This window comes from Ranitomeya variabilis, chromosome 5 (assembly GCF_051348905.1).
Source record: "Ranitomeya variabilis isolate aRanVar5 chromosome 5, aRanVar5.hap1, whole genome shotgun sequence".
In the NCBI taxonomy this organism is placed as follows: Eukaryota; Metazoa; Chordata; class Amphibia; order Anura; family Dendrobatidae; genus Ranitomeya; species Ranitomeya variabilis.
Window position 1 is genome coordinate 605,059,686 of NC_135236.1, and position 144,179 is coordinate 605,203,864.

Below are 144,179 nucleotides of genomic sequence, written 5' to 3' on the forward strand. Positions count from 1 at the left end.
GATTCCCTTGATAGAACTTGCTGAGCTGATTTTTACTGTAGTAGTGCATTATTGTAAGGGTTTCTCTCCTGTTGCTTCTGGTAGAAATTATATACCTGTTTCTTTTTTAGGTACTGGCCAGTACTTGTTCAACTTATACTGATTATTGTTATTTGTGGAGCTATATTTATGGCATTCGGAGTTTCCATGAGTCATAAACAATTTAGATCTGGGGCACTCTTGCCTGATGTACTGTAAAGGGGTTTGTTATTTGTAATCCTTTTTGGATCTCTCTTCTCCCTGCTCGGGTTAAATTTCGGGGTCCTACCCCCACAGTATTTTATATTGGGGTTATATTATTTATATCAAATTCCTGATGGGCTCATTCTGTTTCACAGGAGTAACCCCTTTCCAGGATTTTTTCCTGAGAAATATATCATATTTTTCAGATTATAAGACGCACTTTTTTTCAAATTTGGGGGGAAAATGGGGGTGCGGCTTATAATGCGGATATACCTTACTCGTACCGTTGCTGCAGGCCGCAGGCTGGGATGAGGGGATGCCCGGCGGTGCTGCTGTGGTGTCCGGCAGTGCTGCGGGGGTGTCCGATACTGCTGCAGGTGTCTCCGATGCTGCCGGGGCTCTGCCGACATTTTGTGAAAGGCCAGAGCCCTCGCAGTTCTATGGTTTCCTGTGTGACGGACTCCGGGAACATGGCCAGCGGAGCATGCACAGATGGAGATCTCGGCACCAAGATCTCAGGAGATGAGATCTCAGAACCGAGACACCCCCGCCTCGCCAGACACCCGCAGCAGCACCGGACACCCACACCAGCACCGGACACCCGCACCAGCACCGGACACCTGCAGCAGTGCGTCACATATCGGAACACCCCCTCATCCCAGCCTGCGGCCTGCAGCATCACCTCACTTCTGCCTCCTCCAGCAGCGACCCTGGGACCCCGCTTCACTGCATCCACTGCCCCCGGTAAGCAATAAGACATATGGATTATAAAAAGCACCACCATTTTATTAAAAAAAAACATTTTTTCCTATTTTTTCTCCTCAAAATTTGGGGTGCGTCTTATAATCCAAAAAATACTGTAGTTTTGTTTACTGCAATTTGTACTTTTGTTTAAAAATTGTTTGTGTCTTTGTGTATTCCCTAACCTCGTGTGCTTACCATCCCCTTTCGTTATAGTTCAAATTTTTTCAGATGGAGCGGAAGAAGTCCTGTGAAATTATGGTAATCTGATATATATTAGGAGGTCCTGGAGGGAAGATAGATCCGTGGTCTTCCACATATGTGAGTAGTGCGCTCGACACTTGCAGAAACTGGTCCTTATGCTTACACTATGACTTGTATAATTTCACTTAATGTAAGGGGTCTTAATTCCCATAGGAAGAGAAGACTTGCCTTACAGGAGATCAAGTCTTAGAAAGCGGAGATAGTGTTTCTACAGGAGATGCATTATGATGACCATACAGGCTGTCACAATATTGTATGAAATGTAATATGATTTTGTAGCTTTGCCTGTCAGACCCATGCTGCGGGCTAAAAACCCCACTTCTCTCTGTGCTTGTGTTTGCTGAGATGTGGGTGTGTAGAGAGGTTTTATTGCTTCTAGTTCTGGGAGCAAAGGAATTTTTACGACCGGTATAGCTGCATAGACAATGGTACCAGCTGAAACTGGTCTGATCTCTCTTTTAAAACATGAGGTTCTTTGTTCCAATATTGTAAGATATTAGGCCAACGATTTTGACTAGGAAAATAATAAATACATATTGCTAATCTCCATTGGTGGATTTATCAGCCACTGTAAGCATGAGCCTCTATTTCAAACAGGGACAGAGTACAGATTTCTCCAGAACCGGGCGTCACAACGAGCCTGAATTTAGTATCAATAGAAAGCCAATTGTAAAATAAGAAGAATGCTGGGTGTGTTATGATTCTGACATGTTTGGGAACAAAAATACGAGACTTATAAGAATTAGAGTTAAATTTGGTAAGTTTGAAGAGAGAGGATGGACTGGAAAAGCCAGCCCTTTTAGTGATGTCATCAGGCTGAGCTATAAGTCTCTGCCAGGCCCCCAGCAGTTAGTCTTACCAGAGGAGTCTTACCTGAAGAGCCCTGACTGCTAGCCCTGATGAACTGGGACATATGGGAACTCCGTCCACTGGCCTGGTTGCCTGCAATGTCCTGAACACATGTAAGTGTTAATTTCTCATTTGACCCCTGTTATTTTTATAATTACCTTGTACATATTTTCAATTGTCTCATTGTAACATCTTTATATGCCTTTTTGTAAACACTGCCTTAATCTTTTACGGAGTAAAATATCTAAATACTAGTTTCGTTCTCCTGCTCTAAAACGTTCCCTAATTCTTCTGAAGGGAATTACGCTACTGTTTTGGGTTAGCTTTGGACCCATTTAATCGAAGCTGGTGGCAGCATACCTTTGTTCTGTGCCTTTGGGAGTCATTGTAGCGACGGCGGCGTTGATAATTATTGTTCCTGCCTGAGTGGGAGTAGTATATCGCCTCACTGCGGCGTGCTCAATAGCCAGTGCAAAGCAGGCAGCCTTTCTGGAGACTAATTACCCTAGGTGCAGTACCTAACCTGACCTGAGGGTAAGGGGGGCGCCAGAGAGCTGCAAGTTCAAGCGGAACTGTAAAGCGGGATATACATAAATCCCTGCAGTTCGTGGTATATTGAAGAGCAGTGGGATAACTAAAATAAGCCCCTGCTGTAAACTAAGAGGTCAATAGCCTTGTGTGTGTTTTTTCATCACATGGTAGCAGTGGAGGGATAACTAAGATAAGCCCCCCTGCACATGTGATAGCCGTCTGTTGGCCTAAAGTCACCCCGATCCGTGACGTAGGGGTGACGGTCACGGTGTGAATCGTGACAAATTGGTGGCAGCGGTGTGGATTCATGACTCAGGCACATATAAGTTGGCACTAAATCCTTTTCCCGGGCCTACTCAGCTTACAATGACAGTAAGAAGGGTGGAGTAGCGATTTTGTTGTCTTCTAATTGTCCACTACAGGTGACTAAAGCTCATAGCAACCTGGGGGCAGATTTGTTGTCTTGGAAGCACTTCTGAAGGGTAAGTCAACCATTTAATGTAATATCTATGCACCAAACACGGGTCAGATCCCTTTTCAACAAAAGGTTTTCTCCTTAGTTCAGAAATTGCCTCTGTCAGCCCTAATAGTGGGTGGAGACTTTAACGTCCCTTTTTCAGAGTTTTTTAATAGACACTCATTGGGGGAAGTTTGCCTCCACAAAACCTAGTAAGGTTAGAGTTGGAATTTAGGAAACTTAATATTTGATTTATGGATAATAGATCATCCTAAGCAGAGGACCTACGCTTTTTTATGCCCGCCTCACAGTACACATACAAGAATAGATGTTTTTATTTTTAAATATTTTAACTCTAAGAGTATGTTCCCTGTTATGGACCTGGTGGTTAGGAGCACCCGAAATGACCTGATGGTTAAAATGGAAAACCTGGGACAAGCTCTGAGGAAGTGGTAACTCTACTGACCGCAATCCCTAATCCTATCACACACACTAGAAATAGCCGTGGAGCGTACCTAACTCTCCCTAGACGCCACTTCACAGCCTAAGAGCTAACTACCCCTAAAGATAGAAATAGTAGCCTACCTTGCCTCAGAGAAATTCCCCAAAGTAAAGGTAGCCCCCCACAAATATTGACTGTGAGTTAAGAGGGAAATAACAAACACAGGAATGAAACAGATTTTAGCAAAGGAGGCCGAATCTTCTCTAGAAACACAGAGGATAGGAAAGGGAACTATGCGGTCAGTATTAAAAACTACAAAAACCACGCAGAGTGTGCAAAAAGACCTCCACACCGACTCACGGTGTGGAGGTGCAGCTCTGCACCCCCAGAGCTTCCAGCTAGCAAGGAAATATCATAATAGCAAGCTGGACAAAAACATAGCATGTACTGAGAAATATATTCAAAAACCAATGAACAGCAAATGGACTAGCAAGGACTTAGCTTCTGCTGGAGTAGACAGGTCATCAGAGAAATCCAAGAGAGATCTGAACCAGTACTGAGACATTGACAGCTGGCATGGACTAACGACCTGGGCAGAGTTAAATAGGGAAGCCAGCAGCAGCAATAAACGAGGGCAGCTGAGAAAGCCAACCTCAAAGATCAGCAGTTCCACTCAAAGCCACCAGAGGGTGTCCAAGGACAGAACTCACCAAAGTACCATTCACGACCACAGGAGGGAGCCCGAGAACGGAATTCACAACAGTTCCCACAGTCAGGAACCGGCAGCACTTTGGATGCAGCACATGTCTGCTCTATCCAAAGCGCTGCCGGCTTTTGAACGCAGGTGATTCTGCATGTGTTCATTGAACTGTGGAGAATCACCGTGCCCAATACATTGGACGGGAAATTAATTTGACTGAGCATCTCTGCAAGATAAATTGACATGCTGCAGTCTCGAAAGACACGCCGCATGTCCATCTCCGCAGGGAAGCCGCAGGCATCCCTGCACGCATAGTGGAGATGGGATTTCTTCAAATCCCATCCACTATGCTGTAACATCTGGCTGTGTTTATTGACGTGGGAACATACCCTTAGAATGTTGAAAAGGGTGGATATGGGACAAATCACATGGTCTGATCATGCCCCAATCATGCCCCAATTCTGTTGGACCTGAAGTCTTCTCAGCCGATAATTTGGGTCTGCCACTGGCACCTGAATGAGTTTCTTGTCAAGGACGTCAACAATAAAAAAACTGTACTTGAGCAAGTCTCTGACATTTTCCACCTAAATGAGGGCTCGGTTTCTTCTCTTTCAATGTTGTGGGAGGCTCATAAAGCATTTATGAAGGGTCATTGTATTAAAGAGGGTTTAAAATTAAAAAAAAATGCCAAACTTGAATATAATAATCTTTCTTTGAAACTCAAAAGAGAAGAACATCAAATAACTGCATCTCCTTCTCTGCAAGTTTTGAGGTGGGTGATAGAGATTAGAAATAAGTTGAAATACCTATCAATGTGAAAGGTAGAGAAACTACTTTTATACACAAAGTAAAAATATTATGAAAAGAGCAGTAAAGCACATACACTATTGGCAAGGCAATTCAAGGAGAGGGCTTTGTCCTCGAATCTCCAAGCATTAAGAAGTGAAGATAGCACTATACACTACAATCCATCTGAGATTTCTAATTTATTTAATAATTTCTATAGTAAATTATATAATCTCCAGGATGAAACTAAAAGAGGCTCCCTATTGAAAAATTATTTATCCAATCTAAATTTACCAGTCGTGGCCCCTAAAGCGATAAGCTCTCTTTATATTCGGTTACACAAGAGGAAATCGCTGAAATCTTGAAAGACTTGCCTTTGGGAAAGTCTCCTGGTCCAGACGGGTGGAGCGGACATATCTTTAATGTTTAACTCATTCATGGAGGGCTCACCCATACCAGATACCTTGTTGCATTCATACTTGATACTTATTCTTAAGGCGGGAAAAGACCCTCTGGATTGCCCTATTTATCGTCCGATAGCCCTATTAAACTCGGACTTGAAAATATTTACCCGTATGCTGGCTAACAGACTCAATCAGTGGCTACCCCAGCTTATTAGTAAGGCTTTTTCCTTTTTCGTCAGGGAAGGGACAACACCAGAAGGGCAATAGATTTAATTGATGTGTTCAACAAAAATAAAACACAATCTCTTATTTTAAGTTTAGACACTGGAAAGGCATTTGACCGAATTAACTGGTCTTTCTTGTTTGAAACAGTGAAAACATTTGGTGTCTTGGGAGCTTTTTTCACAGCATTGTATAGATCCCAATCAGCCTCGATTAAATTGCACTTTTGTATCCCCCCTCTTTTCTCATCTCGAATGGCACAAGGCAGGGATGCCCTCTTTCCCCCCTGTTATATGCAATGTGTAGTGTCGGACTGGGGAGCTAAGGGCCCACCAGTAACATTGACTTTGGGGGCCCACATTTCACCTGCATACAAATATTACATGACCCTGGTTCACAAATCTACCTATATCGCTATATAATAATAAACTGGGTAGTTTAGTTAATGAATGATGAGATGCTTCTTTATCTGTACAAAGTGAATTAAGTGAACTATGACAAGTACTGCCCATACAGTAAGGTTGGGGGTCCAGATTTGCACAGGGGCCCACTGGGGGATACCCCTATTCCCCTATGGGCCAGTTTCAGCCTGGCAATGTGTATAGAGCTTCTAGCGGCAATGATACATCAAAATCATAATATCTCAGTGATGGAAGTCAAGAATAACTTATTTAAGCTTTCATTATTTGATGATGATGTTTTACTTACCCTCACTATACTTCATATAACACTCCCCAACCTTATAGTCACTTTGAAGGAGTATGCACAGCTGTTGGGATATAAATTAAATACCTCTAAAAGAGAAGCCTAACCCTTGAACATTCCCCCTAGTATCCTTGACTATTTAAAGACGAACTTTAAATTTAGATGGAAAACCGAGTCTATTACATACTTGGGGGTAGGGTTGAGCGAAACGGATCGTTCATTTTCATAAGTCGCCGACTTTTGGCAAAGTCGGCGTCTCATGAAACCGAGCCGATCCCTGTGTGGGGTCTGCCATGCGGTACGCGACTTTCGTGCCAAAGTCGCGTTTCAATGACGCTAAAAGCGCCATTTCTCAGCCAATGAAGGTGGACGCAGAGTGTGGGCAGCGTGATGACATAGATCTCAGTCCCCACCATCTTAGAGAAGGGCATTGCAGTGATTGGCTTGCTTTCTGCGGCGTCACAGGGGCTATAAAGGGGCGTTCCCGCCGACCGCCATCTTACTGCTGCTGATCTGAGCGTAGGGAGAGGTTGCTGCAGCTTCTTCGGAAGCAGGGATAGTGATAGGCAGGGTACATAAAGCCACAAACCGCTTGTGCTGTAGCGATTTCCACTGTCCAATACCACCTTTTGTTTGCAGGACAGTGGAAGCTACATTTTTTTTTCCTCAGCGCTGTAGCTCATTGGGCTGCCCTAGAAGGCTCCCTGATAGCTGCGTTGCTTTGTGTGTACGCCGCTGTGTAAACCAACTGCTTTTTTCAAAGCACAAATCCTGTTTTTCCTTCCTTTCTGCACAGCTATCTTCTGTGTTTGTCCACACTTTTGTGTGCATCAGTCCTTTTTATAGCTGCCTGCCATACTTTTCTGAGATAACTGCAGGGAGATAAATATTGGCAAGTCTGCCTCCGTGCCATTGATGTGTGTGGCATCTCTCTCTCATTGTGTGGCACCGAAAACACTGTGTAATACTTGGCCTTTTTTTTTTTTTCTAAATTCTCCCTTTTCCAAAAAAAAAATTAGTGGGAGATAAATATTGTCAAGTCTGCCTCCGTGCCATTGCTGTGTGTGGCATCTCTCTCTCATTGTGTGGCACTGAAAACACTGTGTAATACTTGTCCTTTTTTTTTTTTTTTCTAAATTCTCCCTTTTCCAAAAAAAAAATTAGTGGGAGATAAATATTGTCAAGTCTGCCTCCGTGCCATTGCTGTGTTTGGCATCTCTCTCTCATTGTGTGGCACTGAAAACACTGTGTAATACTTGTCCTTTTTTTTTTTTTTCCTAAATTCTCCCTTTTCCAAAAAAAAAATTAGTGGGAGATAAATATTGTCAAGTCTGACTCCGTGCCATTGCTGTGTGTGGCATCTCTCTCTCATTGTGTGGCACCGAAAACACTGTGTAATACTTGGCCTTTTTTTTTTTTTTTCTAAATTCTCCCTTTTCCAAAAAAAAAATTAGTGGGAGATAAATATTGTCAAGTCTGCCTCCGTGCCATTGCTGTGTGTGGCATCTCTCTCTCATTGTGTGGCACCGAAAACACTGTGTAATACTTGGCTTTTTTTTTTTCTAAATTCTCCATTTTCCAAAAAAAAAATTAGTGGGAGATAAATATTGTCAAGTCTGCCTCCGTGTCATTGCTGTGTGTGGCATCTCTCTCTCATTGTGTGGCACTGAAAACACTGTGTAATACTTGTCCTTTTTTTTTTTTTTTCTAAATTCTCCCTTTTCCCCAAAAAAAATTAGTGGGAGATAAATATTGTCAAGTCTGCCTCCGTGCCATTGCTGTGTGTGGCATCTCTCTCTCATTGTGTGCCACTGAAAACACTGTGTAATACTGGGCCTTTTTTTTTGGGGGGGGGGGTAAATTCTCCCAGAAAAAAAAAAAATAGTGCGAGATTAAGATTGGCATTTCTGCTTTAGTGCTGGGCCTGTGTGTGCCATCTGTCTCAAATTTATTGGGCCACAGAAAACCTAGTGTGTAACATTGGGCCTGATTTTCCTTTCAGTGTCAGGCACCTATAAAGGTATATATAAATCCTACAGAAGTTTGAGTTCACCTTATAAGTTGTTTTACAGTAACAAATAGTGTTACTTTGGTTATGTTTTGCAAGCAATGAGGAAGTCTAGTGGAAGAGGTCGTGGCCGTGGGCGGTCATTGTCAGCTGGTAATGATGGTAGTGGTGGTGGAGCATCAGGTGGTCGTGGTAAAAGCAGTACAGCACCTAAGTCTCGAGTTGTTGAGCCAGGTTCCTTGTCTGGCTACACAAGGCCTCGAACGCTCTCTTTTCTGGGAGTAGGAAAACCACTTTTGAAGCCGGAGCAGCAGGAACAAGTATTGGCTTTCATTGCTGACTCTGCCTCTAGCTCTTTCGCCTCCTCCTCGGAAAGTGCCAAATGTCAGAGCAGTGCATCGTCAGTGGATGCTCCCGGTCAGGGACAAGTCCCTTCCTTGTCTTCTTCACTCAGAACAAGAGAGAAGGATGCGTCAGGAGACACAACGGGTTACTCCATGGAGCTCTTTACACATACCGTTCCTGGGTTAGACAGTGAAACAGTTAACAGGCCATGTCCATTAGAAGTTGAATCGGACATGGAGTGCACAGATGCACAGCCACAGCCAGATTACTATGCTGTTCCTTTGACTCAGACCAGAACATTGCCCTCGCAGTGTACTGAGGCAGAATCAAACCCAGCGGAGACTATGGTGCCCCGTCACGAACGCTATACCACCGGCTTACACGGTGACACAGACAAAATCGCACATGACATAGAAGAGGAGGTCATAGATGACCCAGTTGTGGACCCCGATTGGCAGCCATTGGGGGAACAGGGTGCAGGCGGCAGTAGTTCTGAAGCGGAGGAGGAGGAGCCGCAGCAGGCATCAACATCACAACAGGTTCCATCTACCGGGCCCGTATCTGGCCAAAAACGCGTGGCAAAACCAAAACCAGTTGGAGGACAGCATGGCCATCCGGTTAAAGACGCTCAGTCTGCAATGCCTGAAAAGGTATCCGATAGTAGAAAGAGTGCAGTCTGGCATTTTTTTAAACAACATCCAAATGATCAGCGCAAAGTCATCTGTCAAAAATGTTCAACAACCTTAAGCAGAGGTCAGAATCTTAAAAGTCTAAATACAAGTTGCATGCATAGACATTTATCCACCATGCATTTGCAAGCCTGGACTAACTACCAAATGTCCCTAAAGGTAGCAGCACCCTCGGCCAATGAAGCTAGTCAGCAACGCTACATCCCTTCCCTCCCTGTAAGCCGACCATTTCCCACACCACCTGCAGTATCTGTGCAGCTTTCGTCGCCAGGCCAAAGCAGTCAGGGAATCACCAGGTTAGTAGTAGGAAACACTGCATGTAGGGCACCGGCAAGAATACCATCTCCAACCCTCTCTCAGTCACCCATGTCCACCGGCACCACCGCTAGTTCCACGATCTCCAGCTCTCCAGTCCAGCTCACCCTACATGAGACTCTTGTTAGGAAAAGGAAGTACTCATCCTCGCATCCGCGTACACAGGGTTTGAACGCCCACATTGCTAGACTAATCTCATTAGAGATGATGCCCTACCGGTTAGTTGAAAGCGAAGCTTTCAAAGCGCTGATGGACTACGCTGTACCACGCTACGAGCTACCCAGTCGACACTTCTTTTCTAGAAAAGCCATCCCAGCCCTCCAACAGCATGTTAAAGACCGCATCGTCCATGCACTCAGGCAGTCTGTGACTACAAAGGTGCACCTGACAACAGATGCATGGACCAGTAGGCATGGCCAGGGACGTTATGTGTCCATCACGGCACACTGGGTGAATGTGGTGGATGCAGGGTCCACAGGGGACAGCAATATTGGGACAGTTTTGCCTAGTCCACGGTCAAGGAAAGAGTTGGCTGTAGGCGTTCGCCCCCCCTCCTCCTCTTCCTCCTCCTCATGCAGAAGCGAGAGCTCGTCCACACACCCCAGTCGCACATCCACTCCATCCGCAGCTGCCACTGTTGCACACCAGGTGTGCCATTATGGGACAGCTAGTGGCAAGCGTCAGCAGGCTGTATTGGCAATGAAGTGTTTGGGCGACAACAGACACACCGCGGAAGTTCTGTCCGAGTTCTTGCAGAATGAAACTCAGTCATGGCTGGGCACTGTACATCTTGAGGCAGGCAAGGTTGTGAGTGATAACGGAAGGAATTTCATGGCTGCCATAGCCCTTTCCCAACTGAAACACATTCCTTGCCTGGCTCACACCTTAAACCTGGTGGTGCAGTGCTTCCTGAAAAGTTATCCGGGGTTACCCGACCTGCTCCTCAAAGTGCGCAGACTTTGCTCGCATATCCGCCGTTCGCCCGTACACTCCAGCCGTATGCAGAACTATCAGCAGTCTTTGAACCTTCCCCAGCATCGCCTAATCATCGACATTTCAACAAGGTGGAACTCCACACTGCACATGCTTCAGAGACTGTGCGAACAGAGGCGTGCTGTTATGTTTTTGTGGGAGGATACATGGGCAGGCAGTTGGATGGCAGACATGGAGTTGTCAGGTGTGCAATGGTCGAAGCTACAAGACCTGTGTCAAGTCCTTCAGTGTTTTGAGGAATGCACACGGCTGGTTAGTGCAGACAACGCCATAATAAGCATGAGCATCCCCCTAATGCGTCTGCTGATGCAAAGTTTGACGCACATAAAGGAGCAGGCGTCTGCAGCCGAGGAAGAGGAAAGCCTTGATGACAGTCAGCCATTGTCTGGTCAGGGCCGTGTAGAGGACGCGGTAGCGGGCGAAGAGGAGGAGGAGGACGAGGAGGATGATGGGGATAAGTACTTTTTTAATGAGGAAGCTTCTCCTGGGCCAACAGAAATTAGTGGCGTTGCAAGGCCGGGTTCTGTTTTTTTAAGGGAGACAAGTGACGTAGATTTGCCTGTAACTGCCCCTCAAACCAGCACAACCGCAGATTTGCCAACAGGAACTTTGGCCCACATGGCGGATTATGCCTTACGTATCCTCAAAAAGGACCCACGCATTACTAAAATGATGAGCGATGACGATTACTGGTTGGCCTGCATCCTTGACCCTCGCTATAAAGGCAAATTGCAAAATATTATGCCACATGAGAACCTCGAACAAATCTTAGCAACCAAACAAGCTACTTTGTAGACCGTTTGATTCAGGCATTCCCAGCACACAGCGCCGGTGATGGTTCTCACACAAGCTGCAGGGGGCTACAGGGCAGAGGTGTTAGGGGTGCACAGATCAGAAGTGGCGTTGGACAGAGGGGTTTTCTGACCAGGTTGTGGAGTGATTTCGCAATGACCGCAGACAGGACAGGTACTGCAGCATCTATTCAAAGTGACAGGAGACAACATTTGTCCAGTATGGTTACTAACTATTTTTCTTCCCTTATCGATGTTCTCCCTCAACCGTCATTCCCATTTGATTACTGGGCATCAAAATTAGACACCTCGCCTGAATTGGCAGAATATGCGTTGCAGGAGCTTGCTTGCCCAGCAGCTAGTGTGCTATCAGAAAGAGTATTCAGTGCTGCTGGTTCAATATTAACCGAAAAAAGGACTCGTCTGGCTACCCAAAATGTGGATGATCTCACCTTCATTAAAATGAACCACTCCTGGATTTCAAATTATTTTGCCCCACCTTTCCCGGCTGACACCTAGCTTTCCTATAAAAAGGTCTTGCTTGTGGACTGGTCTTACTGAGTGTTCCAATCTGTTAATTTGCAGCAGCTGTTTGTCCAGCATACGACATGTTTACACCTCCCCCAATGGGAAAAATCCCCCCACGGGGCCGTTGTCTCACCACTTGGGCAAGCACCCGTTACTGTGCTGATTGTCTGAAGAGGCGGGTGTGCCCGCTTTTGGTCAACGGCATTGCCACTGGGTCCCTCATAGTACAATGTAGTGTCTCCGGTGGTGGTGGTGCGCACCCAACGTCAGACACGCCGTTGTAACATGAGGGGTCCTGGGGCGGTACCGCCGGCCACAAGAGAGTTCCCTCCCCCCCCAGCTCAAACTGTGCTGTAACACGTGCAAAATTATCTCACACAGCTCCACCAATGTGTAGTCTATGCACTGACATCATTCAATGCCTGGCACTGACAAACAATACCAATTTGTTTGCATCTATGATGCTAGTTAAAGTAGTCTGGGTCAGTGTCCTATATTGACACCAGTAAATACTAATTTACTGCCAAATTACTTTGTCATAAACTCTGCAGATGAGCCCACCCCTGTACCTAAGCATGCCACCCTTTTTTTACTTATAGTTGTTTTGCGAGACATTAACATCTATTTGTTTTTTTGGAGTACTAACTGTGTCAGACACTCCTTGCAATACTCCTCCACTGACCACAATGCTGCCTGCCCGTGTATCCATGTAACCGATATAAAACTGCCATGACTGCCTACTGTTTGTTATTTTAGGCCTTTGTGAGCCTGTCTGCGGCCCCTACTTGCAATACTCCTCCACTGACCACACCAATGCTGCCCGTGTACCCCTGGAACCTATTTAAAAGTTCATAGAGCCTAGTTATATATTTTATTTACTATTAATAAGGCCATGATGGACTACGCTGTACCATGCTACAAGCTAACCAGTCGACACTTCTTTTGCGAGAAAAGCCATCCCAACCCTCCACCAGCATGTAAAAGACCGCATTGTCCATGCACTCTGGCAATCTGTGAGTACAAAGGTGCACCTGACAACAGACGCATGGACCTGTAGGCATGGCCACGGAAGATTACGTGTCCATTACGGCGCAATGGGTTAATGTGTTGGATGCATGGTCCACAGGGGACAGCCTACTAAGTCTGTCTGCAGTCCCTAATTCAAATTGTCCTCCACTGTCTAAATCGGAGCTTCCACCTTCTGGCTTTCGGCCTATAGTATCAGATATTAAACTGCATTTGGCCTTCAACTTTGGTTACGGCCTACTAACGGTGTCTGCCCCTGCCTGGTGTTTTTCCTCAACTGAATAAAGCTGAGCTTCAACCTTCTGGCTCTCATTAAGTGCTGTTATTTTAAAAATTGGTGGTTAGGGCCTACTAACGGTGTCTGCCCCTCCCTGGTGTTTGCCCTCAACTGAATAAAGCTGAGCTTCAACCTTCTGGCTCTCATTAAGTGCTGTTATTTTAAAAATTGGTGGTTAGGGCCTACTAACGGTGTCTGCCCCTCCCTGGTGTTTGCCCTCAACTGAATAAAGCTGAGCTTCAACCTTCTGGCTCTTATTAAGTGCTGTTATTTTAAAAATGGGTGGTTAGGGCCTACTAACGGTGTCTGCCCCTCCCTGGTGTTTTTCCTCAACTGAATAAAGCTGAGCTTCAACCTTCTGGCTTTCGACCTATAGTATCAGATATTAAACTGCATTTGGCCTTCAACTTTGGTTACGGCCTACTAACGGTGTCTGCCCCTGCCTGGTGTTTTTCCTCAACTGAATAAAGCTGAGCTTCAACCTTCTGGCTCTCATTAAGTGCTGTTATTTTAAAAATTGGTGGTTAGGGCCTACTAACGGTGTCTGCCCCTCCCTGGTGTTTGCCCTCAACTGAATAAAGCTGAGCTTCAACCTTCTGGCTCTCATTAAGTGCTGTGTTTTTAAAAATTGGTGGTTAGGGCCTACTAACGGTGTCTGCCCCTCCCTGGTGTTTGCCCTCAACTGAATAAAGCTGAGCTTCAACCTTCTGGCTCTCATTAAGTGCTGTGTTTTTAAAAATTGGTGGTTAGGGCCTACTAACGGTGTCTTCCCCTCCCTGGTGTTTGCCCTCAACTGAATAAAGCTGAGCTTCAACCTTCTGGCTTTCGGCCTATAGTATCAGATATTAAACTGCATTTGGCCTACTACTGTGGTTGGGCCCTTAAAACAGTGTCTGCTGCTCGTGGGTTTGCTACTCCACTGAACAAAGCAATGCCGCCTGTTTAGTCCTGTCCTGTTACCAATTTTGAACTGCATTTAGCCTACTTTATTCTTTGGCCCTATATCTGTTTCCTCCTCATCCTGCCCATTGCCCAGCCACTGCTAGATGAGTCTGCTGGTACATTGACCTAGACCACTACATTCCCCTTGCACTCTACACAGCCAGAATCTGACCCTGCTGAAAGTAAGGTTCCCCTTCCCGCATGTTATACCACCTTACACAGGGACAAAGAGGAAGGTGCAGATGAAAGTGCAGGTTCCTTCATCAGGTGGGGGGGGCATACTCGTTGGCGACGTCACTGGCACAGGGCCCCTCAGAGTACGCAAAAGTGTCGCTGCTGGTGGGAGGTGCCCCCGCCGTGCAAACACACCGCTGTACTTTGAGGGGCCCTGTGCCAGTGCCAATGCGAACAAGTGTGCCCCCCTGCTTGCTCAGGATCACAGCACTTGCAACGTTGAAATACTTTCCTCTCCCTGCTCCACTGCCGTGACGTAGTCCACGATTCCTGGGCCCACTAAAACCTTGAACCAGCCCTACCCCCCACAAATTTGCCAAATGACCCCCAAGTTCCATTGAACAACTATTATTATAAAGTTAATTAAGATTGACAAGCTTCAGAAACAAGAATGGATGTTTTTGGCATTAAAATGGGCACTGTATGTGTTTTCCTGGCCTCCACTCACTGCCGACTATGCTTCCCCATTGACTTGCATTGGGTTTCGTGTTTCGGTCGATCCCCGATTTTTAGCGACTTTTAATCGGCCGACTGCACTCGACTCGACTCTGGACAAAGTCGGGTTTCACAAAACCCGACTCGATCTTAAAAAAATGAAAGTCGCTCAACCCTACTTGGGGGTTAATCTGTCTTCTTCCTATAACAATTTATATAATTGTAACTGTCTGTTTTTGGAGAGTTGAGGAGGCTATTGACTAAGTGGATGTCACTTTCTCTCTCACTGATGGGCTGGATAGCTTCAGTTAAGATGACTCTCCTGCCTAAGCTACTTTATTATTTTGAGACTCTCCCCATTAACCCCTTTCTGACATCGGGCGTAATAGTACGCCAATGTCAGATTCGCTCCCTTTGATGTGGGCTCCGGTGCTGAGCCCACATCTTTCCGGGGACATGTCAGCTGTTTTGAACAGCTGACATGTGCCTGCAACAGCTGCGGGTGGATTTTAACCTGTTAAATGCCGCTGTCAAACAGCAGCATTTAAATCGCGCTTCTGGAAATACGCACACCGGTGACCCCTGTCACGTGATCGCAGGTCACCAGTATGTCGGCATGACAACCTGAGGTCTCCTGGATCAAGTGAGTAAATCTTCTATATAAAGGCGATCTGAACATTGCCTCTATGTAGCAGAGCCGATCGGGTTGTGGCAGCTTCTAGTCTCCCATGGAGGCTATTGAAGCATGCCAAAAGTAAAAAAAAAATGTTTTTAAAAATATAAAAAAAAATAAAAAAAATACAAAAGTTCAAATCACCCCCCTTTCTCCACATTCAAACTAAAACAATAAAAATAAATTCAAACATAGACATATTTGGTATCGCCACGTTCAAAATCGCCCGATCTATCAATAAAAAAAAGCATTAACCTGATTGCTAAAATGGCATAGCGAGAAAAAAGTCAAAACGCCAGAATTCCGTTCTTTTGGTCGCCACGACATTGCATTAAAATGCAATAAAAGGCGATCAAAAGAACGTATCCAAAATGGTTTCATTAAAAACATCAGCGCAGCGTGCAGAAAATAAGCCCTCACCCAACCCGAGATCCCGAAACATGGGTATCAGAAAATGGCACCTTTTTTTTAACAAAGTTTGGAATTTTTTTTCACCACTTAGATAAAAAAGAACCTATACTTGTTTGGCGTCTATGAACTCATAATGACCTGGAGAATCACAATGGCAGGTCAGTTCTAGCATTTAGTGAACCTAGTAAAAAACCAAACAAAAAATAAGTGTGGGATTGCACTTTTTTTGCAATTTCACCGCACTTGGAATTTTTTTCCAGTTTTCTAGTAAACGACATGGTAAAACCAATGATGCCATTCAAAAGTACAACTCATCCCGCAAAAAACAAGTCTTCACATGACTGTATTGACGGAAAAATAAAAAGGTATGGCTCTGGGAAGGAGGGGAGCAAAAAATGAAAACGCGAAACCGAAAAAAGCTCCAGGGGATTAAGGGGTTAAGGTTCCCCTTGGGGAACTTAGGTCTCTTCAAGCTACTATAATGAAGTTCATATGGAACAAAACTTGCCACAGAATATCCAAAAGTGTTCTCACATCTCATAGATCACAAGGGGGCTTGTCTGTTCCAGATATCGTTAAATACTATTGGGTAGCACACCTGAGGAGCATTGTCGGATTCATTATGTGCTTACAATATTTGGACTGAAATAAAAAAGATATGGTTGGCTCCGATCCACCCAAACTTCCTTTTATGGTCGACTAAACTGATTAAGATACCATTTAGTTTGTTGGGCCCTATGCAGTTTACGAGGGATCTCTGGCTCTTATGTGCAAGGCATTTTGGTTTGGTCTCCCCAATTTCCCCAATGATATCTTTTATATACCAGCCTCTGATACCAAGCAGTTTAGAACCGACAATGGCTCACCTATGGATTTTGGCAGGATTATTTAGATTTGCAGATTTGGTGGATGGAAAGACATTGGAAGATCTCTTGTTTGATGCTATGAAATCTAAATTTGCTATAACTAATAGAGAGTTCTTCAAGTTCATGTAGATTAAGCACCTGGTGTCTTCACTATATAGCTCATTGTGGGTTTCTCAACCAACGGAAATTGAGAGGCTTTGTAAGAAAGGCACGTCAACTAAAGGGTTAATATCAGATATCTACAGAATCTTGGGTACTCTTCCCTCTTAAAACATCCGTATATAATTAGATGGGAGTCTCTCCTGGAAAGGATGCTGTCTCCCCAATGCTGGCAGAACATATTGGAAAAGGCGGCCAAATCCTCTATCTGTACCCTTTATAAGGAAAACCAATATCAAATTTTGGTGTTTTGGTATCACACTCCAGAGCTCCTTCTCTGACTGAACCACCAGATCCCAAATATTTGTTGGCGTTGTTGCTCAGAATCGGATTCTCAGTTCCACATTTCCCTGCTTCAGCCACTAGTTCTAAGGACACCAGGACATTTAAAAGACACGAAAGATGTTTTGGACATTTTGACACACAAAAAGTGGCAGTCAGATTACACGTGGCTGAGCTGTGATATAGTGTCTCTATACACCTGTATTCCACATGATGTTGCGTTGTCAGCATTGCAATTTCATTTGGACAGGTATAGTTCATACTCTAATGATCTCATTGGGTTCATTTCACAGGTCACTTTTTTCTTATTAACTCACAATTTTTTTTCTTTTGACTCTGAATATTATTTACAGTGCACGGGTGTGGCAATGGGGGCCAAGTTTTCACCATCATTGGCAAATTTGGTTATGTCTTATTGGGAGTATCAGTTTCTTTTTTCAACATCTAATTAACTGGCATCCCTGATCAATTAATTTCTACACAGACATATGTAAAACCAACAGCGGGGAATACCATTCTCCATGCCAACAGTAGTCACCCAAAGCACACTATTAAATCAATTCCTGTAGGTGAGTTTACCAGGTTAAAGCGTAATTGCAATAATAATAGTGCCCTCAGAGATGATTTAATGAAATCATGTAGAAAATTCCATAAACGTGGCTATCCCAACTGGACACTCAATAGAGCATTGAATATAATAGAAAACAAGGATCAAGTTGGCCCTATCTGTCCACAAGCTTGCAACAGCAGGGAGCGCAAAAGACATTATGTGAAGCAAGGCAATAAAAAGAATATTGAGGACAGACCTTATGTATGTTTACAATTTAGTCCACAGTTCAACATGATTAAAACTATTATTAATAAGGCAATTCCAGTTTTGTATGAAGATTCTACCCTTGCGAAAATTTTACATGATGGTTGCAATATTGTGGCTAGAAGAGCGCCCACGCTAGGTAATATATTGTCTCCTAATACTTTTTCTTCCCATCATTGTAGGGATACCTGGCTAAAATGCACCAATTGTACCCCATGCAGGCATTTAATTGTTACAAGGTCTTTTGGTGATGGTTTTAATAATAATTTATACAAGATACAAGACTTTATTAATTGTAACACTCGGTATGTGGTATATAAAATGGGCTGTATTCTATGTAAAAAAACATATGTTGGATGCACCATAAGAAAACTGAAAAACCGTATATCGGAACATTTGTATGATATTTCTTATACTACTAATAGCAGCCGCAACAGCCAAACATTTTATTGAATATCACTCACGAAACATAGATTCTTTAAGGGTTACTGGCATTGAAAAGATAAAAAAAACCCTTACGTGGAGGTGATATGCATAAAGTCTTGCTCACACGGGAGGCCTTTTGGATATTCAATCTCGGCACCAGGTTTCCGGATGGCCTGAATAAAAGGAACGAGCTTATGTTTCATTATTAATTTATCTTGATGCAGTTTTATTTTTATTTTTCATTTTTTGTATAATTTCATGTGTTATTATGTTATTATTAATTTGTGTTATGTTTGCATTGGTTTTGTTATATGTACCAGTTACCTTTTTTTTTATTGTCTAGGACCTTCTGGTCATGTGACATTTTCTCACTATTCCATTGGTATTTGATTCCTTTTATACTGGGCATGTAACTAAGTAGATCAGCTGTGATAAAGACTTCGGTCGAAACGCGTAGCCTGCCTCCACGGTGTTATGGTGCTGTTCCGGGAGTTTTCCATTTTAATGTATTGGATTAAAGTTTATTTTTTATTGGAAGCTAGAACATCTCCTTTTTTTTTTTTTTTCTTTGGAATAAAAATGAAACTTTCAGCGGGTTCCACTTTCAAAGTTGGTGATAAAGTTCATTTATCGTCGAAGAATATTAGGTTAAAAGTACCTTCTGCAAAGTTGGGTTCTAAGTTTATTGGCCCGTATGAGATTCTGGAGGTAGTGAATCTAGTTGCCTTTAGATTAAAGCTTCTGCAGTCCCTTTGTGCACCCAATGTTTTCACATATCACTGTTAAAGAAGTTTGTCCCTTTGGTGTTGTCTGTCTCATCCCCTCCTCCTCCAGTCTCTGCTGATGGAGGTTTAGAGTACTAGGGGCAAAGGATTGTGGATTCTAGGAGGGTCAAAAATTCCCCCCAATATCTTGTTCATTGGAGGGGATACAGATGCGAGGAGAGATCCTGGGTTCCGGATCATTCGGTGAAGGCTGATCGTTTGGTTGGAGCTTTTCATCGTAAGCTTCCTGGGAAATCTGGGGAGCCACCTAGAAGAGGGGGTACAGTCACAATTTCTCCGCACAGAGTGTCTGGGACTCAGTGATGGACAGATCTGTCATCATATCCTGCGCTGGAGTGTGCTGAGCTGTCAGTGCTTTGATTGATAGCTCAGCTGACCTATCTGAGACTGGAAGGTGCAGAGATTTCACAAGTGTTCCCTGTTCTTAGTAATTGACCTGCTATTTAGGTGAGCTGACTGGCCCAGATCACTGCCAGTCAAAAGCTTATGCTCCCTGGTGTGTGTTTGCCTGATCCCTGGGCTGTGAGTTCTGAGCTTCTGCTGCTGACCTTTGGACCATGTTCTGACTACCCATTTGTTATTGCCCCTTTGCTTCTGATCTACTGCTGCTGACCTTAGGACTTTGTTCTGACTACCTGTTTGTTATTGCCCTTTTGTTTATCCACTATTTCTCTGGTATTCTGACCCTGGAATGTGACATGACTTATGCGTTCGTCTTTTCACTTAGTTTACTAAGTGCTCTTTTGGTCCTGACCACGGCCTGTCCGTGGACTGTGACTAGCGTCTCACAAATTATGCATTTTCACAAGGATAATAGGAAAAAATGTGAAATACAATTTGTTGTGCAATTTCTCCTGAGTACGCCGATACCCCATATGTGTTGAAAAACTACTGTTTGGTTGCATGGCAGGGCTTAGAAGGGAAGAGGCGCAATTGAATTTTGGAGACAAAAATTGTCTGGAATAGATAGCATTTGCCATTTTGTGTTTGCAGAGCCTCTGATGTGCCTAAACAGTGGAAATCACTCACATGTGACCCCGTTTTGGAAATTAGGCCCCCTGAAGAAATTTATCCAGCTATGCAGTGAGCACCTTGATCCTCCAGGTGCTTCACATAATTTTATCATAGAATCCTAGAATGGTAGATTTGGAAGGAACCTCCTGGGTCATCTGGTCCAACCCCTTGCTCAAAGCAGGATTCACTAAATCATCCCAGACAGATGTCTGTCCAGCCTCTGTTTGAAGATTTCCAGGGAAGAACTCTTGTGGCACCCTATTCCACTCATTGGTTACCCTGTCAAATTTTTTTTTCTAATATCTAATCTGTGTCTCCTCCCATTCAGTTTCATCCCATTGCTTCTAGTCTTTCCTTGTGCAAATGAGAATAAAGATGATCCTTCTACAATGTGACAGCCTTTGCGATATTTGTAGACAGCTATTAAGTCTCCTCTCAGTCTTCTTTTATGCAAGCTAAACATTACCATATCCTGTAACTGTTACTCATAGTACATGGTTTGCAGACCGGTCACCATTCTGGTCGCTCTTCTCTGAACTTGCTCCAGTTTGTTGATTACTTTTTTAAAATGTGTTTCCCAAAACTGGACACAGTATTCCAGATGAGGTCTGACCAAAGAGGAGTAGAGGGCAAGAATGATTTTGTGTGATCTAGATTGTATGCTTCTGTTAACCCCTTAACCCCCAAGGGTGGTTTGCATGTTAATGACCGGGCCAATTTTTACAATTCTGACCCTGTCCCTTTATGAGGTCATAACTCTGGAACGCTTCAACGGATCCTGATGATTCTGACTTTTTTCTCGTAACATATTTTACTTCATGATAGTGGTAAAATTTCTTTGATATTACCTTCGTTTATTTGTGAAAAAAATGGAAATTTGGCGAAAAGTTTGCAATTTTCCAAATTTTAATTTGTATGCCCTTAAATCACAGAGATATGTGTTAGGTGTTGAGTTCCCGCCTCTGCACAGGGGGAATCTCAAACCATCTCTGCTGCGGTCTCCCATTCTTCTCCAGCCACATAATGGAGTCTGCTCAGCAGAGACATCAGTCCCAGCGTCAAGCTCAGGCTGATACTGGACAACTGCTTCCTACTTCTCTTCCAGGCTCTGTCCTTGTAGCCAGCAATGTTCAGCAGTGAGCAGGACTTTCTGGGACTAAGTCCTGCTTTTCCCATACTGAGCATGCCCATGGTACGACCTCCCATTGGAGGTCGGGGGTCACATGCTCAGGTCCTGTTGCGATTCCTATTGGTCCATCTGGAAGGTCTTGTACCACGTCCGCTATAAAAAGTTTGCATGGCCACTCGGCCATGCGCTAGTGTACATTTGAAAACGTGTGTGTTGATGAGTGCAAGTTGTTCTTTAAACATCCCCTCCCTTGTGTATGACTGCTCGCGTAAGGTGGATGTCTGCTATCTAGCGCCCGGCTGAGCTATCAGCATTAAACACACGCAACAGCGTCTAATTGCTGTGACCGCCAGTGTGGCGCCGTGTGCTATTAGAGCGCTTTTCTATCCCAAGTATGGGTGGATAGTGGCGACCGCCAGAGCTGCACAGCACGCACTTTTGTGCATTTACGTTATATTTTCAATTACTCTGACACCCCAGTTGCGGTATCGACTGCAAGTGGTCTGAACGTACTCTAATCCTGTGTCTTGGGATAGTGTCCTGAGACTCATTGCTTGCGCTCTTGGTGCAGTACCGTGACCCTATGACTCAACAGGGTTTGCTTTCTTCACACTGGGTGAAGTTAACCCGTGTGGGTATCCCCATTGTACCGCTATATAGTCCGTCATTACTCAGCAGCAGGTTCCATCTCTGCACAGTGGACCCCGGGCTGAGAACGCACCTATACCATTTCTCTTATAATTTGGTGCGCTTCGCCAGCCCTAACATTACACTAGCACCAGGGTCTGGCTAGTAACGACGGACAAACAACAATCCTTGCGGTACATGCAGCAGCTGGAGGGTAGGTGTCACGGGGAGACTAGGTAAGCTATGGCTGGTTACCCGGGCCCCTGCGATATCCCTCAGACTAGGGAAAACCCTGTCTGTCCCTCTCCCAGAATTTACACTAATGGTGTGCTTGTCTGGGCCACCAGACCTGGCCCTGACTCCTGTTTCAGCCCTATGCTGAAACCACCACCCGCCACCCAGTGAATAGACCACACACCAACCCCCACAGAAAGCACAGACAGGGAAAACTAAAAAACGCACCACGCCGCAGACACACAGGAAAACACAATAATGTGCCCAGGGCAAAACAAATACAAATATAGGAAGGAGAAATATAACAAAGGATAATACACCACCAGATACGATATTTCTACTCCAAGACCACCACTCCAGACCGGAATTACTAGGCATGAGGCGCAAGCTATAATCGGCGACGCCCAAAGTCCAGCAATACTATTTAAAGGCTGTGGGCGTGACCCAGCCTCCAACCCGAGTACCAGCTAGATTAACCCTGGGCAACCTGGATAAAAATCTAACCGGCGCCACTGAGCGTATAGTGGACGAATGTGGAATTACCGCTGTCTGTCGGACGCCCTAGTGTGAATAGCGTCCAACATGACAGTACCTCGTCTTCTACGAGGGACCCCAGGGCCCTCACGACTTATAGGACCCGGCTTGTCTGGATGGCGGCGGTGAAACATACTGACCAGCCGGTCCGCATGTATGTCCGAGGCTGGTACCCAAGACCTCTCCTCCGGCCCATAACCCTGCCAGTGTACCAGGTACTGTAAACTGCGGCACACTACTCGAGAGTCAACCACCTTGGAGACTTCAAATTCCAAATTGCCATCCACCAAGACCGGAGGTGGCATCGGCGTCGTGTCCACGGAACCCACCACTGTTATGATCTGGTGACCTTGGAGCCGCATTAAACTTTCTCTGGAGTCGGTGGAACCTGTACTGACCGCAAATCCTGAACTAACACCGCAACTAGAAGTAGCCGTGGGGTGTGCCTAACATACCCTAGACACCTCGACACAGCCGGAGGAATAAATACCCCTATAGATGGAAATAGGAATGCTACCTTGCCTCAGAGCAGACCCCCAAAGGATAGGCAGCCCCCCACGAATAATGACTGTGAGTAGGAGAAGAATAGACACACGCAGGTAGAAAACAGGATTTAGCAAAAGAGGCCACTCTAGCTAAATAGGAAAGGATAGGACAGATTACTAGGCGGTCAGTATTAAAACCCTTCCAAAAATATCCACAGCAGATAATCCAAAAAGTTCCACAATCTAACTAAAGACATGGAATGTATATCTGCCACTCCAGAGAATCCAACAAGACTGAGAAAATACTGACACAATCTAAGCTGGACAAGAAAACACAAAGAATAGCACTGAATTGTGAAGCACACAACATGTGTGCCACAGGAAAAAAAAAACAGACACTTATCTTTGCTGATTTGGCAGAAAGGCAGGAGGAACCAGGCAGAGGTCCTACACCTCCCAACAACAATTGACAACTGGCAAGGACTAATGAATCCTGCATGTCTAAATACCCCAGTCAGAACTGCAATCAGCAGATACACCTGACCAGGACTGCAACTCAGGGGCAACTGCATTACCACCTACAACCACCGGAGGGAGCCCAAAAGCAGAATTCACATCACACCACCTTTTTTAATAAAGATATGTGGAACACGTTGTGTATCTTATATACCGTAGGAAGCTCCAATCGGTAGGCTACCGGGTTAATGATGGCAGCAACCCTAAATGGACCAATAAACCTTGGACCTAATTTCAGGGATGGCATTTTGAGTCTTATGTTTTTTGTGGACAACCACACCCAGTCACCCACACTCAGTTCCGGACCTGGTACATGTCTACTGTCAGCCACACGTTTGTACCTAGCACCCACGCTCAGCAAGTGCTGTTTCACTCTCCTCCAGACAGATGACAGTTGTGCTCCTAGCTGGTCCTCCTCCGGGACGCCAGCAGAGCCCACCTGACGCAGAGTACAAAATTGAGGATGGTGCCCGTAAACACAAAAGAACGGGGACTCCCCAGATGATTCCTGACTGTGATTATTTAAGGCAAACTCCGCCAAAGGAAGGAATGTCGACCACTCCTCCTGATTGTCAGAAACAAAGCAGCGTAAATACTGCTCCAAATTCTGGTTCATACGCTCGGTCTGACCATTTGACTGAGGGTGAAACGCTGAAGAATGCGACAACTTGATCCCCAGCTGTGAGCAAAATGCTTTCCAAAATTTTGCCACAAACTGAGTACCCCTATCAGACACGATGTCAGACGGGACCCCGTGAAGTCTGACCACCTCCTGAACAAATAACTGAGCCAGAGTCTTCGAGTTAGGCAACGAAGGCAAGGACATAAAGTGCGACATCTTTGAGAACCGATCAACAACCACCAGGATGACCATGTTCCCAGCTGATGAGGGCAAGTCTGTAATAAAATCTTTGGAGATGTCCGTCTATGGCCTACTGGGTACCCCTAGAGGATGTAGTGTGCCAGTAGGACGGGAGTGGGGCGTCTTAGCCCTAGCGCATGTGGTGCATGCTGACACGTACGAGACCACGTCCTGTCAGATTTTGGGCCACCAAAATCGACGTGACACCAACTCCAAGGTACCCCTAACCCCTGGTTGGCCAGCCAGGACAGCATCATGATGCTCACCCAACGCCTTTAGGCAAAGATGGAGCGGTACAAACGATTTGTTAATGGGAAGCTCTGGTGGTACCTCCTCCTGAGCCTCGGCAATCTCAGCCTCAACCTCAATCGTGAGAGCCGAGACCACTACACCCTTTTGGAGGATGGGTACCGCATCTTCCCGAGGTTCTCCCCCAGGAAAACACCTGGACAAAGCATCCGCCTTAGTGTTCTTAGACCCCGGTCGGTAAGTAACAAAAAAGTTGAATCGCGTGAAAAACAATGCCCAGCGAGCCTGCCTGGGGGACAGACGCTTGGCTGACTCTAAATAAAGCAGATTTTTATGATCGGTGATAACTGTAACCTGGTGGACCGAGCCCTCCAAGAAGTGTCGCTATTCCTCAAAAGCCAACTTGATAGCCAACAACTCCCTGTTGCCGATATCGTAGTTACATTCGGCGGGCGACAGCTTCTTGGAAAAGTAGGCGCATGGACGAAACTCGCCCAAGGATGAGCCTTGTGACAGCACCGCCCCCACTCCAACCACAGACGCATCGACTTCCACGGTAAATGGTTTTGATACGTCCGGTTGCACCAGAATGGGGGCCGAAGCCAAACTGTTCTTCAGGAATTCGAATGCGTGCACAGCAGCCTCAGACCAGGCGGAGAAATTGGTACCATTTTTCGTCATGTCAGTGAGCGGTTTAGCAATGATAGAAAAATTTTTGATAAACTTTCTATAATAGTTAGAAAACCCAAGGAACCGCTGGAGCGCTTTTAGGTTATCAGGCCGTTCCCAATGCAGCACCGCTTGCACCTTAGCGGCGTCCATTTTAAACCCTGAAGCAGACACAATATAATCCAAGAAAGGCAACTCCTGAACCGAAAATACACATTTCTCAGGTTTTGCATAGTGCTTATTCTCTCTGAGTAGCTGTAACACCTGCCTAACATGCTCTAAATGAGTATCACGATCGCATGAATAAATGAGAATGTCATCTAGGTACACAATAACGAATTTCCCCAGGACATGCAAGAACACATCATTTATGAAATGTTGAAATAGAGCAGGCACGTTTGTCAACCCAAATGGCATCACCAAATTTTCAAAATGACCCTCAGGAGTATTCGATGTGAATACTTTTCTGCCCAATGATAACAGAAGTATTCTAGGAGTGATACCTTTATTGGCTAACCAAAAAATGGTTTAATACTCCTCAGGAGTATTAAAAGCCGTCTTCCACTCATCCCCTTGATGGACTCTTATGAGGTTGTACGCCCGCCTGAGGTCAAGCTTGGAGAACCACTTAGCACCAGCCACCTGGTTGAACAAATCAGGTATCAGCGGCATAGGGTTTGGATCACGAACCGTAATCTGGTTTAACTCCCTGAAATCCAGACACGGGCGTAACCCGCCATCTTTCTTCTTAATGAAGAAGAACCCCACTGCCACAGGCGAGGACGAAGGCCTGATGTGCCCTTTGCTCAGACTCTCAGCAATGTAGTCTTTTAAAGCTTGCCTCTCAGGACCAGAAATGTTAAACATCCTTGCTTTTGGCAATTTGGCCCCTGGTTTTAACCTAATAGTACAGTCATAGGGTCGATGTGGTGGCAATTCTGAGCAACCCTTCTCAGAGAACACATCCGCGAAATCCAGCAGTGACTCAGGAATGCTAGGAGTCACAGCGGACACACATGTGGCCAGGCAATTCTCCTGGCAGAATCCGCTCCACTGGATTATGGCCTGGGTTTTCCAGTCAATCACCGGATGGTGCATAGATAACCATGGAAAACCCAGAACCATTTGTGCAGGAAGATTACTGAGCACCCTACATGTAACCTGCTCAAAATGTAGGACACCAATGTGGAGTTTCACCTCAGCCACAAACTCAGTAATCTCCCCCCTGTGGGAGAGGGGCAGCATTGATGGTGACCACCCGGATAGGATGAGGCAGTTTTTCGATCCTGAACCCGGCTGTGCGCGCAAACTCCTCATCAATGAGATTAGTGGCAGAACCACTATCCACAAAAACAGTGATTGGCAGCTCTCTGCCAGTGACCATAACTCTGGCAGTGAGCATACATTGAGAGACCACCATGGAAGATATGCATAAGCTCAGATTGGCCTCTTCCACACCCTCTGAGCTTAGTAGTTTTCCGCCGTTGCACTTTTCTTAGATAACAGCCGACAAGCATTTACATAATGCCCATTTTTACCACAGCAAAAACAGACTCCCTGCTTCCTGAGCGAGGGGGCTCGATGATGTGACATCCCTGCGATTTGCATAGGCTCCGTGGGCTCACCTGCAGCAACCTCACGTGCACCTACGCCCTCCCCCATAGGCGGCATCTCTTGCGCCCCCTGACGCAAACGGCGATCAATGCGGATAACAAGACTCATAGCAGACTCTAGAGAAGCAGGAGTCTCATACATCAGGAGGGCTTGCTTAACCCTTCTCGAAACCCCATGAACAAACTGACTCCGCAGCGCGGGGTCATTCCATTGTGTGTCCACCGCCCAGTGGCGAAATTCAGAACAGTAATCCTCCGCCATTCGCTCTCCCTGGCGGAGAGCGCGTATTTTAGATTCTGCTAGAGCCATTCTGTCAGGATCATCATAAATGAGCCCAAGAGCAGAAAAAAAACTCTCCACTGAGTTAAATGCAGCTGAATCAGATGGTAAAGAAAATGCCCATGCTTGGGGGTCCCCGTTCAGTAATGACAACACCAGGCCCACATGCTGAGCCTCATTACCTGAGGAGATCGGACGCATACGAAAATATAATTTGCAAGCTTCACGAAAATTAACGAAGTTACCAATTTCCCCAGCAAACCTCTCAGGTAAAGGGATCTTTGGCTCTGCAACTCTACCTGCAGTTTCAGCTTGCACATTAGATACTACTAGACCCTGTTGCTGAACCTGGTGGGTTATGGAAGTCATGGGATCCATGGAATACAAAATTTTGGGGCCGATTATAATGTCACGGGGAGACTAGGTAAGCTAAGGCTGGTTACCCGGGCCCCTGCGATATCCCTCAGACTAGGGAAAACCCTGTCTGTCCCTCTCCCAGAATTTACACTAATGGTGTGCTTGTCTGGGCCACCAGGCCTGGCCCTGACTCCTGTTTCAGCCCTATGCTGAAACCACCACCTGCCACCCAGTGAAGAGACCACACACCAACCCCCACAGAAAGCACAGACAGGGAAAACTAAAAAAACGCACCACGCCGCAGACACACAGGAAAACACAATAATGTGCCCAGGGCAAAACAAATACAAATATAGGAAGGAGAAATATAACAAAGGATAATACACCACCAGATACGATATTTCTATTCCAAGACCACCACTCCAGACCGGAATCACTAGGCAAGAGGCACAAGCTATAATCGGCGATGCCCAAAGTCCAGCAACACTATTTAAAGGCCGTGGGCGTGACCCAGCCTCCAACCCGAGTACCAGCTAGATTAACCCTGGGCAACCTGGATAAAAATCTAACCGGCGCCACTGAGCGTATAGTGGACGAATGTGGAATTACCGCTGTCTGTCGGACGCCCTAGTGTGAATAGCGTCCGACATGACAGTAGGTTGGCGGCTCTCGAGCGCACAACCTCAGCTGTGGATGTAAGCACAGTTGTTGTTCAGGCTGCTATCGTGGCTGCAGCAACCTTGTCCACTACCACCCCTGTTCCGACTCTATCTCGCCTCCCGCTGCCAGAAAAATTTTCTGGTGATAGTAATTTTTGTAGGGGTTTTGGGAATTAGTGCTCTATACATCTCAAGCTTCTGGCCTCTCATTTCCCCACAAAGCGGGCTAAGGTGGGGTTTATTGTGTCTCTCCTGTCGGACAGGGCATTGGAGTGGGCTATGCTGTGGGAGCGTGGCGATCAGGTGGTGCAGAGTGCTTCGTTGTTCCTGAGCACTCTGAAACAGGTCTTTTTAGGACCTCGTGTCACCCATGATACGGCGCTCCAACTGTTGGCATTGACTCAGGGCTCGTCCTTGGTCAGCCATTTTGCCATCCACTTTCACACCCTAGCATCTGAGCTGGAGAGGTCAGATAAAGCCCTTATTCCGATATTTTGGAGGGGGCTGGCTGACCACGTGAAGGACGCCTTGGTCACTAGGGAGATTCCTGCCACACTGGAGGAGTTAATAGCAGTGTCCACTCGTATTGACCCTTGTTTTCACGAGCGGAGGTTAGAGCGAGCCCAGTGTAGGCAGAGGTTTCGGCTAGCTCCCACCATCGCCAAACCTTTGGAATCTCCAGTCCAGGCCCCTGAGTCACATGAGGCCATGGAAGTGTCACGGGTGGGATCTAAGTCCCGGACCGCTCGTGCACTCCAGATTTGTCATGTTTACCAGCAGTCAGGACATCTTGCCACCAGATGTTCCCAGCGGGCGAGGAAACGTCAGCGTCTAGTGGTAGTAGGTGGAGGTACACTAGACACGGCGACGTTTGCCTCCAAATTGTCCTTTAAGGGGACAATTACAATAGGCTCATTCACTCACTCGGTAGAGCTCTGTGTGGATTCTGGGGCGGAGGGCAATTTTATGTCTTCTGCCTTCGCCCAACATCACGCAATACCCCTGGTAATGGTAGCTCAACCAGTAACTGTAAGAGTGGTGAATGGGTCGACACTGCCCTCACAGATAACACACCAGACCATCCCTTTCACTCTGTCCTTGTCGCCATCTCATCAGAAGATCATATCTCTGCTCGTCATTCCTGAGGGAATTGATGAGATCCTGTTAGGGAAGCCTTGGCTACGGTATCACTCTCCTCATATTGAGTGGTCCACAGGCAGAATTTTAGGATGGGGTGAATATTGTGGGGGTAGATGTCAGAGGGAAAGCGTTCAGGTTGCTACTACTGAGGTACCCGCAGATCTATCCTCTCTCCCCAAGCAATACTGGTCTTATGTGGACGTGTTCTCCAAAAAGGCGGCGGAGACCCTTCCGCCTCACCGCCCCTATGACTGTCCTATTGACCTCTTGCCTGGTGCTGAGCCTCCCCGGCGTCGAGTCTATCCATTGTCTCTCCCGGAGACGGAGGCAATGTCACAGTATATCCAAGAGAATCTGGCAAGAGGATTCATTAGGAAGTCAGTGTCACCTGCAGCGGCTGGCTTCTTCTTCGTACAGAAGAAGAGTGGAGAACTGCGTCCAGGCATAGACTACAGGGGTCATAATGCCATCACCGTTACGAATAAGTACCCACTACCCCTGATATCTGAGCTTTTTGATAGGCTACAGGGAGCAAGGGTATTTACTAAATTAGATCTGCGGGATGCTTACAACCTGATTTGCATCCGTGAGGAGGACGAATGGAAGACGGCTTTTAACACCAGGGATGGGCACTATGAATATCTGGTGATGGAAAAGCTCACAGACACAAAAAGAGGACTTAAAAATCCTCCAGAAAATTGAAAAAAAATCACAGAGAAAAAAAATCACAGAGAAAAAAACAAAACAAAACAAGATGGCTCTGTAAACTGTAGGCCTCTATTCACACAGCATGCATTTTGTAGCACTGGGCGGCCCGCCTGTATGTGCGTTAGTAATAGGCTGTAAACCAGATGCTCTGCATTGCCTGTGTGAACAATGCCACATACAGACTATTATCTCTTATCTTTTTGTGCACTAATGCCAAACAGCCAATACTGGATTGAAAGTGGTTGTTTCATCGGTATTTTTTGCACCTGTGTTTTTGCCATCATTAATCGGGTCCGATGCGCCCTGCTAGTGCATTTGTTTGGAGGCTTCAGCAGGTAATCATCTCTGCTTTTTTCTCTGTGATTTTTTTTAAATTTTCTGGAGGATTTTTTTTTTTTTTTTTAATTCTTTATTTAAGTTTTCAAATGTCAAAACAGAAACAAACATAGAAGCTCACATAACAAGTCTCAGAAATGTGCTGGTACAGTAAAGACTTAGATGCATTAAATAGATGTACAATAACAGACTGGGCATATCAGTATGAAAAACAAGTGAGCTTAAAAAACAATAACATAAACATGATCAGGCCTAGAAAGATTTAGCCTAAAAAATGAGAGTAAAACAATAATAGTAAATGAAGGCTATAGGACCATAAGATGTGACGGTAGGAATCTAAAAAAGCCATTTATTTGCTTCTGAGAGTGAGGAAGGACATGAGGCTTATAGAAAAGACGAGTCAGGCTTAATGACTGAGCAGCCCGGGTGGTGGGCCTGACTCGGCACGGCGTCAGGAGATCCAGGGAGAGGATAGGGAATTATTAGAGATGTGAGAGTCGGAGCTTGTCGTTGTCAGGGAAGAGAGGGGGGGGAGACAGACAAGTCTGATAGATTAGGATGAGAATTTAATCCAAGGAAGCCAAGAGTTTTGAAATTTTTCATGGGAGCGAGTTTCCCAGCTAGAGAGTTCTTTAAGACGATACAGGTCATGGACCTTTGAAGTCCACTCGTGCAGTGTTGGAGGGGTTATTTTCCTCCAATGTGTAGAGATCAGGTGCTTAGCAGCAGCCAATAGGATGGGAAGCAGGTCATGTTTCCTTGGATTAAAATCTGGAGGATTTTTAAGTCCTCTTTTTGTGTCTGTGAGCTTTTACTCAATGTTTAGCGTTAGGACCGGCAAAAATGTAAGGACCCTTGACGCGGGTTGCCGGCTTACGTATTGAGGCCCCAATATAAACTAATACCTTACATACATTGATATGTGGGGTTTTTTGCACTTTATCTTGCAGGGCGCAGTCGGACCAAGATGGCTCTGTAAACTGTAGGCCTCTATTCACACAGCATGCATTTTGTAGCACTGGGCGGCCCGCCTGTATGTGCGTTAGTAATAGGCTGTAAACCAGATGCTCTGCATTGCCTGTGTGAACAATGCCACATACAGACTATTATCTCTTATCTTTTTGTGCACTAATGCCAAACAGCCAATACTGGATTGAAAGTGGTTGTTTCATCGGTATTTTTTGCACCTGTGTTTTTGCCATCATTAATCGGGTCCGATGCGCCCTGCTAGTGCATTTGTTTGGAGGCTTCAGCAGGTAATCATCTCTGCTTTTTTCTCTGTGATTTTTTTAAATTTTCTGGAGGATTTTTTTTTTTTTTTTTTTAATTCTTTATTTAAGTTTTCAAATGTCAAAACAGAAACAAACATAGAAGCTCACATAACAAGTCTCAGAAATGTGCTGGTACAGTAAAGACTTAGATGCATTAAATAGATGCACAATAACAGACTGGGCATATCAGTATGAAAAACAAGTGAGCTTAAAAAACAATAACATAAACATGATCAGGCCTAGAAAGATTTAGCCTAAAAAATGAGAGTAAAACAATAATAGTAAATGAAGGCTATAGGACCATAAGATGTGTCGGTAGGAATCTAAAAAAGCCATTTATTTGCTTCTGAGAGTGAGGAAGGACATGAGGCTTATAGAAAAGACGAGTCGGGCTTAATGACTGAGCAGCCCGGGTGGTGGGCCTGACTCGGCACGGCGTCAGGAGATCCAGGGAGAGGATAGGGAATTATTAGAGATGTGAGAGTCGGAGCTTGTCGTTGTCAGGGAAGAGAGGGGGGGGGGGACAGACAAGTCCGATAGATTAGGATGAGAATTTAATCCAAGGAAGCCAAGAGTTTTGAAATTTTTCATGGGAGCGAGTTTCCCAGCTAGAGAGTTCTTCAAGACAATACAGGTCATGGACCTTTGAAGTCCACTCGTGCAGTGTCGGAGGGGTTATTTTCCTCCAATGTGTAGAGATCAGGTGCTTAGCAGCAGCCAATAGGATGGGAAGCAGGTCATGTTTCCTTGGATTAAAATCTGAAGGATTTTTAAGTCCTCTTTTTGTGTCTGTGAGCTTTTACTCAATGTTTAGCGTTAGGACCGGCAAAAATGTAAGGACCCTTGACGCGGGTTGCCGGCTTACGTATTGAGGCCCCAATATAAACTAATACCTTACATACATTGATATGTGGGGTTTTTTGCACTTTATCTTGCAGGGCGCAGTCGGACCAAGATGGCTCTGTAAACTGTAGGCCTCTATTCACACAGCATGCATTTTGTAGCACTGGGCGGCCCGCCTGTATGTGCGTTAGTAATAGGCTGTAAACCAGATGCTCTGCATTGCCTGTGTGAACAATGCCACATACAGACTATTATCTCTTATCTTTTTGTGCACTAATGCCAAACAGCCAATACTGGATTGAAAGTGGTTGTTTCATAGCTATTTTTTGCACCTGTGTTTTTGCCATCATTAATCGGGTTTGATGCACCCTGCTAGTGCATTTGTTTGGAGGCTTCAGCAGGCAATCATCTCTGCTTTTTTCTCTGCGAATATCTGGTGATGCCCTTCGGGCTCTGCAATGCCCCAGCCATTTTCCAAGACTTTGTTAACGATATCTTCCGGGATATGCTTTCCACCTCGGTCGTAGTTTATCTGGATGATATTCTCATCTACTCTCCAGATATAGACTCCCACCGGAGAGATGTTTGCAAGGTCTTTGACCTCCTACGGGCTAACTCCCTCTATGCCAAGTTGGAGAAGTGTGTGTCTGAGCAGGAGCCCTTGCCTTTCCTTGGCTATATCATCTCTGCTCAGGGATTGGCTATGGATCCTACCAAGCTACAGGCTGTGATGGACTGGCAGGAACCCCATTCTCTCAAAGCGGTGCAGCGCTTTATGGGGTTCATTAATTACTATTGCCAGTTCATTCCCCACTTCTCAACTTTGGTAGCTCCCTTGGTTGCCCTCACCAAGAAGGGGGCAAATCCCAAGTTGTGGTCGGAGGAGGTCTCCAAGGCATTTCTCTCGATTAAGTCACATTTCGCTAGCGCTCCCATCCTACATCGCCCCGATGTAGCTAAGCCATTTATTATGGAGGTGGATGCCTCATCCGTTGGTGCTGGAGCAGTCCTCTTCCAAAAGGATGCTCAAGGTCGGAAGCATCCTTGCTTCTTCTTCTCTAAGACCTTTTCACCAGCAGAGAGGAATTATTCCACTGGGGACAGGGAGTTGCTAGCTATGAAGTTGGCTTTCTCAGAGTGGAGACATCTTCTGGAGGGAGCTCGATTTCCCTTCCAGATGTTCACAGACCACAAGAACTTGGTGTATTTACAGACAGCCCAGCGGCTTAATTCTCGCCAGGCTAGATGGTCCCTGTTCCTCTCCCGGTTCCATTTCACCCTCCATTTTCTTTCTGGGGAGAAGAATGTTCGTGCCGACGCTCTCTCTCGCTCTGTAGTGTCATCAGAGGAGGAGGAGCCTCGGCTTATTGTCCCTTCAGAGAGCCTGAGAACTGTGGCTCCGGTTTCGCTAGAGTCTGTGCCCCCAGACAAGACTTTCGTTCCATCTAATTTGCGACCGGAGGTTCTCTCTTGGGCTCACTCGTCCAGGGTGGGTGGACATTTTGGGACCAAGAGGACATCTGAGCTCTTGGCGAGGACGTACTGGTGGCCGCATATGGCTCGTGATGTCGCAGACTATGTTCGGGTGTGTGTCTTCTGCGCCAAGAACAAGTCTCCTCGTCAACAGCCAGCTGGGTTGCTTTACCCCCTGCCGGTAGCGGACAGGCCCTGGGAGATGGTAGGGATGGACTTCGTGGTGGGCTTACCCAAGTCTTGTAGCTGCACCATTATCTGGGTGATCACTGCCCATTTTTCCAAAATGGTGCACTTGGTGCCTCTTCCACGGCTACCTTCTGCAAGGGCTCTGGTTGCGTTGTTCATCAAACATATCTTTCGCCTACACGGTATGCCGGACAAAATTGTCAGTGACCGGGGTCCCCAGTTTGCATCTCGATTCTGGAGAGAGCTTTGTCGTCTACTCAGTATTGAGTTGAATCTCTCTTCGGCATATCATCCCGAGACGAATGGGTTGGTAGAGAGGGCCAACCAGACTCTGGTCACATATCTACATCATTTTGTTTCTGCCAGGCAGGATGACTGGGCATCCTTGCTACCATGGGCGGAGTTTGCGCTTAACAACTCCGTAGCCGACTCCACCGGTCAGACTCCATTCCTCCTTAATTACGGCCAGGATCCGCGTGTCCCTGTGCCCATGCCTGTGTCTTCCACCGACTCCAGGGTGGCAGACTGGGCTGTGGAGGCACAAAACATTTGGGACCGCACTCAGGATGCCATTCGGCCTCCAAGGAGAGAATGAGGTCCTCCGCCGATGCTCATCAGTGCCATGCTCCGACCTTTGCTCCTGGCGACTTAGTGTGGCTCTCCGCCTGTAACATCAGGCTGCGTGTTGAGGCCACTAAGTTTGCACCTCACTAATTGGGTCCCTTCAAGGTCCTCGAACAGGTTAACCCTGTGGTCTACCGTCTGGCCCTTCCTCCACGCCTAGGTATTACCAACACCTTTCATGTGTCTCTCTTGAAGCCCGTATACATGTCCCGGTTTTCTGAGTCATCTGCCGGGACATCGGGTTCGTCTACAGACGATTACGAGGTGAACGCTATTTTGGGGTGCAAGGTGGTACGTGGCAAGAAATTTTATTTGATGGACTGGAAGGGTTATGGCCCAGAGGATAGGTCTTGGGAGCCTGCTGAGCACATTCGAGCTCCGCAGCTCATTGCGGCCTTCGAGCGTGGCGAGGTCCAAGGAGGGGGGGTAATGTTAGGTGTCGAGTTCCCACCTCTGCACAGTGGGAATCTCGAACCATCTCCGCTGCAGTCTCCCATTCTTCTCCAGCCGCAGTGGAGTCTGTTCAGAGACGTCGATCCCAGCGTCTAGCTCAGGCTGCTACTGGATGACTGGTTACTACTGCACTTCCAGGCTCTGTCCTTGTAGCCAGCAATGTTCAGCAGCGAGCAGGTCTTTCTGGGACTAAGTCCTGCTTTTCCCATACTGAGCATGCCCACGGGACGACCTTCCATTGGAGGTCGGGGGTCACATGCTCAGGTCCTGTTACGGTTCCTATTGGTCCATCTGGAAGGTCTTGTACCACGTCCGCTATAAAAAGTTTGCATGGCCGCTCGGCCATGTGATAGTGTACATTTGAAAACATGTGTGTTGATGAGTGCAAGTTGTTCTTTAAACATCCCCTCCCTTGTGTATGACTGCTTGCGTAAGGTGGATGTCTGCTATCTAGCGCCCAGCTGAGCTATCAGCATTAAACACACGCAACAGCGTCTAATTGCTGTGACCGCCAGTGCGGCGCCGTGCACTATTAGAGCGCTTTCCTATCCCAAGTCTGGGTGGTTAGTGGCGTCTGCCTGAGCGGCACAGCACGCACTCTTGTGCATTAACGTTATATTTTCAGTTACTCTGACACCCCAGTTGCGGTGTCGAGCGCAAGTGGTCTGAACGTACTCTAATCCTGTGTCTTGGGATAGAGTCCTGAGACTCCTTGCTTGCGCTCTTGGTACGGTACCGCGGCCCTGTGACTCAACAGGGTTTGCTTCCTTCACACTGGGTGAAGTTAACCCATGTGGGTATCCACATTGTACCGCCATATAGTCCGTCATTACTCAGCAGCAGGTTCCATCTCTGCACGGTGGACCCCGGGCAGCGAACGCACCTATACCATTTCTCTTAGAATTTGGTGCGTTCTGCCAGCCCTAACAATATGTTACGCAATGTACCTAATAAGTAACATTTCCCACATGTCTACTTTACATCAGCATAATTTAGGAACCAAAATTTTTTTTTGTTAGGGAGTTATAAGGGTTAAAAGTTGACCAGCAATTTCTCATTTTTACAACATCATTTTATTTAGGGACCATATCACATTTGAAGTCACTATATGATAGAAAATACCCAAGTGTGACACCATTCTAAAAACTGCAACCCTCAAGGTGCTCCAAACCACATTCAAGAAGTTTATTAACCCTTCATCTGTTTCACAGGAATTTTTGGAATGTTTTTTTAAAAAAAAGGATAACAGGAGAAAATGGACCCCAAAAGTTGTTGTACCATTTGTCCTGAGTACACTGATACCCCATATGTGGGGGTAAACCACTGTTTGGGCGCATGGCAGAGCTCGGAAGGAAAGGAGCGCCGTTTGACTTTTCAATGCAAAATTGACTGGAATTGAGATAGGACGCCATGTCGCTTTTAGAGAGCCCCTGATGTGCCTAAACATTGAAACCTCCCACAAGTGACACCATTTTGGAAAGTAGACCCCCTAAGGAACTTATCTAGATGTGTTGTGAGAACTTTGAACCTCCAAGTGTTTTACTACAGTTTATAACACAGAGCCGTGAAAATAAAAAAAAAAATTTCACAAAAATTATTTTTTAGCCCCCAGTTTTGTATTTTCCCAAGGGTAACTGGAGAAATTGGACCACATTAGTTGTTGTCCAATTTGTCCTGAGTACACTGATACCCCATATGTGGGGGGAACCACCGTTTGGGCTCATGGCTGAGCTCGGTAGGGAAGGAGCGCCGTTTGGAATGGAGACTTGGATTGGTCTGGAGGCATCACATTGTGTTTGCAGAGCCCCTGATGTACCTAAACAGTAGAAACCCCCCACAAGTGACCCCATATTGAAAACTAGAGCCCCCACGGAACATATCTAGATGTGTTTTGAGAACTTTGAATCCCAAATGTTTCACTACAGTTTATAACGCAGAGCCGTGAAAATAAAAAAAATCATTTTTTTCCCACAAAAATGGTTTTTTAGCTCTCAAATTTTTATTTTCCCAAGGGTAACAAGAGAAATTGGACCCCAGAAGTTGTTGTACAATTTGTCCTAAGTACGCTGAGACCCCATATCTTGGGGTATACCCGTTTGGGCGCACGGGAGAGCTCGGAAGGGAAGGAGCACTGTTTTACTTTTTCAACGCAGAATTGGCTGGAACTGAGATCGGACGCCATGTCGCGTTTGGAGAGCCCCTGATGTGCCTAAACAGTGGAAACCCCCCAATTATAACTGAAACCCTAACCCAAACACACCCCTAACCCTAATCCCAACCCTAACCACACCCCTAAACCGAACACGCCCCTAACCCTAATCCCAACCACACCCCTAACCCTGACACACCCCTAACCCTAATCCCAACCGTAAATGTAATCCAAACCCTAACACTAACTTTAGCCCCAACCCTAAACATAACTTTAGCCCCAACCCTAACCCTAACTTTAGCCCCAACCCTAAGGGGAAAATAGGAATAAATACATTTTTTTTATTTTATTATTTTTCCCTAACTAAGGGGGTGATGATGTAGGGGGGTTTGATTTACTATTTATAGCGGGTTTTTTAGCGGATTTTTATGATTGGCAGCTGTCACACACTGAAAGACGCCTTTTATTGCAAAAAATAATTATTTTTTATATAAAATAGTTTTTATCGTATAAAAGCGCCAAAACATAAAAAAAAAGATATAAATGAGGTATCGCTGTAATCGTACTGACCCGAAGAATAAAACTGCTTTATCAATTTTACCAAACGTGGAACGGTATAAACGCCCCCCCCCTCCCCAAAAGAAATTCATGAATAGCTGGTTTTTGGTCATTCTGCCTCACAAAAAATTGAATAAAAAGTGATCAAAAAATGTCACGTGCCCAAAAATGGTACCAATAAAAACGTCAATTCGTCCCGCAAACAACAAGACCTCACGTGACTCTGTGGACCAAAATATGGAAAAATTATAGCTCTCAAAATGTGGAGACGCAAAAACTATTTTTGCATCGCTTTATTCTGCAGACTATAACTTTTTAATTTTTTCGCTGATGATGCTATATGGTTGCTCATTTTTTGCGGGACAAGATGACGTTTTCAGCAGTACCATGTTTGTTTATATTCGTCTTTTTGATCGCGTGTTATTCCACTTTTTGTTTGGCGGTATGATAATAAAGCGTTGTTTTTTGCCTCTTTTTTTTTAAATTTTTTTTTACGGTGTTCACTGAAGGGGTTAACTAGTGGGACAGTTTTATAGGTATGGGTTGTTACGGACGCGGCGATACTAAATATGTGTACTTTTATTGTTTTTTATCATTATTTAGATAAAGAAATGTATTTATTGGAACAATATTTTTTTTTCTTTATTTAGGAATTTTTTATTTTTTTTTACACATGTAAATATTTTTTTTTTTTCTTTGTCCCGGGGGGGACATGACTATACAGGTCCTTCTCAAAAAATTAGCATATAGTGTTAAATTTCATTATTTACCATAATATAATGATTACAATTAAACTTTCATATATTATAGATTCATTATCCACCAACTGAAATTTGTCAGGTCTTTTATTATTTTAATACTGATGATTTTGGCATACAACTCCTGATAACCCAAAAAACCTGTCTCAATAAATTAGCATATCAAGAAAAGGTTCTCTAAATGACCTATTACCCTAATCTTCTGAATCAACTAATTAACTCTAAACACATGCAAAAGATACCTGAGGCTTTTAAAAACTCCCTGCCTGGTTCATTACTCAAAACCCCCATCATGGGTAAGACTAGCGACCTGACAGATGTCAAGAAGGCCATCATTGACACCCTCAAGCAAGAGGGTAAGACCCAGAAAGAAATTTCTCAACAAATAGGCTGTTCCCAGAGTGCTGTATCAAGGCACCTCAATGGTAAGTCTGTTGGAAGGAAACAATGTGGCAGAAAACGCTGTACAACGAGAAGAGGTGACCGGACCCTGAGGAAGATTGTGGAGAAGGACCGATTCCAGACCTTGGGGAACCTGAGGAAGCAGTGGACTGAGTCTGGTGTGGAAACATCCAGAGCCACCGTGCACAGGCGTGTGCAGGAAATGGGCTACAGGTGCCGCATTCCCCAGGTAAAGCCACTTTTGAACCATAAAAGGCGGCAGAAGCGCCTGACCTGGGCTACAGAGAAGCAGCACTGGACTGTTGCTAAGTGGTCCCAAGTACTTTTTTCTGATGAAAGCAAATTTTGCATGTCATTCGGAAATCAAGGTGCCAGAGTGTGGAGGAAGACTGGGGAGAAGGAAATGCCAAAATGCCTGAAGTCCAGTGTCAAGTACCCACAGTCAGTGATGGTGTGGGGTGCCATGTCAGCTGCTGGTGTTGGTCCACTGTGTTTCATCAAGGGCAGGGTCAATGCAGCTAGCTATCAGGAGATTTTGGAGCACTTCATGCTTCCATCGGCTGAAATGCTTTATGGAGATGAAGATTTCATTTTTCAGCACGACCTGGCACCTGCTCACAGTGCCAAAACCACTGGTAAATGGTTTACTGACCATGGTATTACTGTGCTCAATTGGCCTGCCAACTCTCCTGACCTGAACCCCATAGAGAATCTGTGGGATATTGTGAAGAGAAAGTTGAGAGACGCAAGACCCAACACTCTGGATGAGCTTAAGGCCGCTATTGAAGCATCCTGGGCCTCCATAACATCTCAGCAGTGTCACAGGCTGATTGCCTCCATGCCACGCCGCATTGAAGCAGTCATTTCTGCCAAAGGATTCCCGACCAAGTATTGAGTGCATAACTGAACATTATTATTTGATGGTTTTTTTGTTTGTTATTAAAAAACACTTTTATTTGATTGGACGGGTGAAATATGCTAATTTATTGAGACAGGTTTTTTGGGTTATCAGGAGTTGTATGCCAAAATCATCAGTATTAAAACAATAAAAGACCTGACAAATTTCAGTTGGTGGATAATGAATCTATAATATATGAAAGTTTAATTGTAATCATTACATTATGGTAAATAATGAAATTTAACACTATATGCTAATTTTTTGAGAAGGACCTGTATAGTGTAAGATCGCTGATCTGACACTTTGCAAAGCACTGTGTCAGATCAGCGATCTGACAGGCTGTGCAGGAGGCTTGCCGGCGCCTGCTCTCAGCAGGCGCTTCCAAGCCACCTTCCTGCAGGACCCGGAAGGTGCCCCATGGCCATTTTGGATCCGGGGCCTGCAGGGAGGAGACGCTCGGAACACGATCACATCGCGTTGTTCCGAGTGTCTCAGGGAAGCACGCAGGGAGCCCCCTTCCCTGCGCGATACTTCCCTATCCCACCATGTTTGATCACAGTGTTCTGGGGGTTAATGTGCCGGGAGCAGTCCGTGACAGGTCCTGGCACATAGTGCCGAATGTCAGCTGTAATATTCAGCTGACATCTGGCCGCAATCGGCCGCGCTCCCCCCGTGAGCGGGGCTGATCGCCCATGACATACTATCCCGTCCCTGGGAATTAAGTCCCAGGTCACCTCAACGGGATAGTGCGTCATATGACAGAAAAGGGGTTAATACATCCCAGAATTGCATTTGCGTTTTTTGCTGCTGCATCACACTGTTGACTCATGTTCAGTTATGATCTATTAGTATACCCAAGTCTTTTTCACATGTGCTGTTGCTGAGACCTATTCCTCCCATTCTGTATATGCTTTTATCGTTTTTATTGCCCAGATGTAGTACTTTGCATTTTTCTTGTTAAAAACCTTTCTGTTAGTTGCTGCCCACTGCTCCAGTTTATTTTTATCTTTTTGAATCCTATCTCCTATAACGTTGAGCTCAGAAAATGAAAAATCATAATTTTCCCACAAAAATGTTTTAGCCCCAAATGTTTGCATTTTCACAAGGCTATCCAGAGAAGATGCATCATACAATTTGTTGTGCAATTTCTCCTGAGTACAGTGATACCCCATACGTTCTGGAAAACTACTGTTTGGACGCACAGCATGGCTCGAAAAGGAAGGCACGCCATTTGACTTTTGGAAAGCAAAACTGGCTGATATCATTAGTGGACGACATGTCACCTTTGGAGAGCTCTTGATGTGCCTAAACAGTGGAAATGCCCCACAAATGACCTCCTTTTGGAAACTATACCCCTCAAGAAATTTATCTAGATGTGTTGTGACTTTGAACCCCCAGGTGCTTTATAGAATGTTATGATGTTGAGTCGTGAAAACAAAATAAATCAAAATTTTCCCACAAAAATGTTGCTTAGGCCTCAAATTTTATATTTTCTCAAGGGTAACAGTAGAACTTGTACCATACAATTTGGTGTGCAATTTCTCCTGAGTCCGCCAATACCCCAAATGTGTTGGAAAACTATTGTTTGTGCACATGGCAGAGCTCGGAAAGGCAGGAGTGCCTTTTGACTTTTTTTGAACACAAAATTGTCTGGAATTGCTAGTGGATGCCATGTCACATTTAGAGAGCCCTTGGTGTGCCAAAAACACTAGTAACCACCCACAAGTGACCCCATTTTGGAAATTAGACCCCTCAAGGAATTAATCTAGATGTGTGGGGGGCACCTTGAATCACCAGGTGCTTCACAGAAATTTACAACATTGAACTGTGAAAATTAAAAAATAAATTATTCCTGAAAAAATGTTGGCTTTGCCAGTAAATTTTCATTTTCATAAGGGTAACAAAAGCAAAATGGACTGTACAATTCATTGTGCAATTTCTCCCTACTATACTGATACCCTTATCCTATATGTGGTTAAAAACAGAAGGAAAGAAGTGCCATATTGGAGTTCAGATTTTGCTGGAATGGTTTGAGGGTGCCATGTCACATTGGCAGAGCCCCTGTGGTGCCAGAACAGCAGAAACCCCATATAAGTGACCTCACTTTACAAACTACACCCCCAATAAATTAATCTACGGGTGCAGTGAGCATGTAAACACCACGTGTCCTACAGAATTTTATACCAATGGGCAGTGATAAAAGAATAATTACATTTTTACCACTAAAATATTGTTTTAGCCCCAAGTTTTTAATTTTTATTAGGGCTAGTAGGAGAAAAATGGACCTCTTAGTTTATTGTGAAATTACACCTGAGTGTGCCAATACCCTACATGTAATCAGGAACTACTTCTCAGGCACAGTGCAAAGCTCAGAAGGGAAGGCGCTCCATATTATTGTGTAGATTTTACTGTTATGGTTTGCGGATGCTATGACCCACTGGAAGAACCCCTGAGGTGCCAGAACACGAGAACCCCCCCATAAGTGACCTTATTTTACAAACTACGCCTTTCAATGAAATCATCTGATGGTTCAGTGATCATATTGATACGGGTATGTCACAGAATTTTAAACCATGGGAAGTGAAGAAGAAATAATTAAATTTTTACCACAAAAATGTTGTTTTAGCCCAAGATTTTACATTTTCACATGGGTAAATGGGTAAAAATTGAGCCAAAATTTTTCACACAATTTCTGCTAAACATGTAAATACGCCATATGTGGCTGTACAGTACTGCTTAGCCACACAGCAAGACTCGGAAGGGAAGGAGCATTATTTGCCTCCTGGAGAACAGATTTTCCTAGAAGTTTGCGGACTCCAAAGCACCTAAGTGCTAGAACAGCAGAATCCCCCCTCACATGACCCCATTTTCTAAATTATACCCCTTTGGGAATTTATCTACAGGTGTAGTGATGATTTGACTCCATTGGTGTGTTCCGGAAACAAGCAGCAGTGCATGTTGCGGAGTGAAAATTGAAAATTTTCTAGTGTAGTGCCCAGTACATTATGCCCAACTTGTGCTTTTGGAGACATGCACCTGTAAATTAGGCGGGCTCTCATCCCTACAGAAATGCCAAACATGTGGGCGCTATATGTGGTTAGGCACACTGTGGGGCTCAGAAGGGAGGGAGGCATATGGATTTGGGCGAGCAGAATTTGCTGAATTTCTTTTGGGGGTTGAGGATCCATTTTGCTCTTCCAGAGCCTTTGTAATACCAGTAAAGTGGAAGCCCCCATTATTTCCAATAACAGATGACGGACCTAAGTGGGGACTTGCTTTATTTGTGTATTGATTTGAAGCTTTTGTTGGGAACATTTTATATAATGTTTGGGATCACATTTATCTTGCGCTCTACGCTGAGCACTTATATCGGGCTTTCCATCTAAATTTCCAAGTGAAGTGATTCAGATGAAACCCCAGAAGGATAAATTCATTATAATAAGGCAGCAGAGTTACTCAGGACTCCGTCTGGCCTCTGTTCAGCGTTGTCCTTATCAGAAGTGCACAAAATTGCAGACTTTTATACATGCTTGAAAAGACAGACACAGAAAGATCATAGGCCAGACGGCGTCCACAGTGCCTCCATCGGCCTCATGTGATCCTTGGGAGACAAAATGAACAAGAAAACTGCAGGTGAAAAATTGGTTTTATTTATGTTTTACGCTGTTCCTCATTTGGTAAAAGTGTCACTCCCAGCTGTGAGAGCTGGATCTCAGCAGTCATGTAAGCTGAACTTCTGGCCCTGATTGTATGGGCACCACTCATGTGACCGCACAATCGCAAGGATGTATCCATGCTTCCTAGGTCAGGAACCCCTTCAAAACCAGGACGTATGGATAGATCCAAGGTCGTGAAGGGATTAAATGGAAATATACTTGGGACTACAGAACAGGAGAAGGACTTGGGTATTCTGGTTACAAGTAAGCTGAGCAGCAGTACTCAATGCCAAGCAGCAGCTGCAAAAGCAAACAAGATTTTAGGGTATATAAAAAGAAATAAAATTCCACAATCCCAACGTACTGTTACCCCTCTATAAATCACGGGTAAGGCAACATCTAGAATATGGAATCCAGTCAGTTAGTTGAAAGTGCAACTAGATTATTACAAAGGATGGAAGGCCTCCCATATGATGAAAGGTTGGAAAAGTTGGGCTTGTTTAGCTTAGAAAAAAGACATCTCAGAGATCTCATTTATATGTATAAATACATGTATGATCAATACAAAGAACTTATGCCTTCCAAAGATCATACTAAGGACCAGGGGGCACTCATTACGGGTGCTAGAAAGGTGATTTTGACAGCTAAATATGAAAGGGTTCTTTACAGTTAGAGCAGTCAGACTGTGGAATGCCAACCACAAGAGATAGTAATGGCAGACACTATAACAGCTTTTCAAAAAGGGCTGGATGATTTCCTCATTACATATAACATTGTGGGTTATAGATAATTTAGTGACAAAAAATGTATAATTGGTTGAGAAAGGTTGAACTTGATGGACCTACGTTTTTTTTCAACCTATGTAACCTCTACTATTTTCCTGTAAATTTATCATACTGTTTTTCAGGTGACTGTAAAAAAATGTACCTTCAGGGAAAGTTGTTACTTGTATTTCAGGCTTGGCCCACATTCATTTGGCTCTGACAGCCAGTGTGTGGGACTCCTCACTTCCTTGCTAATTAAAACACAAGACAGCAATGGGGTCTTATCCAAGACACAAGAGAAAGGAACAAGTAAATACGCAACAGAACCCTTAAAAGACTAAAATCCAGATGTCGCAGCTTCCATATGAAAGTGTGAAGGAAAGATTGCCGGCGTTTCAGAATTACTCGGACTCCTTTTTCAGGACAACCATACATAGGCGTATCCTGAATAAGGAGTCGGTGTGACTCTGAAATGCGTTGACAATAAACCTGCATGTTATATCCGATTGTGGATCCCTTCAGCGCAGCACACTTCCATTTCCCTGGCAATCTTTCATTGATCATTTCCTTGCTGCAAAGTGAATCACAGGCTTCGGCCTTTTCCTGACCTCCTATAGCTATAGCCTCTCAATGGCATGACCTGACTTAGTGACCACTTCCATACTGACCAAGTTAGGGCCACATTAGTGCAGTTTTTTCCTCCGGATTCTTTTGACTCTACATCCTTGGCAATCCATCTTTATGAGCGGTTTCAGGAGCACAGACAGGTATACACCACTGATCCTACATCTCTACCAGAGACCCAAAGACCATAGCTCCCAACCGTCTCTCATTGTGCGGGACTGTCCCGGTTTTGAGCCTTTGCCCCGCTGTCCAGCATGGGACGCTCTGCTTCCCGCAGACAGCAGAAGCAGCCGACACGCCCCCTTGTGTTAAGCCATGCCCCGGGCCCTTACCCTTCCGTATGGCTGTCTGCTTTCTGCGCACAGGACCTGTGATGAGGTCACAGGAGGGGAGGAGTCAGGGGTCACATGATCGGGACCTCCATGGATTGCAGGACTCGGCTGTGCTGGTTGCCAACTTGCCACATGGTGCTGCAGGATGAGGTAAGTAATGCCTTGTCTGGGGTCAGGAGGTGTACGAGTGGATGTAGCGGAGCCGTGTGTGTGCGAGGTGTATGGAGCGGAGCCGTGTGTATGAGGTGTATGGAGCGGAGCCGTGTGTGTGCGAAGTGTATGGAGCGGAGCCGTGTGTGTGCGAGGTGTATGGAGCAGAGCCGTGTGTGTGCGAGGTTTATGGAGCGGAGCCGTGTGTGTGCGAGGTGTATGGAGCGGAGCCGTGTGTGTGCGAGGTGTATGGAGCGGAGCCGTGTGTGTGAGAGGTATATGGAGCGGAGCAGTGTGTGCGAGGTTTATGGAGCGGAGCCATGTGTGTGCGAGGTTTATGGAGCGGAGCTGAATGTGTACAAGGTGTACAGAGCAGAGCCATGTGTGTATGAGGTGTATGGAGCAGAGCTGAATGTGTATGGAGTGGAGCTGAATGTGTACGAGGTGTACGGAGCGGAGCTGAATGTGTACGAGGTGTACGGAGTGGAGCCGTGTGCGTATGAGGTGTATGGAGCGAAGCCGTTTGTGTGCGAGGTGTATGGAGCGGAGCCGTGTGTGTGCATGGTGTATGGAGCGGAGCCGTGTGTGTGCGAGGTGTATGGAGTGGAGCCGTGTGTGCGAGGTGTACAGAGCTATGTGTGGCCATTATATGGTACGAAGTATCATGTGCGGCCAATATACAGTATGGAGCATCATGTGGGGTCATTATACAGTATGGAGCATCATGTGTGGTCATTATACAGAATGAAGCATCATGTGGGGCCATTATACAGTATGGAGCATCATGTGCAGTCATTATACAGTATTGAGCATCATGTGGGGTCATTATACAGTATGGAGCATCATGTGCGGTCATTACAGTATGGAGCATCATGTGGAGTCATTATACAGTATGGAGCATCATGTGCGGTCATTATACAGTATGGAGCATCATGTGCGGTCATTATACAGTATGGAGCATCATGTGCGGTCATTATACAGTATGGAGCACTATGTGTGGCCATTATACAGTATGGAGCATCAAGTGTGGCCATTATACAGTATGGAGCATCATGTGTGGCCATTATACAGTATGGAGCATCATGTGCGGTCATTATACAGTATGGAGCACCATGTGCGGTCATTATACAGTATACAGTATGGAGCATCATGTGTGGTCATCATACAGTATGGAGCATCATGTGTGGCCATTATACAGTATGGAGCACTGTGTGGCCATTATACAGTATGGAGCACTGTGTGGCCATTATACAGTATGGAGCACTGTGTGGTCATTATACAGTATGGAGCATCATGTGGGGTCATTATACAGTATGGAGCATCATGTGCGGTCATTATACAATATGGAGCATCATGTGCGGTCATTATACAGTATGGAGCATTATGTGCGGTCATTATACAGTATGGAGCACTGTGTGGCCATTATACAGTATGGAGCATTGTGTGGCCATTATACAGTATGGAGCATCATGTGGGGTCATTATACAGTATGGAGCATCATGTGTGGCCATTATACAGTATGGAGCATCATGTGCGGTCATTATACAGTATGGAGCACCATGTGCGGTCATTATACAGTATGGAGCACTGTGTGGCCATTATACAGTATGGGGCATCATGTGCAGTCATTATACAGTATGGAGCATCATGTGGGGTCATTATACAGTATGGAGCATCATGTGTGGCCATTATACAGTATGGAGCATCATGTGTGGCCATTATACAGTATGGAGCATCATGTGTGGCCATTATACAGTATGGAGCATCATGTGTGGTCATTATACAGTATGGAGCATCATGTGTGGTCATTATACAGTATGGAGCATCATGTGGGGTCATTATACAGTATGGAGCATCATGTGCGGTCATTATACAGTATGGAGCATTATGTGTGGTCATTGTACAATATGGAGCACTGTGTGGCCATTATACAGTATGGAGCATTGTGTGGCCATTATACAGTATGGAGCATCATGTGGGGTCATTATACAGTATGGAGCATCATGTGTGGCCATTATACAGTATGGAGCACCATGTGCGGTCATTATACAGTATACAGTATGGAGCATCATGTGTGGTCATCATACAGTATGGAGCATCATGTGTGGCCATTATACAGTATGGAGCACTGTGTGGCCATTATACAGTATGGAGCATCATGTGGGGTCATTATACAGTATGGAGCATCATGTGTGGCCATTATACAGTATGGAGCATCATGTGCGGTCATTATACAGTATGGAGCACCATGTGCGGTCATTATACAGTATGGAGCACTGTGTGGCCATTATACAGTATGGGGCATCATGTGCAGTCATTATACAGTATGGAGCATCATGTGGGGTCATTATACAGTATGGAGCATCATGTGTGGCCATTATACAGTATGGAGCATCATGTGTGGCCATTATACAGTATGGAGCATCATGTGTGGCCATTATACAGTATGGAGCATCATGTGTGGTCATTATACAGTATGGAGCATCATGTGGGGTCATTATACAGTATGGAGCATCATGTGGGGTCATTATACAGTATGGAGCATCATGTACGGTCATTATACAGTATGGAGCATCATGTGCGGTCATTATACAGTATGGAGCATTATGTGTGGTCATTGTACAATATGGAGCACTGTGTGGCCATTATACAGTATGGAGCATTGTGTGGCCATTATACAGTATGGAGCATCATGTGGGGTCATTATACAGTATGGAGCATCATGTGTGGCCATTATACAGTATGGAGCACCATGTGCGGTCATTATACAGTATACACTATGGAGCATCATGTGTGGTCATCATACAGTATGGAGCATCATGTGTGGCCATTATACAGTATGGAGCACTGTGTGGCCATTATACAGTATGGAGCACTGTGTGGCCATTATACAGTATGGAGCACTGTGTGGCCATTATACAGTACGGAGCATCATGTGTGGTCATTATACAGTATGGAGCATCATGTGGGGTCATTATACAGTATGGAGCATCATGTGCGGTCATTATACAGTATGGAGTATCATGTGCGGTCATTATACAGTATGGAGCATTATGTGTGGTCATTATACAGTATGGAGCACTGTGTGGCCATTATACAGTATGGAGCATTGTGTGGCCATTATACAGTATGGAGCATCATGTGGGGTCATTATACAGTATGGAGCATCATGTGTGGCCATTATACAGTATGGAGCATCATGTGCGGTCATTATACAGTATGGAGCACCATGTGCGGTCATTATACAGTATGGAGCACTGTGTGGCCATTATACAGTATGGAGCATCATGTGCGGTCATTATACAGTATGGAGAATCATGTGGGGTCATTATACAGTATGGAGCATCATGTGCGGCCATTATACAGTATGGGGCATCATGTGCGGTCATTATACAGTATGGAGCATCATGTGGGGTCATTATACAGTATGGAGCATTATGTGTGGCCATTATACAGTATGGAGCACTGTGTGGCCATTATACAGTATGGAGCACTGTGTGGCCATTATACAGTATGGAGCACTGTGTGGCCATTATACAGTACGGAGCATCATGTGTGGTCATTATACAGTATGGAGCATCATGTGGGGTCATTATACAGTATGGAGCATCATGTGCGGTCATTATACAGTATGGAGCATCATGTGCGGTCATTATACAGTATGGAGCATTATGTGTGGTCATTATACAGTATGGAGCACTGTGTGGCCATTATACAGTATGGAGCATTGTGTGGCCATTATACAGTATGGAGCATCATGTGGGGTCATTATACAGTATGGAGCATCATGTGTGGCCATTATACAGTATGGAGCATCATGTGCGGTCATTATACAGTATGGAGCATCATGTGCGGTCATTATACAGTATGGAGCACTGTGTGGCCATTATACAGTATGGAGCATCATGTGCGGTCATTATACAGTATGGAGAATCATGTGGGGTCATTATACAGTATGGAGCATCATGTGCGGCCATTATACAGTATGGGGCATCATGTGCGGTCATTATACAGTATGGAGCATCATGTGGGGTCATTATACAGTATGGAGCACTGTGTGGCCATTATACAGTATGGAGCATTGTGTGGCCATTATACAGTATGGAGCATCATGTGGGGCCATTATACAGTATGGAGCATCATGTGTGGTCATTATACAGTATGGAGCACTGTGTGGCCATTATACGGTATGGAGCACTGTGTGGCCATTATACAGTATGGAGCACTGTGTGGCCATTATACAGTATGGAGCATTGTGTGGCCATTATACAGTATGGAGCATCATGTGTGGCCATTATACAGTATGGAGCATTGTGTGGCCATTATACAGTATGGAGCATCATGTGTGGCCATTGTACAGTATGGAGCACTGTGTGGCCATATTTTTTTGTTTATAATTATTGTATATGAAACAGTGTGATCAGCAGTGCTAAATGGGTGTGGTTGGGACGTGGTTATGGGTGTGGCTAATTATGAATGGGTGTGGTCAGAGGTGTGGCCTAAAATTTGCCGCGTTGCGCGCCGCAAACTTTGTCCCTCTTTCCCATCTTCAAAAGTTGGGAGGTATGTCAAAGACCCCGCAGCTGCATGGCTGTTCGACAGCCAAAACATGGCGGTTTGCTAGGATGTCGTACAGCCAGGAGGCGCAGAGTCTCTAACGTATTATCGCGCACGCCAAAGCCACTCGGTTAGCACCTGAGCATGCTCAGATAACACCTCATCCCAGCATGGTCGCTCATCACTAGTGTAGACCATTGGAACGAAGCCCTAACTAGGAGTGCAGGGAGTGGTGACCACCCGGGAGAGCCCAGGAAAGCGCCTCATGGCAGAGTGCAGGCAGCTAGCTCCTCATGGCGCCCGGCAGAAGGCCCAGGGAGGGACAGTGACAGCGCGGGCTCAGCTGCAGCGAGAGGCGGCGCAGTCACATGCACAGCGCACACGGGTATTGGCCAGTGCTCCGCCATCCGTGATGCTGCCGCCGGCCTCACGCTCCAGAGGGAGTGGTGGTGACGTCACTGTGACACTCTCCGAGGCTTTCCCCGGTGCCCCTCCCCCTACCGCTCGTGCGCTGTCACTCACACCTAAAGCTGCAGCAGCGCCGGCTGTGACACTCCGAGGTAAGAGCCCGGTAATACCGGCACCTACTGCTGTGTATGGCTGTGCCTGCTGCACCGCACCGGGGGCCGCGCTGCCCTGATGTGCCCCGGATACTGGAGGCCGCCGGCGACCACTGCAGCAGCAGCAGCACAGTGCATGGCGCGGGGTGTGGGGCGTGCTGTGTCCCGGGGGGTGCAGGGGTGGTGTGGGTGCCAGGTCAGGCCATTGTACCCTGCACGGAGGCAGGAGCGGATCTACCGCACACTCGGCCTCCGCTTATCAGGGGCTCCAGGGAGACCTCCATTGTCTGCCAGGATTATGTCTGCTCCCGGCTGGGGGCAGTGTGTCCGGCTCATGGGGGCAATGGCGTGTGTCCGGCTGGTGGGGCAGTGTGTCCGGCTCATGGGGGCAATGGCGTGTGTCCGGCTGGTGGGGCAGTGTGTCCGGCTCATGGGGGCAATGGCGTGTGTCCGGCTGGTGGGGCAGTGTGCCCGGCTGATGGGGGCAGTGTGTCCGGCTGGTGGGGCAGTGTGCCCGGCTGATGGGGGCAGTGTGTCCGGCTGGTGGGGCAGTGTGCCCGGCTGATGGGGGCAGTGTGCCCGGCTGATGGGGGCAGTGTGCCCGGCTCCTGGGGGCAGTGTGTCCGGCTGGTGGGGCAGTGTGCCCGGCTCCTGGGGGCAGTGTGCCCGGCTCCTGGGGGCAGTGTGCCCGGCTCCTGGGGGCAGTGTGCCCGGCTCCTGGGGGCAGTGTGTCCGGCTGGTGGGGCAGTGTGCCCGGCTCATGGGGGCAGTGTGCCCGGCTGATGGGGCAATGGCGTGTGCCCGGCTGATGGGGGCAGTGTGCCCGGCTCATGGGGGCAGTGTGCCCGGCTGATGGGGCAATGGCGTGTGTCCGGCAGCAGCCTGATGGCACCAAGCCTGCTGGATCTGTGCCCCCCACTGCTGTCCTCTCTGTGTTTTCTCCCTTCTGGTATCTCCTCCTGTACGGAGACAGCGGTGTAGTGTGATGGTGGCAGTCTGCGCCCCTTCCCTGCAGACCAGTAATGGGCCATTCACCTTGAATGCTCCTTCCTCCCCTCCTATAGTGGTGCTGAGCTGGGCCCGGCCCGGTGAGCCGTGTGTGTGGGCACGGACTCCGGGGTCGTGCTGCCCAAGGTCACGCAGGGTGTCAGCAGATTATAGCGACCCTTTCTCTGCAGCATCATAGTCCTGTGAGTGGAGACTGGAGCACAGTGTGCTGGGTGTAATATATAATATAATACTATATAATATAATGCCTATCTAAAGAGCTGTTGTATAAAGTGTCAGCTCTCGGCCCACAGTGAGAAGGTTCTGGACTTTCCATGTCCCGGACTTGCACGTGGACCGAGGATAGGAGCCATTTGTCGTGTCCCTGAAATGAGATGTCATCTGACCCTGACTATGAAGGACACTCCTCATTTGGCATCAGTCCCTCAAGGCATAGACATGACGTATACCGGCAGCGTGTAGGCCGACCCTCCGGGCTCCTACTATTCCATATGGGGATTATATGGCCTTCCTGGGATAGCGGTGGATCTGTGGGAGCGTGTCTAGGCCTGAAGGACATGTATTACGTGCGTCTGTGAGCGCGCCATGTATTATATAAAATGTGCCCTTATGGGAAACCATTCAGATTCCGAAGCATCGAATGCTCCTTATCACAGGCAGAGCCGTACCTGTACACACACTGCATGCATGCTGTACACACGCTGTATACTCATTGTATGCGTACACACTGGATGCACACTACACACAGATGATGGATATACATCTATGTTCATACTGATGGATGCACATGTGCTAATGGATGCATATCTATAGTGAAGGAAATGATTATTTCCTCTCTTGCTAATGTAAGTTTGCCCACTGACAAAGACATGAACAGTCTATAATTTTAAGGGTAGGTTAATTTTAACATTGAGAGATAGAATATCAAAAATAAAATCCAGAAAATCACATCTATAAATGTATTTGCAGTGAGAAATGAGTATTTGATCTCTCCGGCAAACCAGACTTAATACAGTGCCTTGTGAAAGTATTCAGCCCCCTGGAACTTTTCAATCTTTTCCCACATATCATGCTTCAAACATAAAGATACCAAATGTAAATTTTTGGTGAAGAATCAACAACATGTGGAACACAATTGTGAAGTTGAATGAAATGTATTGGCTATTTTAAATTTTTGTGGAAATTCAAAAACTGAAAAGTGGGGCGTGCAATATTATTCGGCCCTTGTACTTTCAGTGCAGCAAACTCACTCCAGAAGTTCATTGTGGATCTCTGAATGATCCAATGTTGTCCTAAATGCCTACTGATGATAAATATAATCCACCTGTGTGTAATCAAGTCTCCGTATACATGCACCTGCTCTGTGATAGTCTCAGGGTTCTGTTTGAAGCACAGAGAGCGTCATGAAGACCAATGAACACAACAGGCAGGTCCGTGATACTGTTGTGGAGAAGTTTAAAGCCGGATTTGGATACAAAATGATTTCCAAAACTTTAAATATCCCAAGGAGCACTGTGCAAGCGATCATATTGAAATGGAAGGAGTATTATACCACTGCAAATCTACCAAGACCCAGCCGTCCCTCTAAACTTTCATCTCAAACAAGGAGAAGACTGATCAGAGATGCAGCCAAGAGGCCCATGATCACTCTGGATGAACTGCAGAGATCTACAGCTGAGGTGGGACAGTCTGTCCATGGGACAACAATCAGTTGTACCCCTGCACAAATCTGGCGTTTATGGTAGAGTGGCAAGAAGAAATTCATTTCTCAAAGATATCCATCAAAAGTGTCGTTTAAAGTTTGCAAGAAGCCACCTGGGAGACACACCAAACATGTGGAAGAAGGTGCTCTGGTCAGATGAAACCAAAATCAAATTTTTGGGCCACAATGCCAAACGATACGATTGGTGTAAAGGCAACACAGCTCATCACCCTGAACACACCATCCCCACTGTCAAACATGGTGGTGGCAGCATCATGGTTTGGGCCTGCTTTTCTTCAGCAGGGACAGGGAAGATGGTTAAAATTGATGGGAAGATGGATGGAGCCAAATACAGGACCATTCTTGAAGAAAACCTGTTGGAGTCTGCAAAAGACCTGAGACTGGGACAGAGACTTGTCTTCCAACAAGACAATGATCCCAAACATAAAGCAAAATCTACAATGGAATGGTTCACAAATAAACGTGTGTATGCATGTGTTAGAATGGCCAAGTCAGAGTCCAGACCTCAATCCAATTGAGAATCTGTGGAAAGAGCTGAAAACTGCTGTTCACAAACGATCTCCATCAAACCTCACTGAGCTCGAGCTGTTTGCCAAGGAAGAATGGGCAAGAATTTCAGTCTCTCGAGGTACGAAACTGATAGAGACATACCCCAATGACTTGCAGCTGTAATCACAGCAAAAGGTGGTGCAAAAAAGTATTAAGTTAAAGGGGCCGAATAATAATGCACGCCCCACTTTTCAGTTTTGGAATTTCCACAAAAATTTAAAATAACCAATAAATTTCATTCAACTTCGCAATTGTGTTCCATTTGATGTTGATTCTTCACCAAAAATTTACATTTGGTATCTTTGTTTGAAGCATGATATGTGGGAAAAGGTTGAAAAGTTCCAGGGGGCCGAATACTTACGCAAGGCACTGTACTTGGTGGCAAAACACTTGTTGACAATCACAGCTGTCAGACATTGCTGTAGTTGATAATGAGGATTGCGCACATGTCAGGAGGAATTTTGGTCCACTCCTCTTTGCAGATCATCTCTAAATCAAGCTAAATAGCAAAGCCACTAAAGACTCAAAGTCTTCAAAAATTGAAACAGAAAAAAAGAGCAGCAACACTTACCTGCCCATAAAGCAAGATGTTAGCAACACAGGTGCAAAATACCAGATCAACAGCCACTCTCCACCTACCCATTCCTGGAGGGGGTGACTGCCCAGTATAAAATTGCACAGTGTAGGCCCGCATAGGGTGTTGTTCACACAAGGGTACTGCATAGTGTCTGGTTCACAGCCTATTAGTCACGCCCCTACTTTATGATTAGGGGGACTGGCCTGCACACTCTCAATGCATCCCAGTGCGAACACCCCTCATGCGAGACCGAACGTGTTTGGTCTCGGCTGCACCCTGAAATATATAGTGCAAAAAAATATACAAAAATAGTGAGGCATTGGTTGATATTTTGGCCAAAATTCGTAAGCTTGTAACCCATGCCAAGGGTCCCCACGCTTACGAGCTTGTTGGACACTTTTTGAGATCTGTGACTGCGCTGGCCACTCCATTAGAGTTAGAATACCAGCTGCCTGCTTCTTCACTAAATAGTTCTTGCATAATTTGGAGGTGTGCTTTGGGTCATTGTCCTGTTGTAGGATGAATTTGGCTCCAATCAAGCGCTGTCCACAGGGTATGGCATGGCGTTGCAAAATGGAGTGATAGCCTTCCTTAGTCAAAATCCCTTTTACCTTGTTCAAATCTCCGAGTTAACTAGCACCAAAGCAACCCCAGACCATGACATTACCTCCACCATGCTTGACAGATGGCATCAGGCACTCTTCCAGCATCTGTTCAGTTCTCACAAATGTTCTTCTGTGTGATCCAAACACCTCAAACTTGGATTTGTCTGTCCATAACTTTTATCCAATCTTCCTCTGTTTAGTGTCTGTTCTTTAGCCCATATTAATCTTTTCCTTTTATTAGCCAGTCTCAGATATGGCTTTTTCTTTGCCACTCTGCCCTGAAGGCCAGCATCCCAGAGTCGCCTCTTCACTGTAGACGTTGACACTGGCATTTTGCGTGTACTATTTAATGAAGCTGCCAGTTGAGGACCTGTGAGGCGTCGATTTCTCAAACTACTGACTCTAATGTACTTGTCTTGTTGCTCAGTTGTGCAGCGGGGCCTCCCACTTCTTTCTACTCTGGTTAGAGCCTGTTTGTGCTCTCCTCTGAAGGGAGTAGTACACATCGTTGTAGGAAATCTTCAGTTTCTTGGCAATTTCTCGCATGGAATAGCCTTCATTTCTAAGAACAAGAATAGACTGTCGAGTTTCACATGAAAGGTCTTTTTTTCTGGCCATTTTGAGAGTTTAATGGAACCAACAAATGTAATGCTCCAGATTCTCAACTAGCTCAAAGGAAGGTCAGGTTTATAGGTTCTCTAATAAGCCAAACTGTTTTCAGCTGTGCTAGCATACTCGCACACGGGTATTCTAACCATCCATTAGCCTTCTTACACAGGAAACACACAGTACCATAAGAACACTGGAGTGATGGTTGTTGGAAATGGGCTTCTATACACATATGAAGATATTGCATTACAAACCAGAAGTTTGCAGCTAGAATAGTCATTTACCACATTAACAATGTATAGAGTTCTCCCTGAAGAAGGCATTATGAAACGTGCGTTGGGGTGGAGGGAGGCTTGGCCAGATCACCCATACAAACGCTGGACTTCAATACTGGGACTTTGCACTCAATAGGTAATATTGATCTTTAATCTCTCTACACATTTGTGAGGAGTGTTCCTTGGTTGTTAGGATTAGGATGTATTCATCCGGTCATTTACATTTAGCACTTTCTTTTGGCATACATTGCATGACTGTGATTTAAATAATCAAAATCGGGAATCATTTGATTTTTTTTTTGTACCTATTATTATTATTATTATCATTGACTGATATGGTTCAGCGCAGGTCCATGTGGACATTTGTTACATTCTTTTAACATTGCATGTGGATATTTCTGGCAGGCCTCCTTTACACAAGAGGCATCTTGTTGAGTTTCTAATTTAAATATGTTTTATGAACATTTTAATAAAATTATGACTTTAACAAAACACATTGTTTCATAAGTAGTAATTTTTGTATTTTCCGGTCAAGGGTTCTGACCTGATTATACTGGTGTATTTTTTTTTTTCAGCTCAAAGGAAGGTCAGGTTTATAGGTTCTCTAATCAGCCAAACTGTTTTCAGCTGTGGTAACATACTTGCACAAGGGTTTTCAAGGGTATTCTAACCATCCATTTGCCTTCTTACACAGTTAGCAAAGACAAAGTACCATACGTTTGCAGCTAGAATAGTCATTTACCACATTAACAATGTATAGAGTGTATTTCTGTATCATTTAATGTTGGCTTCATTGGAAAAAACTGTGGTTTCTTTAAAAAATAAGGACATTTCTAATTGACCCTAAACTTTTGAACGGTAGTGTATAGTCTCAGCTTAACTCCCGAGAAAATAAAGAGAGCATTTCCAACATGAATTGCCACATTAGATGGTTGAGGGGCAATAATGCTTTTTTTCTTATGGGCCGTGGACTGCTCCTGCCAGCGATTCTGCTGCTTTTTGACCACACATCAACAGAGCATCTTTTTCTCTTTTAGTTGGCTCTGTTCACGGGCGTCACTGCCGACTTCATGCTGATTGACAGCAGCCTCCCCGCACTTAGGCAGCTGGTAGTGGGCTGTCAATCAGCATGACATCGGTAAAGTTAATCACTCACAGCAGCGGCTCCATGAACAGTGGTGTATCGTCAGTTGGAGGAGGATTGTACTTAATAAGAGACTTTATATAACATAAATATTCCAGTGAAAGGTCCTCTTTATTAGAATTGTGGCCTGTTTATTCTGAGGATGAAAGACCCTCACTGATTAGAATGAGGGTCTACCTGTGCATAGGTGCAGTAGGGGTATATTTATAGGCAGCAAGTTGGTCGCAGGAATTTTGTGTCTGAAAATCTGTTCCATCTGTGAACGGGGATCTTTCTGCAGTAAGAATATGAGATCTGCAAGCCGCATGTGGACGCCCCTAACATGGTCTGCTAATAGTTGTACAAGTATGTCCAGTATGACAGCTAATCATTTTTGGTGGGGGTGCCACCTTGCAGCATTCCTAATGTGCTCATGCTGTTGATATTATTCAGGCAAAATTATGACCAAAAGTAATGTTTATCCATGTCCCCAATAACGACCTGTTCACTGAATATCATGAGAGGTGTAGGTGTAAATGTGCAGAGATGCTCAGACAAACCTTAATAAAGCCGTCCTGTCAGTCAGCTTTTCCCTCCGTGTTTGTATCTGTAACCACTGGCTAACCCTTAGCTCTATGCTGGGAAGAAATGTACCGTAATATCTCATGGCATCCATTGAAATGAGTATATGTCCCTTCAGTGCATTATAGAGACTACACCGCAGCACGTCACCTTCTAAAGCATGAGACACCCAGACCTCTAGTGATTACCTCCTGCTGATAAAACACTGATTGTATTCAAACAGCAAAACACAGCCTAGTAAGTGACACATCACTGTAATCAGGGTCTCAGCCCCTACATCAGATTACATGGCAACAACCTGCTGACAGTTCTGCTACATACTGTGGTGACTACGACTCCACAATCAGCCTTGAACTATATTCTCCTTCCTAAATAAATATCCCATAATACATAATTGTTCCCTATATTGTATAATGCTGGACGGCTTTCCTGCGGCCTCAGATGAGCGCCGTGTGCAGAAACCGAGGCACTAGTCAGACCCCTGCCCAGTAGTCAGAGGAAACGCTAGGTGGCCGGGCCATACTGGTCACGTGCCATCACATAATCTCTGCAGGCTGAATGTTGAGAATTGGCTTCAATGCATATTCTAGAAAATAATAGTTTATTTTAATGTATTTTTAGTCCTCCCACGGTCCCTCTGCCACGTGACTATGCATGGCCCGGCAGGATTGCTGCCAAGCTGCTTTTCCCTTTCCTGCTCCCAGTACTGGTTGCTGAACAACTGAGTCATGTCAGACAGTTTGGTTGCTACGGCTACACGGCCTAACAACTCCGGCTTCTAGATTGGTTTTCTCCGGTTACTCTAATTGGCACACAGCGGGCAATCAGAGGACAAGGCGTCGTGGCTGTACACATTGTATTTTCTTCTTTGTAGGTGGATAAGTAGAGCACCGGTGCCACTGATCACAGGGAACACAATTGGTTTCTGCGTGTTAAAATGTAACCCTTCAGAGCCATGTTTCCCCCCTTGTCAGGGCACTGCTGGCAGCATAGCCAACAAGTGTGCCCTCCCCTGGTGAATGAGAGCACTGTGCCCACAGTGCTGTACAGAAGACAGTGGTACGGCCGATAATCATGCTGCATGTGCCACAAACAAGGAAGATTCTTTGAGTACTTATTTTATAAATGAATAACTAGAAAGTTTCCCAGCAACTGACATGTTTCCTCACGGCAATGTGGCCATGTCTGCTTAGTGTAATTTACAGGGGCAGTCCGGCCCAAAGGCCACAAGTCTGCAGTCACAGTATATCACTGCAGACTTGTGAATCTTCACATCACACGGACTACACGCTGTGGGGATTTAGCGTCAAGAAGGTGATTTGCAGACTTCTGGCCACATTCCGACTAGACTGCATTGAGTGAGGCTGCGCCATCTAGTTGACATGTGACTGCATATATGCAAATCATAGTCCTAGGGCCGACAGTGCGCGCGATGTGAGGATTCACACGTCTGAAGTCAAGTTCGCAATTGCTCTAAGGCCGGACTACTGCTTTAATGTTGTCATAGTGGCTTGTGAAATCACATTTTCTTCATATCGTGACCACATGCAGTGGGTGAGATTCTTAAAAAAAAAAAAATATATATATATATTATGGAAATGGAAGGTTTTTGCTAGAAACCAATTAAGGGTTGACTCATTATCTATCTTGAGGAGCGCACTGCTCCCTGTCTCTTAATTTGCTGGGGTCTGGTGCGCTCCTGAGTGACAGTGCGCTCTCTCTTGCTCTTCAGTATCGGAGGGGCACAGGGGCCAGCATTGATTGCAAACTATTGGAGAGAGCTTGTAAGCACTGCACTACTCTTTGGAGATCTTCAGCCGCTGTAAGGCTACTTTCACACTTCCGTCAGTACGGAGCCGTCGCAAACCATCGGCCCGACGTACCGACGGACATTGTGCTAAATTTAGCACAACGTGGGCAGCGGATGCAGTTTTACAACTTATCTGCTGCCCATTGTGATGCGCGGGGAGGAGGGGGCGGAGTTCCGGCCGCGCATGCGCGGTCGGAAATGGCGGATCCGACGGACAAAAAAAAACATTACATTGAACGTTGTTTTTGTCACAATGGACCGCTAAAACACGACGACGTGTGTCCATCCGTCGCAATCCATCGTTAGTTAAAGTCAATGGCAATCAAACGGATCCTGCGGGCACATTTGCAGGATCTGTTTTTTTTGCCATAATGACGGATTGCGACGGAGGCAAAAAGACGGAAGTGTGAAGGCCTAAGGCTACTTTCACACTAGCGTTAACTGCATTCCGTCACAATTAGTGTTCAGCGATACCTTCCGATATCGGAAAGTATCGGTATCGGAAAGTATCGGCCGATACCGTCAAAGTATCGGATCTAATCCGATACCGATCCCCGATCCCAATGCAAGTCAATGGGACGAAAATATCGGAATTAAAATAAACCCTTTCTTTCCTTGTAGGTTAATTCTACAGGAAGGAAAACAACTAAGAATAATGTAGGCTGTATTGGGGGACGTGGCGGAGACATTAAAGGCACAGAGGTTTAGCCCAATGTAATAGAATAGCAGGATTTTGTTTTTTTTTATGACGTTCGGCGGTAGAAAGATTTTGACTATGTTAATTTTTTTTTTATTTTGTCAGATATTGATGTTTCACTACTTCCACGCCCTTCACCTTCTTTTTTACTTCTCCCACACTTTCTTCTTCATTATCCTCATCATCAGCTTCTTTGACATCAACTTCTTCACCTTATTCATCTTCTTCATCTTCTACCTATTATTTTTTTGGTTACATTGTTCATATTCTTTTTATTTTACTATTATCTTCATCATATTCTACTTCTTCATCATATTCTTATTTGTGACAGGCATTCCCGTAGTTGTTATCTATAAAAGTTTGAAGATTACACCTTCCGTTCTGCCTGTCACAAAACAGTTACATTTGTCCGCGTTCAGTTTGGCCTGCAGCATCAGGCTTTATCCAGGGGCACCACGAGGAGGAACGGACTCACCCCCATACACTGCTTAGTCTTCTTCTGCTTATAATTTAGATAATATTTTTTGCTCTGATATTTAGTGTTATGCTTAATGTTCTTCTGCTCTTTGTTCTGCAGCCTCTTGTTCTTCTGCTTCTCGGTCTTCCAGGTCGTCGTCGTCTCCAGGGTCGTCGTCTCCGGGGTCGTCGTCATCGGGGTGGTCTTCAGGGTCATCGTCTCCAGGGTCGTCGTCATCACGGTGGTTGTCGTCTCTGGTGTCGTCGTCATCTTAGGGGTGGTCTTCCGGGTCATCGTGTTTAGTCTCTTGAACTTGGAAATGTAGCAGAAGGTACAAGAAGGCTGAGAAAATGCCGAGAAACAGCTGATGGAACTGGAACTCGGATGGCTACCCGAAGGTCCAAGAGCCAATGGAACTACCGAGGACCAGCTGACGTTACTGGAACCCGGTTACTAAGCAGGAGGTACCCGTGCCTGAAAGCACTACCAAGGACCACCTGACGTTGGTGGAACTCGGATACCCAGAGGGAGGCACCTAAGCCAAAGGCTCTGCCCGGAACCAGCTGACGGTACTGGAACCAGGATGGGGAGCAGAAGGTACAAGAGCAAAAGACACTGCCGAGAACCAGCTGACGGTGCTGGAACCCGGATGGGTAGCCGAAGGTCCAAGAGCCAATGGAACTACCGACGACCAGCTGACGTTACTGGAACCCGGTTACTAAGCAGGAGGTACCCGTGCCTGAAAGCACTACCAAGGACCACCTGACGTTGGTGGAACTCGGATACCCAGAGGGAGGCACCTAAGCCAAAGGCTCTGCCCAGAACCAGCTGACAGTACTGGAACCAGGATGGGGAGCAGAAGGTACAAGAGCAAGTGTCTGCGTGGCTTTTGCAGGACACGATGCCGGCTGCACAGCAGGGGAACAGCTGGCGGTGCTGAACCCCACTGACACATTGGCGAGGTGTTTGGCTCTGTGCAGCCAGCACTTCCGGACAGCAACTAGCGTTGTTGGAGCCCGGGCTCTGCCGGTGGAGCAGAGTGTAGGCCGAAGCCTAATTGAACCGATTTCAAAGGTAACCTTTAACCCCCCCCCCTCAGGGGTTACAAACTAGAAGAGCCACAGCTTATGCAGCAGTAGTGCTGCACAAGTCAAAGGTTGCTCTTTTAATTTTGCTCCTTGCACACGCCGAATGAAACACGTATAACATTTAGCCCTTTATACAGTCAAACTGTGTTGGAGGCGCGAGTTCCCTTTGTAATGAGACGCAGCACAGATGTCAAGAATCCCACCTTGGTGCTGGGTGCAGCCTCCTGAGCGTTATTTGCTGTACAGGAGTCTGCGCTGTCGTGTTATCCCCCGGCCTAGCGCTGTTAGCGCTGCCCATCTTCTGACCTCATTTAATGTTGGCCGGTGCGGTTCGCGATGACCATGAATCCCAGCCCCGCAGTGTCTTAACATTGTTAAAACACTGCGGGGCTGGGATTCATGGCCTGGCGCAGCACATATGTTGGCCTCTCGCACTCGGGTCCTTACACCCGCTTCAGACTGTGCGGCGTCAGCTGATCCCTTATCGCATGCCACGGCCATGAAGCCGCACAGTCTGAAGAAGGCGGAAGGAGATGAGTGACAACAGGCGAAGATATGCACTGCTCATGCCCATCAATCACACCCTCGCAGTCCCAATAAATAAGACACCGAGGGGCGTTGTGTGGGTCAGGGCGGCCGCAGAGGCGCAGCCAGCCAAACAATGATGCCAGAAGACGGGCAGCGCTACCAAGGGGGTTGCAGCGTGTCATTACAAAGGAAAGTCACACCACCGGGACGGTTAAATGGTCACACAGAGGACACATTTTAGACGTGTTTTCAGTTCCACATGTGCGAGGAGAATACGTTTATGAGCCACCTTGCACACATGCAGCATTACCGCTGTACGAGGTGGCTGTAAAACGTACAAACGCCTGGGGGAGGGGGGACAGGTTCCCTTCAATTTCAGTTCTTGTGTCTGCGTGGCTTTTGCAGGACACGATGCCGGCTACACAGCAGGGGAACAGCTGGCGGTGCTGGACCCCACTGACACATTGGCTGGTGTTTTTCTCTGTGCAGCTAGCAGTACCGGGCCCCAACTGGCGGTGTTAGAGCCCGGGGTCAGCAGGAGGAGGAGCAGGAGGAGGAGCAAGGGGGAGGGAAGTGTAGGCCGAAGCCTGCAGTGGCGGCAGCTTTGGGTCTGTTGTGCCTGCGTGGCGGTCGCAGGACACGTTGCCGGCTACACAGCAGGGGAACAGCTGGCGGTGCTGAACCCCACTGACACATTGGCGAGGTGTTTGGCTCTGTGCAGCCAGCACTTCCGGACAGCAACTAGCGTTGTTGGAGCCCGGGCTCTGCCGGTGGAGCAGAGTGTAGGCCGAAGCCTAATTGAACCGATTTCAAAGGTAACCTTTAACCCCCCCCTCAGGGGTTACAAACTAGAAGAGCCACAGCTTATGCAGCAGTAGTGCCGCACAAGTCAAAGGTTGCTCTTTTAATTTTGCTCCTTGCACACGCTGAAAGGAACACGTATAACATTTAGGCCCTTACACAGTCAAACTGATTTTGAGGCGTGAGTTCCCTTCGTAAAGAGACGCAGTACAGCTGGCAAAAATGCCACCTTGGTGCTTGGCGCGGCCTCCTGAGCATCGTTATTTGTTGCACAGGAGTCTGCGCTGTCGTGTTATCCCTTGGCCTTGCGCTGTTAGCGCTGCCCATCCTCTGACATCATGTAATGTCGGCCGGTGCGGTTTGCGATGACCATGAATCCCAGCCCCGCAGTGTCTTAACATTGTTAAAACACTGCGGGGCTGGGATTCATGGCCTGGTGCAGTACATATGTTCGCCTCTCGCTTGGTTTCTTACACCCGCTTCAGACTATGCGGCGTCAGCTGATCCCTTATCGCATGCCACGGCCATGAAGCCGCACAGTCCAAAGAAGGCGGAAGGAGATGAGGGACAGGCGAAGAAATGCACCGTTCATGCCCATCAATCACACCCTCGCAGTCCAAATTAATAAGACACCGAGGGGCGTTGTGTGGGGCAAGGCGGCCTCAGAGGCGCAGGCAGCCAAACAATGATGCCAGAAGAAAGGCAGCGCTACCAAGGAGCTTGTTGCGTGTCAATACAAAGGAAAATCACACCTGAGGGACGTTTTAATGGTCGCAGAGGACTCATTTTAGACGTGTTCAGTTCCCCATGGGCAAGGAGACTAAGTTTCTGAGCCACCTTGCACACATGCAGCATTACTGTCGTACAAGGTGGCTGTAAAACGTAGAAACACCTGGGGGAGGGGGGACAGGTTTACTTCAATTTCAGTTCTTGTGTCTGCGTGGCTTTTGCAGGACACGATGCCGGCTACACAGCAGGGGAACAGCTGGCGGTGCTGAACCCCACTGACACATTGGCTGGTGTTTTTCTCTGTGCAGCTAGCAGTACCGGGCCCTAACTGGCGGTGTTGGAGCCCAGGGTCAGCAGGAGGAGGAGAGGGAGCAGAGTGTAGGCCGAAGCCTGCACTGGAGCAAGTTGAAAGGGAAACTTTAACCCCCCCCCAGGCGTTTGTAGCTGAAAGAGCCATCGTGTACAGCACTAATGCTGGAAAAGGTAAACTTAGCTCTTTTAATTATGGTCCTTGCACATGCTGAACCTAACACTTATGAAAAGTGTCCCCTCCTACCGTGATACCGTCCGGTAGGTGGAACTTTCCTTTGTGATGTGACGCAGCACAGCCGTCATTCTTACCCCCTTGGCGCCGTGCGCCGCCTCCTCAGCGTTGTTTGAATCAGTCCCGGAGCCTGCGCTGTTAGGTTAGCCCTTGGCCATGCACAAATTTTGCGCTGCCCGTCTTCTGACATCATTTGGTGTCAGGCTGGCTGCGCCTGTGCGGCCGCGCTGGCCGAGATCCCGCCTCGTACTGTCTTCTGATTTCATCCCACTGGGGGCCTGAGATCCGTGGCCATGCGCAGTGCATATCCTCGCCTCTCACTCCCCTCCCTACGGCTTCTTCAGACTGTGCGGTGTCACGGCCGTGGCATGCTATTAGGGACCAGCTGACACTGCACAGTTTGAAGAAGCCGTAGGGAGATGAGTGAGAGGTGGAGGTTCAGATATGCACTGCGCATGTCCATGGATCTCAGGCCCCCAGTGGGATGAAATCAGAAGACAGTACGAGGCGGGATCTCGGCCAGCGCGGCCGCACAGGCGCAGCCAGCCTGACACCAAATGATGTCAGAAGACGGGCAACGCAAAATGTGTGCATGGCCAAGGGCTAACCTAACAGCGCAGGCTCCGGGACTGATTCAAACAACGCTGAGGAGGCGGCGCACGGCGCCAAGGGGGTAAGAATGACGGCTGTGCTGCGTCACATCACAAAGGAAAGTTCCACCTACCGGACGGTATCACGGTAGGAGGGGACACTTTTCATATGTGTTAGGTTCAGCATGTGCAAGGAGCACCACAAAAAGAGGCACTTTTTCCCTTTGCATCATTACTGCTGCACAAGGTGGCTCCTTCAGTAACAAACGCCTGGGGGGGGGGGGGGGGGACAGGTTCCCTTAAATTTAACTTGTTGTGCCTGCGTGGCGGTCGCAGTACACGTTGCCGTATACACAGCAGGGGAACAGCTGGCGGTGCTGAACCCCACTAACACATTGGCGAGGTGTTTGGCTCTGTGCGTACAGCACTTCTGGACGGCAACTAGCGGTGTTGTAGCCCAGGGACAGGTGGAGGAGGAGGAGGTGGAGGAGGTAGGAGGGATTGCCACACACACAGCAGGGGAACAGCTGACGTTACTGAACCCCAATAACAGAGGAGGGACTGTTGACTGTGCGTACAGCACTACCAGGCAACAACTAGCGGTGTTGGAGCCCAGGGACAGGTGGAGGAGGAGGAGGTGGAGGAGGGATTGCCACACACACAGCAGGGGAACAGCTGACGTTACTGAACCCCAATAACAGAGGAGGGACTGTTGACTGTGCGTACAGCACTACCAGGCAACAACTAGCGGTGTTGGAGCCCAGGGACAGGTGGAGGAGGAGGAGGTGGAGGAGGGATTGCCACACACACAGCAGGGGAACAGCTGACGTTACTGAACCCCAATAACAGAGGAGGGACTGTTGACTGTGCGTACAGCACTACCAGGCAACAACTAGCGGTGTTGGAGCCCAGGGACAGGTGGAGGAGGAGGAGGTGGAGGAGGGATTGCCACACACACAGCAGGGGAACAGCTGACGTTACTGAACCCCAATAACAGAGGAGGGACTGTTGGGACTGTGCGTACAGCACTACCAGGCAACAACTAGCGGTGTTGGAGCCCAGGGACAGGTGGAGGAGGAGGAGGGATTGCCACACACACAGCAGGGGAACAGCTGACGTTACTGAACCCCAATAACAGAGGTGGGACTGTTGACTGTGCGTACAGCACTACCAGGCAACAACTAGCGGTGTTGGAGCCCAGGGACAGGTGGAGGAGGAGGAGGTGGAGGAGGGATTGCCACACACACAGCAGGGGAACAGCTGACGTTACTGAACCCCAATAACAGAGGAGGGACTGTTGGGACTGTGCGTACAGCACTACCAGGCAACAACTAGCGGTGTTGGAGCCCAGGGACAGGTGGAGGAGGAGGAGGGATTGCCACACACACAGCAGGGGAACAGCTGACGTTACTGAACCCCAATAACAGAGGAGGGACTGTTGGGACTGTGCGTACAGCACTACCAGGCAACAACTAGCGGTGTTGTAGCCCAGGGACAGGTGGAGGAGGAGGAGGTAGGAGGAGGTAGGAGGGATTGCCACACACACAGCAGGGGAACAGCTGACGTTACTGAACCCCAATAACAGAGGAGGGACTGTTGACTGTGCGTACAGCACTACCAGGCAACAACTAGCGGTGTTGGAGCCCAGGGACAGGTGGAGGAGGAGGAGGAGGAGGTGGAGGAGGTAGGAGGGATTGCCACACACACAGCAGGGGAACAGCTGACGTTACTGAACCCCAATAACAGAGGAGGGACTGTTGACTGTGCGTACAGCACTACCAGGCAACAACTAGCGGTGTTGGAGCCCAGGGACAGGTGGAGGAGGAGGAGGTGGAGGAGGGATTGCCACACACACAGCAGGGGAACAGCTGACGTTACTGAACCCCAATAACAGAGGAGGGACTGTTGGGACTGTGCGTACAGCACTACCAGGCAACAACTAGCGGTGTTGGAGCCCAGGGACAGGTGGAGGAGGAGGAGGTGGAGGAGGGATTGCCACACACACAGCAGGGGAACAGCTGACGTTACTGAACCCCAATAACAGAGGAGGGACTGTTGACTGTGCGTACAGCACTACCAGGCAACAACTAGCGGTGTTGGAGCCCAGGGACAGGTGGAGGAGGAGGAGGTGGAGGAGGGATTGCCACACACACAGCAGGGGAACAGCTGACGTTACTGAACCCCAATAACAGAGGAGGGACTGTTGGGACTGTGCGTACAGCACTACCAGGCAACAACTAGCGGTGTTGTAGCCCAGGGACAGGTGGAGGAGGTAGGAGGAGGTAGGAGGGATTGCCACACACACAGCAGGGGAACAGCTGACGTTACTGAACCCCAATAACAGAGGAGGGACTGTTGACTGTGCGTACAGCACTACCAGGCAACAACTAGCGGTGTTGGAGCCCAGGGACAGGTGGAGGAGGAGGAGGTGGAGGAGGTAGGAGGGATTGCCACACACACAGCAGGGGAACAGCTGACGTTACTGAACCCCAATAACAGAGGAGGGACTGTTGACTGTGCGTACAGCACTACCAGGCAACAACTAGCGGTGTTGGAGCTCAGGGACAGGTGGAGGAGGAGGAGGTGGAGGAGGGATTGCCACACACACAGCAGGGGAACAGCTGACGTTACTGAACCCCAATAACAGAGGAGGGACTGTTGACTGTGCGTACAGCACTACCAGGCAACAGCTAGCGGTTTTGGAGCCCAGGGACAGGTGGAGGAGGAGGAGGTGGAGGAGGTAGGAGGGATTGCCACACACACAGCAGGGGAACAGCTGACGTTACTGAACCCCAATAACAGAGGAGGGACTGTTGACTGCGTACAGCACTACCAGGCAACAACTAGCGGTGTTGGAGCCCAGGGACAGGTGGAGGAGGAGGAGGTGGAGGAGGGATTGCCACACACACAGCAGGGGAACAGCTGACGTTACTGAACCCCAATAACAGAGGAGGGACTGTTGACTGTGCGTACAGCACTACCAGGCAACAACTAGCGGTGTTGGAGCCCAGGGACAGGTGGAGGAGGAGGTGGTGGAGGAGGGATTGCCACACACACAGCAGGGGAACAGCTGACGTTACTGAACCCCAATAACAGAGGAGGGACTGTTGACTGTGCGTACAGCACTACCAGGCAACAACTAGCGGTGTTGGAGCCCAGGGACAGGTGGAGGAGGTGGAGGAGGTAGGAGGGATTGCCACACACACAGCAGGGGAACAGCTGACGTTACTGAACCCCAATAACAGAGGAGGGACTGTTGACTGTGCGTACAGCACTACCAGGCAACAACTAGCGGTGTTGGAGCCCAGGGACAGGTGGAAAAGCAGAGGAACACAATGTAGGCCGAAGCCTGAGAAAGTCGAAAGGGAACCTTTAACCCCCCCCAAGGCGTTTGTAGCTGAAAGAGCCAGCTTGTGCAGCACAAAAGATGCAAAAGGAAAAGGTGGCTCTTTTCATCATGCTCCTTGCAAACACAGAACTAAACACTTATAAAATGTGTCCCGTGAAACCGTCCCGGAGGTGGGACTTTCCTTCGTAATATGACGCAGCACAGCCGTCATTCCTCCCCCCCGGGCGCCGCGCCCCGGCTCCTCAGCGTAGTTTGATTCCGTCCCGGAGCCTGCGCTGTTATGTTATCCCTTGGCCAGGCACACTTAGCGCTGCCCATCTTCTGACATCATTTGGTGTCAGGCTGGCTGCGCCTGTGGGGCCGCGCTGGCCGAGAGCCCGCCTCGCAGTGTCTTCTGATTTTATCCCACTGGGGGCTTGGGATCCATGGCCATGCGCAGTGCATATCCTCGCCTCTCACTCCCCTCCCTACGGCTTCTTAAGACTGTGCGGTGTCACGGCCGTGGCATGCTATTAGGGACCAGCTGACACCGAACAGTCTGAAGAAGCCGTAGGGAGATGAGTGAGAGGTGGAGGTTCAGATATGCACTGCGCATGTCCATGGATCCCAGGCCCCCAGTGGGATTAAATCAGAAGACACTGCGAGGCGGGCCCTCGGCCAGCGCGGCCGCACAGGCGCAGCCATCCTGACACCAAATGATGCCAGAAGACGGGCAGCGCTAAGTGTGCCTGGCCACGGGATAACATAACAGCGCAGGCTCCGGGACGGAATCAAACAACGCTGAGGAGCCGGGGCGCGGCGCCGGGGGGGGAGGAATGACGGCTGTGCTGCGTCATATTATGAAGGAAAGTCCCACCTCCGGGACGGTTTTACGGTATCAGTGGACACATTTTATAAGTGTTAAGTTCTGCGTGTGCAAGGAGCTAAACCAAAATAGCTACCTTTTCCTTGTGCAGCATTACTGCTGCACAAGGAGGCTCTTTCAGTAACAAACGCCTTGGGGGGGGGGGGACAGATTCCCTTACATTTCAGTTGTTGTGTCAGCGTGGCGGTCGCATGACACATTGCCAGCTACACAGCTGGGGATCAGCTGACGTTACTGAAACCCAAGAACACTGGGTCGTATGTTTTGACTGTGCAGACGGCACTTCTGAGCCTCAACTGGCGGTGTTGGAGCCCAGGAATTTAAGTTCAGGTGGTAGAAAGATGAACACAACAGGAGACCTGGATAACGTATACAGTGACCTAATTATTTAATCAGGAGGAGGAGTGGCAAATTCCTGCGAGATCCAGGCCTTGTTCATTTTCAGGAAAGTAAGCCGGTCAACGTTATCGGAGGATAGTCGCATGCGACGGTCAGTTAGTACACCACCTGCAGCACTAAAGACACGTTCCGATAATACACTGGCCGCAGGGCAAGACAGCACCTCCAATGCATACTGGCTTAGCTCTGGCCATGTATCCAGCTTTGAGACCCAAAACTTGAAAGGGGAAGAGCCGTCTGGGAGTACAGCAAGAGGGCAAGACATGTAGTCTGTCACCATCTGACGGAACCGTTGCCTCCTGCTGACTGGAGCCGTCTGTGATGGTGTAGACTTTTGTGGGGGGCACAGAAAACTGTGCCACAGTTGGGCCATACTGGTCTTGCCTTGGGCAGAGGCACTGCTTCTGCTCCCTCTTTGTGCAGAGCCTCCACCACTGCCTGGACGCACTGAGCTGCTTTGGAATGCACTAGCAGCACTTCTCTCAGTTGGAATGGAGAAGATGATGGAATTGACCAGTGTGTCTTGGTACTCCCGCATTTTTTGTTCCCGGTTCAACGGTGTGATGAGGCTTTCTACGTTGTCCCGGTAGCGAGGATCGAGGAGGGTGAACACCCAATAATCAGACATGTTGAGAATGTGGGCGATGCGGCGGTCGTTTCTCAGGCACTGCAGCATGTAATCCACCATGTGCTGCAGACTGCCAACTGCCCAAGAAACGCTGTCCCCTGCTGGAGGCGTGATCTCTGCCCGCTCGTCATCACCCCACCCTCGCTGTACACACTGAGTACTGGACAATTCGGTAACTCCCTCCTCTGGACGGATGTCTTCCTCCTCCATTGACTCCTCCTCATCCTCCTCACAAACTGTCCCCTGCCTACGCGTTTGTGAGGAACCACGTGGCGCTGACTGTCCAGAAGATGATGGAAATGGTGAATCCTCATCCTCCACCTCTTCCACAACATCATCCCTTAGCGCTTGCAGTGATTTTTCAAGCAGGCAGATAAGGGGGACAGTCATGCTGACTAGTGCATCATCTGCACTCGCCATCCGCGTGGAATAATCAAAGGGACACAAAACCTGGCAGACGTCATTCATAGTGGCCCACTCTGTGGTTGTGAAGTCTGTACGGCGCTGAGTGCGACTTCTTTGCGCCTGAAGCAGCTGGTACTCCATTACAGCTTGCTGCTGCTCACACAACCGCTCCAACATATGTAACGTGGAATTCCACCTGGTAGGTAGGTCACATATGATGCGATGTTCCGGCAGGCGGTGTCGGCGCTGCAGAGCCGCAATGCGCGCTTTTGCCGTGCTGGAACGCCGCAAGTGAGCACACTCTAGGCGGACCTTGTGCAGCAGTGCATCAAGATCCGGATATTCCCTCAAAAAGCTCTGCACGACCAAATTGAGCACATGTGCCAGACATGGGATGTGAGTGAGGTTGCCGAGGCCCAGAGCTGCCACCAGATTTCGGCCATTATCACACACTACCATGCCTGGCTGGAGATTCGCTGGCACAAACCACACATCGCTCTCCTGCTTGATGGCATTCCAGAGCTCCTGCGCTGTGTGGCTACGATTCCCCAAAAAAATTAATTTCAAGACGGCCTGTTGACGTTTGGCCACGGCTGTGCTCATGTCGGTCGTAACAGGTACACGTTCATCACGGGTCCATGTGGAGGTAGACTGTGACGGCTCCTGCAGCGATGATTCTGAGGAACTGGTGTAAGAGGAGGAGTCAATGCGTACAGAATGGATTCCTGCAATCCTTGGAGTGGGCAGGACACGTCCTGCGCCACTCGCACGGTCTGTACCCGGCTCAACGACATTAACCCAATGGGCAGTGAGGGAAAGGTATCGCCCCTGTCCATGTTGACTGGTCCACGCATCGGTGGTGAGGTGGACCTTGCTACTGACGGCGTTCAGTAGCGCGTGTTTTATGTGTCCCTCCACATGCTTGTGCAGGGCAGGGACGGCTTGCCTGCTGAAGTAAAAGCGGCTGGGCACATTGTACTGTGGGACTGCCAATGACATCAAGTCACGGAAGCTGTCAGTCTCCACCAGCCTGAATGACAGCATTTCCAGTGACAGAAGTTTGGCAATGCCTGCAGTCAGAGCCTGTGCTCGTGGGTGGTTTGACGAGAAAGGCCGCCTTTTCTCCCATGCCTGTACTACCGATGGCTGTAGACTGGGCTGGGAGTGTGTGGACGACTGGGAAAGTGGTGCTGCGGGTGGAATTACAGCGGGTCTCTGGACAACAGGGCCAGAGGTTCTTCCACGGCGATCCTGGGAGGAAGCCGAACCAGCTGCGTGTGAGCTGGAGGAAGAGGCAACACGAGCTGAAGAGGTGGTAGCTGCCGCTGTTGGTTGGCCTAGCTCTTCAGTGTGTTTTTCTAACAACGTCGGGTGCCTGGTGCGCACATGTTTCCACATGTTGGAGGTATTGAGGCTGCTGACATTTTTCCCTCTTTTGACTTTTTGATGACACACCTTGCATCTGACATAGCAAATGTCATCTGCAACTGTGTCAAAAAAGGACCAGGCACTGCAAGTCTTGGGAGCGCCCTTTTTGGCTTTTGGAAGAGACATGCTCCTAACGGGTGCCAAAGCGGAGGCTGCAGGATCCGCAGTCTTCTCCCTCTTTGGGCCGTACGGGGAATCTCTTCCTCAGAGCTGATCCCACCACCTTCCTGTCCCTCACGCCAAGATGGGTCAAGGACCTCATCATCTACACTACCCTCTGCCCCCAACTGCTCCTCCTGGGTAGTCTCAGCAGCAGAGCACGCACCAGTAAGTGGCACCTGAGTGTCATCATCAGCTGATGCGGCCTGCGATGTGGTGACCGGAGCCACTGGCCCACCCGCCTCTTCAGAGGAAGAGAGAAAAAGCTGTTGGGCATCACTGCACCCTGCCTCTTCTTCCATTTCTCCAATGCTGCTTGGCTGGCCCCCTGTTTCCAAGCCAAGAGATTCAGAGAACAGAAGTAGAGACGGCTCCTGTCCTGGGCTCTCTGTCTGCCTGGGCAATTTGGCAGGTGGTGAAGAGACAGATGGCTGCTCTCCAGTGCTCTGTGTCTGAGAGGATGTGGCACTAATTGAAGTTGATGCATTAGCTGCCATCCATCCGACAACGGCTTCAATTTGGTCTTCACGCAGCAGCGGTGTACGGCGCTCTGACACAAAGCTGCGCATGAACGACTGTTCCCTGGTGAAAGTGGGTGCTGATGAGTCACCGGTGCCCGCAGCAGGCACAGAATCCCCACGTCCCCTCCCTGCTCTGCGCCCACGCCCACGTGCCTTACTCACTGCCTTCTTCATCTTGGTTGACTGATAAAGATAAGCAGAAAAGTACTAACGGCTTTGTGTGCTTATTCCTGAGCAACTCCTCCTAACAGGTATAAGAAACACTAATTTTCTAAAGTGTGGACTAGACTTTAATATGAGCTAATGTGGCCTACACAAATGTAAAGTGGTGTAACTGGTGTGTTTGGTGAACTTTATTATTTATTTATTTTTTGGGGGCTGAACTGACAACGGATAGAGCTGCAGTCACACGGAGACCGTGCAGACAGACGTAAACGGCGCTGCAAGGCCCCAAAACCCTCCTCTACGTTATCCTATGTAGTGTTTTTCCACAAGTTAGCTGGAGACGGGTGGAAAGACACTAATAGGATTTTTTGGAAAAAATGTGCAGCAGCCTGCACTACTTAAAACAAAATGAAAATTGATTTGGCGGTATGACGCAGTGAAGAACCCTGAGCTGGAGACAACCAGGCTATGGCTGCTCACAGACTACAGGGCGAGCTGCAGTCACACGGAGACCGTGCAGACAGCCGTAAATGGCGCTGCAAGGCCCAAAAACCCTCCTCTACGTTATCCTATGTAGTGTTTTTCCACAAATTAGCTGGAGACGGGTGGAAAGACACTAATAGGATTTTTTTGAATAAATTAGCAGCAAACTACACTACTTGAAAAAAAAAAAAAAAAGAACAGTATGAGGCAATGAACCACCCTCCCTGAACTGAATACAACCAGCTATGGATGGCCTATGTGGCTGCACTCAGACTAGAGAGTGGGCTGCACTCACACACACACACACACACAGACCTTGCAGATCGCTGTGAAAACAGCGCTACAAGGCAAAAGCAAGGTGAATAGTAGGTGAACACAGCGGTTGCTAAATTAGCCTTTGGAAAGCACAAAGAAGCAAATCGCTATCTCTAAACTGGCCCTCAGTCAGCAAACAGCGTCCTGTCACTAACTGAATTCACAGCAGAGTGATCGCAAAATGGCGCCAGCGACTTTTAAACTGCATCATGACATCATTTCAGCAGCCAATCACAGCCTTGCCAGTAGTTTCATGCCCTCCATGCTAAACAGGATGTGCCCACACTTGGAATCATTCTCATTGGCTGAATTTCTGCATTTTGAATCTTGGAACTTCCGATTCCGGTATCCGATACGCGGCAAGTATCGGAATCCCGGTATCGGAATTACGATACCGCAAGTATCGGCCGATACCCGATACTTGCGGTATCGGAATGCTCAACACTAGTCACAATGCGTCGTTTTGCCAAAAAAACGCATCCTGCAAAAGTGTTTGCAGGATGCGTTTTTTCGCCATTGATTAACATGAAGCGACGCATTGTGACGGATTGCTACACGTCGCACCCGTCGTGCGACGGATGCGTCGTGCAGTGGCGGACCGTCGGGAGCAAAAAACGCCACATGTAACGTTTTTTGCTCACGACGGTCCGCTTTTTCCGGCCACGCATGCGCGGCCGGAACTCCGCCCCCACCTCCCCGCGCTTCCCCGCACCTCACAATGGGGCAGCGGATGCGCTGGAAAAATGCATCCGCTGCCCCCGTTGTGCGGCGGGGACAACGCTAGCGTCGGGGACCTCGGCCCGACGCACGGCGATGGGCCGAGCCCGACGCTAGTGTGAAAGAAGCCTAAGACTGTATAGGTGACTGGTAACTTAGGCAACAAGCAGTAAAGATAAAATTACAAATAGCTCTGTTCTTGAGAACGCAAAGAATGTTTAATAACAAGTAAATTGCAAAGTTGCTTGTTTTTACAAGTTCCTGGCAATTTTAACCATTTAGTATAAATAACACTTTAAATCTCCTTTAGATGCACATTTGATTTGTTGCTCTGCATAGTTTTCCCCTGCAGGTGATGGGAGAGGGCTTGCAGTACCATTAACAGCCACTCCAGGATGTATGGAGCTGTTTTACTTCCAATTCTCTGCAGCCCCTTCAATCAGCTGAGCCCCCACTATGGCCTATCCTAATGATTTGCGATCCATATTTGCCCCATATGACCCCTTTAAAGCAAGACTTCTTTTCTCCTTTCCAGAAAGCCCTAACAAGGGTATAGGAACAACATTTTTTCATTAGATGCTAGAGATAATTCCCAGTCATCACTAAGCCTAATTAAAGACTCTGCTTTTTGTGCCAGAATTGTTGCTGTTGTAGACGGGACACGTTTTCCTCACGGGACAGTTTTCCGTCTCGTAGCATTTTAGTAAAGTAGTAAAGTGGGTGTCTGGCATGCTTTGGAAGATCAGCCATGTACACCCTGGGGGCGAGTAAGCGGTAAATGACACTTGATGAAGATGATGTACAGGACACATTGGGGTAGATGTGTTAATCACTGTTAGTGCGGTGTTAAACTATCAATAATTGGATCAATAGCTGTGACGTACGATGAAAGGCGAATGCTGCCAGCTGGTAGGCTGTAATGTGCTCCATGTTTAGTCCATAAAATTAGAAACCTTATTATTATAGGAAATCAGACATGGGGTCGTCTCCTCTGAGCAGAATAGAGAGTCAGTTCTGGTCGACTCGTGGACATCATGGTAAAACAAGATTTATCTGAATGGCCACCATGTATAGGTCATTTCTCCTGCAGCCATGAGGTACTGCAATGTAACATGGCCAATCTTTGTTTTCACTGATCTCTCACTGCGGGACGCCCTTCATACACCTCAGATGTTCCTCCAGTGTGTATGAGCACCTAAGGAGGGTGTTTCACTACTGTGATGTTGATGACCCCTGACACCAGCACCCTCACCGACCAGCAGTGATCAGAACCTGCAGCACTGGAAGAGCCCAGATCGTTGTCTAGTTCCAGCCAGTTTCAGAGCAGCGCTTACAAGCTGTATTGGAAAGAGTTTGCAATTGCTTCACTCGTCGCCTAGGAGACCGGCCACTGTCTGTAACCTGGGCAATGTGCAGGAAACACAGTGTCTCTGATTGGTCGAGGCCGCCAGGCCTCGACCAATCAGCGACGGGCACAGCATGGCGACGATGATGTCATAAAGGTTGCCTCGACCAATCAGCGACGGGCACAGTCTGCCGCGAATTCGCCTCGACCAATCAGCGACGGGCACAGTATCGACGTAGATGTCATAATGGTTGCCATGGCGACGGAGATGTCATAAAGGTTGCCTCGACCAATCAGCGACGGGCACAGTCTGCCGCGAATTCTGGAATCATCATTGTCCATATACTACGGGGACATGCATATTCTAGAATACCCGATGCGTTAGAATCAGGCCACAGTCTAGTACATCAAAAATCCCCTTGTTCTTGAGAGTAAATTAGAAAGTTGGTTCCTACAAGCCCATACCATTTTACCCATCTTAGATGATGGTCAGCACGGTGGCTCAGTGGTTAGCACGGCCTTGCAGCGCTGGAGTCCTTTGTTCAAATCCCACCAAGGACATCTGCAAGGAGTTTGTATGTTCTCCCCTTATTTGCGTGGGTTTCCTCCAGGCTCTCCGGTTTCCTCCTTCATTCCAAAGACATCCTGATAGGGAATCCAGATTGTGAGCCTTATCGGGGACAGCAATGATAATGTGTGCAAAATGTAAAGCGCTGCGGAATATGTTAGTGCTATATAAAAATAAAGATTATTATTTATAAGACAACCCTTTTAGGCCTTCTTTGTATCTGCAAAATACCAGCTCTTTAATTGATGGACATTGTCTTGGCAGTGTGCACAATGCTGAGCTGCACTCAGAGGTCATTCAGGGTCATGGCCTGTCAATCTGTAGACACCCCCTTGATGGCATCATCCATCCTCACGTCTGGGTCACTGCAGCTCTCTGAATGGGTGAAGGATGTATCTCCTATGCTCCCCGGCCATGACGTAGAGCTGGATCTGCCCTTCAGAGGTTCACAAGGTCGTCACACTGGAAGGCCATCTGATCCCGAAGCATGGCTGTATCCTCGGTCACTAGTTTATAACAATATTTCTAGTAATAGTTAATATCTGTCAGTGTTGCTGTATTGTTTTGTAATAGGTAATTTCCTGCTCGTGGTGCTTTGTGCGCTGCTCTGCAGTAAAGTATTGCCGCTTGTCCAGCTCCGACCTGTCTGCAGCCAACTCATGTTTGCTGATTGACAGCAACAGCACATTGGGTAAAAGGAGCCGGTTACATCAGCAGTGGTAGCACTAATAGAAGGGACCTTTCGGCACGTACGGCCAGCTAACATGGGAGGACACCAAATGCTGCCATTTGTTTGGCTCTGACTGGGTATTGCATTAGTTGGTGATATAAGATTACCCAATGAGAAATGATCGTCTTTATCCAAAGTTTAGGACTTGTGTAAAGTGTAAATATGGCCCAGCAATGGCTGTTCATGCTTGTTCCCGATTGTTGGCAATTTCCTAATGATGAGAAATTGTAGTTTCATCAGCGGATCACATTATGCTGCCTAAAATTGTTTTTGTCAGCAGCACATCTCCGTGTAAGCAGCGGTTGTGCTGCCTATAACATGCAAATTGTAAGGGGGCAATCCTGACAAAATGTTTTACTCCTTAAATCTTCCGATATGTGTGTAGTTGTTCATCCTCCGTCCTCCATGTGGTCGTGAAAACAAGCCCTAACTGCAGTGTCACGAGAGCTGACAAGACACCTCTCCATCAGTGTGAGGGTCCTAGTACCTCATATAGTTCTGCTGATGTGAGATTGCTATGTTCCCTCACATCTTCATCCTCCGTCCTCCATGTGGCTATGAGAACAAGCCCTAACTGCAGTGTCACGAGAGCTGACAAGACACCTCTCCATCAGTGTGAGGGTCCTAGTACCTCATATAGTTCTGCTGATGTGAGATTGCTATGTTCCCTCACATCTTCATCCTCCGTCCTCCATGTGGCTATGAGAACAAGCCCTAACTGCAGTGTCACGAGAGCTGACAAGACACCTCTCCATCAGTGTGAGGGTCCTAGTACCTCATATAGTTCTGCTGATGTGAGATTGCTATGTTCCCTCACATCTTCATCCTCCGTCCTCCATGTGGCCGTGAGAACAAGCCCTAACTGCAGTGTCACGAGAGCTGACAAGACACCTCTCCATCAGTGTGAGGGTCCTAGTACCTCATATAGTTCGTTACTGATGTGAGATTGCTATGTTCCCTCACATCTTCATCCTCCGTCCTCCATGTGGCCATGAGAACAAGCCCTAACTGCAGTGTCACGAGAGCTGACAAGACACCTCTCCATCAGTGTGAGGGTCCTAGTACCTCATGTAGTGCGTTACTGATACTGGTCTGTTCCCTCACATCTTTATCCTCCATCCTCTATGTGGCAGGTGTTTGGAGCACATCTGGCCTGCGCTGAGCTCTTTCCCTGCTAGATTGTAAAATGGCAGACTACCCAGAAGGCATTAGAAGCGGCAGCCATGCGTGCGTGATGAATCCGGCCTGACATTCTGCTTGGATAAGAGAAGCTTTGGCTTTGATTTCTCTTTATTTCCTTTATTTATCTGCCTGTGTGATTATTTGCAGCAGCGCTGTACGTGACTCCTTGTGTCTGCGGCAGGATATACTTTACGTGACATAAAATATCAGGCGCCCCAGTAGCTGGGCATGACAGTGTGGGAAAGAGATTTGTGTCATCACATATCGGCACCAGTATGGCGGAGCCGCCCGGACTGTTCATACAATACACCCGCCATCCAATAGGAAAACCTTCATCTCTCTTCCATAAGCCGGTAGAGTGCGGAGCGGAAGGTGCACGTTCTGCATTGGCTCTTTTTTCTGTCTTCAGACGATCACTATTCATGAGAGCAAATGGAAATGTTTATTTTGTGTTTTTTATTTATATTTTTTTTTCCAGTAGAAAATGGCCATACCTCCATCTTATGCTGACCTCGGAAAATCTGCTCGAGATGTATTCACCAAAGGATATGGTAAGTTCTTACAACCATTCGACAATTTCCCGTAAATTTGTAAAAATGCAGAGCACATAAATTCTTACTACTGTATACTGTGAAAATACAGTGCCGGAAAGCTCCTCATATATAGTGTTCTTAGAGATCAGAAAGGCTTGTGTTACCAGCAGGGAAATGTATCCCACCTATTAGTGTTATATTGCTTCAGGAGCATAATTACATAGGGAATCTGGCCTTATAAATGCTTATAGGGTAAAATATTGTCCCTCATCAGTCTGATGGATCAACATTCCGTGGGGGCATCATGTGAGCGCTGCAGCTAATCGGTGATCACTGATTGGACGAAGGGTTCACATTTTACCCTACCTGGAAGACACAAATGTAGGGTAAAATCCAGTTCTTATCTTATATTGGTTTGATTATATTTGTTCAGATACTATATTAATGTCCTTCAAGGTAACAAAGGTTGGGGACCCCTGCTCCAATACATAACAATGTCTTTCATCTGCAATAAGTTTCTTTTGCCAGACACTCTGTTTACAGTCCTCAATTTTACACATTTTTGGTGCTTTTTCAATACCTCTTGAACAACACATCTTGAAACCCCAGTTTGTTTTGAAATCTTTGCCTGGGAGAGACCCTGCTGATGCAGTGTGACTACCTTGTGGCTTGATGCTGTGATACTGTCTTCCGCTACCTCATTCTTTGTAGCAGAGTTTGGCTGTCCTTCACCCAGTTTTAATCCATTTGCATATGACTAAATTATGGTGTGCTATTACTTCAGACATCATATGATATATACAAAATAATATGACTGGTATATATACTATGACTACAGAACATTGGATGTTACTCCAGTAACACAGGCTCTCTTATAACATTGGATATTGTACTAGTCGCATACAATGCTGTATGATATGAGACCGGCATAGGATATACTGAAGATCAGATATTATACGTATACAGGATGATATGTGACTAGTATGTTTTTCTGATGTTCTACAGTGATGGTATAATTTATACCAATCACATATGGTCTAAATCTATAGCCTGTATATGCTATGTATGTGATATACTATCAGACATTATATACAGGATAATATGACTAGTATTGTATGTGATGCTTAGAATATATTATATACCAGTCAGATTGCCCTGTATACAATAAGTGATGTATCTAGGTTCGGGTTCCTGATCAGTCCTGTGGAGGAGTCTGTCCAGTCCGGCCTGCAGTCTCTCTGCTGAGGTTCGTCGTGAGTTATTACTGCACTAAATGCACTACTGCATTAAATTAATTTGATTAATCGCCTTCCCTAAGTGGCAGTAATCTACATAATGGTGCCCAGATGCATTTAACCACACCAGGGCGCACTGAGCACCTACGTTTACATATCACGTTAAGGTTGTTTTGGGGGCAATAGAGGAACAGGTTTAAAACCTAAAAAATTAAATTGTTTCCCATCTACTACAGGGCTATAGTTTAAAGTGTAAATTTAGGCTGACAGAATCTGTTTGACAAGTAGCTACATACAGAGGGCGCCACTGTTACTCTCATGGCCCTTTAGTCATCAGTCTAAATTTTACTTGAGACCTGACCTAAAAAACTTCCTTCTCACCCCCAATGGAGGTGGTCTTTGTTGTCCTTTCTCATTTTCGGGTCCTCTACCAGAGGCCTGGGAGTTTGAGGGTTCTTCACAGGATCTCAATTGCTCTCAGCATTGCGCTCTTCCGGAAAGAGCTCAGACGTTGCTCCTGGGATCTGTTGTAGCCATTCTTCCAATTTAGGGGTCACTGCTCCAAGTGTTTTGAGGGCCCTGGTATTTCTCCAGCTTCTCATATTCCTTCTTTCTGATGTTGCTGTCACTTGGCACTGCCACATCTATTATTGCTGTCTTCTGATCCTTGTCTGATTGGTCAGCCAATACCTGCTTATCCGTCTGGATCTTGAAGTCCCACAGGATTTTAACCCTTTCATTCTCCACCACTTTCTCTGGGGTCTCCCCCTGGACTCAGGGGGACTTAGCCCATATGCTGTGCAGATGTTCCTGTATACAATGGTTGTGGCGTTCAGTATACACCGACGGTTCCTGAGGCTTCTTTGCATAATCTGCCTATATATAATATATATGTTATGGGACCTGAGGCTTGTGACCTGGAATCTATCATGTTTGGTTTATATGATCATATTGTATGAAAAGGCTGAGTATAGAGCTGAGCTGTTACTTTTTAGATATTGTTTTTTTGGTTCCATAAATATCATTCTTTTCCTATATTTCTCCTTTCTTAGGCTTTGGATTCATAAAGCTTGACTTGAAAACAAAATCTGAAAATGGACTGGTAAGTTGAAGCAACATTCCCATCGTGTAGTTGCGTGTTAACCAGGATCAGCAGACACAGTGCAAAAAAGCGAACAAGAAGAAGAAATCAGCAATACTAATTCTACACATTTGAAGGCACCTTTAAGGGGACTCCGTCATCACAGGATGACTGTTCAAAGCAAGTACAGGCGCTTGGTGCACTCTTGGGGTGGCCAAGCATTTAAGTGCACCATTCCACCTACTTGTCTTCCTTGTATTTCTCCCCTTCCCTCTTTGATTGACAACTCTGGCTTAATAAAGCCAGAGAAGGGCAGAGATAGATGGAAAGCGAACAAGCATATCATCTAGACATGCCACCGGGTGAGAGGACGACTTTAACATAAAGTGGTTTCTGTTTTTCACATGGAGTAGGTTTGAAGCCTCCTTATACATCACTGGCGGTATGTGTGACTGTCCCCCATATGTTATGGAATGATGGAAAATCACAAGGGTTCCTTTTGTAATGAGTCTTGTTGCAGTCTAACCAAAAAGACACGATCACAAGGCTAAATAACTATAAATAAGCGAGCTGTCATATTAATTTTGGGCTTTAGAATCACTGTTACATTTGCAGTTTTATTTTCCTAAGATGGGAGCAATACATATAAAAGCTTTGATTAATATATCTAATGTATTAATTAATAAATGTATTGTGTACACCTGGCTCTAGGATTTATAGTATGTTATAAATGGAACGTTAGCTCTCAAGGTCAGGCAGGTATGAGAAAACTAATACAATTATGAGATTCTGATAATCTTTTCCAGGAATTTACGAGTTCAGGTTCAGCAAATGCAGAGACCAGCAAAGTCAGCGGCAGCCTGGAAACCAAATACAAGTGGTCAGAATATGGACTGACGTTCACAGAGAAGTGGAACACCGATAACACGCTGGGCACTGAGATCACTATAGAAGATCAGGTAAGGAGGAGACCTGGCAGTGGAGTAGATGCACATTACTAATCTGTATCTGACCAGTGTAAATGCAACTAGTCCATTTCTCTTCTGTTCAGCTTGCAAAAGGATTGAAGTTGACCTTTGACTCGTCGTTCTCTCCTAATACTGGGTAAGAAGTAACTGTATAACGATGTCTACGCCCGAATTCCTTGCTTGCTAATATGTTTATTGATTGGCTTTGGTCGTGATTTCCTCTTGAGGTTTGTGTCTGTCTCATTACCTTAGCTAGGCCATGGTGGTGTCATGTCACAGGTTTGGAGCCAAACTCCTTCTTAACATGCTGAACCAATCTGAAAGGTGATCAGATTGGTTGGATTTCATCCTGTCTAACCCTCTTCTTTAACCTGACATAAGTGCCATATGAGGTGTGTGGCAGCTTATAACTCTTCCTCCATAGTAGAAAGCAGATGGCACAACAGCCTTTTTAACGGCACTGAGAAATAAGTATATAGCACCCCCACAACCCCCCCCCGCGTCGGAATTTCTCCGGGTTCTCGGCTACTGGGAGTATCTCAGACACCAGAGAACATGATTCGGATTGGTTTTTACCAACCCCAGTATTGAGATCGACTTTATTAAAGAAATAATGGCGACTGACAAAAGTCTGATTTCCCATTTAATTTCTCTCTCCTCTGATGTGAACGCATATCAGAGGAGAGAGAAATGGGGGCCCCCGGGATCTCCGGTGTCCCTACATCACCTGTGAAGGCCCCAATGCTGGCGGTGTCTTCTTCCGGGAAGAAAATGGCGGACCAGTGCGCTCGCCGACATCTGCCTGCCGACACCCATCAACAATAGGAATTTCCTATTGGTTCATTTTGATCATTGTGATAGACGCCCCTTTATTACCCCTTTAGTTAGGTTAAAATAGCAAAATAAAAAAATGTATTTATTTCCGTTTTTCCTGTAGGGTTCGGGTTGGGTCTAGGGTTAGGGTTGGGGCTAAAATTAGGGTTGGGATTAGGGTTAGGGGTATATTAGGGTCAGGGTCGTGGTTAGGGTTGGGAATTAGGGTTAGGGTTGGGCTAAAGTTAGGGTTAGGGGTGTGTTGGGACTAGGGTTGGAGTTAGAATTAGGGGGTTCCACTGTTTAGGTACATCAGGGGCTCTCCAAACGCGACATGGCGCCACCACTGATTCCAGCCAATTTTGCACTCAAAAAGTTAAAATGGCGCTCCTTCCCTTCTGAGCACTGCCATGCGCCCAAACAGTGGCTTTCCCCCACATACGGGGTATTGGCGTACTCAGGAGAAATTACACAACAAATTTTGTGGTCCATTTTCTCCTGATACCTTCGTGAAAATAAAAATGGTTCCACAGTGTTTGTGAAAAAAGTAAAATGTTCATTTTTTTCCTTCCACATTGCTTTAGTTCTCGGGAAGCACCTGAAAGGTTAATAAACTTCTTGAATGTGGTTTTGCGCACCTTGAGGGGTGCAGTTTTTAGAATGGTGTCACATATACAGAGGTATAATAATCTTTCAGCCATGTCTCACCTAAAGCTCTTTTCAAGGTATTATTAGACTGGAGTTAAGTGTATGTTTCTCATTATTTTTTCTTTTTATGCATTTTATATAAAAATAAAAGAATAATTTTAAATCTTTTATTGTGATTATGCAGCAAAGCCGCGTGAGAACTCCTCCAGGGGAACTGTTGTATAGAGGATTCACAGGGAGAAGTTGCACCCGCACTATGGTGCCTGAGCAAAACTAAAGGCCCCTGTCCAATAAAAACAGCTAGAGCCCTCCATGCATGAAGATGTGTAGCTATAGGGTGATGGGACTTCTGACACTACTTATCTCTCGGGAACACAAGATTAGCCATGCTAAATTCCAGTTTGTTTGAAGGGATAACCTTTTTGATCCACCAATAATTGTTACGTAGCTGAAACGGCAGAAAACAAAAAAAGACTTAAGTTCATCAAGTGCAACCAATAATGGATTGCTCTTGTTACAGAGATTGGCAAAAAAAACATGAGGAACATATTTGCCCCATATTAGGGGGCGAAATTCCTTCTGAACTAAACTTGGCAATCAGACTAGTTCTCTGTAATATTATATTTATCAAGAAAGGCATCTCTTTGTACTTTAGTAGTGAAACAGCCATTACAACATCACATGGCAGAGAGTTCCATAGCCTCACGGCTCTTACAGTAAAGAATCTGCCTCTGTGATTATGATTAAACCTTCTTTCCTCTAGACGTAGAGGATGCCCCCTTGTTCCTGTCGCAGGCCCAGCTGTAAAAGATCATTGGGAAGATTTCTGTACTGTCCCCCATATATTTGTACATTATAATAAGATTACCCTCAAGCCTTTATTTTTTCATGTTTGATAACCTGTCTTGGTAGTGCAGGCATCAGAAGAACACTAGGGCAATAAATGACAGAGCACTGCTTGCAAGCTCTATAGTAAAGAGCTTGTAAGTGCTGTGCTCCTTCCTTAGGAGATTGACACCCCTTGATAGCCTGTAGAAGTGGCTGGTAACCTAGGCAATGAGCACTAACTATGAAATTAAATCTCGATCCTTTCTCGAGACCGGAGAGGATCTCTTAATAACAAGTTACAAAGTTTCTTGTTTTTACAAGCGGTTTGCAATTTTAACTATTGAGACTAAGGTGAGACTATCCCCTTTTAATAATGTTGTCTGTTCTCCTCTGCGCCCACTTACTGTAGTTACTTTACGTCTAGTTGTCTTACTGATGTGTCCAGCTTTAGGGAATATTATATTCTGCAGTTCACTCTTATAAGCATTGCTGCCTGTAGAATTTCCCTTTTTTTTTTTTCCTGCCGACACAGGATTAAATGTAGCTGGAGTAGAGATGACATCTGTCACACAAGTCTGCATCATCTACTCGGGGAATGCTGGGGCTAAAAATGGCATTACTGACTGTTTCCCACTCCATTATCAGCCTCACGTCTATTGTATTGTCCTGCATGACATTTCCATTTGATTTATTGACATTTACATTATCATAACCTTGCCTTTGTCATTTTATTAGACCGTTGGTCTAAGGCTTCTTTTACACTTACCGTTGTTTTGCGGCCCCAATAGATTTCTATGGGCCTCAATAATTCGACGGAGCGCCGTATGGTCGTGAGGGGCCGTATTTACGGCCGTGAAAAATTATCGAGACTGCTCGATCTTTTTCACGGCTTACAGACTTGGCCCCATTGAAAATCAGTGGGGCCACAAAAACAATGGAAGCTTGTTTTTGCAGTGCACCGTGACTTCCGGTTTTGCAGAACGCCGTTTTTTTTTTCAATGCTTTTTCCATAGTATTGGAAACTTGAAAAATGGCGATCCGCAAGTTTTTTGCGGTCTATTATTGTGACAGACCATGACAATTGTGGCGATACGGCCCGCAATAATGGGCCGCAAAAAAGTGTAAAGGAAGCCTTACTTGTGTGTTCATGAAGAACATCTTCACTGTCTTAATTTCTGTATATATTTAGAAAGAAGAATGCGAAGATCAAGGGTGCGTACAAGCGAGAGCATGTCAACGTGGGCTGTGATATGGATTTTGATATTGCCGGCCCGTCTGTGCGCGGTGCTGTGGTGTTTGGCTATGAAGGCTGGCTAGCTGGCTACCAAATGACTTTTGAATCTGCCAAGTCGAGAGTCTCACAGAGTAACTTTGCCGTCGGATATAAAACTGATGAATTCCAGTTGCACACCAATGTGTAAGTAGAAAAAAATGTACATGTATTGCTGTCATAAGTCTTCGCGGGAAAAGCTGAATCCGTCATTCACTGTATCTTCAGTTAACTTAAAATTTAACCCCTTCTATTTTAATTTTCAATTATCAAAACTGCATTGTAGGAAATGTATATTTTGTCACCAATTAAAGCTAGTTACAAAGGGGTTTTCCACTACAATGATAGTAAAGGCCTATCTCTAGGATATCCATTCGGAAGGAGTTTGACACTTGGCACACTCCTTCAATCAGCAGCTCTCGCGTCCAGCAGTGGCCAGATCTAAATGATGTACGGGAGAGAGAGCCAAGTTTCATACATTGCTCCCAAGTACTGCACATCAGCTCCTATGTAAATGAATTGGGGCTAAACTTCAGTACCCGGGAGCTTCCTTGCACTGTTTAGATCCAGATGCTGGCGGAGGTGGTAACAGCTGATTGATGGGAGTCAACGTCCACCAACTCCTTACAATAGGTCATCAGTATCATTGTAGTTGAAAACCTCTTTATAGTATTTCTTTGAATGACAAAATCAATTATTTGCGTTCGATAGTGGTGAGGAGGTTATCAATATCATGGATAGCAAGAGGAACAAACAAATCAATTTTGAAACATATTAAGCCAGACATGTAACTTGAAGCACTGGTGGTCACCAAGCTACTACTTGCCTACTTTGGACACATCGTATGAAAACAGCAATGACTGGAGAAGGAAAGCATGGTCAGAAGAATAGAAGGGACAAGGTACCCGATGGCTTGACGTTATCAAGATAACGGTGGAGAAGCCTATCGTGGACCTATCTAGTCTTGCACAAGACTTCCTATAGATGGTTCAACCATCAAGTTGCCATGGCTCAAGATTGTGCCGAATGCAGTCTAAACAAAAAACAACAACTTTTGATATACGAGGCTATATGTATTCTGGTGACATAAGAAGTTTATCCACGCTTATTTTTCATTTTTTGAAGTATGAAATTACGTTAGGACTAGGTGGCAAGTTTTGATGTGGTCACTTTGCAGTGTTCTCGTGCTACATTACAACATAATGGAATTGTAGTCTGGTTGTGATTGTAGTCTGGTTGTCCCCCTTTTTAATCTGTAATTGTCTCTATGCTCCAATCACCAATCCCTACCGGATTTCCAGTGACTTGTGTGTTGTGCTTGTGACAATAGGCAGGTTGCAACTCAAAACGCGTCCACCATCTATTATGTCTTGTCGGGAAGTGTCACCTTAGTCTATAGATGGGTTTATTAGCAGTGTAAAGCTCTCCTCAGATTGTCATTGCCATGTAAACCAATATACTTTACACAGCACATTATAGTATAAAGCCAATAATATGACCCACACTGTCGTAGAAATGGGGCCTTCATTATTTACATCTCTCTTGATTGTTACTGAAACTGGAAAGGTTTTTTTTGTTCTAGCTGCCATTAGGACATTCTGTGTTAATAATGTTCTGGAACACAGTAAAATATTTGATGAATCTCTGAATATGTAAGGTTTCATTGTGAATATGATTAGCTGTCTACTCAGAAGCTGTGATTATTTCTATTGATTTTCTTTATTTTATGTTACCAATAGGAATGACGGTACAGAATTTGGAGGCTCTGTTTATCAGAAAGTAAATAATAAATTGGAAACTGCCATTAACTTGGCTTGGACAGCAGGAAACAGCAACACTCGCTTTGGAATTGCAGCCAAATATCAAATTGACTCAGATGCATCGTTCTCAGTAAGTATTCAGTAGGGGGCAGTGTAAGCACTAAGGCTACGTTCACATTAGCGGCGGGCGCCGCAGCGGTGGGCGCCGCAGCGGCGCCGCATGCGTCATGCGCCCCTATATTTAACATGGGGGCGCATGGACATGCGTCGCACTTGCGTTTTGCGCCGCATGCGTCGCTGCGGCGCCCGCGTCCGGCCGCAGAGGACGCAGCAAGTTGCATTTTTGCTGCGTCCAACTTTCGGCCAAAAAGGACGCATGCGGCGCAAAACGCAGCGTTTTAGCGTGCGTTTTGCCGCGTTTTTGTTTGCGTTGTGCGCTGCGGCGCACAACGCAATGTAGCCTAAGAAGCACATCGCTGTTATACCGTACAACAAATCTACCTGCCTGGTTACTACATGTCATTTACAATGTGCTGGAAGACGGGGGGAGTATTCATCAACCCAATTGGCATCACCAGGTTTTCATTGTGTCCCACGGGTGGATTGAAGGCTGTCTTCCACTCATCCCCCTTTTTAATACGATTGAGATTATACGTTCCCCCCCGAGAACAAGTTTAGAATACCTTTTTGCTCCTACGATCTGGTTAAAGATGTCTAAGATTAGAGGGAAAGGGTAAGTATCACGGACCGTGATCTGATTGAGTTTGTGGAAATCTAGACAGGGGCTTAAACCCCTCCTCCCCCCTTCATCTATTTTCTGCTATGACCCTTTGCCAGACTTTCGGCAGTATAGTACTTCATGGCCTACCTCACTGGACCAGAGATTTTATATAGTCTGCTCTTTGGCAGCTTAGCCCCAGGAATAAGACTAATGGCGCAATCATAAAGACAATGGGAAGGAAGTTCTTGGCGCTCATGTTCTGAAAAAACACATCCCCTAAGACAGACAGGTATTCAAGCACAGATTGGCTACCTACCCTGGCTATCCAGGAGCCAAAGCACTGTATGAGACAATACTTGCTCGTCTTTACCACCTCCAGAGTCTGCCGATCAATCACAACCCAGGGTTGGGCAGCATAACCCAAGTTACCACATGACAGGGCAAACCCTCTAGCACATAACAGTCAGTAAATTCTGAGTATATGGCCCCTACCTGTAGCTGTATCCTTCAGACAACCTAAGTAAAATGCCCCACACTGACAAAAGTACTAATACTGGGTTTAAAAACAACATTATCCCTGTGCTTGATTGGCCAGAAAACTCGCCTGACATTAATCCCATAGAAGAATCTATGGGTGTTGTCAAGAGGAAGATGAGACACCAGACCCAACAATGCAGACGAGCTGAAGGCTGCTATCAAAGCAACCTGGGCTTCCATAACACCTCAGCAGTGCCACAGGCTGATCGCCTCCATGCCACGCTGCATTGATGCAGTAATTGATGCAAAAGGAGCCCCGACCAAGTATTGAGTGCATTTACTGGACATACATTTCAGTAGGAAAACATTTCCGATTTTAAAATAATTTTTCAAGCTGGTGTTGTAAAGTATTCTAATTTACCGAGATAATGACTTTTAACCCCTTAGTGATGGAGCCAAATTTTTGAAACTTCACCAGTGTCACTTTCCATGGTAATAACTCTGGAACGCTTCAATAAATTCCAGTGATTTTGAGACTGTTTTTTTCGTGACACATTATACTTTATGACAATGGTAAGTTTAGGTCGATATGTTTTGTGTTTATAAAAAAATATCAGAAATTTGAGAAAAATGTTAAAAAAAATAGCAATTTTAAAACTTTGAATGATTATCCCTTTAATCCAGATAGACATACCATAGGAAAACATTATTTCCCTCATGTCTTCTTTACATCAGCACCATTTGACAAACGACCTAAGACTAACATCCCCCATAATCCGAACCTCGCACCTCCGTCTCCAAGACTTCTCTCATGCCTCGCCAGCTCTCTGGAATGCACTTCCCCAGATGATCAGACTGATACCTAGCCCCGACCTATTCAAGCTCGCTTTAAAAACCCATCTCTTCAGACAAGCCTACCACATCAACTACTAAGTAAACTAACTTTGCCCTGTTCCCTCCTTCCAAATATTACTCTGAATCTGCACCCTGCTATTCATCTGTCTCCACACCCTCCATGCACATAACTACACTTGATACTTGACTATTGCACTTAAACACACGGGCTGATGACCGGATCATGCAGCTTTTATATGAAAATCCCTATTTATTATAATTTCCAGACCAGAAATAACGAGCACTTTTCACCTATTGTGTCCCCCCCACTTCCTTGTAGATTGTAAGCTTGCGAGCAGGGACCTCACTCCTAATGTCACTGTTTACATTTTTAAATTGTCTTAACTTGTACTGCATTTATTGTCTGTATATGTCCCCGCTTAATTGTAAAGTGCTGCGGAATATGTTGGCGCTATATAAATAAAAATTATTATTATTATTATTATTATTAGTAAAATGTTATTTTATTTTGTTAGTGTTTTAGGAGGTTTAAAAATGTAGCAGTAATTTTTCATTTTTTTCAAGGAAATTTACAACATTTATTTTTTAGGGACCTATCCATGTTTGAAGTGCCTTTGCGGGTCCCATATATTGGGAAACCTCCAAAAGTTATACCATTTTAAAAACAGCACCCCTTAACATATTGAAAACTGATGTCAGGTAGCTTATTATCCCTTCAGGTGCTTTTCAGGAATTAATACAAAGTGGTATGACAAATTAAACTGTGTATTTTTATCACCTAAATGTCGCTAACTTCTGAACAGGTTACAACAGCCGGCAGACTGTAGGCTATGTTCACACGTTCAGGATTTCCATCCTTTTTTTTTCCTGACTGAATCTGCAGGTCTCTGCAGAAAACGCAGGTGCGTTTTTTGTGCGTTTTTGGTGCGTTTTTGGTGCGTTTTTTGGTGCGTTTTTTAGTGCGGTTTTTTGTGCGTTTTTTTATGCAGTTTTCTCTGCAAATTGTCTGTGTTTGACACAAATAAAGCTTTAACTGCAGTGGGGGAAAAAAAAAAAAAGAAATGATGTCATTTCCTTGTCCAACCCTTTTCTTCTTCCATCCTCCATTTTGGGACTAAACACCAAAATGAGTGGACGTGTTTTGAATGACAGCGCTCCGCGTTTTGCGCCGCATGCGTCACTGCAGCGCACGCATCCGGGCGCAGAGGACGCAGCAAGTTGCATTTTTGCTGCGTCCAAAATCAATCAAAAAAAGGACGCATGCGGCGCAAAACGCAGCGTTGTGCATGCGTTTTGCTGCGTTTTACTTTGCGTTGTGTGTTGCGGCGCCGACGCTGCGGCGCACAACGCAAATGTGAACATAGCCTAAGTGCCACGTATTTCAGTGCCACGTATTTAAGTGCCACGTGCCACATATTTCAGTGCCACGTGCCACGTATTTTAGTGCCACGTGCCACGTATTTAAGTGCCACGTGCCACGTATCTCAGTGCCACGTGCCACGTATTTAAGTGCCACGTGCCACGTATTGTAGTGCCACGTATTTAAGTGCCACGTGCCACATATTTAAGTGCCACGTGCCACGTATTTCAGTGCCACGTATTTAAGTGCCACGTGCCACATATTTCAGTGCCACGTGCTTCAGTGCCACGTGCCACGTATCTCAGTGCCACGTGCCACGTATTTCAGTGCCACGTATCTCAGTGCCACGTGCCACGTATTTAAGTGCCACGTGCCACGTATTTTAGTGCCACGTGCCACATATTTAAGTGCCACGTGCCACGTATTTCAGTGCCACGTGCCACGTATTTCAGTGCCACGTGCCACGTATTTTAGTGCCACGTGCCACGTATTTAAGTGCCACGTGCCACGTATCTCAGTGCCACGTGCCACGTATTTAAGTGCCACATGCCACGTATTGTAGTGCCACGTGCCACGTATTTAAGTGCCACGTGCCACATATTTAAGTGCCACGTGCCACGTATTTCAGTGCCACGTGCCACGTATTTAAGTGCCACGTGCCACATATTTCAGTGCCACGTGCCACGTATCTCAGTGCCACGTGCCACGTATTTCAGTGCCACGTGCCACGTATTTTAGTGCCACGTGCCACATATTTAAGTGCCACGTATTTCAGTGCCACGTGCCACGTATTTCAGTGCCACGTGCCACGTATTTAAGTGCCACGTGCCACGTATCACGTATTTCAGTGCCACGTATTTAAGTGCCACGTGCCACGTATTTAAGTGACACGTATCATGTATTTAAGTGACACGTATCACGTATAAGTGACACGTGTCACGTATTTAAGTGACACGTATCACGTATAAGTGACACGTGTCACGTATTTAAGTGCCACGTATTTAAGTGCCACGTATCCCACGAAGATTTTCCATGGAGAACAGACACATCCAGAGATATGTCTGCTCTCCACGGATGCAGCAACACACTGACAGGAGCCATAGTTCCTGTCGGTGTGTCACTGCGCATGCGCGAGCGAGTTTACCGGCGGTCATTGACCCCGGCACTCTCGCTTAACGGCAGTGCTGCGTGGGAAAGTTCAACGCAGCTGTACTGCTGTTAACCGAGACGCCGGAGTCATTGAGCTCCGGGACAGTACGCGATACACTGCTAGGAGCTTCGCTCCTGGCAGTATATCGCCGGAGAGCAGCCGATCGGCGTGGGACACTCGTTTTATGGATTCTGCGGACAGGGAGTATGGATTTGGTTTATTATTTTGGGATTTTTTCCTGGAGGATCGAGGGCTTCGCCTACAAGTGTGCTGTTGGTGAGTATATACTCTGTGTTATATGTTGTATGTACTGTGTGTCATGTATGTGTATTGTGTGTAGGTGTTTGGTGTAACTTTACCATTGTGCTAAGTCGCCGGACACAGGGACAACTCTCCCATCCTAATACCGGATGGGAGTAGTAGTCCATACGGCGACTTAGCACAATGGAGGCACTAGCGTCGCATGGGGACACGCACACACACACGCATACACACACACATACACATACACACAGACACACACACACACACATACACACACAGACACACATACCAAATCAATCAAACGGCCGACACGATCCCCATGCGACGCTATGCCTCCATGTCTCTCCGCCCACGCACTTCCGGCCCCGCACTTCCGCCGGCTTCCCCGCACTTCCGGCTGCAGCGGTTCTGCACAACAAACCGCAGTAAAACCCGCAGATATATTTTTGATCTGCGGGTTTTACTGCGATTTTGACCTCACAATGGAGGTCTATGGGTGCAGAACCGCTGCGGTTCAGGAAGAAGAATTGACATGCTCCTTCTTTTTTCCGGGAGCTATTCAGCACGGCTTTTTTTTTTAAATTTCCGGACCATGTGCACAGTGTGTCCTGTTTTCCATAGGGTACAGTGTACTGTACCCTGCATGGAAAACAGCTGCGGAACCGCAGCGGCAAAACCGCCGCGATTCCGCGGTAAAAAACGCACTGTGTGAACATGGCCTAAGGCCACTATTTGGTCGTGAATTGCCATGGGAAACATCAGGACCACAAAATCATGACCTGAGGGCACCAATTGGGATAAAGAGGAAGCCCCCACACTCTGTTAACCATTTATAATGATGTAGTCATTATTGACAGCAGCATATAAGGGGTTAAACAGATTTGGATGGTGCAAACACTGATCATGGCTGATACAGCTAGATGTCAGCTATAGTGTACAGCCGACAGCTGCTGGAGTGTCACCTGTACGGGGAGGCTATTCTCTTATATCTCAGGTCAGTTAATGTATTGGTTGTCACTAAGGGGTTAAGGTTCTCATTGGCTGTAAGCCATAATCATCAACATTAACAGAAACAAACACTTGAAATAGATCACTGTTTGTAATGACTCTATATGAGTGAAGAACTGAAATAAATTAACTTCATGATGATTTTGTAATTTTGTGAGACACACCTGTATATAGCTCCACAAAGTGCTCCTGTCTTCTTTTTTTTTTTCCCTTGAGAGCCACACTTTAGCTCTGATAGAGCCACATCCAGAGTTTCCTTAGCAGTGATACCCATAGCTTCCATTACTGGTATAATGACTACCAAAGTTTCCCCTTAAATATCACACCAAGGCAGTATACTTATATCCAGGGTTCCCACCTTTCCTACTTTCAGTATTCAAGCACCTCTTCTTACTGGTAATATACTTCTAATTTATGGCCTGTGTATGCTTTGTCCAGATCTGCTATTCTGTGCAGAGCTACTCATAAGACACATCTGGAACGCTGCTCCCTATAGCTGTTTGCTAGACTTGGTGGTAATGCCGGCAGGCAGACGCAAGCCACAGGTTGGGGACCTAAACCTGTCTGTGTATGGGGGCCTTTACTCCATATAACGATTTTCATGGAGGAGGCATGATGTTGTTTCCATTCTTTAGAATACCTCCCCAGCCTTTATGTATGATCTGACTCTACCAGCCCCGCAGTGTTTGGTAATGTCTGCATTTGCGGTCTGCTGTTCTCCAGTAATTTTTGTGCTTATGTCTATTGGACTGTGAGTGTGCAGGCGTCACTTACCCAGTCTGCACATTTGCTGCCATTATCGCATCGTCGCTAATGGTTTATGGGTTACTTGTTGGTTTTGCCATTGGCATAGCGTTTTAAATTTTAAAAAATAAATAAATAAGTTAAAAAAAAAAATATATATATATATATATATATATATATATATATATATATATATATATATATATATATATATATATATATACATACATACACTCACCGGCCACTTTATTAGGTACACCTGTCCAGCTTCTTGTTAACACTTAATTTCTAATCAGCCAATCACATGGCGGCAACTCAGTGCATTTAGGCATGTAGACATGGTCAAGACAATCTCCTGCAGTTCAAACCGAGCATCAGTATGGGGAAGAAAGGTGATTTGAGTGCCTTTGAACGTGGCATGGTTGTTGGTGCCAGAAGGGCTGGTCTGAGTATTTCAGAAACTGCTGATCTACTGGGATTTTCACGCACAACCATCTCTAGGGTTTACAGAGAATGGTCCGAAAAAGAAAAAAAATCCAGTGAGCGGCAGTTCTGTGGGCGGAAATGCCTTGTTGATGCCAGAGGTCAGAGGAGAATGGGCAGACTGGTTCGAGCTGATAGAAAGGCAACAGTGACTCAAATCGCCACCCGTTACAACCAAGGTAGGCCTAAGAGCATCTCTGAACGCACAGTGCGTCGAACTTTGAGGCAGATGGGCTACAGCAGCAGAAGACCACACCGGGTACCACTCCTTTCAGCTAAGAACAGGAAACTGAGGCTACAATTTGTACAAGCTCATCGAAATTGGACAGTAGAAGATTGGAAAAACGTTGCTTGGTCTGATGAGTCTCGATTTCTGCTGCGACATTCGGATGGTAGGGTCAGAATTTGGCGTAAACAACATGAAAGCATGGATCCATCCTGCCTTGTATGGAGCATCTTTGGGATGTGCAGCCGACAAATCTGCGGCAACTGTGTGATGCCATCATGTCAATATGGACCAAAATCTCTGAGGAATGCTTCCAGCACCTTGTTGAATCTATGCCACGAAGAATTGAGGCAGTTCTGAAGGCAAAAGGGGGTCCAACCCGTTACTAGCATGGTGTACCTAATAAAGTGGCCGGTGAGTGTATATATAATAGAACAGCATCCAATAATACCTCACTATCGTGCAGAGCTTTCCCAACCAGCAGTCCAAAAGCCTCCAATGATAGTATCAAAACAAGAAATGCAGCACAAAACAAATAGAAAAAAGTGGACTTTATTGCCTGAACGGCGTGGCAACGTTTCGGATACAAAATCCTTTTTCCAGCCGTGAACACATGAGTGAAACAGCCATTTATACAAAACACATACATGTCCAATTATAAAATTCATTATGTGTGATATTAAAACTACTAATAAACTATATATACTGACAATACATAAAGTGCATCCATGTGAATAACGGTAGCCTTACTAAATTCATTATCAGTGAACATAATATTTTGCATATTCCGTGATTATTCTTAAAATATATTTAATGAGCAATTAATAATTTCAAAAAATCAGGTGTCCCCATCCCAGAAATCACGTTTACAAAGGACTTAAACATACATTGTTTTGTCATGCACGTCTCGGTCTTCGACGTCCTACCGCGCTAACTGTGCATGTTAATGACGTCCATGTCAGAGACCCAGAGTGCACAGGTTGGCAATTGCGCAGATGAAGACCGTGACGCTTATGAAGACCGTGACGCCATATTGCTAAAGGGAAAAATGCCACATAAGGTGACGGATCTCTGCAACCACAAGTATTGCATAAAGATACAAAAATACACCCGCCCTGCATCTCCAGATTCACCAGCAACTTAATAATAATAAAAATAAAAAAGTAGACACAAGTTTTGTTCTTTTTCTGGTAAGGGTTCACGTGTGCCGCCGGATTTAAAGGGCCAGGGCATAAGCCCAGAATGTCATAAGGTTTGGGAAACCCACCAATCAAGTGGGGCATCCCATTCCTCAGTATGGATACAGAGACCTTTGGAGGCGGATAACCCCCCGCATTTCTCCAATCCAATTAATGACATAACGCGACCCACATCCTTGGCTAGATCACACACAGCCCTATAGAGATATGTTCAAACAAAGACAAGACCAGAAGATAGTTGCTCCCGATATTCAATGTTTATTATTCTTTATAATTATATTTATTTACTCTCATATTAAATATATAGCCAACGAATCAAGAAATGCAAAGCATGGAGAAATATACTAAATCCATGAAATGGAATATATAAAAAGGAGATCAGCCACTTCACAGGCAAGGAAAAACACTTAGCAACAACATTCATTTCAAGGAAGGGACACCTGAAAAAAAGAGAGAAAAAGAAAAAAAGTTAATAATTCCATCCAATATTCAACAATTATTAATCAATAAGATCATATATTAAGAGAGAGAATAAAAACCAAAACTGTATATTACATGACTTGACTAAGCTTAAAATCTACATTGAGGCCATATGGTTTCAGGGTATTTAATCTTGTTATCCACTCCAATTCTTTTCTCTTCCAAAGGCGCACACGGTCACCCCCTCTACTTTGAACAGGTACCATATCAATAATACGGAACCGTAACTCCTTTTCCGTGTGAGATTTTTCCACAAAATGCTTGGAAACAGGCAAATCCATACGTTTTTCCTTATGGTATGTCGGTGTTGATTCATTCTTATCTTAAAACTACCTGTAGTCTCACCGACATACCACAAGGAACAAGGGCATTGTAATAAATAGATGACAAACTCTGAGTCATGTAAAAAAATGTCGAATTTTGAATTCCTCATTAGTAATGGGATGAAAGAAATTTGAACCCTTAAACATCAGATTACAATTAATACATGATAAACACGGATAACAACCCCTTTTACTAAGGCCAGTAAGTGTACTTTGGCCCTGTTTCTTAAAGGAACCTATATCTGATTTTATTAGAGTGGAAGCAATAGTAAGATTTCGTTTATATGAAAAAATTGGTAGTTTAGAGAATTCTTTCACCTGTGGTAAACATTTATGTAACATTCCCCAGTGTTTGCATATAACATCAGCAATCTTATTACTCTCCTCACAAAAGGAGGTTACAAAAGGAATACGATCAAGTTCCTTTGATTTTGATGATTTTTTTAAATAAATTTTTTCTTGATATTATATCCACTTTATTTTTTTGCTTTAGCAAAAGATTTTTTGGATAGCCCCTATCAGAAAATTTCTTTAAAGTCACTGCAACAGATTTTTCTAGGGAGTCTTCATCACTCTCAATTCTTTTTATTCGCATCAATTGACTATATGGAATAGACTCTTTCATTTTCTTCGGGTGTTGAGTATAAAACAACAACAAATCATTTTTGTCAGTGGTTTTTGTGTATAGTTGAGTGACCAATCTGTCATTCTCAATTCGGACATTGACATCTAAAACTGTATATTTGTATCCGAGTGCACAAGGGTAAATTTAATTGTTTCATCAATCATATTCAAATAATTATGAAATTCGTGTAGCAAATCCTCAGTACCGGTCCAAATGAGGAAGACATCGTCTATGTATCTCCACCACGCAGCCACATAGCAAAAGTGGTGGGACACATAGACGAGGTCCTCTTCAAGGACACTCATAACAATATTTTCATACGCGGGCGCCATGTCGCGCCCATTGCGGTCCCGCGTAATTGCAAATAAAAAGTGTCACCAAACAAAAAATAATTTTTAGTTAAGACTAATTCCAAAAGTTGAGCTATAAATTCTCTAGCTTCCACAGAGTAATGTGTGGTCAATAGTTTTTTATTTATTGCATCTAACCCTCGGCCATGATCAATAGACGTGTAAAGCGATGTGACATCAAAAGATGCCAACATAACTTCACCTGTCAGCTCAAGAAAGTCAGTGGAGTCCCGAATAAAAGACTCCGCACAGCTAGCAATCGGGTTAAGAATTTTATCCCCAAAAATCCCAATCTTAGAAAAAATGGAACCACAACCTGAGACAATTGGTCTACCCGGAGGGTGCCTGAGAGACTTATGAATCTTTGGTAGTGTATACATCACCGGAGTAATTGGAAATTTAACAGTCAAAAAATCGTATATATCTTGATCAATGATCCTTTTCTCCAAAGCACTGTCCAAGACAATTTTAATCTCTCTTGCAATAACAAATTTGGGATCACAAGATAATCTCTCGTACACCCCCGGGTCCGCCAACTGTCCCTTTATTTCTTCAATATATTCATTCTTATCAAGAATGACCACCGCACCACCTTTATCAGCTTTTTTATAATAATTTCACCATCATGTGCCAAATCATGTAGAGCATCAATTTCACCTGCTGTCATATTTGGGTGATTAAATTTTTTTGAAAATTTTTTTTTTTTCCTCAACGGATACCATGCTATATTATGTACCAATCTGAAAATGAGAACTCTATATATAATTTATACATTATACCATCCAACTTTTAGTTTCATAAAATTGAAGTGTCTTTGTTTGCAATGGATTAGTATTAATAATTAAGGACTGACCTTTCTTACAGGCTAAAGTGAACAACTCCAGTCTAATTGGATTAGGATATACTCAAACCCTTAAACCAGGTATGATATTCTGATTGCTAAATTTATTACCGTCCTCCATGTGGGCCTTGTCATGCATCGTCTCTATTATTTTGACCAGTTTTATGCAGAAACACAGGCATGAACTTTACAGTAAACTTATTTTTTTGCAGTTCCCATTCTGGCTCTTACCTGGTCCTCGCTGGTCTCTATACTTCTTTCTCATCCCTACACTCAGAAAATGTCCGGAAACGCTGGCTGAGGACGTCACCATTGCAGTTGGTGATTGACTGAGCAGGGTCTTCTTGTCTATATGGAACCACAAAGTAGTGACCAGTGGAGACCTGGTAATGGCTAAAAATGAAGCTGCAAAGGATCGGTAAGAGGGAGAAGCAGTTTTGATTTTTTTCTATTTACCAGCAAGACTTAACACTTTGGAGAAACCTATTTGTCTGACAGCAGTTTTAAGAGTATTAGTGAAGGCACCTTCACATTGATAGACCCCTTCTTAGGGCATTTAGTAGATGTTCTAAGAAATACAGGGAAAGGAATATTGCCTCGTTTTTGTTTTTTTTGGTACAGCAATTATTTTCAGTGCAAATTTTGGTAACGTTGCTGAAAAATTCATGCCGCAAAAATAAGTAACTTACTACTTATTTCTTTGGGATATGGAAATCACAAAGATTAGTCACATTGAGTGAGGTTGGGGCTAAACCTCACTTGGATCCATTTCAGTTGAAACTACAAATCCACTGCAGAAATTCAGTGGTAAGACTTGGTTTCAGCCATGGAAAATACATCCACTTACAAAATACGGTACCTCTTGGCCATGCACCTGAGAGGGTTGCTCCATTTACATATATGGTAGGAGTACTATGGTGCCCGTGGCTTGTAATCTCTTAGGGATTCTCTTATATTTTACAGTACTGTTACCAAAATTATGGTTCACTGATTGTTCCTCCACTAGCTATCTCGCCCAGCTCTCCCATACACAGGAATGCTTGCTCTGCCGAACGCTCCTATGTTCTATGAGAAAGCCGCTGTCAGACATGTCTGGTGGTGACTTACTTCAAGGAGACCAAAAGGATCAGCAGTCCAAAATAAGAAATGCCAAATCTATAACTCTCCCAACAATTAGTTGTCCGGGGCCCCCATGCACATAAGACTGTCAGCCAGACTTGTCGATATCGGTTTAGCCAAATAAGTCTAATGTGTAGGGAGGAGCTTTAGACTCTACCATGGAATCAGATTTAGCTTGGTCTTGACATCTTTGTAGAAATAGTAAATTTCTGGTTGTAGTTACTGATGGAAAAGCCAGATGCTTGCATATAGGCCGTATGGGTTATGCAATCCACTGGTATTTCCAGGTTAGTCATGCGCAGCCATACATCATGTGTTTAGCAGATACGTTAGATTTACCTACTATCTGAAATAATGGAATGTGACAATTATATAATGTGCATGTATAGTTTTACATAAAGCTGTATTTCAGTGAAGGTCCACATCGGTTGATTTCCTTCATGAATTCTATCATTTTTTCCATAATAATTGCCCTTTTACACAAGCCACATACAAGCTGATAGGCCGTCTTTTACTGGCCTGTGCACAGAGCAATCATTATGATTGTTTTGTGCCCATAGAATATGATGCAATTGCATAAAAGAAAAGGCACTACCATAGTATGCACACCACAGCAAATAATGATGTAAAAAAATCCACTTTATTGGTATATAATTAAAACATAATTAAAAAAACAACACACAAAACTGTTGCCAACCCAGGCATATATGATGACCCCAAATATATGACTTGCTACTCAGTAATGCATATCAAAAACATACATATACATGTACATATAAGATATATCCCTCCTTTAATGGCTCATGGGGTGTACGGAATAAAATATGCACCTACAGGAAATAATGTTGGCATAAGATAGGCTGTATATAAAGAGCGCCAATAATATGGCAATCACCAAATACCTATAGCAGCTCAACCATCCCCAACCCAAAGGAAAAGATGATTCATGGATATACGATAGAAAATGAGGATTACCAAGGTGATGCAAACCTGCGGATGAACAACAGGCTAGAGGACCCGGGAAGGACCACAGACCATGGCCCTGGTTTTTCTATTAGGTTTATGGCTTTGCGCTGGGGTTCCTTTGTTTTCATAGAATATGATGTTCTCAGCAGCACATCTCCTGTGTACACGGTGCTACTGATAACCATAGGCGTTAGCCATATTTTTAGCTGCTGTCTGTTTTGTCTGATTAATGTGGCATCTAGACAGGAGAACCCCCTGTATTAGCCCAGAGTGATCATATCGGCCACAGTTATGTGTCGGGCTCAGGAGAAGTGCTGTGTAGGTCCCAAGTGGTTTTCCCCTCCTGGCTCATTATCGACAGGTCTCTCCATACACAATCGCGGTAAGCTGTGACATTCAAGTTTATTTATTTATATCCTTAGACGTAATAAATGTATTTTTTGTTTTTGTAGGTATCAAATTAACACTTTCCACGCTGCTCGATGGCAAGAACATTCATGCAGGAGGTCACAAGCTGGGCCTAGGACTAGAATTCGAAGCATAACAGATCTCACTCCGCACCAGATTGTTGTCCGATGTTCTGCAGCATAGATATCCTAAGAATCTAGTGTACCTTTGTAATGTCCTGTGTCCTGGATGCAAACAACCTTCTGTGTCAGTGACAAGTGTTTCCAATGGGAAAACGAGAATCACTCTGCTTTAAAGTGATATTGCCTGACAAATAAATACACTTTAGGGAACAGATTTTGCTACTCCAGGAAAAGTATGAAATACTTCATAGCTGCTCATTTCTACCATGCTTGTTAGACTGGAAGGTGTTGTTTGCCTTTTATAACAGAGTAGTTCTAAAATTATATTGAAAAAAAAACACTATAATATATATTTTAGATTATTCAATTCTGTATCTCAGCGTAAGCGTTACTAGGCTCCTACATTGAGAAAAGGGATTTAAAGTTGTGATCACCATCCAACTTCACAATGAGAAACGTCACAAGTATTTCATGAACTGTTCTAGTCTTATATGCCAGTCGTCCGACGTTACAAATGTTGTCCATAGACCATCTTAAGGTATTTTTGTGTCTTACATTTTTGCACATTGTATTTCCTTCCTGGACGCACTACAGGAAAGCTTGAAAGAGCCATATGCAAGGGAAGAGACATCGTTCCTGAAGTACTCACAGTGATGTCCCTTGTATCCATCTTTCAAAGGACTTTTACTGTATTTCCTGCACCATTTTTCCATTTTTGTTTTTTTTGCGACCGATCCATGTAGTGTCTTCCATTTTGTGAAACTAGACTCCCCCTATATGCTGTATGCAACATCCACTCAAATAAATCCCAACTATGACATTGGTGTGATTTGTGGTTTTTTTCTTTTAAGACCGTGTATTGTTTTCTGTTATCAACCGTATAATGAGAGGTTGACCATATTATTAGTGGGTTTACTGTAAAATGCAGAACAATCTCCCGTTCTGCACACTTCCAGTAATATTTTGTAAGGGCAGGGTATTTGAGTCTTGTAACAGCTTAAGATGTGTAACCTTTTGGAATTAAAGGATTATTCCCAAGTTGTCTCTTGAGCAGCTCACAGCTCTGCAGTCTTTCGCTTCTTGGTGTCTTGGGGGGTGGGCTCTCCTCCCTGAGTGACAGTTCTGGTGAGTGTCCAGAAACCAACAGGAAGAATCACACAGATCTTCCGACTGGTACCAATTTGTCAAGGAGAGCACTAATATGTCAGGAAACAATACTCCCCTGCCCCCAATCGTCAGGGCAAATACGTTTCTACTAATAGGCCAGTTATTGGGGAACTTAAAGTGAGCGTGTAGTATATGTAACTCGGATTCCAATACATGGCAAATATACATCAGTATGGTCGCTGCCAACCCCCACAATAACAGAAACTAACTGCCACCACAAATCATTTATACAGGCCTATTGGACACCCAGATAGCATATTGCTTCAGATGTGTGCTTTATAGAGCACGAGGGAAAAGAGTTATTCAATTTCATCAAAAACGTAGGCAGTGTTTATAAAAAAAAAATATATATATACAAAAGATTTTACAACATGAACAAACCAATACAAGTATATACAATTACATAAAATAAAAGGGATAAACAGAAGAAATGTACTAAACCCCATCTCAGAGGGTTGGCTCTAGCTTTTAAGAAGGGGAGCTCTTCATTTTTGGAAATGGGATAGAACTACAGTGAACCTTACCTTGCAGGACTGACAAAGATTGTAATTTGGCATTTGCTTTTATTAACAAATTATGCCCACATACCTTCCCTTCGGTGACTCATAACCGGGCTGGTCTTCAAAAAATTATGGAACGTGGCTCAATCTTTAAAAAATGATGAAATTCCCAAATTCTAAGATATCTTCACCCCTGGATATCCTTGGCGGAAGATATTACTGTCATATTTCCTGTTACCTTTCTATCGGGAAGAAACATGGCATGGATATCATCATCCATTTCTGTTATTAACTTAACAGGCGCTGTCTCAACCGCCCAGTGACGTAAGGCAATGCTTCCGTGCACCCCACTTTATCACGACTCTGAAAATGTCATAACTGTCATCTTTGCTGTTCATAAAAAAAAACACAATATTCATAATTTTGGATAGGGAACAAAGCAGCTGAATGTAGTTTTCCTGCCAGTTCTGTAACACATGCAGGCTAGAAGTAAAAGGTTCTCTCTACTGGCTGTAAATTTGTTGTATCCCAAATCTTTGCTGCCAGCCCTACCTGGTTTGTGATCAGTCAGAAGCCAAGTTTAATTACCTGTTCTTAGCAAGGGGGCTCTCAGCCGAAGATGAGCATCATATGTAGGTCACATAGCCAGCTTTTTGCTACATTTAATCCATGTTTCAATGTTAAAAGGATAACATGATAGATTTTTACAATTATTTTTATAACAGTAGCCTTTTAAAGCTTAGCAGAGGTTCTGCTGTGGCACATTTAGTTCTCAGTGGTTTGTTCTAGAGATACACTTACACACAGAGATAACAGGTATTTTGCACAAGGACATTGCTCAGGAAAGCCCATCCTGTGTAGGAGATCTGCTGTGGAAGCCGCTGATGGTGTGGGCTGGTGATATTGCCAGATTTATAACAGCAGCTGGCATGAGCTGAGAGGAAGGTGAGCAGCTAGCTGCTGTATAGAAATCAAGTTTGGTAGAGGGCTGACTGGGATAATAGGAGTTAACCACTGTACACTCTCAGCCAGGGTCTGGGCAGACATTAAAGGCCAAGATAGAAACATGCTGTACATTATGTACCATAAAAGCTGTCATCGGGAGAACTCATTTCATTGATGACCGCATAGAAAAAGCAAGTCCGTTGCAAACTTGCTTATTTTAATGTTGTCCAAACAAATTTAATAATCTGAGAATACCCCTTTAAGCTGTGATAGTAAAAGAAAAGCAATAGAAAAGTGTCCATACACATGAGATAGCTGTCTGCCGAACGAACATTTGGCTGATGTGCATATGTCCCCATACACATGAGCCAAAGATGCACGTTTTCAACTGGCAGAGAGAAGATGCTTCCATACACTGTGGCAGCAACTTATCTCCTTTGAAAACTTGTAAAGGATCGGGCATTGAAATTCCAACTGCTCAATACTTCTCTCCTCCAACATCATCTACCAGGGGGCTCCCATTCTCATCAGATTGTATGTACACCCAACTTTCAGCTAAAGACGGTGGAGGCGAAATGAATTTGCTGCATTCACTCTCCAGCCCCTGGCCTAGCCCTGTTAGAAGGGCTCTAATGTTCAGGGTACACTACTACTGCAAACGTCTCTTGTGCTGGAGGACTTGTGAACTAGTATTTGCATAATTGCTTTTGTAAGAATAAATAATTTTTTTATTATATGGCAGCTTCCCTAGAGAAATTTAAATAATCATTGGTCTGGGCTCCATTACCTTGACCCTGTGATTAACTTACATTATAAGGAAATTGTCCAGTTGTCACAAAACATAGCCTCAGAATTTTGTGCATGAACACTGACCATCTAAGGCTACGTTCACATTAGCGTTAAGCTAATTTGCGTCGGGTTTGCGTCGGCGACGCAGCGGCGACGCATGCGTCATGCGCCCCTATACTTAACATGGGGGACGCATGCGTTTTTTGTGTTGCGTTGTGCGACACTTGCGTCTTTTTTGCCGCAAGCGTCGGACCAAGAAAACGCAGCAAGTTGCATTTTTCTTGCGTCCGATTTTCGGCAAAAACCGACGTATGCGTCGCAAAACGCAGCGTTTTTGCGTGCGTTTTGCCGCGTTTTTGCGTGCGTTGTGCGTTGCGTCGCCGACGCAGCGGCGCACAACGCTAGTGTGAACTTAGCCTAATGCAGGGATGTCAAGCTTAAATACACAGGGACAAAATTAAAAGCTTGGACAAAGTCGCGGGCCAACCTTATTTATTAAAAAAAAATGTCTACCACTGAGGAACTTTTACCTTTATTAAGTATAAGAATTACATTTTTTATATGGAAACAAATTTAGAAAGGCTGTCCCACGAACAAACTAGATTTTAATAGATCTTGGACTAAAATATTGAAATATGTTATGAAGGAGCTCTGAACCACATATTCCTCATTAATTGTAACCTATCTCATTGATTCTGCTGCAGCCTTTACATGCTTCTATTGTAATTATGATCAGGTGCCTGTATCTATAATATTTCTTACCACTTGGTTGTCAGATAAGAACATATTTGCACTTTTTTTCCCCAAACACAAAATGATACCACCACAGTGAATTCTTCCACAGTACCATCCACATGCACGGTATGATGACCCGGCAAAGAACGGTGATCCCATCACAGTATAATTTTCCAACAGTACTCCCTTCACGGCCCTCAATACATTATAAGGGCTCCCTACAGAATGGTGGGCCCACATAGTCCTCCATATGGTATAATAGTTACAAAAAGTGCTCCATACAATATAACTGCCCCACCTAGTGCTCCATCTACTATATAATTGTCTAAAGGTCAGTTCCATCTTTCTGTCTGTCTGTCACGGATATTCATTGGTCGTGGCCTCTGTCTGTCATGGAATCCAAGTCGCTGATTGGTCGTGGCAAAACAGCCACGACTAATCAGCGACGGCCACAGTCCGGCGGAAAAATGGCCGCTCCCTCCTCCCCGCAGTCAGTTCCCGCTCCGTACTCCTCTCCAGTCTGCCCTCACACAGGGTTAATGGCAGCGGTAACGGACCGCGTTATGCCGCGGTGTAACGCACTCCGTTACTGCTGCTATTAACCCTGTGTGACCAACTTTTTACTATTCATTCTGCCTATGCAGCATGAATAGTAAAACGATGTAATGTTAAAAATAATAATAAAAAAAAAAAAATCGTTATATGTTCACTGTCCGTTTGCCCCCGGATCGACAACAGGCCTTTCCAACTCGCGACGCTCCGGTAACCGGTCCATGCAGCGATCTCGCGAGATGATGACGTAGCGGTCTCGCGAGACCGCAATGCACTCTTGAGACCGGAGCGCACGAGCAGCGTCGGTAACCGCTTCGCTTGGATCCGGAGGCTCCGGAAGGTGAGTATATAACTATTTTTTATTTTATTTTTATTTTTTTAACAGGGATATAATGCCCACATTGCTATATACTACGTGGGCTGGGCAATATACTACGTGGCTGGGCAATATACTACGTGGGCTGGGCAATATACTACGTGGCTGGGCAATATACTACGTGGCTGGGCAATATACTACATGAGCTGCGCAATATACTATGTGGACTGCAATATACAACGTGGGCTGCGCAATATACGTGGGCTATGCAATGTACTGCGTGATATTTCAAAGCAGGGTATGACCAATAAATAAAAATTAACTTTTAATAGATATGGCTAAAAAATTGGTGTGACCAATTACATAACATAAAAAGACTCACAAGGAAAAAATTCCCAAAACACAGGAATCATAAAATGACCAAGTCTCCAAGACCTTCTGAACCACACAAGTTTGTCAGTCTTTTTTAAGGAGAAAAAAGTGCGCTCCTATACAGGAATATGTAACAAATATACACCACCAACCGCATGTAATCTGCCCCCATCCATCATACGGAGATGCAGTAATTGTGATTAGTGTATAATAATTGGAACGATCTCACCTCAGGACTTCCTTATTGGCCCGGGTAAGACCTCTCACGTCAGCAGCATCTGGAAGGGGGGGCTTACGACTCTGGTCACACATATACCCATCCACGCTGTTTAGAAAAACAGCTTTAACCCCAAAGTACCGACCACATTTCCCTACGCGTTTCGTTGTATATAACTCTTCAGGGGAAAATAGAATATAGTCCCTCCAAAATAGTGGGGGACTTGCGAAATGGGGGGATATAGGCAATCACTGTATCACCGCGTTGCTCGTGCTTAAATAGCCCGCCCAGAATTACCTGGGCCGGACCAACTGACGTAATGTGCTATGCGTCCCGTGTGGAACGCAGCTCCTGGACCGCACGCGTCACTTCCGGCTGCGTGTGTTGTAAAGGTTTCTATGGTAACGCGGCGCCCAATCACATTGCAGACCGTGGGTCCGTGCGTATCACTTCCGGTGCACTGCCCCTGTCTGGGTAACTATAGCAGCGCGACGCCCGACCGTATCTTCAGGTACAGGGATTCGCGCTATGTGCCACTTTCCGGAGTCTCAGAACACCGTTGCATCTGCCTAACCAGCTGCTGTGTTAGATCAATAAGAAGTATATTAACCCCTCCATAGTTACCAAATATGCAGATTTCAGCGTATTGTACCATTCATACAGGGTCATTTCTCAAATCATTATCATTAATCCTACCATAACCTACCATAAAAGTCCACAAGGATTTAGTTCCACTCAGGGGGAGACCGATTGTCTCAGGGATCAACAGCCTCTGTCATCACGTGGGAATTTACCTTGATGAGGTCCTCAAAACATATGTTACATCATTGAACTCATACACAAGAGATTCAATGGACCTATTAAGGAAAATAGATAGGTTAACCTTAGAGCCGGAGGCCCTCCTTTGCAATATTGATGTGGAGGCACTTTATTCCTCTATAAGGCACAGGGATGGTTTAAGGGCAGTAGAGTACTTCATCAGAAGCAGGGGTCAACAATACTCAGGACATAATAAATTTATCTTGGACCTTCTCGAGTTCTGCTTAACAAAGAACTATTTTCTATTCAACGGCTCCACCTACCACCAGCTCAGGGGCATTGCTATGGGCAATTCTTGTGCGCCCGCATATGCGAATTTGCTCCTGGGCTGGTGGGAGGAAACCGAGGTCTTCGGGGACCCATTTGTGGAGGAACAGGCTATAATATAGCCCTTTGGTCCCGCTATATAGACGATGTGCTGTTGATTTGGAATGGGGATGCTGAAACCCTGACTAATTTTGTGGCCAAATTAAATAACAACCAATTGGGTCTGTCTTTCACTTTTGAACACCATAAAGAGAAACTACCGTTTCTAGACCTCTATATCCAAAAAATGCCAGATGGACATCTGGACACTAGGACCTACAGAAAGCCTACCTCAACGAATGCCCTTCTCAGGTGGGACAGTCAACATCCGGTACCCCTGAAGAAAGGCATTCCTAAAGGCCAGTACTTACGAGCTAGACGTAACTGCTCCTCGGATGAGGAGTATAAGATACAGGCAGACGATCTACAGACACGATTTTTGGCCAGAGGATACCCTAAAGGCATCTTAAGGAAGGCGTATAATGAAGTAAAGGGCATTAACAGGAACAGTCTACTGGTGCCAGCTCCAAAAAGAGAAGAGACGCCTGCCTGTAGGTACATCACCACTTATAACAATGGGGCCCAAAAGATATGGTCAATACTGCTAAAATATTGGCCCATTTTAAAAATGGATGAGGACATTGGAGAGATGGTGGGGGAATACCTGCAAATTACCTTTAAAAAGGGTAGATCTGTTGGGGACAGACTTATACACAGCCACTATTCTTCGCCGGCAAGGGACACATGGCTCCCAAAACCACCAAAGGGATGTCATAAATGTAGTGGGTGTATAGCATGTCCGGTAATCATGGTGGGACCGAGATTTCAGAGTGGAGTGACAGGGAAAGAATATGAAATCTACCACTTCATAAACTGTAGGTCCAAGGCAGTGATTTACAGAGCAGTCTGCCCATGTGGCCTGGAATATATCGGCAAGACGATACGCGAATTTAGGAGACGCGTAGGGGAACATCTGAGGGACATTGCCCTGAACAGAGATACACCCTTGGCTAGACATATCAACACTGAGCATAATGGTGGTAGTCGAGGACTCAGGTTTATGGGGATTGATAGGATTGGTGCACCTAAGAGGGGAGGGAATTGGGATCAAATGCTACTACAATGTGAGACAAGATGGATTTTCTGCTTAAAAACACAAACACCAGGAGGCTTGAACGAAATCCTAACATACAGCTGTTTCCTGGAGAATTAGGTCAAGCAACCAAGATTTAATGCGGACTCTTTGCATGGTTAGGGATATTGGGGATATACACTATACTGTCCTCTCTGTCTGCCCTATTTCTGTGCACCAGTCCTAAATATTTATCCCCCCCCCATCTCTCCTTACTGTCTCCGTCATAAATTAAATTAAAATAATTTAATATCTATGATTTATTTTTTTGTTCCATAATGGGACTCCCTTACAAATTCATAATATTGCATGGGCTTAATCATCTATCGGCCCCTGGTTGTAGTTTTGTCCCCACTTGCAAGAGATAGCCAGTGCATGCCTGTGACTATTATCCTCCCTTCCAAGAGAAGGTTATGGTAGGATTAATGATAATGATTTGAGAAATGACCCTGTATGAATGGTACAATACGCTGAAATCTGCATATTTGGTAACTATGGAGGGGTTAATATACTTCTTATTGATCTAACACAGCAGCTGGTTAGGCAGATGCAACGGTGTTCTGAGACTCCGGAAAGTGGCACATAGCGCGAATCCCTGTACCTGAAGATACGGTCGGGCGTCGCGCTGCTATAGTTACCCAGACAGGGGCAGTGCACCGGAAGTGATACGCACAGCCCCACGGTCTGCAATGTGATTGGGCGCCGCGTTACCATAGAAACCTTTACAACACGCGCAGCCGGAAGTGACGCGTGCGGTCCAGGAGCTGCGTTCCACACGGGACGCATAGCACATTACGTCAGTTGGTCCGGCCCAGGTAATACTGGGCGGGCTATTTAAGCACGAGCAACGCGGTGATACAGTGATTGCCTATATCCCCCCATTTCGCAAGTCCCCCACTATTTTGGAGGGACTATATTCTATTTTCCCCTGAAGAGTTATATACAACGAAACGCGTAGGGAAATGTGGTCGGTACTTTGGGGTTAAAGCTATTTTTCTAAACAGCGTGGATGGGTATGTGTGTGGCCGGAGTCGTGAGCCCCCCCCCCCTTCCAGATGCTGCTGACGTGAGAGGTCTTACCCGGGCCAATAAGGAAGTCCTGAGGTGAGATCGTTCCAATTATTATACACTAATCACAATTACTGCATCTCCGTATGATGGATGGGGACAGATTACATGCGGTTGGTGGTGTATATTTGTTACATATTCCTGTATAGGAGCGCACTTTTTTCTCCTTAAAAAAGACTGACAAACTTGTGTGGTTCAGAAGGTCTTGGAGACTTGGTCATTTTATGATTCCTTTGTTTTGGGAATTTTTTCCTTGTGAGTCTTTTTATGTTATGTAATTGGTCACACCAATTTTTTAGCCATATCTATTAAAAGTTAATTTTTATTTATTGGTCATACCCTGCTTTGAAATATCATTTTTTGACTGGTGTATATCACTTTGGATTAATGCAATGTACTGCGTTAGCTGCGCAATGTACTGCGTGGGCTGCACAATTACTGCGTGGCTGCGCAATGTACTGCGTCGGCTGCGCAATATACTACGTGGGCTGTGCTATACACTATGCATACATATTCTAGAATACCTGATACGTTAGAATCGGGCCACCATCTAGTACAGTATAATAGGCACAAAAAGTGCTCAATATTGTATAATGGTCTCACAAGGTGTTCCATACAGTATAATAGCCACACATAGTGCTCCATACAGTATAATGGCCCCAAATAGTGCTCCATACTGTATAACGATGATGGAAAAATAGTTAAGTATAGCTGTAATATAAATAGCACTTGTGTCAATTACCATACTAATTTAGAATGAACAAATGTTTGTTAGCTTAGCTAGATGCTTGTTCACACAGACAATAACTAAGGCATGCTAGCCATAACACGGCTTTTGTAGAGCTGCACTTTGTCAAGCCGAGATGTTGGACTTTTAAATATGCTTAAATAAATGTAATGTTTTATACTTGCTGTACCTGTTTTTCCATCATCACTGGAGAACCACCTTTTTTTTATTTTCTACATGATTATATCTGCCTGGTCTAAGGCGGCTCCATGCGGTTTAGCCTGCTGACAAAGTGCTTCAGATTGCAGTTAGCTGATTCTTTCTTGTTCCTTCTCCCTCTTTATTATTATACAGTATACAAGCCATATATAGTGCACCATACAATATAATGGTCCCAGATAGTGCTCCATACAGTATAATGGCCCCGATACAGTCTCCATACAGCAGGGGTGGGGAACCTTTTTCCAGCCGGGGGCCATTTGGAAATTTCTACCATAATTCGGGGTCCACAAAAAAATTATCACCTTGAAAATTACCCCAGTATATTTAGTCAAACAATTAAAACCGGTAACTCGCCCTTAATGTGACGGCTGGAGCTGCTTCTCTTTGGTGCAGCTGATGTTAGGTGATGCTGATCATGTTGCTTCTCACAGCAGGGGTGGCACAAAGATCACAGGGGACACAGAAATCACAGGGGGCACAAAGATCAAAGGAGGGCACATAGCTGGGGGCACAGAGATCACAGAGGGTCACATAGCTGGAGGGGACAGATAACGGGGCACAGATCACATGGGAGCACAAATATGGGGGGTACAAAGCTGGGGGGCACAGGGATCACAGGGGCACATAGATCACGGGAGGCACAAAGCTGGGAGCCACAGAGATCACATGGATGCACAGAGATCACAGGGGGGCATATATGTTGTGAATTCCGTTCTCGGGCTCCCTCCTGTGGTCATGAGTGGTACTTTGTGAGTTCTGTTCTTGGGCTCCCTCTGGTGGCTTTGAGTGTTACGGCTGGTCTGTAGCTGGACTCCAGCTGCCTCGTTTCCTGCTAGGCTTGCTGCCTATTTAACTCCGCCTGGACCTTTACTTGTTGCCTGCTGACGTTGTATTCAGTACTGGTTCAGACCTCTCTGGGACTTCCCTTGTGACTTGTCTCCTCGTGGAGAAGCTAAGTTCTTACTAGTCCATTTTCTCTCATTGTTTTTTGAAACTGTTTCTCAGTATATGATGAGTTCAGTCCAGTTTGCTTATATGCTATTTTATTGCTAGCTGGAAAGCTCTGGGGTGCAGAGTTGCGCCCCTCACATCGTGAGTCGGTGTGGGGGTCTTTTTGTATTCTCTGCGTGGATAATTTTTGTAGTATTTTATACTGACTGCACAGATTCCTTGCTATCTTCTGACTATTTAGTTATTAGCGGGCCTCATTTGCTAAAACCTGTTTTCATTTCTATGTTTGTGTTTTCCCCTTAACTCACCGTTATTATCTGTGGGGGGCTGCCTACACTTTGGGGAAAATTTCTCTGAGGCAAGTGAGGCTTTGTTTCTCTCTAGGGGTAGCTAGTTTCTCAGGCTGTGTAGAGGCGTCTAGGCCGAGTCAGGAACGCTCCACGGCTGCCTATAGTGTGTGTTTGATAGGATCAGGATTGCGGTCAGTAAAGTTCCCACATTCCCAGAGCTTGTTCTTATTTTTGGTTTGCCTATCAGGTCAGTTCATGTGTTCCTTACCACCAGGATCATAACAGTACAGCAGGCCCGTAAAGTGTTAATGCATCGCAAAAGAGGGATAAGAGAAGCTCTGAGGTTTTTTTTTTTCCTCTACAGTGTGTTTAGCCTCTCTCCTCTCCTTAATCTCTGGGTGGTTCAGGACTCAGCTGCAGATATGGACATTCAAAGTCTGTCCTCTTGTGTGGATCAGCTCGCTACAAGGATACAAAGCATTCAGGATTATGTAGTTCACAGTCCTATGTCTGAACCTAAAATACCAATTCCTGAGCTGTTCTCTGGAGATAGATCTAGGTTTTTGAATTTCAAAAATAATTGCAAATTGTTTCTTTCTCTGAGACCTCGTTCCTCTGGTGACCCTGCTCAGCAAGTTAAAATTATTATTTCTTTGTTACGTGGTGACCCTCAAGATTGAGCATTCTCCCTGGCGCCAGGAGATCCTGCATTGCTAAATGTGGATGCGTTTTTTCTGGCGCTTGGATTGCTTTATGAGGAACCTAATTTAGTAGACCAGGCAGAAAAAATGTTGCTGGCTCTCTCTCAGGGTCAGGATGAAGCAGAGGTTTACTGTCAGAAGTTTAGGAAGTGGTCTGTGCTCACTCAATGGAATGAGTGTGCCCTGGCAGCGATTTTCAGAAAGGGTCTTTCTGAAGCCCTTAAGGATGTTATGGTGGGGTTCCCCACGCCTGCGGGTCTGAATGAGTCAATGTCTTTGGCCATTCAGATTGATCGGCGTTTGCGGGAGCGCAAACCTGTGCACCATCTGGCGGTGTTTTCTGAACAGAAGCCTGAGTCTATGCAATGTGACAGGATTCTGACCAGAATTGAACGGCAAAATCACAGACGTCAGAATGGGTTGTGCTTTTACTGTGGTGACTCCACTCATGTTATCTCTGATTGTTCTAAGCGCACAAAAAGGTTCGCTAAGCCTGTCACCATTGGTACTGTACAGCCTAAATTCATTTTGTCTGTTACTTTGATTTGCTCTCTGTCATCCTATTCTGTTATGGCTTTTGTGGATTCAGGCGCTGCCCTGAATTTGATGGATTTGTCATTTGCCAGGCGCTGTGGTTTTATCTTGGAGCCATTACAATTCCCTATTCCACTAAAGGGAATTGATGCTACGCCATTGCCCAAGAATAAGTCTCAGTACTGGACTCAAGTGACTATGTGCATGACTCCTGCACATCAGGAGGTTATTCGCTTTCTGGTGTTACATAATTTGCATGATGTTGTCGGGTTGGGTCTGCCATGGCTGCAGGTTCATAATCCAGTCCTGGATTGGAAAGCAATGTCTGTGTCAAGTTGGGGTTGTCAAGGGGTACATGGCGATGTTCCTTTGGTGTCAATTGCTTCTTCTACTCCTTCTGAAGTCCCTGAATTTTTGTCGGATTACCAGGATGTATTTGATGAGCCCAAATCCAGTGCCCTACCTCCTCATAGGGATTGTGATTGCGCTATAAATCTGATTCCTGGTAGTAAGTTCCCTAAGGGACGACTTTTTAATTTGTCTGTACCAGAAAATGCCGCTATGCGGAGTTATATAAAGGAGTCCTTGGAGAAGGGGCATATTCGCCCGTCCTCGTCCCCTTTGGGTGCGGGGTTCTTTTTTGTGGCCAAGAAGGATGGTTCTCTGAGACCCTGTATAGATTATCGCCTTCTGAATAACATCACGGTCAAATTTCAGTACCCCTTGCCACTGTTGTCCGAACTGTTTGCCCGGATTAGGGGGGCCAGTTGGTTCACCAAGATAGATCTTCGAGGAGCGTATAATCTTGTGCACATAAAGCAGGGCGATGAATGGAAAACAGCATTTAATACGCCCAAAGGCCATTTTGAGTACTTGGTGATGCCTTTTGGGCTTTCTAATGCCCCCTCTGTGTTTCAGTCCTTCATGCACGACATCTTCCGAGAGTATCTGGATAGATTTATGATTGTGTACCTGGATGATATTTTGGTCTTTTCTGATGATTGGGAGTCTCATGTGAAGCAGGTCAGGATGGTATTTCAGGTCCTGCGTGCCAATGCCTTGTTTGTGAAGGGCTCTAAATGTCTCTTTGGAGTCCAGAAAATTTCCTTTTTGGGCTTTATTATTTCTCCTTCTACTATTGAGATGGATCCAGTCAAGGTCCAGGCTATTCATGACTGGACTCAACCTACATCTGTGAAGAGTCTTCAGAAGTTCTTGGGTTTTGCTAATTTTTACCGTCGCTTCATCGCTAATTTTTCTGGCGTGGTTAAGCCTTTGACGGATTTGACCAAGAAGGGTTCTGATGTGACGAATTGGTCTCCTGCGGCCGTGGAGGCCTTTCAGGAGCTGAAACGTTGGTTTTCTTCGGCTCCTGTCTTGCGCCAGCCTGATGTCTCTCTTCCCTTTCAGGTCGAGGTTGATGCTTCCGAGATTGGAGCAGGGGCTGTTTTGTCAGTGATCAGTGTCAGGCCTCAAGGCGGCACAAGTACAAAACCATTTTTGGTTATCGCTTCTTGGCCTCATGGCTATGATCGTCGCCGCCGCTCAAGATCAAGTGTAGTATCTGTTCTTATCAGTTTAATATCTGATACGTCCCCTATTTGGGGACCATATATTAAATGGATTTTTAGAACAGGGAGATGGAAAAAGAGCTTGCTCTGTCCACTCCACGCATTGACCCGTTATTGCAGTATCTCCGGGAACGGTGCACTCCTTCTCTGATCCGGATTGAATTGAAATCAGCACACGTTGTGTTTTGACCCATTATGTGAATTCTTTTCAGGGTCAAAGTTGCACATTTCAGATGCCAAATGCATTTTGCTAGATTTAACTTGACCAATTGCAACATTTTGTGCGCGCATTGTTTGCACCTATGAATGTCAAGCATTGTATTGCATTCTATATGGAATCTATCAATCAATCAATCTCTCTTTACTGGTTGCAACCCGTGTGTGAAGCTGTGGACACGTATTTGGCCTTTGTTACAGTGTTGCAAATATATCGTCTGCAAAGTTAGGCCCTCACGTGTCACAATGGGCTGGAACCCTCGCGTGTCACAATGGGCTGGAACCCTCACGTGTCACAATGGGCTGGAACCCTCACGTGTCACAATGGGCTGGAACCCTCACGTGTCACAATGGGCTGGAACCCTCACGTGTCACAATGGACTGGAACCCTCACGTGTCACAATGGATCCTTGGCCTATAAAAAGCAGCGCGGTGGCAGTCAACCTCAGTCTGCTGCTGGAGCAGCGGTGGGTAGCATGGTGGTAGATAGGCAGCAGGGTCTATACCCGGCATCAGGAGAGCTGAGGGAAGACAGCTGCTCGCTTGTTTGTTTTTTGAATTTCCCTCTTGCATGCCTCCTCCTGGCACTCAGTAGGGCACATAAGAACAAAGAGGGGGGAGGAGGGTTACAATAGGTGGGGTTATGCAGATTAAAAACCGAGTGGCTCACAGCTTTTACAGCTTGAACAAACGGCTGAACGGCCATTGTGAAGGCGTCCGGTTTGCTAAAATGTCCTCCTCAGGGCAATCTTTTGCTCCGTCTCCCCAAAGGGTATCAGTGTTAGGCCTTGGTGCGGCACAAGTGCAGAATGATTTCTGGTTATTGCTTCTTGGCTTTCCGGCTAGGATGAAGGATCAGTGTCAGGCCTCATGGCAGCACAAGTACAAAACCATTTTTGGTTATCGCTTCTTGGCCTCATGGCTATGATCGTCGCCGCCGCTCAAGATCAAGTGTAGTATCTGTTCTTATCAGTTTAATATCTGATACGTCCCCTATTTGGGGACCATATTTTAAATGGATTTTTAGAACAGGGAGATGGAAAAAGAGCTTGCTCTGTCCACTCCACGCATTGACCCGTTATTGCAGTATCTCCGGGAACGGTGCACTCCTTCTCTGATCCGGATTGAATTGAAATCAGCACACGTTGTGTTTTAATCCATTATGTGAATTCTTTTCAGGGTCAAAGTTGCACATTTCAGATGCCAAATGCATTTTGCTAGATTTAACTTGACCAATTGCAACATTTTGTGCGCGCATTGTTTGCACCTATGAATGTCAAGCATTGTATTGCATGACCCTGGTATTGTCGAAGTCTCTAGGGAAAGAGGGAGATACATCCCGCTGACAATCTTACAGTCCCTTACCTTTTTTCCCCAGCGCGACCACCCGAACCCATTCTCCCAATTAAGACAGAGACAAAGTTTCTTTGGAATTATGAAGGCCACAGCAGCCTGTTTATTAAACAAAAAACAGTTAACAATTAATGTAAAGCATACATTTCAAAAACTAGGGGAAGTCCTTGGAGCCCAAAAGAATCTGGTGATTTTTAACCATACCGCGAACATAACTCAGACCATATTTTACTCCCAGCCGTTGTAAGCCTGGCTCGGGAGCACCAAAAACCCCACAAGAGGGTTCACTGTTCGCGGTAAAAACGTGAGATCCGACCACCCCTGCCGGAACTCCCCACCACCAATCACCAGATCCGAAACATAATAAACTTCAAAACAGAGGAGCCATATACCTATGGACCCCCCAAACCAATTTCCTCCAACTCCAAGGACTCCCCCCAACCGCCACAACGAAAGGCCTTTGAACACCTTAAAGGCCCGAGACCCCACCCGACCGAAGAGCTATGGCCTTCTCGATGCCCTCCTGCAACCCGAGAGCCCAAAAATCAATACCGACAGCATTCAAATGAACGCCGTCCGCCAACCAATACTCCCCCCGTCCTGATTCTAGTTCAAAATGTCTGACCGCCGCGCCCCCATTCCTAACCACAAAGGCAGACACCGCCCTGTTCACCTTTATGCGGGCCTTATCAATTTTTTGCAAAGACCGCATTCCCGAAAAGGTCGGACCCCGAGATCGTTACCCCCCACGTGCAGAACCAAAACATCAGGGGCTCTGTCCAGTCTCACGCTGTTCTGGATCTCCCACAACACGCGATTCCAGGCCATACCCCGAAAACCAAGCCACCGGATGACTGCAACGCTCCGATCAAAGCCAAGTTGCCTGCCCTCCGTCCGAACGTCGGCTCGCAGAGCTCCCCAGTGCACGTACGAGTGTCCAAGAATCCACACCAATAAACCTTGGTGACCTGGAAAACAAAATACAAACTTAACAACTTTCACCTACTGCAGCAAAAAGCTCCCTCAGGCCTATAAGACCACTTCTACCACCCCTTGTGGCCGCACGTAACTCCTAAAGCGGTTGGAGCGCCACCTACCGATCCTACGAATGGCGGAATCCCCCAATCCCCCAATTGCAGCTTCAGTTGCGGCTCCTATCCGGAAGGAGTGAGGGGCGAAGCAAGCCCCGTCCAAACCCACCGAGGAAATTGCCTTTTTGAAAACCGCCGTGAACTGGTATCGAGACAAACAGGAACCATCCTGGTGACATAACAAAACCCCATCCCGCCTAGGCTGCAGGCCCCAAAAGATGCTAAGGCAAGAGACTGGACACATAACGGACCCCGCAACTGAGCCCACCACAATCCTGCTGCCACGCCCCTCCTGATCCGACTTTGACCGTCGCGACCATAACTCCACCTGGCCTTCAGCCAACAATACGTCCCTGGCCAATAAACCCCCCGGCCCTTTTTTGTTTGGTGCCACCAACTCTCCCACTCTAAAGGCCCCAAAAAAGGCCAATGAAAACGCCAGCCGAAATAAACAAAGCTCAAAAAACGAAGAACACAGCGAAGACAATGCTTCGCCCAATTTTTCCAAAACGTTAAAAGACACCGGCCGCCTTGAATCTGTACCTCTGGGCCGCCGCCTAAAACCTTTTACGGCCCTCTGCACCAAAAAGGACTTGGTGATATCTTCCTGACACCGCAATTTGCAACCAAAGGCCAGAGCCGCCATGACTCTTGACACTTTTGCAGGAGACCAACCCGCTGATGCCCCCCGGCTTAACCATGACAACAGAATCCCGATCTGATCCTGGTGGTTCCACCCACCAGATGCCGCCGCTAGCAAAACCTCCCACTCCCGCCAAATTGCCTGATAGGCCTCCCAGGTTCTGGGAGCCAACGACGCCTTAATCAATGCCTGAGCGTCCCGGACACCGCTAGCCAAAGTTCTGGAGGGCACTCCAAACCGACCATCTCCGCCTCCGGGGCCAATGACTGAAAGCGATCGAACTGTAAACGAGAAAGAGAGTCAGCGATAGAGTTATGAACTCCAGGCACATGTGACGCTGTAACGTGCGCATTTAAAGTCAAACACAACAGCACCAAACGCCGTAACACGCAAACCACTGGCGGCGATGATGCAGACAAACTATTAATCGCGCACACCACCCCCATGTTATCGCAGTGAAAACGAACGCGCCTGTTCCGAAAATTATCTTGCCACAAGTGCACAGATACCAAAATAGGGAAAATCTCCAAGAGAGCAATGTTACGAACTAGACCGGTAGAAATCCAACTCGCAGGCCACTTTGCCGCGCACCATTGCCCTTGAAAATATGCTCCAAAACCCGAACCTCCGGCTGCATCAGTGAATAATTCCAACGACTCGTTATCAATCACGCCCGACATAAACAACGATCTACCGTTATATGACTTCAGGAACTCACTCCACACTGCCAAATCCTCCTTGTGCTCAGCTGATAACCGCACAAAATGGTGAGGAGCCTTAACTCCAGCCGTAGCGCTAGCCATCCTTCTAGAAAAAACTCGCCCCATTGGCATGACTCGACAAGCGAAATTAAGTTTCCCGAGCAGTGATTGCAGGTCCCGCAACGGCAACTTACGCAGGCGACCAGTCCGCACAACATCTTCCCGCAGGCCCGTCAATTTGTCCTCAGGCAAACGAAACTCCCACCGCACGGTATCAATGACTATGCCTAAGAAACACAAGCACGTACTCGGGCCTTCCGTCTTGCCAGGGGCCAGCGGGACCCCGAACCGCAAAGCCACCCATTCAATCGCACTCAAAATCCTTGCACAGCAATCGGACCCCGCCGGGCCGATGCACAAAAAATCGTCTAGGTAGTGTAGGACCGCATCACAACCAGACACGTCCCGTACCACCCACTCCAAAAATGAACTAAACGCCTCGAACAGAGCACAAGACAGCGAACAACCCATGGGTAACCATCTGTCAACAAAAAATTTTTCCTCCCAAAAACGTCCAAGAAGCCTAACGCTAGACGGATGAACCGGCAACAAACGAAAAGCGGATTCTATGTCCGTCTTTGCCAGCAGGGCGCCCTTTCCGCATCTCTGCACCCAAGCAACCGCTTCATCAAACGATGCGTAAACCACCGAGCACAACTCAGGATCTATGCCGTCGTTCACCGACCTGCCCTTAGGATACGACAGGTGTTGAATAAGGCGAAATTTACCCGCTTCCCTCTTAGGGACCACCCCCTGAGGGGAAACAACTAAGTCCTCAAACGGAGCGTGATCAAAAGGGCCAGCCATGCGGCCTAAAGCCACCTCCTTACGTAACTTCTCTAACACAACCTCAGAGTTTAACAAGGCTGAATGCAAATTTTTCCTAACGACGGGAACCACAAAAGGAGGTGCCGGAATAACAAAACCTTCCGTAAAACCGGACAATAACAGTGCCGCCTTTTCCTTATCCGGGTACCTACTTAGATATGGGACCATCCTTTCCACCATCACCGGAGTCTCCCCCATGGGAATTACCTGAACCCGATTTTGCCTTGCCCTTCTTAGAGCATTTCGCGGCTCCGTGGGAGGAACCACTACAGTGGGAGCACAAATGTTTAAATCTACAATTGCTTCCAAATTTGCACTGTCCCTCATTAAATTGCCAGCAGACGCCCAACTTCTGTCCGCCTGCCTGACCGGCGTTGCCTGAGGAGCTCCCTGCACCGGACTGAGATCCATGGCCGGACCCACCGGCCCCCCCTTGAAAGGGATGGCCGAACCTGTACTGCGCCATCACGCGCAACCAGAGACCAATATCTTTCTGGTCCCACCTAATGGCCGGCCGAACAGCTTTTCTCTGCCTAAACTGCTCATCGTACCTCAGCCACGCCTGACCGCCATACACCCTATGAGCCTCGCTGATGGAGTCCATGTAGCAAAATAGCCCCGAGCAATTCTCCGGAGCCTTCTCACCAATAACACTGGCTAAAATGGCAAACGCCTGAAGCCAATTAGCAAACGTCTGGGGAATCAAACGCCAACGCCGTTTTTCTTCCTCCTCCTTTTTTAAATCCTCCTTCTTCCCCTTGTCAATGTTAAAATTCTCTAGGGGGAGCAGTGAAAAAATCTCAACATACTCGTCCCTGCTAATCTTCTCCCTGACCTCTTTTTTAAGATGCGCCCCCAACGGGCCCTCAAAACACACGTATACTTCGCCGTGCGCCCTATCATCCAAATGAACCCTACACTCCTTCTCCTTCTCGGTCTGCACAGAAACCGAAACTGGCTCCGCAACCTCAGCCTGCACTGCTGCTGCACTAACCGGACTCCGTGATACACCAGACCAAGCACCCAGAAAACCCTGCGAAGCCACATCACGATCCAATCTAGCAAGTAAGTTCTGCACATTAACCAAAAGCTCCCGAACCCCTGCCGTTTCACAGCCGCCTGCTACCCCTGCCGCAGCTACACCGCTAAGCGCTCCCTGACCCCCACTAAGCGCAGGCGCACTAGCATCAGAAGAACACACACGAGACACAGACGCATACTCACCGGGCTGCAAGGGATCTGTGGTCCCTCCAGCCGGAGTGCTGGTATCCGGACGTCCACGAACGGCCCAATCCGCCACCGACCCGTCCAACGGTGTGCCTTGTGGGTGTCCGTCAGACCCGCTGCTCCGGGACGCCGCTGGCCCATGGGACCCCGGATTTGGACTCCACGCGATAGGGGGAGACGCCGCCTGGACCGGCGAGGGCACATCCAGCTGACCGGCGCCAGCCGCACTCCAGGCCGCCGCAAGAGGCTGTCCGCTCCAAAGCCCTGGAGCAGGGGGACCCCCTGCTGCTGTCGTAGGGGCCGACCCGGCGCCGTCCTGCCTCGGGCCGCCCGCCCCGCCTCCATCCACGGCTCCTCCAGGCCCCGCTCGCACCGCCGAGGCAGGCCGCGCGGTGGTACCGGCACCGCCGCGGCCTCCCGCTGCTCTAGGCCCCAAGCGCTGCCCGGCGTGTCTTGGCTCCGCCCCCACCACACCACGAGGTGAGGGCCTTGCAACCGCCGCTGCGCCCTGCCTGGCAGTCGGATTCCTCCCAGGCCGGGGCCTGCTCGCCATTGCTCTTACCGGCGCCCGGCCTGGAGGGTCCCGGGAGGGGCTCCTACGCCTGCGGGGGGCGCTAGGCCCAGGATCCGGCGATAAGCGCTCGGGGGGCCGTGTCCGCCGAGCCCGCCGATCAAGGTGGGGGACCGCCGGCGGGGATCCACTGCCGCCGGCGCCGCCATCCAGCAAATGGGCAACCTGTGCCTCCAGCCATCCAGGGGGCCGGGAGGCTGCAGCCGCCCTCAGACTCTGCAGCACAGCGTCGACACCGGACATGATGATGCTGCTGCTTCCAGTGCCGGTGAGCGGGAACTGACCGGCCCCCGCCCCCTGACACTTCCCTAACCCTCACTTCACCTAGCCCCCACGCCCCCTAATTCTGTTAACCCTTTTGGCCCCCGCCCCCTCCTCTCCAACCCATTGTCATGCTGGCCTTCGCTTAGCCGTGGGGGGGAGGGGGCGGCTCGCTCCGGCCTGTCCTTTCTATATAGAATCTATCAATCAATCAATCTCTCTTTACTGGTTGCAACCCGTGTGTGAAGCTGTGGACACGTATTTGGCCTTTGTTACAGTGTTGCAAATATATCGTCTGCAAAGTTAGGCCCTCACGTGTCACAATGGGCTGGAACCCTCGCGTGTCACAATGGGCTGGAACCCTCACATGTCACAATGGGCTGGAACCCTCGCGTGTCACAATGGGCTGGAACCCTCACGTGTCACAATGGGCTGGAACCCTCACGTGTCACAATGGACTGGAACCCTCACGTGTCACAATGGATCCTTGGCCTATAAAAAGCAGCGCGGTGGCAGTCAACCTCAGTCTGCTGCTGGAGCAGCGGTGGGCAGCATGGTGGTAGATAGGCAGCAGGGTCTATACCCGGCATCAGGAGAGCTGAGGGAAGACAGCTGCTCGCTTGTTTGTTTTTTGAATTTCCCTCTTGCATGCCTCCTCCTGGCACTCAGTAGGGCACATAAGAACAAAGAGGGGGGAGGAGGGTTACAATAGGTGGGGTTATGCAGATTAAAAACCGAGTGGCTCACAGCTTTTACAGCTTGAACAAATGGCAGAATGGCCATTGTGAAGGCGTCCGGTTTGCTAAAATGTCCTCCTCAGGGCAATCTTTTGCTCCGTCTCCCCAAAGGGTATCAGTGTTAGGCCTTGGTGCGGTACAAGTGCAAAACGAGTTCTGGTTATTGCTTCTCGGCCTTCTGGCTGCGATCTTGTGTCGCGGTCAGAGTGTGCGAGTGTTTCCTAGCAGCGTGCTGCTAATTTATTGCCGCGGTATTCGTACCGGCAGAGAAGTTTGAAGATGTTCATTAAGAATACAATTCGTGTGGTCGTGGAAGATGGTGCCAAAAACAACGTGGTGTACGTGGTTCGTGACCTGCTGGAGGGAAAGGCTGGAGCTCATCGGACTGATATTTTCAGCGTGAACGAATTTCATAACCAAGGTACTTATGATGTTACCTTTGTGAGTGAGCCTTGCTGTTTAACAGTTTTTGAGTGGCTCAGAAGTCATGATGGTGACCCATGCCTGGAGGGAGTGCGGGTGGAGCCTCTGTTTGGGCTCATGGAAAAAGTTGTGACGGTTACTGTTTATAATCCTTATACTGAAGTAAGTCTGTTGGAGCAGTTCCTGGCTCGGTACTGCGAATATGTTAAGGGTGGAGACAAACAGAGAAATTGCTTGGGCATTTTTAACTGTAAATTTGTGTTTCGTGTGAAACTGAAGAGAGACCCAAGTTGTTAGGGAGGTTTCACCCACCCCCCGGCGAATTTCCCAGTGGCGGGTCATAGGGGCTTTCTGACATATGCAGGGCAGCCTCTATACTGCAGGAAGTGTTTCCAGTTTGGGCACTTGCAGAATATGTGCGATAAAAGTTTGGTTTGCCGTAACTGCAAAAGAGAAGGCCATGTGGCGGCTGAGTGTCCGATGCCACGTGAATGTGACCGTTGTGGTAATACAGGGCACCTGTATAAGGATTGTCCATATGGTGTGCCGAGGAGGCCAACTAGAGAGGAGGAGAGGCGGGAAGAGGAAGAAAAGAAACGTGAGGAGGAGCGGAGGCAGGAGGAGGAAAAAAAGAGAGAGGAGGAGGTTAAGAAGCGAGAGGAGGAGAGGAAGCGGGAGGATGGCGAGGCGTCTGTGCAGCAAAGCTCTGAGGTAATTCCGCCCTCTATGATTGAGAGAAGGCGGGATAAACGGCAGGAGGACAAGGAGGCTGAGAGGAAGAGGGAGAAGCAGGAGGACAAGGAATTCTGGAGAGCTGCAAAGCAGGAAGAGCGTGCTATGATTAATAAAAATAAAAAAAAAGGAGTCCCCAGTTACCAAAGCAGTCGAGTTGGGTGATTTGATGGATTTTGATACTTCTGGGGCGGAGGAGATGGCTGAGTCTGTGATTCATGGGTCTGACCCAGGAAACATTGGTGCTTTTTCCTCAGAAGAGGAGCCTGGAGGTCGAAAGTGTCCCAGGGAGGGTGGTGGGGAAATTAGTGACTTTGAGGATGTTGAAGGAGTGCCCCGGAGGAAGGCTGGGCAGAAGAAGACGCGTCTGGAGGAGTGTATGGAGGTTAGGCTACGTTCACATTTGCGTTGTGCGCCGCAGCGTCGGCGCCGCAGCGCACAACGCAAACAAAAACGCGGCAAAACGCACGCTAAAACGCTGCGTTTTGCGCCGCATGCGTCGTTTTTGGCCGCAAGTTGGACGCAAAAAAAATGCAACTTGAAGCGTTTCTTGCGTCCAACGCTTGCGGCCATGCGGCGCAAAACGCAGCACAACGCATGTCCATGCGCCCCCATGTTAAGTATAGGGGCGCATGACGCATGCGGCGCCGCTGCGGCGCCCGACGCTGCGGCGCTGACCGCAAATGTGAACGTAGCCTTAGCGGCTCTGAAAGCTGCACGGCGCAGATGGTGGAGGAGGACAGTAGCGGTGCTGGTTAGCTATGTGCTATTATTTCAGTAGCTAGGTGTTTTTGTATATAGTAGCATTTGCCTTTAAAAAATGTTTTTTGTTTTTTTTTTGTTTTTTTTGTGTGTGTTTTTTATGTAAGTTGCGTAATGTTATGTTTGTAGGTTGATTTTTCTTAGTATTTTTGTTTCTGTGTATGTTATGGGTTTTGTTATTATATCACAAAATGTGAGGGTTTTTAAAAACAGGTTGCGGCGGGCGGCCATCTTGGATTTTTTTGCAACTCAAAATGCAGGAATTTTTTGTTTGCAGGAGTGTGGTATTGTGGATGGTGTGAAGGGGAGTGAATGGCCTCATGGTGCGTCTGTGTGGTCAGGGAGTGCCTGTAATAAAAATGATGGTGTGGGTTTTTTGGTGAAGGGAAATGATGTGAGTTTGTGTGACTATATGGTGATTGAGGTTGGAAGGTGTGTGTTGGCAAATTTTGAGTTTAGAAATGTTCGCTTTTGCGTTATTAATGTGTATGCACCTGTGGAAAAACAGGAGCGTAAAGTTTTATTTGAAAAAATTAAGTTTTTTATTCCAGGAAGAGTGCCTGTTGTGATAGTGGGTGATATGAACTGTGATGTGGGAAGTGTGAATGTGGATGTGTCAGGGAAAGTGTTAATGGATATGGTGAGTGATTTTGGTTTAAGGGATATGCAGCGTGCATGCAAGATAATTCCATTGTTAAATACGTTTTTTTCTGCCAGTGGGAGGGTGGCGTCTAGATTGGACTATTGTTTTGTTTCAAAAAATCTGATTCCTGTTAGTTATGCGCAGGAGAGTGTGGTCTTTTCGGATCATGTGTGTATGAAGTGTGAATTGGATTTGCATGTTAATGAAGTGGCTGGGAAAGGTGTGTGGAAGTTGAATGTGAGTTTGCTGGAAGGAGGGGGGGTGAAGGAGGAGTATGAAAGACATTATGCAGAGTGGTGTGGGTGCAGGAGTGAGTTCAGAAATGTGTGTGAATGGTGGGATTGGGTTAAATGGAAAACCAAGAGTTTTTTTAAAAAACTCGGGTACAAGTGTGCGGCTGCTAAGAGAGAAAGGTTTGTTTTTTTAAATGCAAGATTGAGTGTGTTGTATAAGTTGAGAGCAGGAGGGATGGATGTGAGTGAAGATCTGGTGAAAGTGAAAAAAGAGGTGAATGATTTTTTGCTAGAAAGAGGGAGGAGTATTGTGTACAGGGCCAAATTAGAGAATTTGGAGAAGGATGAGAAGTGTTCGCGTTTTTTCTTTAAAAAAGTTTTTGGGAAGAGACAGAGTATGAGTGTTTTGAATGGAATGGATGGAAATGAAGTGAGTGGTGCGGATTTGTGTGAGGAAGTGGCAAAGTTTTATGATGAATTGTATGCTGTGAAATGGAGGGATGAAGGTTTGGAGAGTGAGGTGCTGAGTGTTTTGGAAAATAGTTTGAATAGGATAGAAAGGGAAAGTTTGATGGGTGATGTGACGGGTGAAGAAGTATGGAAGGTGGTGTGCAGTATGGCGTTGAATAAAACACCTGGAGAGGATGGTCTACCGGTGGAATTTTATCGAGCGATGTGGGATGTGATTGGGAAGGATTTTGTGGATGTATGTACGTATATGTGGGCGAATGCAGAGGTGGCAAATGGTATGCGTGCAGGGGTGGTTGTGTTGTTGCCAAAAAAAGGTGATCTGAAAAATCTAAAAAATTGGAGGCCGATTACATTGCTTAATTGCGATTATAAGATTTATGCAAAACTTTTGGCTAACAGGATGCGTGGCGTGGTTGGGAGTGTGGTGGGTGAGGAGCAATGTTGTGCGGTGCCTGGAAGACGAATACATGAGAGTGTGTGTATGTTGAGAGATTGTTTGTGGGACTGCATGAATCGTAAGAAGGGGGTGTATGTATTGAGTTTGGATTTTGAGAAGGCGTATGATAGGTTGGCGCATGGTTTTTTGTTTAGTGTGTTGGTGAAGATGGGGTTTCCTTCTGAGTTTGTTGAGAGAGTGAGAAGTTTGTATAAGAATATTTATAGTTGTGTGTTGTTGAATGGAAATGTGGGGAGGAGAGTAAATGTATTTTCGGGTGTTCGGCAGGGGTGCCCGTTGTCCCCTATTGTATTTATTTGCGCAATTGAGCCTTTGTTATGTCTGTTAAGAAAAGATAAGGTGATTCGGGGTGTGCAAGTACCGGGGGGTGGGGGGAGAGAGTGGAAGATGAGTGGCTATATGGATGATGTGTGTGTGCTGTGTGATTCAGAGTGTTTGGTACGGCGTGTGAAGTTGTTGGTTTCTATTTTTTGTGGAGCATCTGCTTTTAAAGTGAATTGGGAGAAGAGTGAGTGTAAGAATTTTGGGGGGAGGAGTCTGAGCGATGATGCTGGAGTGAATGTGGTGAGTGGATCGATAAAGGTTTTGGGTGTGAAATTTTCAGAGAAATTGGATGGAGAGGAAAGCTGGGTGGATGTGAGAGAGAGAGTGGAGCGTAAGTTAAATTTTTGGAGTTTGAGGGATCTTACGTTTTTTGGTAAAATTTTAGTTATTAAGAGTGTTGTGTTACCTATTTTTTTGTATGTTGCGATGGTTTTTCCACCAAGCTACATGTGTATTAGAAGATTAAACAGGGTTTTGTTTGTCTTTTTTTGGGGTTCATGTATGGAGCGTGCGAGGAGAGAGATTGTTATGAAGAGTTTGGATAAGGGGGGACTGGGTTTCCCAAATTTGAATGTTTTTCTCGGTGTGAATATTATGGTGTTTGTATTAGGTGTGATTAGGAGGGATGGGAAGTATGCATGTATGTGCAGGTTTTTGTTTGGAAATTTCTTGTTTCGTTTGAAGTGGCGTGAAAGAGATCTTAGGAGCCCAGTGGCTTTTGAGGTTCCTGTGTGGTATGTGTGGGTTTACAAATTTTTAGTGAAGTATGAACTGTGTGATGTGGATGTGAGATTGCTAGAAAAGAAGAAAGCTGTATATAAGATGATTGAGTGTAGGGAGGTGGAATGTGACATTAATGTTGGACGAGCCCACAGGCTGTCCTTGCCAGATCTTAAAATGGTAAGAGGGGATGATGTGCAGAAAGTATGGAAGAAGGTACGTGTGAATGGTATGACAAATAGGCAGAGTGGGATTATATGGCAGTCATTGCATGGGATGTTGCCTGTGAGGGAGTTTCTGAAAAATCGGGGTTTAGTGAGGAGTGAGAAGTGTCCGAGGAGTGGATGTGGTGGGAGTGAGAGCGTGGTGCACTTGTTTTGGAATTGTCAGTATGCTAGAAGTGTGATTGCAGGTCTGGGTCGTTTGTGTAAGGAGTTGTGTGAGGTGAATCTGTTGTCTTTTGAGCTTTTTATGTTTGGATTGGGTATGTGTGGGGAAAAGGAGAGAGTATTGTGGTTGATGATGACATGTATAAAAGAGGTTTTGTGGGATGTGAGGAATATATATGTGTTTAAAAGGAAGGATATTGAGGTTAAAAACTGTATAAAAATTATTTTGGGAAAATTGTATTTTTGCTTTGTGTGTGATCAGAGGAGGAGAGGGGAGGTGGATGCCGAGGGAATTTGGAAGACTAAAAAGTGGAAACATTTTGTTAATGTACCTTGAGGTGTTTTTTGTTGTTAATAAATTTTCTTGTGTTTTCCAGTGATGATGGGAATGGCGGTGGCACTAAGTGTGTGGCACGCTGTTTTGGGAGATGAGTTCCTTATAGTTTTGGTTACCTGACTGTGGAACTTCCCATCTGAGGAAAAAAAAAAAAAAAAAAAATCAGTGTCAGGCCTCATGGCAGCACAAGTACAAAACCATTTTTGGTTATCGCTTCTTGGCCTCATGGCTATGATCGTCGCCGCCGCTCAAGATCAAGTGTAGTATCTGTTCTTATCAGTTTAATATCTGATACGTCCCCTATTTGAGGACCATATATTAAATGGATTTTTAGAACAGGGAGATGGAAAAAGAGCTTCCTCTGTCCACTCCACGCATTGACCCGTTATTGCAGTATCTCCCGGTACGGTGCACTCCTTCTCTGATCCGGATTGAATTGAAATCAGCACACGTTGTGTTTTAACCCATTATGTGAATTCTTTTCAGGGTCAAAGTTGCACATTTCAGATGCCAAATGCATTTTGCTAGATTTAACTTGACCAATTGCAACATTTTGTGCGCGCATTGTTTGCACCTATGAATGTCAAGCATTGTATTGCATTCTATAAGGAATCTATCAATCAATCAATCTCTCTTTACTGGTTGCAACCCGTGTGTGAAGCTGTGGACACGTATTTGGCCTTTGTTACAGTGTTGCAAATATATCGTCTGCAAAGTTAGGCCCCTTGCTATCAGTACTTAGTGTTTAAATTTAAGTAACCCATAAGTAGTTCTGCCATACATACCACGTTTGTGACAGCATGATTTCTTTTGTAAAACATTGTCTCCGTCTTGTGAACCACTGACTATTAAATTTGGTGTATATGTATTTAAAAAAAGGGAAAATCGTGTCTTTCCTGATCTTGAATACGCTGCCTATCTCCACCTGTGTGAGTATTCTAATGCTTTCTAGCAACCAGGTGCGCTGCCTGCATTAGATAGAATCTGTTCACGGAACCCTCACGTGTCACAATTGGCCCTTGGCCATGGTCTGGAACCCTCACGTGTCACAATGGGCTGGAACCCTCGCGTGTCACAATGGGCTGGAACCCTCACGTGTCACAATGGGCTGGAACCCTCACGTGTCACAATGGGCTGGAACCCTCACGTGTCACAATGGGCTGGAACCCTCACGTGTCACAATGGATCCTTGGCCTATAAAAAGCAGCGCGGTGGCAGTCAACCTCAGTCTGCTGCTGGAGCAGCGGTGGGCAGCATGGTGGTAGATAGGCAGCAGGGTCTATACCCGGCATCAGGAGAGCTGAGGGAAGACAGCTGCTCGCTTGTTTGTTTTTTGAATTTCCCTCTTGCATGCCTCCTCCTGGCACTCAGTAGGGCACATAAGAACAAAGAGGGGGGGGGGAGGGTTACAATAGGTGGGGTTATGCAGATTAAAAACCGAGTGGCTCACAGCTTTTACAGCTTGAACAAACGGCAAAACGGCCATTGTGAAGGCGTCCGGTTTGCTAAAATGTCCTCCTCAGGGCAATCTTTTGCTCCGTCTCCCCAAAGGGTATCAGTGTTAGGCCTTGGTGCGGCACAAGTGCAGAATGATTTCTGGTTATTGCTTCTTGGCTTTCCGGTTAGGATGAAGGATCAGTGTCAGGCCTCATGGCAGCACAAGTACAAAACCATTTTTGGTTATCGCTTCTTGGCCTCATGGCTATGATCGTCGCCGCCGCTCAAGATCAAGTGTAGTATCTATTCTTATCAGTTTAATATCTGATACGTCCCCTATTTGGGGACCATATATTAAATGGATTTTTAGAACAGGGAGATGGAAAAAGAACTTGCTCTGTCCACTCCACGCATTGACCCGTTATTGCAGTATCTCCGGGAACGGTGCACTCCTTCTCTGATCCGGATTGAATTGAAATCAGCACACGTTGTGTTTTAACCCATTATGTGAATTCTTTTCAGGGTCAAAGTTGCACATTTCAGATGCCAAATGCATTTTGCTAGATTTAACTTGACCAATTGCAACATTTTGCGCGCGCATTGTTTGCACCTATGAATGTCAAGCATTGTATTGCATTCTATAAGGAATCTATCAATCAATCAATCTCTCTTTACTGGTTGCAACCCGTGTGTGAAGCTGTGGACACGTATTTGGCCTTTGTTACAGTGTTGCAAATATATCGTCTGCAAAGTTAGGCCCCTTGCTATTAGTACTTAGTGTTTAAATTTAAGTAACCCATGGACACAGGGAGGTACGAACTTCCCCCCTTCCCTCGCACCGGGACTAACCGTTCACGTGACTTACTGCTTACCGGCAGAGACAGCCCCTTCAACCCGACACCTCTGGAGGTGTCCCACACCTTGCCGCACTGCCGCTGCAGCCACCCAGCCTCTGAACTTTATAGCACACTCGGCTGAGCACAGCAGTCGGTAATATAGCTGGAAAGACTCACCCCCTTTGGCGGCGCTCCTTTCCCCCGGCGGTCTGATAGAAATCTCGGGCGCTTCCCTGACGGCGAAAACGTGGAGGCTGGGAATTTCCCGCCAGTCCCAGCGCCATCTTGGACCTGCCACATAATACAGGGAGAACTCCTGCGCGCTTGACCGGCGGGCTGTGCTGGTCTTAAATCGTCCTCCACTTGCAGCTTATAGCTGCATCCTGCACGCTGCCTCCTGATCCCACACATCCATCTGCTTGGTGGCTGGGGGACTGGGGAGACCGTTTGTGCCGGAGCACACATTACATGTGCTGTGCACTAATACAAGGAACTATATCTGGTGCTGAGGCCCCTCCTCACCTACTATCTATAATTGCACTATATCTTCTGCTCTCCCATACCTTTTTGTTTATATCCAGCTACAGCTCAGTTAATACAGCAACTTTTTGTTGCCTGAGAAATGGACTGTCTCCTAGACTAATTTTTTCCACTGCAAGACAGACATCTAGTGACATCTAGTGCCCAATCTCAGAACTGGTGATACATTTTATAATACACAAAAAAGACTCAGCGAGCCACCGATCGTCCCCACTGCTACAATAGCGACACCTAGTGTCCATGTTGAGCTCTAATTCTGTGCACATTATGAGGATAATCTAAAAAATCCTCTTCTTAGAGGCGCATGTGCGGTTTTCAGCGGTGACAGTCATGTCTTGCTGATCTCCGCTACCCGATCTACCTATTTAGGCCCTAATCAGCACCTGAATTACGCCATTCACACCGCAACTGGACTCACTGCTCTCTCAGGAGACCCTCCTTCTGGCGATGCCTAAGAAGGGAGGTATGGCACAAACACCAGGCCGTAATATCGCAGATCTTCTTCAGAGCGGCAGCATTTCCAGGATGACTACTACGACTTCTCTCCCCTCGGCCTCTACGGGGAACACGGGAGATATAATGGTCCAAGATGAGACCGGTCCCCATATGGAGACAACGATCTCCACGGCAACTCTTACCAAGTCCTTACAAGAGACTTTTCGATCTGAGCTTACTTCAGCTATGCAGAAGATCTCCTCCCAGATACAGGACATTATGCAGCGTACGGTGGCCCTGGAGGAAAAGATGGACGCCACTGCAGATGCCTTAGAAGAAGATCGCGAAGTCCTCAAACTACATGCAGAACATGTCGCAGAACTAGAACTCCGATGCGAAGACTATGAGAACAGATCACGTCGGGGTAATCTGCGGATCAGGGGACTCCCTGAAAATATAGTAGCTCTTAAAGACACTGCAACTGCCCTCTTCACCGCGCTGCTCCCTGACACAGATCAGTCTATGCTGCATATCACCAGAATCCATAGAGCCCTGGGCAGGCCGCGCAATAGCGATATGCCCAGGGATGTGATCCTAAAACTACATTATGAGGAGGCACGAGATCTAATCCTGAATGCTGCACGTGATAATCCAGACCTACCGGGACTGCCATCTTCAGTACATATTTATGCGGATATCGCATCAACCACCCTTGCCAGAAGGAGATCCCTCAAACCAGTAACATCGGCCTTGCAGTCGGCACAGATTAAATACAGATGGAGCTTCCCCTTCGCCCTCATCTTTACATACAACTCTCAGCTGTACACCTGCCGTACACTATAAGAAGGGAAGAAAGCCATGCTTAAAGCTGGGATCCCGATCTCAATAGAGACCTCAGCCATGCCACAGAGAAAACCAAGACCGCCAAGAGAATGGCAAAACATTCCCAGAACAAGGAGCCAAAACGCACGGGTCGTCTATGTCCAAATTACAAGACCATCCACCTTGATTTCCGTGGGGCGGAGCGGGCTGATACTGTTCATCCTGATTGCTCCTGGAATTGGGGGGAGGGGGATGATGGCTCTTCGTTGCCTCTCCTTCCTGCCCTCCAGAATTAGTAATTGCATACCGAATGTTTATATAGATATTCTATTTTAACACTAAACGCAAGAGGTCCATCAGATTACTACATCCCTAATTAACCCTATCCCTCCCCTACCTTACCCCGCTCTCATTCCCCCCTACTTTCCCCTTTCTCCCAAATAATTCCCGTAGCGCAGTTCCCTCCTTTTCTCTTCCCTCCCCCCCCTTTTTTCCCCCTTTTCCCCTTTCTCCTCTCTTCTCCCTACCCCTTCTTACCCCACTCCCCTCACCTCTCCCCCCTTCCACCCATCTCCTCCCCCCCCCTTTTTCTTCCCTCCCCCCTCCTTAATCCCTTCCCCCCTCCCCTTCTCCCTCCCCTACCCTCCCTCCCCCTCCTCCCCCCTATTTTTTTTTTTTCTCTCTTTTCTCTCCTCCCTTTATACCTATCACTCTACCAAGGGCCTAAATGTCGGGTTTACAACATGCTGCCTAAACTTGGCGACACCTGGTACTCCACTTAATATGGTAAACCAGATCGCCATATTTTCCGGATATGATATCCGTTTGTTATTATTAACTGTTATGTTTGTCTTTGTCTCCCCCCAGTCTGTTTCCTCCCTATTGTTTCCCCACAGAGATCATCACTGCACTTACCAATCAACTCTACATCTACTAATCGGAAACACGGTTCTGGTTCCCGCTCGAGCCTCCTCATTCTTCAGCAGTAAATATTTACTGAAAAATGTGTAATGTTCTATCTCATAATGTCCGAGGATTCAACTCGCCCATTAAACGTAAGAAAGCCTTCCTTGATTACTCAAAACACACACCTGACATTATTTGTCTCCAGGAGACCCATTTTTCCACCTCCTCCCACCCTAAGCACTTTGATGCTAAGTATTCGCAACACTATATGTCAAACTCGGATAAAAAAACGAGAGGCGTCGCCACTTTCATTAGTAATAACTTCCCATTTCAGCTCATTAGCGCACATTCGGACTCTGAGGGCAGATTCCTCATTACTCTGGGAACATCACGAAACCAGACAATTTGCATTGTTAATAGCTATTTACCCGCAACTTCCCAGAGATTGGTCTTTCAGCTAATTATATCAAAACTAGCCACTCTTACGTATGACCACCTTATCTGGTGCGGCAACTTCAACTTTATCATTAATCCTAAATTAGATAGCAGCGCCCAGAAGCGATCGGATTTAACAAAAGCTGACAAAAAGAAAATCCAACACCTAATGAAAGACAACTGCCTGGTCGATGTATGGAGGGAACTAGGTGGTCCTGTAAAGGGTTACACATACTTCTCACCTGCACACCAGTCCTATTCTCGAATAGACCTACACTTAACTACCACAAGAACGATCTCATCGGTCCTATTCTCTCGCCATATTCCATCATCGTGGTCTGATCATGATGTTGTCCTATCAGCATTTAAATTCAATGTCATCACTTCTAAATTATTCAAATGGAGACTGAACGAATCCTTACTTACTGACCCTGTTACACTCTCTAAAATTAAGGAGGAATTGGGACTGTATTTCCAGACCAATTCCACTGATGACACTTCTCCTGGACTAGTGTGGATGGCACATAAAAAATTTATTACTGGCTCACTAATCAAAATCGCGTCCAATAAAAAGAAACAAAGATCTGAATTACAAACATGCTTAGAGACTAAACTCATGAAACTTGAACTCGCTAACCAAGCCACCACTTCCCTCTTTCTGATTAAACAAATCAGAGACACTAAGTTACAATTAGACACTATTCTTACAAACAAAACAGAGAGAGCGTTAACATGGACTAAGTCAACTTTTTCTAAATATGCAAATAAACCTTCAGGCATGCTGGCACGTAGACTCAGATGTAGAGAATCCTTAAACAATGTCACCTCCATCAAAGACTCCAAAGGCAAAATTTCCGCACACCCGGATATAGTATATGAAACATTCCGACACTACTATCAGAAACTATATACCTCTCCACAGATTTCTTCACCGCAATCCTTATCCTCCTTCCTAGATGAATTAAAATTACCTAAAATCCCCAATTCCTCGATAGACCAACTGCATGCACCAATATCTGAAGATGAAATTTCTGCAGTAATTAAAAACCTAAAAAAAAACAAAGCCCCCGGACCTGACGGCCTCACGGCACTATACTACAAGAAACTTACAAACATCCTCACACCACACATTAAAAATTACTGTAATGCTCTACTAAATGGCACCCAGATGCCCCCTGAATTCTATGTCGCCCATGTGACGGTAATCCCCAAACCAAAGAAAGACCATCTCCTTCCCAAGAATTATAGACCCACATCGTTACTAAATGTTGACCTCAAACTCTTTACATCCATCATTACCACTAGACTCAATACGTTTTTGCCTACCCTTATTCACCGTGACCAAGTGGGGTTCATACCTAATAGACAAGGTCCCGACAATATTAGAAGAAATCTAAATATTATACATTCAGCAAACTACCATAAACAACCCCTACTACTATTAGCTTTAGACATAGAAAAAGCTTTCGACTCGGTCTCATGGTCCTACCTATTTGAAGTCTTATCCAGATTTGGCATCCCTCGCACCCTTATTTCATGCCTCCAACTATTGTACGACAGCCCTACAGCCTATCTGAAACTCCCGTCAACTAAGCCTACTCCTATTAACATACAAAGGGGGACGAGACAGGGTTGCCCGCTTTCTCCGGCCCTGTTTGCCATGGCCATGGAACCACTAGCTGAGGCAATAAGGCTTAACCCGAACATACTTGGACCCGTAGGACTTGGCGCACAGTATAAGGCAAGCTTATTTGCGGACAATTTACTGCTGACTTTATCCAGCCCACTCACCACTCTCCCAAATTTATTTTCAGTTCTACGTAGATTTGAGTCGATCTCAGGACTCAAAATTAATGTTGACAAATCCGAAGCTCTATTTCTTAACACCACTAAGGATATGCAAACAAATATTACCTCCCAGTTCAAATTTACAAAAAATGAACATTATATAACATATCTCGGAGTCAATCTCACCTCTCACAAGTCGACCTTATTTAAGTGGAACTATCTCCCGTTAATAAAAAATCTTCAAGCTGACTTAACTAGATGGTCTGCCATGAAGTTGACCTGGTTGGGCAGATTACATGCAATTAAAATGGTCTCTTTGCCTAGATTTTTGTACTTATTCCGCTCTCTCCCCATACCATTGCCCCATGAGACCCTACATGAGGTTCACTCTATGATTTCAAAATTTATTTGGCAGGGGAAAAAACCCAGAATCCGTCAAAAAACTATGTTCATACATAGAAGACTGGGGGGGCTTTCCATGCCTAACTTCACACTGTATTACAAATCGGCTCAGTTAGCCCAATTGACTAATGCCTGCGCTGCCAACCGTGCTCCGAGATGGGTTGACCTGGAATCGTCCCTTTTAATTCCCTTTTCCTTACCGGGCCTTATGTGGTCCACACAAAAACTACCAAAAGGTCTACACACTACAGCACCTTTCACAGCACATTCCCTGATCCTTTGGAGGAAGGAAAGATTTAAATTTGAACTTCAATCTGAGTCCGCCCCACTGACTCCCCTCTTCTGCAACCCCATGTTCCCACCAGGACTTGACCCACGTCCTTTTGATTGGTGGAAAGCTAAAAGAATTACTACTCTAAAGTGTCTGTGCTCACCTTTTAATATAATTTTATCTAGACAAGAATTCCTCCATAAATACAATCCACCCACTAGCGAAACCTTTCGTATCTATCAGGTTTTCCATTTTGCGGAACAGTTTCTACAACGGAAAATCCCTTTTCGCGCGACTGGCTTTGAACAGAGATGCATGGATGACCCACTGGGAAGGGGAACTATTTCTCTGCTATACGGATCCCTCAATGCGGCACATGGAGTTGACAAACTACATTACATGAAACAATGGGAGGAAGATCTAGGCATCCAATTAACTTTGGAAAATTGGAGACGATGCTGTGACACAATTTCCAGGGGTAGCCATCAAGCCTCCCTGGCAGAGACATCCATTAAGGTCTTACACAGAACATATCAAGTCCCAAGTAAACTCCACGCTATATACCCCAACATTTCAGATAAATGCTTTAGAGGATGTGGCGCAGTGGGTGATATGAAACATATTTGGTGGGAATGTCCGATAGCCTCGGCTATGTGGCAGGAGGTAGGATTAATAATTGGAAAAATGTATGGCGGGGCAATACAACCTGATCCGGCCACATTCCTCTTGGGAGCCAAATACCCAGGATTTACTAATAAATTCCACAAGCTAACAGGCCAGCTACTTATGGCCGCTAAGCTACATATAGCTACCAACTGGAGGTCGCCGTTTCTCTCTGTCCAGACAGTTAGAGATAAAATGAACTCAATCCTCTTATATGAACGTATACATGCGACTAGGGAAGATTTGTGGGAGACCTTCTACCAAATTTGGAAGCCGTGGATGGATCTTAACACGAACTTAAATCTTGAACAAACCTTGACTTTATCTATTTGAGACTCTATTATCCTGTGAGAGATTCTAATGACACTGGGGTTGAGCTGGCGTTGGTTAGGATGCAGGGAGGTGGGAGGCAGAACTCAGAAATTGGAATATGGTATATCCTTGTCTGGTAAATATAATACAGCTTATCATGAAATAAAGTGCAGTATCTCATTTCCCTCCCCATTTTCCCTCTTTTATGTCTCCCCATGTTCATGTCTTGTCATATTTGTATCTTTGAATTCGAGTTAATGTATGTATGGTTTCTCTTATTAAACTCCCTTGTAAGGGATACTGTTGTTCAATTAATATGTTATTGAAAATAAAAATTATTGAAACTAAATTTAAGTAACCCATAAGTAGTTCTGCCATACATACCACGTTTGTGACAGCATGATTTCTTTTGTAAAACATTGTCTCCCTCGCGTGAACCACTGACTATTAAATTTGGTGTATATGTATTTAAAAATATGTATCTGCGCTGATCTTGAATACGCTGCCTATCTCCACCTGTGTGAGTATTCTAATGCTTTCTAGCAACCAGGTGCGCTGCCTGCATTAGATAGAATCTGTTCACGGAACCCTCACGTGTCACAATTGGCCCTTGGCCATGGTCTGGAACCCTCACGTGTCACAATGGGCTGGAACCCTCACGTGTCACAATGGGCTGGAACCCTCACGTGTCACAATGGATCCTTGGCCTATAAAAAGCAGCGCGGTGGCAGTCAACCTCAGTCTGCTGCTGGAGCAGCGGTGGGCAGCATGGTGGTAGATAGGCAGCAGGGTCTATACCCGGCATCAGGAGAGCTGAGGGAAGACAGCTGCTCGCTTGTTTGTTTTTTGAATTTCCCTCTTGCATGCCTCCTCCTGGCACTCAGTAGGGCACATAAGAACAAAGAGGGGGGAGGAGGGTTACAATAGGTGGGGTTATGCAGATTAAAAACCGAGTGGTTCACAACTTTTACAGCTTGAACAAACGGCAGAACGGCCATTGTGAAGGCGTCCGGTTTGCTAAAATGTCCTCCTCAGGGCAATCTTTTGCCCCGTCTCCCCAAAGGGTATCAGTGTTAGGCCTTGGTGCGGCACAAGTGCAGAATGATTTCTGGTTATTGCTTCTCGGCCTTCTGGCTGCGATCTTGTGTCGCGGTCAGAGGGTGCGAGTGTTTCCTAGCAGCGTGCTGCTAATTTATTGCTGCGGTATTCGTACCGGCAGAGAAGTTTGAAGATGTTCATTAAGAATACAATTCGTGTGGTCGTGGAAGATGGTGCCAAAAACAACGTGGTGTACGTGGTTCGTGACCTGCTGGAGGGAAAGGCTGGAGCTCATCGGACTGATATTTTCAGCGTGAACGAATTTCATAACCAAGGTACTTATGATGTTACCTTTGTGAGTGAGCCTTGCTGTTTAACAGTTTTTGAGTGGCTCAGAAGTCATGATGGTGACCCATGCCTGGAGGGAGTGCGGGTGGAGCCTCTGTTTGGGCTCATGGAAAAGGTTGTGACGGTTACTGTTTATAATCCTTATACTGAAGTAAGTCTGTTGGAGCAGTTCCTGGCTCGGTACTGCGAATATGTTAAGGGTGGAGACAAACAGAGAAATTGCTTGGGCATTTTTAACTGTAAATTTGTGTTTCGTGTGAAACTGAAGAGAGACCCAAGTTGTTTGGGAGGTTTCACCCACCCCCCGGCGAATTTCTCAGTGGCGGGTCATAGGGGCTTTCTGACATATGCAGGGCAGCCTCTATACTGCAGGAAGTGTTTCCAGTTTGGGCACTTGCAGAATATGTGCGATAAAAGTTTGGTTTGCCGTAACTGCAAAAGAGAAGGCCATGTGGCGGCTGAGTGTCCGATGCCACGTGAATGTGACCGTTGTGGTAATACAGGGCACCTGTATAAGGATTGTCCATATGGTGTGCCGAGGAGGCCAACTAGAGAGGAGGAGAGGCGGGAAGAGGAAGAAAAGAAACGTGAGGAGGAGCGGAGGCAGGAGGAGGAAAAAAAGAGAGAGGAGGAGGTTAAGAAGCGAGAGGAGGAGAGGAAGCGGGAGGATGGCGAGGCGTCTGTGCAGCAAAGCTCTGAGGTAATTCCGCCCTCTATGATTGAGAGAAGGCGGGATAAACGGCAGGAGGACAAGGAGGCTGAGAGGAAGAGGGAGAAGCAGGAGGACAAGGAATTCTGGAGAGCTGCAAAGCAGGAAGAGCGTGCTATGATTAATAAAAATAAAAAAAAAGAGTCCCCAGTTACCAAAGCAGTCGAGTTGGGTGATTTGATGGATTTTGATACTTCTGGGGCGGAGGAGATGGCTGAGTCTGTGATTCATGGGTCTGACCCAGGAAACATTGGTGCTTTTTCCTCAGAAGAGGAGCCTGGAGGTCGAAAGTGTCCCAGGGAGGGTGGTGGGGAAATTAGTGACTTTGAGGATGTTGAAGGAGTGCCCCGGAGGAAGGCTGGGCAGAAGAAGACGCGTCTGGAGGAGTGTATGGAGGTTAGCGGCTCTGAAAGCTGCACGGCGCAGATGGTGGAGGAGGACAGTAGCGGTGCTGGTTAGCTATGTGCTATTATTTCAGTAGCTAGGTGTTTTTGTATATAGTAGCATTTGCCTTTAAAAAATGTTTTTTTTTTTGTTTTTTTTTTGTGTGTGTTTTTTATGTAAGTTGCGTAATGTTATGTTTGTAGGTTGATTTTCTTAGTATTTTTGTTTCTGTGTATGTTATGGGTTTTGTTATTATATCACAAAATGTGAGGGTTTTTAAAAACAGGTTGCGGCGGGCGGCCATCTTGGATTTTTTTGCAACTCAAAATGCAGGAATTTTTTGTTTGCAGGAGTGTGGTATTGTGGATGGTGTGAAGGGGAGTGAATGGCCTCATGGTGCGTCTGTGTGGTCAGGGAGTGCCTGTAATAAAAATGATGGTGTGGGTTTTTTGGTGAAGGGAAATGATGTGAGTTTGTGTGACTATATGGTGATTGAGGTTGGAAGGTGTGTGTTGGCAAATTTTGAGTTTAGAAATGTTCGCTTTTGCGTTATTAATGTGTATGCACCTGTGGAAAAACAGGAGCGTAAAGTTTTATTTGAAAAAATTAAGTTTTTTATTCCAGGAAGAGTGCCTGTTGTGATAGTGGGTGATATGAACTGTGATGTGGGAAGTGTGAATGTGGATGTGTCAGGGAAAGTGTTAATGGATATGGTGAGTGATTTTGGTTTAAGGGATATGCAGCGTGCATGCAAGATAATTCCATTGTTAAATACGTTTTTTTCTGCCAGTGGGAGGGTGGCGTCTAGATTGGACTATTGTTTTGTTTCAAAAAATCTGATTCCTGTTAGTTATGCGCAGGAGAGTGTGGTCTTTTCGGATCATGTGTGTATGAAGTGTGAATTGGATTTGCATGTTAATGAAGTGGCTGGGAAAGGTGTGTGGAAGTTGAATGTGAGTTTGCTGGAAGGAGGGGGGGTGAAGGAGGAGTATGAAAGACATTATGCAGAGTGGTGTGGGTGCAGGAGTGAGTTCAGAAATGTGTGTGAATGGTGGGATTGGGTTAAATGGAAAACCAAGAGTTTTTTTAAAAAACTCGGGTACAAGTGTGCGGCTGCTAAGAGAGAAAGGTTTGTTTTTTTAAATGCAAGATTGAGTGTGTTGTATAAGTTGAGAGCAGGAGGGATGGATGTGAGTGAAGATCTGGTGAAAGTGAAAAAAGAGGTGAATGATTTTTTGCTAGAAAGAGGGAGGAGTATTGTGTACAGGGCCAAATTAGAGAATTTGGAGAAGGATGAGAAGTGTTCGCGTTTTTTCTTTAAAAAAGTTTTTGGGAAGAGACAGAGTATGAGTGTTTTGAATGGAATGGATGGAAATGAAGTGAGTGGTGCGGATTTGTGTGAGGAAGTGGCAAAGTTTTATGATGAATTGTATGCTGTGAAATGGAGGGATGAAGGTTTGGAGAGTGAGGTGCTGAGTGTTTTGGAAAATAGTTTGAATAGGATAGAAAGGGAAAGTTTGATGGGTGATGTGACGGGTGAAGAAGTATGGAAGGTGGTGTGCAGTATGGCGTTGAATAAAACACCTGGGGAGGATGGTCTACCGGTGGAATTTTATCGAGCGATGTGGGATGTGATTGGGAAGGATTTTGTGGATGTATGTACGTATATGTGGGCGAATGCAGAGGTGGCAAATGGTATGCGTGCAGGGGTGGTTGTGTTGTTGCCAAAAAAAGGTGATCTGAAAAATCTAAAAAATTGGAGGCCGATTACATTGCTTAATTGCGATTATAAGATTTATGCAAAACTTTTGGCTAACAGGATGCGTGGCGTGGTTGGGAGTGTGGTGGGTGAGGAGCAATGTTGTGCGGTGCCTGGAAGACGAATACATGAGAGTGTGTGTATGTTGAGAGATTGTTTGTGGGACTGCATGAATCGTAAGAAGGGGGTGTATGTATTGAGTTTGGATTTTGAGAAGGCGTATGATAGGTTGGCGCATGGTTTTTTGTTTAGTGTGTTGGTGAAGATGGGGTTTCCTTCTGAGTTTGTTGAGAGAGTGAGAAGTTTGTATAAGAATATTTATAGTTGTGTGTTGTTGAATGGAAATGTGGGGAGGAGAGTAAATGTATTTTCGGGTGTTCGGCAGGGGTGCCCGTTGTCCCCTATTGTATTTATTTGCGCAATTGAGCCTTTGTTATGTCTGTTAAGAAAAGATAAGGTGATTCGGGGTGTGCAAGTACCCGGGGGTGGGGGGAGAGAGTGGAAGATGAGTGGCTATATGGATGATGTGTGTGTGCTGTGTGATTCAGAGTGTTCGGTACGGCGTGTGAAGTTGTTGGTTTCTATTTTTTGTGGAGCATCTGCTTTTAAAGTGAATTGGGAGAAGAGTGAGTGTAAGAATTTTGGGGGGAGGAGTCTGAGCGATGATGCTGGAGTGAATGTGGTGAGTGGATCGATAAAGGTTTTGGGTGTGAAATTTTCAGAGAAATTGGATGGAGAGGAAAGCTGGGTGGATGTGAGAGAGAGAGTGGAGCGTAAGTTAAATTTTTGGAGTTTGAGGGATCTTACGTTTTTTGGTAAAATTTTAGTTATTAAGAGTGTTGTGTTACCTATTTTTTTGTATGTTGCGATGGTTTTTCCACCAAGCTACATGTGTATTAGAAGATTAAACAGGGTTTTGTTTGTCTTTTTTTGGGGTTCATGTATGGAGCGTGCGAGGAGAGAGATGGTTATGAAGAGTTTGGATAAGGGGGGACTGGGTTTCCCAAATTTGAATGTTTTTCTCGGTGTGAATATTATGGTGTTTGTATTAGGTGTGATTAGGAGGGATGGGAAGTATGCATGTATGTGCAGGTTTTTGTTTGGAAATTTCTTGTTTCGTTTGAAGTGGCGTGAAAGAGATCTTAGGAGCCCAGTGGCTTTTGAGGTTCCTGTGTGGTATGTGTGGGTTTACAAATTTTTAGTGAAGTATGAACTGTGTGATGTGGATGTGAGATTGCTAGAAAAGAAGAAAGCTGTATATAAGATGATTGAGTGTAGGGAGGTGGAATGTGACATTAATGTTGGACGAGCCCACAGGCTGTCCTTGCCAGATCTTAAAATGGTAAGAGGGGATGATGTGCAGAAAGTATGGAAGAAGGTACGTGTGAATGGTATGACAAATAGGCAGAGTGGGATTATATGGCAGTCATTGCATGGGATGTTGCCTGTGAGGGAGTTTCTGAAAAATCGGGGTTTAGTGAGGAGTGAGAAGTGTCCGAGGAGTGGATGTGGTGGGAGTGAGAGCGTGGTGCACTTGTTTTGGAATTGTCAGTATGCTAGAAGTGTGATTGCAGGTCTGGGTCGTTTGTGTAAGGAGTTGTGTGAGGTGAATCTGTTGTCTTTTGAGCTTTTTATGTTTGGATTGGGTATGTGTGGGGAAAAGGAGAGAGTATTGTGGTTGATGATGACATGTATAAAAGAGGTTTTGTGGGATGTGAGGAATATATATGTGTTTAAAAGGAAGGATATTGAGGTTAAAAACTGTATAAAAATTATTTTGGGAAAATTGTATTTTTGCTTTGTGTGTGATCAGAGGAGGAGAGGGGAGGTGGATGCCGAGGGAATTTGGAAGACTAAAAAGTGGAAACATTTTGTTAATGTACCTTGAGGTGTTTTTTGTTGTTAATAAATTTTCTTGTGTTTTCCAGTGATGATGGGAATGGCGGTGGCACTAAGTGTGTGGCACGCTGTTTTGGGAGATGAGTTCCTTATAGTTTTGGTTACCTGACTGTGGAACTTCCCATCTGAGGAAAAAAAAAAAAAAAAAAAAATCAGTGTCAGGCCTCATGGCAGCACAAGTACAAAACCATTTTTGGTTATCGCTTCTTGGCCTCATGGCTATGATCGTCGCCGCCGCTCAAGATCAAGTGTAGTATCTGTTCTTATCGGTTTAATATCTGATACGTCCCCTATTTGGGGACCATATATTAAATGGATTTTTAGAACAGGGAGATGGAAAAAGAGCTTGCTCTGTCCACTTCTCGCATTGACCCGTTATTGCAGTATCTCCGGGAACGGTGCACTCCTTCTCTGATCCGGATTGAATTGAAATCAGCACACGTTGTGTTTTAACCCATTATGTGAATTCTTTTCAGGGTCAAAGTTGCACATTTCAGATGCCAAATGCATTTTGCTAGATTTAACTTGACCAATTGCAACATTTTGTGCGCGCATTGTTTGCACCTATGTATGTCAAGCATTGTATTGCATTCTATATGGAATCTATCAATCAATCAATCTCTCTTTACTGGTTGCAACCCGTGTGTGAAGCTGTGGACACGTATTTGGCCTTTGTTACAGTGTTGCAAATATATC

The 144,179-nt window shown here is 45.9% G+C and overlaps 1 protein-coding gene and 5 pseudogenes across 3 annotated transcripts; all 6 read left to right on the plus strand.

The window, feature by feature from the left end:
• Positions 1–1,178: 1,178 nt before the first annotated feature.
• Positions 1,179–102,224, plus strand: VDAC1 (voltage dependent anion channel 1). Of its 3 annotated transcripts, none has more exons than XM_077266076.1 (9): positions 1,179–1,284; positions 79,028–79,100; positions 81,370–81,419; positions 82,205–82,357; positions 82,450–82,502; positions 85,845–86,072; positions 87,665–87,815; positions 98,815–98,872; positions 101,329–102,224. In XM_077266076.1, the coding sequence occupies exons 2-9, from the start codon at positions 79,034–79,036 to the stop codon at positions 101,418–101,420; spliced, it is 852 nt and encodes a 283-aa protein (XP_077122191.1). In that variant the 5' UTR covers positions 1,179–1,284; positions 79,028–79,033; the 3' UTR covers positions 101,421–102,224. The 3 variants fall into 3 exon arrangements, with proteins under 3 accessions (XP_077122191.1, XP_077122188.1, XP_077122189.1); XM_077266073.1 differs by lacking the exon at positions 1,179–1,284 and adding an exon at positions 50,807–50,995; XM_077266074.1 differs by lacking the exon at positions 1,179–1,284 and adding an exon at positions 50,916–50,995 and having other exon boundaries at positions 79,031–79,100.
• A 13,031-nt stretch (positions 102,225–115,255) lies between these two features.
• On the plus strand, positions 115,256–115,465 carry LOC143777561 (U2 spliceosomal RNA; annotated as a pseudogene).
• Positions 115,466–116,438: 973 nt separating this feature from the next.
• Positions 116,439–116,648, plus strand: LOC143777573 (U2 spliceosomal RNA; annotated as a pseudogene).
• A 12,060-nt stretch (positions 116,649–128,708) lies between these two features.
• On the plus strand, positions 128,709–128,918 carry LOC143777702 (U2 spliceosomal RNA; annotated as a pseudogene).
• Positions 128,919–130,181: 1,263 nt separating this feature from the next.
• Positions 130,182–130,391, plus strand: LOC143777609 (U2 spliceosomal RNA; annotated as a pseudogene).
• A 13,291-nt stretch (positions 130,392–143,682) lies between these two features.
• Positions 143,683–143,892, plus strand: LOC143777585 (U2 spliceosomal RNA; annotated as a pseudogene).
• Positions 143,893–144,179: the final 287 nt, after the last annotated feature.

What these genes read in the sequence shown, in the direction of transcription:
- VDAC1 (XM_077266076.1), top strand. Translation starts at nt 79,034, where the DNA reads ATGGCCATACCTCCATCTTATGCTGACCTCGGAAAATCTGCTCGAGAT. An exon ending in CAAAATCTGAAAATGGACTG is followed by an intron (nt 81,420 to 82,204) that starts GTAAGTTGAAGC and finishes AATCTTTTCCAG; the next exon opens with GAATTTACGAGTTCAGGTTC. An exon ending in TACTCAAACCCTTAAACCAG is followed by an intron (nt 98,873 to 101,328) that starts GTATGATATTCT and finishes TTGTTTTTGTAG; the next exon opens with GTATCAAATTAACACTTTCC.